The sequence below is a fragment of the Enoplosus armatus genome, chromosome 18 (assembly GCF_043641665.1).
Source record: "Enoplosus armatus isolate fEnoArm2 chromosome 18, fEnoArm2.hap1, whole genome shotgun sequence".
Lineage (NCBI taxonomy): Eukaryota > Metazoa > Chordata > Actinopteri > Centrarchiformes > Enoplosidae > Enoplosus > Enoplosus armatus.
The window spans coordinates 14,809,750-14,953,928 of NC_092197.1; the positions used below are offsets into that span (position 1 = coordinate 14,809,750).

General features: G+C 40.1%; 6 protein-coding genes across 8 annotated transcripts; 4 read left to right on the forward strand and 2 right to left on the reverse strand.

Moving 5' to 3' along the window:
- Positions 1–4,414: 4,414 nt before the first annotated feature.
- skor2 (SKI family transcriptional corepressor 2) lies at positions 4,415–12,483 on the forward strand. Its single transcript, XM_070924934.1, has 7 exons — positions 4,415–6,412; positions 7,055–7,118; positions 7,865–7,942; positions 10,424–10,489; positions 10,659–10,757; positions 11,006–11,073; positions 12,427–12,483. The coding sequence occupies exons 1-7, from the start codon at positions 4,424–4,426 to the stop codon at positions 12,481–12,483; spliced, it is 2,421 nt and encodes an 806-aa protein (XP_070781035.1). The 5' UTR covers positions 4,415–4,423.
- Positions 12,484–15,491: 3,008 nt separating this feature from the next.
- On the forward strand, positions 15,492–17,447 carry ier3ip1 (immediate early response 3 interacting protein 1). The gene is made up of 3 exons (XM_070924598.1): positions 15,492–15,582; positions 15,972–16,073; positions 16,504–17,447. The coding sequence occupies exons 1-3, from the start codon at positions 15,492–15,494 to the stop codon at positions 16,557–16,559; spliced, it is 249 nt and encodes an 82-aa protein (XP_070780699.1). The 3' UTR covers positions 16,560–17,447.
- A 1,664-nt stretch (positions 17,448–19,111) lies between these two features.
- hdhd2 (haloacid dehalogenase-like hydrolase domain containing 2) lies at positions 19,112–23,974 on the forward strand. The gene is made up of 9 exons (XM_070924597.1): positions 19,112–19,132; positions 20,709–20,818; positions 21,069–21,171; positions 21,298–21,403; positions 22,071–22,155; positions 22,546–22,711; positions 22,902–22,952; positions 23,300–23,363; positions 23,636–23,974. The coding sequence occupies exons 2-9, from the start codon at positions 20,718–20,720 to the stop codon at positions 23,737–23,739; spliced, it is 780 nt and encodes a 259-aa protein (XP_070780698.1). The 5' UTR covers positions 19,112–19,132; positions 20,709–20,717; the 3' UTR covers positions 23,740–23,974.
- A 319-nt stretch (positions 23,975–24,293) lies between these two features.
- katnal2 (katanin p60 subunit A-like 2) lies at positions 24,294–29,432 on the reverse strand. The gene is made up of 14 exons (XM_070924573.1): positions 29,345–29,432; positions 29,166–29,202; positions 28,856–28,958; positions 28,665–28,763; positions 28,126–28,197; positions 27,915–27,992; positions 27,430–27,528; positions 26,555–26,618; positions 26,321–26,439; positions 26,117–26,208; positions 25,489–25,599; positions 24,837–24,999; positions 24,581–24,683; positions 24,294–24,433 (listed from the first exon to the last, which is right to left on the reverse strand). Exons 1-14 carry the CDS (start codon positions 29,424–29,426, stop codon positions 24,294–24,296), a joined length of 1,362 nt encoding a protein of 453 aa, XP_070780674.1. The 5' UTR covers positions 29,427–29,432.
- Positions 29,433–34,007: 4,575 nt separating this feature from the next.
- On the reverse strand, positions 34,008–36,320 carry sigmar1 (sigma non-opioid intracellular receptor 1). Its single transcript, XM_070925023.1, has 5 exons — positions 36,176–36,320; positions 36,001–36,052; positions 35,541–35,689; positions 35,011–35,103; positions 34,008–34,871 (listed from the first exon to the last, which is right to left on the reverse strand). The coding sequence occupies exons 1-5, from the start codon at positions 36,318–36,320 to the stop codon at positions 34,642–34,644; spliced, it is 669 nt and encodes a 222-aa protein (XP_070781124.1). The 3' UTR covers positions 34,008–34,641.
- Positions 36,321–36,800: 480 nt separating this feature from the next.
- Positions 36,801–65,984, forward strand: galt (galactose-1-phosphate uridylyltransferase). 3 transcript variants are annotated; one of them, XM_070924960.1, is made up of 11 exons: positions 36,801–36,904; positions 37,844–38,013; positions 38,279–38,354; positions 38,672–38,720; positions 43,697–43,826; positions 44,895–44,951; positions 50,598–50,720; positions 57,447–57,579; positions 59,753–59,836; positions 65,201–65,355; positions 65,849–65,984. In XM_070924960.1, exons 1-11 carry the CDS (start codon positions 36,868–36,870, stop codon positions 65,945–65,947), a joined length of 1,113 nt encoding a protein of 370 aa, XP_070781061.1. In that variant the 5' UTR covers positions 36,801–36,867; the 3' UTR covers positions 65,948–65,984. The 3 variants fall into 3 exon arrangements, with proteins under 3 accessions (XP_070781061.1, XP_070781060.1, XP_070781062.1); XM_070924959.1 differs by having other exon boundaries at positions 36,868–36,919; positions 37,838–38,013; XM_070924961.1 differs by lacking the exons at positions 36,801–36,904; positions 38,279–38,354; positions 38,672–38,720 and having other exon boundaries at positions 37,854–38,013.
- The last annotated feature ends 78,195 nt before the right edge of the window (positions 65,985–144,179 follow it).

The window sequence follows — 144,179 nt, forward strand, 5'->3', positions numbered from 1 at the left end:
ACTGAGCCGAAAAGTGACCCTGTCATGTTTATCAAGATGCTACTGAGAAAAGATTGGGCGGGAATAAATTACAGCCCGTCTCAATATCCAGTGGCCCTTTAACCAGATTGAGAATTTTAAAAACAAGTTGGATCAAATTTCTTTCTCCTTTTTTTTCTCAACACTCTTTTTGTGAGTTTCAGGGAGATGAGGTGAGATGAGGTCTGCAACATTTAGAAGTTCTGACACCCTTAAATGAATGGCTGACAATGAAGTGTAACTCACTGTAACCCATGTCAGCTCTTTTAACTCTCCAAATTACTCACTGAAATTAGGTAAATTTCAATATGCAGACCCCAGCTTAGCACAGACTGTGCTACTGAAATAAACTTACCTTAGCCATACCAGCTATGTTTTGACCATATTTATTTCACCTTTAATCTGAATGCATACAGGCCTACATGCATTTGTAACAGCAGCGTAACGCAAAGTTATTTAACCTTAGCCCTTTAGAGAAAATTTCAGTCATGCCTCATCAAAAAAATGTACTGTTAAAACCTTCCTCCCTTACAGTGACCATGAAATAGTCCATTCTACTGTTTACCAACAATTTATATAAAGAGTTCAGTAATAAACTGCTGCAACACAAATACACATCATGTTTGACATGCGTGCATTTTCGTTGTGAAACTGGCATCCCAGCCAGTTATTTTTATAGTTTTCTACATCCCAGACATGAAGTATGGAGCACAGAAGAATTTGTCCTGAAAACAACTTCATTAAGTTGTTTTAATTAACAAGGACAATCAGTATTTGGGACACCACTTCACTGCATCCCCATGCAGAGTTAAATGAGATCCCCTCTTGCATCCTTCAGACATTTGCTGATGACTATGAGGCAGCTAATATCTGGGTTATAGACTTCATATTTAGGTCTGTGCCTTCATATCTGTAATTTGCCTGCATATTTTTAGTGGAAGAAGTAATTGAGCAGCAGGAGCAACATGCCTGGTTTAAAAGCTTAGAGCAGGGGTGTAGCTAGGAATTCCTGGGGCCCCAGAGAGAGCACTGATCTGGACCCCCCCCCCACACCCTCAGTTACAACAGAGGATATAGACTATATGCTTCCTGCTGGCTTTTATCTCCCGGGAACAACCTGCATATGTATAGAGAGTCGTATTTCGAAAAGCCTTCTCAGCGTGGTTGAATGTGGGACTCAGCTGTACTGACAGACATTATTCTGATCCCCAGACTGCCCGCCTGTCTGTCTGTCTGTCTGTCTGCTGTCTCAGCCTTTACTTTTTCTTTCTTGGGCCCCTATGGTCAGGCTAATGTTTTACTCCACACTGTGTCTGTGTTTAAAAGCCACATTTCCAATGCCAGCAGTCTCTTTTAACATCAGTTTGTTGGTAATTAATTCGTAACTCAGGGGTTGTGTATCAAGAGTCAACAGTCCTTTGTTGTTTATTCCAGGGTTTCCCAAACTATTAAATGTCAAAGACCCCCCCCCCCCCCCCCCCCCCCAGCATGTGCAGTCGACCAGCAGACACCCATCTGATGGCGACAGCTTGTACTGTAGTTATTACTGGTTGTAGAGCCGCATGCAGTGTCAAATTAATTTAGAATTAATATTCATTAACGCACTATTATAGTGAGTGGGCAAAATCAACTAAAATGATGCTAATCTTACACTCTGGGCAGAGTCTGCTGTGCTGTCATTATAGTGTAGGCGGCTATTTAGAGTTTCTTCCTCTGAGACTTCAGGGGGGTCATTTCGTGCACGCGCGAAGGTGTATGGGTATAGTCCAGGCTCGTGCGTCCCTCCGCCCGTCCGCGCTGGTAGTTTGGTACTTCTCCCTGCATGTGAGGGGCGAGACGTCATTTTGGCTGCTCAGTTGGACGGGGCAGCACAGCGCGTGAAGGAGAGGTGGAATAAAGTGTGTCTGAAGGTGTGTGTGTGTTTGTCCTGGGTGGTGGGCTGAGCTCGCGCTGCACGCCAATCAAACCCAAGGCAGGTGCGTGGTCGAGAGACACAGAGAGAGAGAGAGAGAGAGAGAGAGAGAGAGAGAGAGAGAGAGAGAGAGAGACGGATTAGGACGGCGCGTGGTGTCTCTGAGAAGCGAATAAAGCCGGCGCGAGCGTCGCAGTTTACTCACATCTCACGAGCAGCTCACTAGACAGTTGGAGACAAAAGCCGGTACCGATTCCACGTGTTTCCCGGATATAATTCCGTGACGTCGGATAGTTTACGTGCTAAAAATGAGTTTTTTAGAGGTGTGTAGGATAAATCGATTTCTCTCGTGACGGGGATATTTTTTGACGCTGTGACCGTTTTGGGATTATTGTCGGGAGTCAGAGGTAAGGACTGCTCGAGCATTTCTGCTGTAAAGTTGGCTAAAATGTTGGTAAAGATGAACCTACTTAACGAAAACTGTGTGGGACAGAAAACAAGCTTCAGATTATTATAAGAATTGAGAAGATGTGTGTGGACAACTCACATTCCGTTGCATTAATCACAATTTAGAATTACTGTAAATTAGTGTCGTATTATTATTATTATTATTATTATTATCGCATTGATGTTACCGTATAAATAAACCTTTACCGTTTAGTCTACATTTACATGTTGTTCCATAGATAAGTTATGAATGCTGACTGGTAAGCGTGCGAGTTTAATAAAGGCATATAGGCCACTGTTGCTGGAAATGAATCTGAACTGAATGTATAAAAATGGGAATAGTTCAATATATTGTGTAATTTGAAGCCACGTTCTTCTTCTTCTCTTGAGTTACAGTTAGTTGTTTAAACAGTTTGTGGTTCGGCCCACACAATATTGCGCTGTAATAAATAGTTCCAATTCAAAACGATACCTGTTTAACCCATGTAAACACCTTGTAATTCCGTATTATATTTGGCTATTATACTAATGTTTCCTTGAATTTAATGTGTAAATAATTGGTCAGAAATGTATTAAGAATTTATTCGTTTGGCTGTAACAAACATTTCCTGAAACCACTGAAAAAAGCATTTTTTTTTTCTGTTTTCAGAAGTTGTGTGTTTTATGTTCTTAAAACATATTGCAAATGTGATGCACAAAAAAGAGTTTGATATTGGTGTAGGTAAAAGATGAACTTCTAAAATATACATATCAGCTTATTTTAAAGTAATATCACTTGCTCACTACTGAGCAGACTTTTACTACAAAGTAAAAAAAAAAAGTGCTTTGTATTTTACATTCAAAACATTACAGTATAATTTGTTAAAATAGCCACACAATATATTTTGCTGTCACCCAACACATGAAAATGTATAGCTCTTCACAGTAACTTTTGTGCCATTTTCATGATAATGCTTTGAAAAATATATCTAGATAAACAGAACGACTTTAATAAAAGATGAAGGGATACAGTATTTAGACTTAGACTAGGCAGTGCGGCACACCACCTCAAAGTGCCACAGCCAAATTTCTTATAAGAAAAAGAGGTTGACATAATAGATTAACAAAACTGCAGTCTGATTGTTGCCCAGAATTGACACCTAAACTGCCTTAGCATTTTGTCTGTGCTGTGTGTGTTTCCTTTTATCTAACACAGGTGGTCAAGGGTTGACTTTTTAGGTTACACCTTAAATATAAGAGAATATTTTAACATATCAAAACACAGAATTTAAACCTTTATTTGTGCGGAAATGTAAATACTGTACAGGGTAATACTGTACTTTCATTGTAGTTATTACTTTAGAAGTGTTTTAATTCTCTTTCACAGTTTCTTCGTTGCCTAACTGCTGTTAGAAACACACAGGCAAACACACTCATTACATTCGAGCTATGAATGGAGAGCTACAAAATGCAACTGAGGTTGTGTTTTTTGTGGAAAATAAATTAATTGACTGATTTGATTTTTTTTTTTTTAAATGCAGATGAGCTACATGAAAAAAACTGTTGTATTTGTATTTGCTGTCAACCAAGCTCACACAACTATGATAATTCAGTATCTTAATTCAGTTTACAATTTTTCTGTGTCCTCAAAAATTTTGTAAGCGTTGTTCAGATGATAGCAATTGCATGATGGCAATCTAGCTTTTAAATTAGTGTGTTGTGATGCTGAAGTATTTTCAAATTTAGTCAGTTCCTTACAAAAAATAGAATAAAAACAATGTCTATAAAATGGGAAGATACATTTAATTTAAATGTATTTAATTAATAATAATATATTTCAATATACTCATTATTTCCCCCTTTTTTTCACAAATTCTACACATCATCAAAGTATTTCTGGACACACTTATGTGGTAGAATTACTGTATATTATAGGTCATTATAGCTATTTCATGTGTGTGTAAACTTTAAAAAAGTTTTTTTTATGGTAAAAAAAATCAACACGTGTACCTTTCTTTCTTTCTTTCTTTACATGCAGGTTGTTCTACAAATAGTTTTCCTCCAAGTATGGACAAAACCCTTCTTTCGAGCCCTAATGACATCATAATGACGAGCTCAACAGGCCCCTACCAGCAGGAACCCCTGACTCCACCCAGACCCACCCATCTCCACTCCTCATCCTCTTCCTTATCCTCTCCCTCTCCGTCCTCTTCTTCCTCACCCCTCAAGCCCAATCAGGTCGGCCAGGTCATCCTGTACGGCGTCCCAATTGTATCGCTGGTCATTGATAACAATGAGAGACTTTGCCTGGCACAGATTTCCAACACACTCCTCAAAAACTACAGTTATAATGAGATCCATAATCGTCGCGTGGCGCTGGGCATCACCTGTGTCCAGTGCACTCCGGTTCAGTTGGAGATTCTTCGTCGGGCCGGTGCCATGCCCATCTCGTCACGCCGCTGTGGCATGATCACCAAGCGTGAAGCCGAGCGCCTCTGCAAGTCTTTCCTGGGAGAGAATGCACCGCCGAAACTGCCCGACAACTTTGCCTTCGATGTGTCACATGAGTGCGCCTGGGGTTGCCGTGGTAACTTCATCCCAGCACGCTACAACAGCTCCAGGGCCAAATGCATCAAGTGCTCCTTCTGCAACATGTACTTCTCCCCAAATAAGTTCATTTTCCATTCCCACCGCACACCAGACGCCAAGTACACCCAGCCCGACGCTGCCAACTTTAACTCCTGGCGACGACACCTCAAACTCAGTGACAAAGTCCCACCTGATGAGTTAATTTTCGCATGGGAAGACGTCAAAGCTATGTTCAATGGAGGAAGCCGGAAGAGAGCGCTGCCCTCTTCAGCCCATTGTTCCTCCATGGGTCCTATGAAGACTCTCCCAGGTTCGGTGGTGCCTCACATGATGGGACCTGACCTGGGTGCTCAGAAAAGAGCCCGCTATGAAGACGAGGATGATCTGGATGGAGGCAGTCTGTCTCCCCGTAAGACCCCACGTAGCTACCCTGTTATCCCTGTCCCAAGCAAAGGCTTCGGCATGTTGCAGAAGTTCCCTCCCACGTCGCTCTTCCCCTCGCCATACCCCTTCCCAGCATTCGGCCTCTGCCAGCAGAAAAAAGATGACGGTGATGTTTCAGGTGGGCAGAAAGGAGCAGGGCTGTCGGGTCTTTTATGGCCTAGCCGCAAAGACACTTTTTATCCTCCTTTCTGCATGTTTTGGCCACCAAGAGCGGCAGGAGGAATCCCTGTCCCCACCTACCTCCAGCCTCAGCCCAGCGCCCTCTCCTCCCTGGCAGACAACCCCTCTCTCAGGCAGGCCTTTTTGGATCTCTCAGACCCCAGCGAGCCTGGAGCTGTTTCTGGCAATGGAAATAGTGTCAGCGCAACCATTGCCCCCAGCAGTGGGACTACCACACCCAGAACTGGGCTGTTTGACCCAGAGTGCACAACAGTAACCCCTGACCTTCGCCCTGTGACATCAGAGGGCTGGCTCAAACTCCTGGACACCTCAACCCTGCAAAACAGGAAGCCGAGCTATGGCTCAGCCTTCCGCCCTGTCATTAAGGATGCCGAGAGCATCGCCAAGCTCCACGGCAGCGGTGGAGGAGTCGCTGGAGCAACAGATGAGGACTTTGGGGTCGTGGGCGCCGGGTCAGACCGCCACCAACGGCTATCGCCCAGCAGCAGCTGTAGTTATGGAAGTGAAAGTGGAGGCGATGGAGAGGCGGAGGGAGTGGAGAGCGAGGATGAGGGCGAGGTGGATGTGGAGTCGTCGAAGCAGGAGGACGATGAGGAGGAGGGAAGCTTCACAAACAGGCTGCCACAGACTCAAACCAACCTGTACCTCCCTGCACTGAGCGACGGTCCTGGAGAGGAGAGGGGGAAGCAGAGAGGGAGTGGCGCTGGGTATCCCAGCACCTCCTCTCCCTCCTCCTCGGACCCCATCCAGCAGGAGTCCCCCAGCCTGCCTGCCTCTCCTCCTGCCAGCCTGCCTCTCTCCATCTCCACCACGCCTCACAGAGAAGACCCAGCTTACAAAAACGTAAATATCCCCCCAGGCCACTTCAGCTAATTATTATTTAAATGGTGCTGCAGTCAGGCGGTGATGTGATCTGCATAAGCAGATTGATAGGCTGGTTTCTCCCTGTAGGAATTGAAACAGTCACCCCACTCTGATCCTGGCTAATAGGCCCAGGTGTGGATTGTTTAATGGCCACGGTGTGTTTGTTCTCCCTCTGTCACCCCAGCCTGTTAGGGCAATTCTAATCTTTAACCTGTCGACTCCCACATTAACCAGGCCTCCGAGAGAGAGGAGGAGGAGGAGGAGGAGGGAGGTAGAGTTATGAGGAGCATTTTAAACCAGAACAAAAGTTAATCATCCATTGAGTAACATACTCCAGATACTTCTCACTGATTTCAGATACAGAGAGTGAAAAAAGGGTTTAACCATATTCTCCAAATGAGATCATTACAAATGAATGCTACCATTGGCTGATGTTAAAGCAGAACCCCAACCAGGGAGATTACATTTTCCAATTAAAGAGTTAAATTAAAACATAAATCCAGATTTTTAACAACAAAATATAGCTGGTGCTTGAAATAAAAGAGGAAACCCATTGTGAAATTAAACAATGAGATCCATACCAGGTAGGTGACATTCTAACCGACTATATGTTTTTTCCAGGTTCACAAAAATAGAGACGAAGGACTACCTGCGTACGCAACCAAAGACAACTCCAGCATTTCTGGTGAGCACAGACATTTTAATCTTTTGTTTTTAAACCTTATCTGTTCATATTCCTGATGCACAAGTGAAAAAGTCTGTTCCAGTAGATCACACACAAGATAAAATATAAAATAATACTTACAAACACGATACTGTTGCTCCCATCACCCTTTTTAAAATGTAAAATGTTCTCTTAAAGGTTAAAATATATAATATACTATTAAGCATTTGCAAAAACAAAATACAGTTTCTCTTTCATATATAATCTACAAAAATCACTTTGCTCGCTCTGCTGTTTGCATGAGTTACTTGACACCCCATCGTTCAGCCTGCAGTTGTTTTACTATGTCTTGTTTCATCAAATGTTTGAACAGGTTTTTACACTGTTTCATCAAGTAGCATTACACAACCTATTTCAGCAAACTGTTACACACTATCTGTTTCATCAGACGTCTGTGTCAGTTGTATTATAGCATCTTTGTTTCATTTAGTGTCTGAGTGAATGGTTTTATAGTGTCTCTTCGTCCCTGCGAGGCTCATATTCCTGTGACGTTTCATTTGCTCCTCTCATCTCCCACTCTGACCCTTTCGCTGAAGAAAATGTCTTGTGTGTGTTTTGTGGTGACGTGCTCACAAACACACACACGCACAGAAGGACACACACCATGCGCACACTTAGTTATCTCCATGTGTCCGGATAACCAGCTCAACCAATGGGCCTTACTGAAACTCTCTTCCTGTCTGTCTCTCTGTCTCATTTTCTCTCAGACGAAAACAAAGAGCAGAACAGTTTCTTTGTACCAGAGAGTGAGACGTCAGCGCCCGACTACTGGAGGGAAAGCTCAGGTACAAAAACTCGCTCGTGTTTTCTAAGCGGTTGCAGAGCAACTGCAGATGATAAACTTAATCAATGAAAATAACTTATGAAAATAATTTTTGAAAATGGCATGTCACGTACTCCCAAAGGTATAATTATTAGGATGGCAAGGTTAATTTAGTTTCTGCATTTGGTTTTACTCTTGTGTAATTTTAAGCTCACATCGCAGAGCAATGTTGAAGTCTTTATGAACTTCAGACTGAATCATGATCAAACATTTACATCAGGAATTAAAATAAAAACACTGACAACTTTCAAAGGCAGCTTTTGACTATGAATGAAATTAGAACGGCAATCTCTACCAACTTATTTACAGAGCAGGAATATCATTTATTTGCAGAATTATCGATGTTGGAAGGCAAATCAAAAATGAACACATTGTTTAATAAAATTTGTATTATATAATGGCAGTTTCTTGTTACAATTCAACACACACAGTGTGGATGAAAATAATACGTGTGAACATTTCCATACATAAAACAAACAATGCTGATTAAAAAAACTCTCACATGGAAAACTATATGACTTTACATACATTTCGTCTTATTACACAAATGAGACTCAGAATACTTAAAGCTCCTCAGTCCTCAGCTTCATCCACCTTAGTCTCCTCCTCCTCCTCCTCTCAGATGTTGAATTAAGGGATTCATATAAATACACAGAGAGATGAAACAGCAGTGGAAAGCTGCTGCTGCCGCCGCTGCTCTGCCACGGCTGCTCTGGAGTTGTCGCCGGGGCTGTTACTCTTAGGGGGGCCGTTATAGTTCAACAAGAAAACATCAGCTCAGAGATAAGCAGCCGCGCTGGCAATCTCCATCCTAGACCCATATCCTCGCCGACATAATTGCCTTTTTTTCCTTCCTCAGCGCAAAAAACCCTTTCCCTTTTGAAAAAGATCACAGTTTATTGCCTTTTTATATCTGTCAGGAAGACATTAAAAGTGCTTTATGACATCTGTGCCAACATTTATATCTACCCCCCCACTCCCTCAACCCCTACACACACACACCGTAATGATCCCTGCGCATAATGTATAATGTATTTCGAAAAATTACACGAAACAAATTAAATGAGACCACCTTTCCCCTGATTGCCAAACGTCTCCCTGGGCGGTGGGAAGCTCTACGTGATTAGAAGGCCTGATTCCTCGGAGTCCCACCGCCCCCCTCCACTGTCTTTAAACTCTCCCTCTGTTTCTAGGGAGAAAAAATAATCTAATTTTCCATTTATGTAATGCAAACCGCCTTGGCTTTGACTATTCACGGTTAATTGACTGTCAAACGAGGTTGTTATCCTCGGGCACTGTCTGCAAATTTGCTTGTCAAATGAGACAGAGAGAGGAGAGGAAAGGAGAGAGAGAGGAGAGGAGGAGAGAGGAGAGGAGAGCTCTCTCTGCTCTAAATGAGGGAGAGAGGCATAGGGGGGCTTAAGGAGCCGGGATATGAAATGACTGGAGGAGAACATACATATCGAGTTTGCTGGATCGCTTCATTTAAGGCGCACAATGCCTCATTGTCACAATTCAGATGTTAGCGCAAACACATTCATACATGCAGAACAATACAGAAACTTTCAAACCGTTCAATTTGAAAACAGCATGTGATGAAGATGTTTGAAGATGGTGAAGTTTTAAAGCAACAAGTAGATTGCCTCCAGCAGTAAGAAAGACTTAAAAAAAATAGACTGACAAAATATGCTTCATATGAAATGCTGCATAACTATGACAATACTGTTTCACATATATTTTCGGTTGTTCGGTCTATCCTCATGCAGTTTTCATAGCCACCGGTATTAGTCAAAACAATTCACCTGCCATAAAATAACATTGCTGACATTTTAATGCAACAGTTTGAGAGCATAATAACCTGCAAGTTAGACATTTTATGAGCAGAATTGGTGGAATGGCCATTTAAACTTTAACGTTTCAGCACTGACCTTCGCTTCAGTTTTAAATTCATTTACTCTAATTTCTGAACGCAAGTAGTGTTCTTTTGTTTTCTTAATAGAAAGCAATATGACATGACAGTGAAAAGACACTGAACATGTCAGGGAGTGAATGCAGCAAAGATCTCCAGCTACAGTGCTGTCAAATTGTTACCATAAACTTACACTGACACCTAGAGGTCAAGGAGTGAATTACTCCACTAAAGACTCACAGGGCAGTGAGAGAGATAATGAGGTGATGGAGAACAGTTAATGCAAAACTAAAAAGAGGGCACATAAAGATACAATCAGACAAGACTGATGGGAAATCAGTACTTGAAAGATTAAGATTATGTGAGTCTGATATGTGTTTCATATGAAATATACTGTCTGACGTTGTGGTAGAATAAAAAGGGACGACAACTATTCTCTGTGCCAAATGTAACTGATATTCTGTAGCTGTGTCTGACATTAAGTGTGGCATATATGGGCTAAAAGTCTGAAATGAAGTCTCTCTGTGTTTTCAGGCGATCAAAGCCAAGGTGCTGCCTCTCCTGTGCCGCTAAAGAAGGACGTTGAGAACATGGAGAAAGGTAAAGATTGTTCATTTGAATAACACAGGTTGTAGGTAAACATTGTAGGAATCTGTTAGCTCAATCCAATTAGCATACAGACCACTGAGAGTATGATATATTTTACTGCATTTATTTCTAACAGACTGTCCCCTCTTCTCTTTCTCTCCCCTCCTTCCTGCTCCTGCAGAGGAGCTCCAGAAGGTTCTGCTGGAGCAGATCGACTTCAGGAGGAGACTGGAGCAAGAGTTTCACGCTCTGAAGGGCACCTCACCATTTCCTGTCTTCCGTAAGTCATTTTTTCCCTCACTTTGCTTTCCCTTTTCATACTCTGAAGGGCAACTTCTCCTTCTGTGTTTTTCTTAAGTTCGTTTCTATTTTCTCCTCCGTACCTGCCCCCCTCCCACCTACCTCTCTTTTCCCCTGGTCTCCTAGTCTCCTTCATCCTTCATCAGCTGTCTTTTATAACTGCACTTGATCAGTTACTCAAATGATAATACTGCTCAGTCTAATCATAGATTTTTACGCTAATTTCAGATAATTTCCAAGACCAGATGAAACGAGAGCTCGCCTACAGAGAAGAGATGGTCCAACAGTTACAGATGGTAAGACTACTAATGATACAATCAGTGTTGAACACTGATGGAAAATAAATAGCACTGATACGCCTTTGAATGGCAAATAAAGTATCCTTTTATAGATACATGAATTTAAAAAAAGTCTAACTGTTCGCTTTGAAAAACATTCTCAGTAATGATTTTGAGAAGGGATATAATTAAGACTAATTAAGAATTGTGAAGCACTTTTCAACAAAATATAGTTACACAGTTTGAACAGGAAAAGAAGAATTCAAAAACGCATGAGGAAATGTGACAATAACTACTCAATTAACACTACAACTACGGTAGACTGTAGACATAAATGTGAAACCCTAAGCCACGTCTTAAAACTAAAGCAGACATTAAATGAAGAATGAATAAAGCCATTGATAGGACTCATCTGGACACTTCGGCTGCTTTGGCTTATTTGTCCATCAAACGACAGAGCCAATCATCTAGTTCGTCTTTCATGGGTGAGAAGTTCCGCCGCAGCTGTCTGACTGTTTCCGTCCACATCAATCACCAGAGCAGCTGGCAGACATGCTGACAGACGGTGTTTGTCTTCGCTTTCTGACACAGGCAACAACTGTACACGCTCGTCTGCACATGATCGCAAATTACGCACACACACACACACACACACACACAAGAGCATGCTGCATTCATGTAACCACAAAGGCAGACGACTGCACAAGGCATTCAAGCTCATTTATAAGCATGCACGTGCACAATGAAGTGCACACGTAAAACATTCAAAATTGACAAATGTGTCTAGAAGCAGCAGATGGATCTGTCTGAGAGTAATGACACATTCATTTCACACAGATATTTAAATGAACGCCAAAATTTTAGATGTATGTTGCTGCATCATATTTTGGCTGAGTATCACACTTAAACCTAAACTTCTCACGTCTTGCCCAGAATTGTTTATTCCACGTTTTAAATCTATAACGAAATCTTAATATTATTTACAGTAACTTGTTTCTTTACACAAATAGAAAAAAATGTTTTTGAGACTTTGAGAGATTTTTGGGACAAAATAATGTTATTAAACCTCGCATAATACATTATTTCAAAACTCTCTTTGGTATCAAGGCTGAAGTTAAACACCTGACACAAGTCAAATGCTTACAGGCTTTTTGGCAGGTGGACAATTATTTGGAGGTCATATGTGTTGGTAAACCAAACAATTTTGTGTGAAAAGTGTGACATTGAACAACTACGAGGGTTATCACAAAGTTTACAAGGCTATATCAAGACCATATACTGTACTGTATTGTACAGCATCTATAAAGATATGTACATATGTGTCTGTTCAGGATTAATCTAACATGTGTATCTAACTTCTGTTTCTTTCAGATTCCCTACGCAAACATCATCAGAAAAGAAAAGATCAGCTCCCATCTCAACAAGTAGCAAAAAGGTGACCGTTTTTTCATTAATTTAATAACTCAGCTTAATAAAAGAAAAATGTGTTGTCACATGGACAGGATGTAAACATTTAATTATTTATAACACAAATCAGCCAGAGTAAGTTCAGCAAAGTTTAATTGCCTTTGAAATAGATTATGTTTCTTTTTGGAGGCTATTTACAGCCAGACCAGGGATAAACAAATTAAACTAGTTTTCTTTGACTTAAGGTGGTGATTTAATGGCAAATGGTGAAATTCAGTTACTTGCTTCACAGTTGGTCATCCTGGTCCAGTTACCTGATAGCTACAGTGATAGCATGTTAAATTTCACTTCACAGTGGCCTCCACTAGCTAACCCTTAATACCAGTCACCCATTGTGACAGACTATAAGTATTACGACCAATCAGTCTTTGAAAAACACAAAACCAGATCAAGACACTAATGTTGGGTTTTTATTTATTGTCTTCACAGGCTGAGTCAACAGAATCCCATGTAAGAGGAAGAAGCTGTCTGGATTTCTGTCAATGTCCCAAGAATAATAATAAAATAAAAAACAGTTACCAGAAAACTGACAGAGAAACATAGGAGAGAGACTCAAACAGAAAGGAAAACGACACTATATAGTGTATATATATATAAACATTTCCTAAGTTTTACTGGAACAGCATTTCTTTCTGCCTCTGCAGCTCAAGTACAACCCCTGTTAATAGCCTTGTACTGAAACTTTGTCTGGTTTCACAGTTTATTTCCTAAACTGACTGAAAGGGGGCAAACACTGGTGACATCAGGGGACTGATGTCAAGACTCCTGCGCTTTCCTCATTGCTGCACTGGCAGTCAGACTATAAGCTTTACCCAACCAGGACCAAAGCAACCACAACCTTTTTTGTCTTTTGTGAATTATAGGGCTGTTGAAAACCACCAGGAAGGCAGTTATAGACTTTGTCAGAAAGACTCTGAACGTTTCCAAGCTCTTGAATGATGAAGAGCAAGAGGAGAGAGTCATAGATACAGTAAGACTGGGTGTTATTGTCCATGACTCTGATTGCTGCTGGCCCAACTGTACATACACCAAACTGTGGATGAGGACGGACTTCGCATTAAGATTGTTGTTGTTATTATTGTTGTTGCCGTGGTATCACCAAATGGGGACCCTGAAGAGAAACAAACACACCAACCTTTATTTATTGGCAAGATCTGATCCCCAAGGGATTCTCCTTATCATGTCCAGTTGTGTTTATTGACCGAAACAAACTTTCCTGTTAACACAAATGATTGATTCGGTTCAGGGTTCAGATGTTGGTGGTGACTTGATGCACCCAAGTTTGGTCTGTTAGATGTCCCTAACTTGAATATGCCACATGAAGAACAAAAAAGGGGGGGGGGGGGGGGGTTAATGAAGTATTGCTGGTTTGGCTACCTACAGTATTAATACAGGATGGTATCACAAAAGGGTTTACGCTTTATGCAAACTGTACACTGGCAGAACAGTTTGGACCCATAGTTTTAGTATTTGGGAATGAGTTCTGAATGTACAAAAAACTACAGTAGTATTATGTTCAATGCAGATGTTCCTTCATCTGATTAAACCTTTTTGGAACAGCTGGAGAAAGCTTTGCCGAAAGATCCCCTGAAGGTACTTTTTACCTTCCAAATTTTCTAACCATCAACCTCCAGGCTTCACTTCCCCCTAGAGGTGACGGTGGTATTGCCACCATCAGCTAAATGTGTTTGGGTGTCATCAGATGGTGAATATAGACATTTAAAGGCCAACTCTGTGTACTTGTTTGCTCTCCAGATGAGTGATCAGGGCCAGGAGGAGCAAAAGACTGAAGTTTGCCAGTGTTGTATATCTACCTGTAAATTATTTCACGGACTGTATAAAACGTCATACGTGAGAATACTGAACCTCACAGTCTGTCTATCTATGTGTTTGTTTGTTTATTTATTTATTTGAGTATCAGGGCCTAAGACCCTGATTGTGAAATTATTATTTATCATAATGTTAAAAGAAACAGAAAGAGACAAGATGATGATGATAATGACGATGGTGCAGTCAAGTGTATGTCAGAAAGAATAAAAATGAGAACTCACCCACCTTGTTTATATAATGAAATGAATGAATGGATACAGCTGTCATTTACTGAGAGAAATGTTATCATTATAAACTGTTAATGCAGATGTATTTAAATATGTTCTTGTAGTTTCTCTACTATTTATGTGTAAATTAAAAGTCTATACAATAACCAGAATGTGGTTTCACTGGTTTCATGATTCGGCCTATTCGCTTTTAGCCAATTCTCATGTTTTTATTTAAATCCCTAATTTGAATTTAAGGACATAGTTTACACTTTTGATCATTCGATGCTCTTAAAACCCAGAGGCTTGTTTTCAGCTCTCCTGTTTGTGATGAATATAAACACAGAGGTGCAAAAACACCGCTCATTTTGTAAATTTGTAGAAGACTTGTTTCTCTGTTTCTCATGTGAAAAATGTACCTAAAACCTGGATGGTGAACAACCTTTACAACCAACAATTAGTTGAGTAGGCTGCCTGTCTTGATTGCTTCTGAGGGTGAGAGAGTTGAATAAATGTCACAACACATAAATATTGATAATTAGTGATCTAATTTGTGCATTTTAGATAACAAAAGTGAAACAGCTGTGACAGGAGAGCTCAATAAGGAATAGGCTCTTGCAGGGTGGACCTCCTGCCAAATTGAGAAATAAAGGAACATAAGAGATGTCAAACAGCAGCACATATCCGTTAACAATGTTAAGATATATAAATATGAAAAATCGTATGGAAAAAGACATTTAGACATGGCCACAGCGTAATTCTATGAAAAAAAGGGGGAATCTTCTTCTTTTCTTGACCGCTTCGTAGTGAACGTAAGGACGTCCTTCCTTTTTGTTGCACGACCTCCTCTGCCTCTTTACGGCATCCGCATCTCTGGGAGTGGTGAGCGACGTAGACGAAGAAGGAGGAGGAGGAGAAGAAGAAGTTGCCAGCATGGCGTTTACACTCTACTCCCTCATTCAGACCGCTATTCTATGCACTAATGCAATCGCTGTGTTGCATGAGGAGAGGTTTCTCAGCAAAAGTAAGTGTTTTGCCATATTTTATACAACGTACATCGTACATTTTATTCAAATAACGGTGGATAGCAAGCTAAAAGCAGCTAGCTAGGTGTGTAACGTCAGCAGCCTGTGTACTACACAGACTAGACTCTCATGTTGAGATTTTTTGGAAGAAAACTCGTTCGTTCATTAAGTCAGAGAGAAATATCCAGTGTGGAAGACGATTTATTGTTTTTTTTCCCAATTTTAATGCTACTTAAGGGAAGATTAAGAAGAAAACTGGGTGTTCAGGGGTGACAAATAAATACAATCATACATTTACTGTCATGTTTTCTTTTCTGCTTTAACAAATTGCTACCTCCTGGTTGTTTTCTTCTTTCTATATTTTTGTCCTCCTACATGTTTTCTCCAGTCGGCTGGGGTGTGGACCAGGGAGTTGGAGGTTTTGGGGATGATCCAGGAGTTAAAGCCCAGGTCCTCAATCTCATCCGCTCAGTCCGGACTGTCATGAGAGGTTGGGAAGCTAGTTTCCTTATGTCCCTAGAAAAATGAAATTGTCTAAGATCACAGGAAATGTTGAGTGAATGTCATGTTTAGCAGGGCTGGGTATCCTTTGAAACACTGATGTCAATGAACGCCTGAGCTTTTGGGACATATACTAAAACAGTACCTTCTTTGTGCATCATTTTGTCTTAACACAAAGCAGCCACAGAGGAACTTTTACATAAATAAAGTACAGTACAAAGTCAGCAGAATTATTATTTAAATCAGGAAACTTACCAAACCTTTGGTACCTGACAGTTTTTTATTTGCTTTGTGCCAGAGACACATTTCACTCAGTACCCAAAAAGTACTGATGTTTGACACCCAGCCATAGTATTTAGAGGTTGAGTATTTTGCATTTTGTTAACTTTTTGTTTTTGTTCCTTGTTTTGTTTTCACAGTGCCTTTAATAATAGTGAATTCGGCCTGCATCGTCCTGTTGTTACTGTTTGGTTGACGGCGGTACACCAAGCGCCAGAATGAAGCCAGAGGACCAGATGTGCCAAGGAACAACCACAAACACACATACAGAAATATCTGTCATTCAGAGACTTCTGCCTTTGCCAGTCAAAAAGTGTTCCCATGAGGCTAGCATGGGAATAGAAAAATATTAAACTCAACATGCAGATGTTCATATCCAAAGAGAAGAAGAATTGCCCCGTCACCTGGTTCAAATTTGTCTGGTGTGGACTTCCTAACTGGCTCTTCAGTTTGACACCAAAAGGACGAAATGAAGATAGTTCTTGGAAGTCGTAACGCCACTCTAGGTGATGATTCTCTCGTCATCCAAAGTGCTTTTGTGCTGCACAGAGTGTGTTTGTCCTCGCTCTCATCGTATGTATTCAGGACACATTGAGAGGAATCTGTTTTGGTGATTTAATGAGATATGTGTCATATGTTTCATCCTGTTGTTACAAATGAGAAACCTGTTAAAGAAGTGTCAGCAGTAGTACTGTATGATAATGGCAATGTAAATATTTATTATGTGTTTTTACATAAAATGATTTAAAAGGATTTAATATTTTCCCACCAGTGAGGGGGGTACTTAGAAACAGCATTGCTACCATTGGGTGGGGAGATTATAGTTACAGAAAATATAATCAAACTGTTAAACAAATGCAGGATACACATCTTTCTGACATGTTGTCCAGACCTGGTCGCAGCCCTGCAGTTTTCCAGGTGAAAGGTTTTAAATTTTAAGCAATATTGCCAAACACAATCCTGAAAATGACCCATTGTACTGTTTACATAACAATACCCTCTCAGTGCCACAAACATCATTGGGATGGTGTTGAGATGTTTTTTTTTTTGTCTTGAAATAAATGTATTAGTCATTTTAATGAAATTCGTTTGCCTCAGTCTTCTCTTTTAAGTGTGGCAGCAGAGGAGTAGTTTCTGCTGTTTTTTTTTAGTGAAATTAGCGTCTAAAACTATTTTGACTGACATTTCAAACAAGCTCCTTCTTACTGTTATAGGAATGCATTTTACTGCAATACTTTTACTTCCACTTGAGTAAAACTTTGCACACTGCAGTATCTCTCTACATCTGCTCTGTCTAAATATTGACATATTTCTCTCGACCCCATGCTCCACTTCATTAATAACGTCCCCATATGTTGTGAATTATCACGATTTCCATCCCGCTGCTAAGCTCCACAAACATTTTTATTAACACTACTGTAGTTTTGATTCTAAGTACCTGGTAGGGGGGAGTGGGTAAAGGGGATCTGCTGGAATTAGAAGCATATGTTTATCAGGGAGATTTGTGCAGTAAAGCCACTTTGATCTGTGATTAGTCGGAGTTTAGCTGTGGGTTCACAGTGAAATCTGTAAGCGATCACAGGCGGCTGTGCATGAATATGTATCTCCATTTCACAGGTCAGGATGTTTGGTGTTGGGGTGTCTGGGTCCTCAATAATAAATGTGTTCTGACAGGTTCGTTTTTAAGGAACATAAAGCAGCTTTTCCATTCCCTTTCATTTTAATTGTTTAGATGTACAATTTTCAATTTTTGTGCCTTTTGAATTTCATTTTAAAAAATGTATATATACAGCAGCTATTATGGAATCAATCTATAAAAAATAAACATACATTTTTTATTGAAATGAAAAAAAATGAAGAAATTAAATGATGTTATTTACTAACACAAAAATGTGGAAAGGAGACGATACCTGATGGTATCCTGATGGACTTTAACTCCATTTTAACTAACTCAGTTGGACAAAATTTGTATTTAAATAACATTAATTGATTCTTCCAACATCTGTAACCACAAAAGACCAAATGAAAGCACCAAAAAGAGAGAAACACCAAAAAAAGGTTAGTAAAAGAGCTGAAATATCAGAAACAAAACATTACATTAAAGCAAGTCCTGTTTTAATAAGAAGGGATTTAAAAGATGGCACTGATTTAGATATTTTGTCCGGACAAAAACATTTACAGTATGAGATTAGTCCTCCAACATCATGTTTTTCACAGTTATGAACTGCACAATATTTATGTGAAAACAAGAACTGAAAACTAAAAAACAACATTGGGAAACAGTGTTATTCGCTGGAGGTATGTTAAAAGAGGATTTGATCAGTGTTGTCTGGCGTCGTGCAGAGAGGTTTTTATCGTTTTGATAATACCTCCCACCATGTTAAATCTATCTGAATGCCCTGAAAGACCCACTAATGCGATACATCTGTTGGTTGTTAGTGGGATGGGACACATATGTTTTTTTTTATTACTCTAATGAGTGATTAAGTGGTTAGGGATAACCCTCTTATCTGATCTGATTTAAGATATAAATTGGAAAAAGATGATAGCTACAAAGAGAGAGTGATATCAAAAAGAGAGAGTGATATTAAAAATGTCTCCCCCCCCCCCCCCCCCCGAAAAAAACAAAAAAACAAAATACATACAATAAAACAGGATTTGAAGGAGGGCTGCGGGGAGGCAGCACTGAGCTGCGAGAGACTAAAACCCACTTTAACGCGAAGCGAAGAAGAAAACAGGAAGCAGGAAGAGGAGCTGCTGACGCTAAAGGTTAGCGGTGCAGGTTGATGACTTTCTAAACATGTAAACTTTATTCGCTTATTGTGCCGTTTGTGCAAATTGAAACCGCAACATTTTGTACAAAAAATGAAGTCGCTCAATGTGCACAAAGTTTCAGGTAACAGCTAAATGAATGCTACTTTCGCTGTCACTGTACCATCCATGCAGGTCCAACAGTATGTACATGTAGATTATGAAGGTTTTTAGACTACTAGTTAGTTAGCTACAAGCAGTTATTTGTTATAGTAATCTCTCTGCAATTAGTTTGAGAGATGTTTGCCTATTGAATATCACAACAGGCAAGAACGTGACAGCAGAAGTTGATAAAAGTGTGCATATTTCAATAACGTCAATATAAAATCACTATGGAGAACCACGGAAGCACCACAAGAATAGTATAGCAATATTGAACTGAATAGTAAAATGACATAATAATGATAAAAATCGTAAAAGCAAAAGACTACCAAGCTGTTACACTCACAACAGACATTTGGACCTGTGATAGTAGGAAAAGCACATTAGCAATTAATGACAGTTACAATGGCTGCAATGTATCCTTTTATACACATCTCCTCTAAAACCGGCCTGACAAATCAATGAAACTACCTGAATAAAAAGTCAACAGTGATTATTAATAAATTAGAAAAATCATACAAAGTACAATAAAGTCATGTAGAAAACGCAATACTGCAGACACACCAGGAGTCAAGTGTTAGAGAGTTGTCAAGCTTGTTATAAATTACAGCCCCGAACACTCCCACCACACACACACACACACAGAAAAATAAGCATATTCTCAGCGTGGCACTTCCTGTTATTAGTTGAGCTAAATACAAATAATAGATACATGACCTACAGGCTGTGTGTGTGTGTGTGTGTTTTAAGCTATTTTGGGTGGATATTAAGAGCATTAATTGTACCCTCACATTGATAACTACATGACAGAAATCCAAGCATGTCTAAATAATAGGGTATCATACAGTCAAATAGCAAAGAATTACAATCCCCAAATCTGTATTTTAGGCAGGAAGTCATACATTTTGGGGACAGACCGGTCAATAATCCTCTCAGTTTGTCCTGATGCAGGTTTGAACAACGCAGTAATCTGATCAATTCTGCCACTACCGATGTGAATTATGATTATGAATGTATAATCTCTAAAATAACAACATTATTATGAAAGAATAAGCTTTTTTGAACTGAATAAAGCTCCATTTACACTGGACCTTGGACATGTTTAGCAGTTTAGCAAATCATAATCAGAGACTGCACTCCAAGCAGCTCTTATCTAACAGCGTGTGCAGGTTTTCGTGAGGACTGAAACCTGTTTTGAGTTCATTCAAAATAAGTGAAAGTAAAATTGCGCTAAATAGATGACAAGTGAATTTAAGTGAAGTGAATCTATTATCTCATGGTATGGATTGTCCATTGTCCAACGCTGTTTTTAAGAGTGTCAAAAGAAATGTGGGTCCAAAGCAGGGCAAGCTTTGTGGACATCATGCCCACATGCCACTGCATCTCTACAAGATGCAGCCTCGGGTCACGCTCGCCATGTTCTCCTCCGCAGGTCTCCATCATGGCGGGCAGACGGGCTCTGAAGGCCGTGCTCATCGACCTGAGTGGAACTCTACATATAGAAGACACGGCGGTGCCCGGGGCGCAGGACGCCTTGAACAGGTAGGAAACTGCCCCCAAACCAGGTAAAGGTGTAAAATGGAGGGTCAAGAGTCTGAAGGTCTCTGCATGAATGAAATTAAAATATAGTTTAACATACACAATAAACTACAACACAGCTACACATGGTCATGGAGTGAAGTGGGAGCTGTAGGAGCCGCAAAAAAAACTTCTTATTACATCATTCATTTTGTTATTATAGATTCATATGAATTCTACCGGCTTTTAATGTGCTGTGTTTTGGTGCTGTCAGGTTACGGCAGGCGTCTGTAGCTGTGAAGTTTGTGACCAACACAACAAAAGAGAGCAAGAGGAACTTACTGGAACGACTGGAACGTCTCAACTTCCACCTCCAGGTAAAACATCCGAAGCCATATTTAATTTAGTGTACATGGTTTTTCTATATTGTTAAAGAAAAACTTCTTCTCTGGAGTGCAGCCTTTTTCCTGACTTTGTTTTTGAAAATGAACTTCACCCTGCAGGAAAAAGAGATCTTCACTTCACTGAGTGCAGCGAGGAGTTTGTTAGAGCAGAAACAACACAGACCTCTGCTGCTGGTGGAGGACAGCGCGCTGGAAGACTTCACTGGTACAGAGCTGTGTGTGTGTGTGTGTGTGTGCGTGTGTGTGTGTGCACACCAGAGAGAGAGTGAGAGACCATGCTTCAGCTGCAGGATGAACTGTTTTTATTTAGATTTTTTTCCCCATTTTTATTCATCTTTTGAAACTCATTTGTTTCAGCAATCAAATCAAACAACTGAAAATGAAAAATCACGGTTTAGTTATTTTTATTATTGTTCATCACTCTGCATATCACTACTGTCAGCAGAAAACCCACCTTGGCTTTATCTTAACCACCATTTTGTCAACGTTACCTAAACCCAGACGGTGACATTATTCAAACTGTAGCGTAGCCATCAGTTTGACAACTGCTGTTGTGACCTTTGACCTCTGGAGAGGGTTTAGGAAAAGAGAAGTTGGGATGGCCTTACTGAATAATCTATATAGCATTACATTTATCAACAAAACATTTGGTTTGTATGTTGTTAACAATAGTGATGAATGGCCAAATTACAAGAGCCCATATTGTTCACACTGTAAAAACCCAAAGTAATCAATTTAAAATGATATGAGACAAAGAAACACAACCCTTTGCATATGTGGATCTGTAGTTGTTTGTACTTTCTAAATTAATGCAAATATCAAGATTAAAACTGATTGACTAATCCTTCATAGTTATGTGTTTCCATTTCCAGGTATTGACACATCAGAGCCAAACGCTGTCGTCATTGGACTCGCTCCTGATCACTTCAACTACCAAACACTCAACAAGGCCTTCAGGTGGTCAGCTCACTCACAGGACACGTTCTTCACTGAATCACAGAACATTTGAGTTCCAGTTATTGAGAGTTTATCACAGGTTAGATGATGTAACAGTGTAGTTTTTGTAGCTAGTGTGAAAAACCACAATCAAATCTTTAATTTGCTTCTTTTGTTTTCACTTACTGTGCTTTTATTTCTTTAAAAAATGGCTGTAAATCATCTATGACCTATGAATCTTGCTTTGGACCAGTTGAAATTGCAGAATCATTGAAGAACTTACCTCCTCCTACCAAAGTCACAAACTCTGTAAAAATGCATCCAAACTTTGTAGTTCTGTACCTTCTTTTTCCTGATTATTATATTTGATGAATACAGTGCAGCCTGTTAATCATGTGTATTTCTCATCAGAATGATTCTGGATGGCGCTCCTCTCATCGCGATCCATAAGGCTCGATACTACAAACGTAAGGATGGTTTGGCCCTTGGCCCCGGGCCCTTTGTGACGGGACTTGAGTACGCCACGGACTGTAAAGCCACTGTGGTGGGAAAGCCGGAAAATACCTTTTTCACACAGGTTAGAAACTGATATTTTTACGTGTTTCCACCTTTTTACTGAAGTAAGAAGAGAAGAGGCTTTTGCGTTTATCATTTAACATCTAAAACACAGTTACTTTAAATCTAATTTTGAATGGGCTGAAATCCACCTCATGATATGCCTCTATAATTCTTAATCTCATTTTCTTTTGGTTGTTTCCTTCAAATAGGCTCTGTCTGATTTAGGATGTAGCCCAGATGAAGCTGTCATGATAGGAGATGTAAGTATATCGTCAATTGTGATTCATTAACAGGGTTAGGGTTAATTAGTTAATAGTTAATTCAGTACATTTTCAACATTTAGCGGAGAGACTTGTATAGACTGAGCAAGGAGAGGCTCATTTCTGTACACAAGGGGACCTCAAACCTGGGTCTGTTCACTCCAAAGAGAAATTTCTTTTAAAATATGATACCATGTTTTTTGACAATGTTTTTAGAACATACATATATTTTGCATTATTTGATAGAATATTAATCAGCCTGTAGTAAACGTCTTCCCAAATAAAATAAAGTTGATTCAGTAGAAAAGTTAGAAGGTGGTTTGTGTCCCATTGCTGTTTTCCCACAGGACGCCAGAGATGATGTGGGCGGGGCTCAGAACACGGGAATGTTGGGAATTCTGGTCAAAACCGGTACGAAAAATTAATTATTAATTCTCAACCATTTTCACCTCCAGTTCTTCCTTTTCCTGACAACTTACCTGACAGCAACTGACTGCTGCATAGTGACCGGAAAATGTGATTCTTTTACTCTTCCTCATCTCTCTATCTTCTTCCTCCACTGTAACATCTTCATAATAACCTACAGTATATATTGTGGTATTTTCCCATGGATCTTATCAATTATTATGCCGATTATTGTTGTTTTTGTGGTTGATTCCACCTTCTCTCCACTCATCTCTCAGGTAAATACAGAGACGGAGATGAGAATAAAATCAACCCTCCTCCCCACCTGACATGTGACAGTTTCCCTGACGCTGTCGAGCACATCCTGAAGAACCTGCTATAAGCCATAAGTAACAGAACCTTTCATTTGCACAAGAAAACACTCCAGTTGTCATCGTTGTAGACTGTTGACGTTGGATGGAAGTCATTGAATGATTCCCCTCATCCCAGACATCCTTAATTATTAAGGAAGGATAACCATCTTTTAATCCACATAAGTCTGACTGTTCATCCCTAAATAGAGATAAAGAAAGATAATTTTACACAAGTGAGTGTAGGACTACTTTCTCTCTGTAAGTCCAGTGAGTTAAGTAAAAGTAAAGCATGCATTTCAGTATCTGTTGCCACAATAACAAATATTTTGTCATTATATCATAATGTATAAATAGACATTTGAATCAAAAAATATTCAGCTGGTAACTAAAGTTTATTATTTCATTGTGCTTATGATCATAGTACAGATAAAATGAATGAAAGACTGCATAAGACATAGTAGCACTGGCTCAGAATATCAAAGTTTTTAGATTTGACTGATGTCATTCAGATATATGCTGTAGTGTTATAAGTATAGTGTATAAAAGTTTTTTTTTTTTTCTCACGTTGAAATGTGCTTGTGTGTCAGACAGACTCGTACTCTCTCTCCCAGGCTGCGTATCTGTCCATCAGGTTTCGGGCCGAGGGTTTGGTGTGAGCAATGACTTCTAGGAAGTCAGCTGTTGTGACAGTCTCCAGCTGGATGGCAGGCATGTCACTATCTCCTGTGAAGGAGAATCCCAGTGAGGCCACAGTGTTTCATTCAGGGACACTTGAAAGAAAACATGGCTGTTGTGGGGGTCGATTTTTTTATGTGGTTGTAGGTCGTTGAACCACTAGACCTCCATGTGTGTGTTTGTGTGTTGTCCTACCGTCCTGATGTGACTCCAGAGCATCAAAGATCTTGCGGACTGGTCTCATGGCAGCCTCCTTACACACCAGTGTTATATCAGAGCCAGAGTAGCCCTCCATCCCCTGAAACACACACACACACACACACACACACACACACACACACACACACACACACACACAGGCAGATGAGGCCTAGCTGACTTGACAAAGAAAATGTGAAATAGGTGATTAAACACTTGTTTAACTGTCTTAACAAGTCTTACTGCAACACACCTTCGCCAGAGTTTCATAGTCCAGCTCAGTTCGTAGCTCCACCCCTCCTGTGGAGCTAAGAGGGGGCAGCCAATGAGAGATCATGGCTTGGCGAGCTGGCGAGGTGGGAAGACCAACAAGAATCCTCTTCTCTAACCTCCTTAGCATGGCATGGTCCAGTTCCCTGAGAGAGGAGACAGGACAGTTATAAATCCGTACACAGCAGTTCATTTCTCGTTCACTTTGAGTCACAATATCCTGGATAATTTTTCTATACATATTTTTCTATACATTACTGAGAAATTGCACCTTGTTTTTGTTGGATTCAGTAAAATAAAACATTTTTGTTCAACTTGTTTCTTTATGTATTTTTTTTAAAATAAGGTTAACCATGGCTGCAAAATAGCAGTTTAGCTAATTAGACATTTAATATTCTTTTTTAGAAATCATCTCAACCCAACAAGAACTGAGCTAGAGAAATAGTGAGCGATGGAGTAGAAGAGAAAACATGATTGTTTTTGTGTGTCTGCTGCTCTCACATCAGTCCTCCATCTCTTCTTTGCAGATGGCAACAGAAACACACTGGTTTGTCATTATCATCATAGGGAAGATAAAATACTGATGGCCGTGGAGGTTTGTACATATGTGGTGTGTGTTTATGTGCTAGTGTTACCATGGCAGGTTGGAGGCCGCCAGTACAAACACCAGGTCCTCTGATCTCGCCAGTCCGTCCATCTGAACCAGCAGCTCCGTCTTCATCCTGCGACTCCCCTCATGCTCTCCTCTGAAAACAGACATCAGTCAGCTGTTGCATCAAGTTTATTCACCACCGCATGACTCATTCAGTGTCTGTACAGCGCTCTGCCCATTGTTGGTTAGTTTAGGAAAGAGCTTCATAATTGTGATTAAAATGATCATTTCAATTATCTTGCTTGGATAATAAAAATGAATTCAAATTTTTAAAAATAATGATTTGAATCAAAACGATTTTAGTTTACTTTCTTTAAAATACTCATCTGCATTCAGACCTTTATTATGGCTAAAATGGTATATATAGATAACCTAAATGAACAAACATCTGAATTACATATCTTGTACAAATGTCAGCTGTAAAAAAATACATTCCTGAGTTCACAATTTACAGACATCTCAAAGTGACTTATCTGTCTCACTCAAGGACACTTTGTTCACCTCCAGCCATGTCCTGCCAGACACATTGGCTGTTGCAGGGAGAGAGAACTGCTAAGCTTCAGCACTCAGAGAAAACATTTCCATTTAGCACACTTTGTGGTTCAGCTCACCCCATGCTGGTTCCTCTCTGGCTCATCACTGACTCCAGCTCATCCAGGAAGATGGTGGATGGGGCGTGGTACCTGGCCAGCTCAAACAGAACCTGCAGACATACAGATACATAGATTTACACAAAGTATAGGAGACAATGTGTTTTTTGTTTTTGTTCTTATTTGTTGCATATGATCTGTTGTGTGTGTTGAAGATGAACCTACCCTGACCAGTTTCTCAGAGTCTCCTCTCCACTTGCTGACGATGCTGGAAGCTGAGATGTTGAAGAAGGTCGTCTTACACTCTGTGGCCACGGCCTTGGCTAGCAGCGTCTTACCTGTACCTGTGTGTGTGTGTGTGTGTGCGCGAGTGAGATGGTCACAAGAGTACATGTCAGGAAGAATGTAGGCCACTGACTAAGCAAACCTGATAAAGGTTTACAGCTCTGGAGGTCTCACCTGGGGGTCCATAGAGCAGCAAGCCCTTCCACGGAGACAGGATGCCTGTAAACAGCTGGGGGTACTGTAAAGACAGAGAGCAGCACATATGAACTACAACAGCACAGACAAACCTTTAGTAAATCACATTAGAAATCAATATGAGAATATTTTACATTTTATAGCAACAAAACACGCATTTCCATTTTCCGCAGACCAATCAGAAGCTGAGCTGTGTGCAAAGAAAACTGCTTCGCCTGATGTATAGCTGAATCGGTACTGCAAATACCACATACCATAAATTAGTCTGAATTTTAGGTGGCAAACAGAGGATGAGTCAAATCACCAAACTGACCTTAAAGCCCAGAGAATGAATAATAATGGAGACAGAAGTTGGGGATTGTGGGAAGGTGGAGGTGCGGTGTTATTCAATAAAACAGGGCGGCAGAATAGAAGATAGACACATCAGTCCTCATCTCCGTCTGTAAATGTCAAGAGGATGCAGACAACCTGATTTGTTGTCATCATATCCATGAGAGAGGTCTAGATGATGATGGAAGTATGTATTTTCTGTGTGTGTTTCTGTGTGTGTGTGTGTGTGTGTGTGTGTGTGTGTGCCCTCTACGAAAGTGTTTGTGTGCCAGGTTTTATTTGTATGTGCAGTCTCTGTGTGTATAAATTCTACATGGCATTGCATGTGTTCCTTTCTCCCTGTCTATCCATCCATCTGTGTATGTGTGTGTTACCATATTATCCCAGATATGGATTTAATGTCAGCCTAACAGACTGGCCTGACCCCGCTGCCCTCCTCTTTAAGCCCTTTAAAGGAGATGTATTCAGAATCGAAGCCGGGCGACCGGTGCTGAAATACCAGCATGCCCAGGCAGCGGCCGCACCTTAATGGGATAGACGACGGCCTCTTTGACTAATCGCTTTGCGTCTTCCAGGCCGATGATGTCCTCCCACCGCACATTGGGGCTGTGCAAATAGATGTCCTACATGGGTTGAACACATACACAAACACAGAGTGAGGGATGCATGTGGAAGATATCAGCTATAAAATGGACAAGCACACACACACGCACACACACATCCTGGTGCTATTAGGCTGTAAATAGGTGTCCTTTAGGATGAAACACCAGATAAGGGAAATAGATAGAACCTGGGCCTTCATTAATACCACAGATCAATTCATTCACAACACAGCTCTTCACTGCTCTCTAGTGGATATATTTGGCATCACATAAATCACTTCAAGCACATTTTCACATTCTGTGCCACAAGTTAAGATAACATCAGCTCCTCTACGTGTTTGTAATTAAGCATGTACGTTTCTTGTTTGTCAGTGTTTGTAATATTTCAGTGAGTGTGTGTGTAGTACCCTGCTGATGATTGCAGCCAGTTCTCTCATCTCACTGCTCATTCCAGAAAAGCCACTAAGGGGCTTCAGCAGCCGCTCCTGCAACACAGGTAGCACCAAACATAATATTTTTGCATGTTTTACAGACCAAAGTAACTGCTCATCATGAGGATTTTTGTTATTTTTATGTTGCTCAGGGGCTCCAATGATTACATTAAGTAAGTAATTATACCATGTGGTTTGAGTCACTGCCAGCTCCTTTGACAGCGTCATGGATTGAACCCTTGCCGTCAGTCATCTGGCCCTAAGACAGGCAATACAAGGTTTTTTTCACATTTAGGTGAACATAGGCATAATAAGAACAAAGCTGACAGCAGTGATTCGGTTTTGATTTTAATGAAAGGGTGTGTACATATTTGGTTTGTACACACATACAGGTGCTGGTTTAAGTAGTAATGGGTTTTTTTTTTTCAGAAGAGACCAAAGAGTAAAGTCATCCATAAAAATGACAAAATACCCCAAAAATGATTCTGTCACACATTCCAAGATCCATACACAAAGACCAATTTTAAGCAACCCCCCCCCCCCCCCCCCCCCAAACAATTAAAACATATTAGAAAATGTGGGAGATAGTTTCTGTAAAATCATCACAGATGACAGGATTCTAGTTTTACCAGATGAAGGTCTACTAATGTCTGAAATGTAAACAAATAAAATGTGTCCTGATAACAATCACGTCATCCGTAAATAACAACAATCATTCCCCGGTACCTTTCTGTTTATGGCTGCCTCTCCAACTGGTCCATTTCTGATGGAGGAAACGTTGAGACCAAACTCTGACGTCTCTGGAGGGACAGAGGAGCCGTTCTCCTGGAAAATGAAACACAGTCATCAGGATGTCAGAAATCACCTCGCATTTTGATATTCTTCTGATCGTGGTTGTTTTTTGTTTAATGCTATACATTTGTATGTGAACTGGCAGGCGTCCTCTTGGGTCCATTTCCAGACTGTGGGCTCTGGGATGGGTTGATTTTGGGAAGAGGCTTCACAGCTGAACAGGGACTCCTGAGGGACCAAAAGAGACACAGATCAATGGAACAAGTTCGGAGCTACCAGCTATCATTGGTAGATTGTTTTAAATTGGCTCAAACAAATGTTCTGTTGTTTTTGAGTACTCATTTTGTTTATATTGTTAGCATGTACAGACAGTTTATGACTATTAAGTCCAGAGCATGAAATAAAAAGAAAGGTGTGAGAGATGGAGAGACTCACCTCTTTACTCCACCACTTCTTGCACATCTGTTTTCACCTTGACATAAAAAAAACAACAGAAAATATTCACTGTCATAATTGAGTACATCCCAATAATTCAGAATTCAGCAGCAAATTTATACCATTAAGCATGACACTTGATGTCAATGTTGCTCAGTGTTTTAGCGGTGCTCACATACCTGGTTCAGCTGTTCTTCTGATAAGTTTGGGATACTTCTGGAACTTGACGTAGTGATAGCTCTCGTACTCCATCAGCACCATCTCCAGATCGATGTTATCACAAACCTCGAACCTCCTCACACCTCCATTAGTCTCCTGGTCCAAGGCCACTGCTGCAGCCACGTAGCTGGTGAATGGACACACGCAAGAACTCACAGACAATGGAAAGATCAGAAAGTAACAGAAACAAGGTCAACTATGTCTGCAGTCTTGCGCTGTGAACCTGGGGAGTCCAGCATGATTCAATTTGAATGTGTGTCGTTGATGAAATGCACGTAGACAATAAAGTCAGACACTTTCCACATAGACACTCACAGCCTTTATAAAGTATACTGTTACTCCACCACCATCTGAATGTATTTTTTTGGCATGCCACTGCACATCAACCACATATGTGCCAGCTCACAACTTCATACTGACCCTTGCCCCAGCAGGTGTTGGTAAATGAGGATGAGGAGGCTCTTCCTCCTCATCTCAGTCCTCAGCTCATCCTGTTGGACAGCAACACAGAGCACACTCAGCACTGAGACTCAGCAGCACCTCAAACACAACTGCTGCACAGCAATAATTAAAAGCAATAAAATGTGTGGTAATATCTGTAGATGGAAAATAACTAATAAGTAGTCTTGTCGTTATATTAGGTCCTTTTCACAGCAGACATTTTGACTTGCCATTGTAGGAAAAGCTCACGTGTACCTAATGACATTAACATTGGCTCCGATTTATTCAAGTGTCCCAGTTCCAGTGTGACAGTGCGCCAGCATGCACAATACCATGACCCTGAAAACTCAGCCATTGTTCATTTTTCTAGCCTACCGTTCCAAACTACGTACTAGTATTAACTGTTAGTATTTAAGTATTAAGTATTTTCAAAGGGTCCTTTTCACAGCATCCATATTTACTTGGGATGGCAGGAAAACCACAAGTGAATAAACATAATATTAAAATAATAAAAATGAATGATGGCTTTGACGCACTTAAATAGCACGCAGCCCTCGTTAATTATATTAATAACACCTGTGTTTGACAAGTCAAAATATCTGCAGGGAAAAAAGTCTAAAGCCGAGAAATAGGTCTTGAGTATCATATTCTAGTACCCTTAGCGCGGAGTACTACATTGGGATGAGGAGAGAGACAAAATCCCAGTAGAGGGCGACAGATCGCCACACATAACAACCACCTGACTGGGTATCTAGGCAACCGAGAGACGCTGATTGATTGTGGCGCTGGATGCATGCAAAACTAGCTTGATTAGCTCGACGGCTAACTGCTTAACGTTTAATTGTGACAGTTTAGCTGTTGTTTGCTGCATAACATGTGTGTAAAATACAATGCCCTGGCCCTGGATACGTGTTATTATCAGTATAACGTTGCTTGTCATCTGGGACAGTGAATTTACGCAGAGGCAACGTTACATGCCCCCTTCCCAGGTGCCACTGCTAGCTTGTTAGCTAAAAGTTTTTAGCTTGTCAATAGTAGTTTGTCAAGTCTGCAAGAAATCACAAAACACAAAACTCCTTATTCACTCACCGCCTCCCGGGCTTGATGTGCGATTTTCATAGATTGGTATGAAAGCTCCGTCATGATTCTGAAGGGTTAATGAGACAGTAATTTAGGTCTGTCCGTTGTCTGGTGTCGGTTGTTTCTTAAGTCTGCTCGCCGTGTTTGTGTATGGGTAACAGTTTGCCCTCGGGGCTACCGTACTTACAGGTGCCCTTTCTATCTCCACCTGTATGTGTGTGTAAATACAAACACTGAAACAGACAATGCCACAGAACTGCCAACATTGTGTAATTATAGTAAGTTTGTATTTATTAGCAAACGACATTTTTATAGGTTAAGACGTTAAAGAAAAAAAATGAGCATGAGATCAGATGTGGTTGAAAGCTCTGGAGAGGGCAGTAAGTGGACCTCTGGTTAAGATTGTCTAAAAAAATTACAATTTACAACAATTAAATAACAATAACTTCTCTGAGTGTCTGGCTCTTGTCCAGCAAATCACAAATGTTTTGCGTGCGGAAGGATATTACATACAGAACTCTTAATTTAACTTAACGGATAAATAGCACTGTTGTTGTGATAATTCAGTTTTAGTTCCTTTTACTCACAAACATTGCCATCAGGTGAAAAACGGAACTTCAGCCTTATTTTAGGGTCACATGTTGTTCCTATGGAGATAATGTAAAAAAGATTTCTATTCAAAAACATCAAGTGATGTGATACTGAATGTGTCCACGAGAGAGCAGAGGAGAGCCTCGCTGTGAGTAAATTGAATGTGTGTATGTAATAATGAGGACCTAATTGTTTTTTATTCTAAAGGACACCTATTTATGAAAGCCTTATTGCACGAGGATGTGCACAAGTGTATGTGTATGTATATACAGACTTTCTACTGGATTTCTATTTGCATTAAAACTGTGGATCTTATTTTGTATTAGTTTGTATTGTTTGAATTTTTTTCTTCCTGCATCCATAACTGTGTGTGTGTGTGTTTGTCTTCACCCCTGAAGGACATCTATTTTCCCAGCGAGCTGTGGGAGGACATCATCGGCCTGGAAGACGCAAAGCGATTAGTCAAAGAGGCCGTCGTCTATCCCATTAAGGTGCGGCCGCTGCCTGGGCATGCTGGTATTTCAGCACCGGTCGCCCGGCTTCGATTCTGAATACATCTCCTTTAAAGGGCTTAAAGAGAAGGAGGGCAGCGGGGTCAGGCCAGTCTGTTAGGCTGACATTAAATCCATATCTGGGATAATATGGTAACACACACATACACAGATGGATGGATAGACAGGGAGAAAGGAACACACACACATGCAATGCCATGTAGAATTTACATCCCACAGAGATTGCACATACAAATAAAACCTGGCACACAAACACTTTCGTAGAGGGCACACACACACACACACACAGAAACACACACAGAAAATACATACTTCCATCATCATCTAGACCTCTCTCATGGATATGATGACAACAAATCAGGTTGTCTGCATCCTCTTGACATTTACAGACGGAGATGAGGACTGATGTGTTTATCTTCTATTCTGCCGCCCTGTTATATTGAATAACGCCGCCTGTTCACGCAGCATCCCTCCACCTACCCACAATCCCTAACATCTCTATTTTTATTAACTCTCAGGAGTATTTAAGGTCAGTTTTGTGATTTCACTCTCAGCTTGTGTTTACCACCTTAGATTACCCCTGATGTGTATTTTTGCAGGACAAAGGCATCTGTGATTGATTACAAACTGGGATTATAAGTCACTGAAATGCAATATGTACTATGATTATGGGCTTCTGTGATGGATGAGGTAGACCTGAATCCAGCATCATTTACAGCACTATTGTTACACAGCCGTTGACCTCTATAAGCCAGTGGTGACTTTAATAACAGCTCAGTACAGGTGAGTTCTTTGAGACTGATCTTGATTTGATGTGTATATAGTAATAAGTAATAAACCAGGCTTGTATAATTTTCCTTCAAAAACATTTATTTCTTCTGGCACTGTCAGTTTTCATCTTTACCCTACAGTAAATTGCACATCCGCTCAACAGCATTTAAGGTTCAGTGATACGTGTTTGTGTTTTGCCATCCATCTGAGACCACACTGCTACTGATGCTGCTGTATATGAACCAAATAACTCCAGTTTTGGGTAGTTATACAGTATAATTTCACTCCCACAGAAACAACTCCAGGTGAAATACACAAACATTTCTAAAAGGCTTTGATTTTCTGCCATTTCTGCTCAGTATTGTATGACAACGAAGAGGACGAGGCCTGTGGATACGGTTTTGTTTTTGCCCTGTTGGGCTAGTGCAAAGTTCCAGACAATGAACGGAGGCTGAGGACACTGTAGACAGGTACTCTCACCTTGTCAGAGCACACTATTATTCAAGTTTATCTCTACAGTTACATTTTCATTAAAGGCTCATAAAACTCTCTGAAATATTTCAGATGCAGTTTTTAAATGAAGTCACCTTTTACAAATCCATCCCATTAAATGAGTGAATGAAATGTGTATAATTACGGTATAACACAGCAGAGGCTTAAAGTACAGAACAGCTGTGGGGTTATTTGGAATTGCACAAACTGCACAGCACCATACAGTATGTACGGTATGTGGGGTGTAAACTTGAAAATTGAAATCTGTTGCTGGACAGTAGCTCTGAAGTAGTCAAGCTCACACACCACGACAGAGGAACTACAATATACAAATATTAAAACACTGCTGGTATGGATCTGACTATGAGTCATACTCGGCCAAAAATGGGAAATTGCACACACATCATCCAGGCAGTTTTCTTCAACATTTCCCCACAGGTTTTCCACATTTTCAAAAAAATATATTCTATAAACATATCACCGATGGTGAATGAGGAAATAGATCCAAATGTCATGAGAGGCTTGATCTTTGGAGCAAACATCATGCTCCTCGACCATGATTGGTTTAAGAAGTTAGATCTTCATAAAGACCCTCATTTACTGAGAATCCACATGCATATAAATATTAAATGGCTATTTACTAAGAAAATAGTCTTTGCATTATATATTCTTTATTTGTTTTAAGCCAAATCAAGCATTGCATATTTGTTTTAAAAGTAATTCCTTGGTCCCCGAATTTGACACTCAACAAGTTTTTAATATCAGAGCTTCTGCATTTCATAATCAATACTTATTTTTAAAAGTGGTTGATTACTAAAAGAGTCAATACTCAAAAAGCCTGGTTACAAAGATTGCCTTATTATTTCCAGGAGAATCTCAGATTTGGCAAGAGTAGAAACTACTTGTGAAAGAGGTCTTTGGGGCTCAATTCTTTAAGCCAGATCCTAATAAAATCTGGATGACATGTTTTTTTTTAATGGGTACTGAAGACCTCACTGACTATGTAGGAAGTTTCTCTCAGAGGAATACTTATTGTGTAGAGTAAGATGCTGAGTATCACTGGACTTTGGTGAGTGGTACAGCCTTTAAGTCAGTGGTAAGTGTTGCACTGTTGTTGTAGCAGTTTTCACAGGGTAAAGGGAAAGGGACTCAAAAGACTTTCTTTTGTACAGAAGAAACCTGAATGTAGATGGGATCAACTGTACTGATGCAAATCTAGATTGTCTACAACTCCAGGTAAAAATATTTGAACTTGAACTGATCTGGCACAGATTTTATCCCCCATGCTAGATGTTAGTGGTCAGGGGCAAAATGGTGCGGACGACAAGGCGAACTTTTGTTGTGTTATGTTACTGTCCCTCGAAAGTTCCTCAGAAAACTCCGGCCTCTGTAAGTAGTGTACCGGCCTCGAGCAGCAGACCCTTGGCATAGACACGTATGGTGTAGAACATTGTGAGGAAGTCCTGGGTGCTGAACAGGGTGTCTGCCAGAGCGAATCCCAGCGTGGAGGGGATGAAACCTCGGCCGTACTCCACCATCCACGTCCCGGTGCTCCACTGGACTGATGTGGCCTCGCCCACACCATGTACGATGGTGTCACCTGTGGGGAAAAAAGATTTGGAAGTAAGAAACACTACCTATTTCAGTCATTCAGATATGTTATACCATTCATTTAGGATAGACAGAAGGCCATTCATATAAAAACATAAATTGCAGATTAAAATGTGTTAAGGTATTACCAGGGTAGTATATTTCACTCTTGGTTGTCCCCTCCTTCCACTGTCTGAAGGTGCCGGATATGATGGTGTCAGAAATCTCAGCCCAGTAACGACCTGACAGAGGAAGAGAGCAGACATGGAGTCAGATTTCTATTGTTTACGTACAAACTCTTCACAAAATCCTAAGAAAAGAACACAGAGATCCAGTGTACGTCACAAGTGCCAAGAAAAACACATCCAAGTATTTATGTTTTTGAAAGTATGGGAAATAAGTACTGCATAATTAGTTAACAAATCACTTCTGTTTGTCCCTTACAAAAGGCAAGAGTGCAGACATTTATACAAAAGTATAAAGACGGCAAAAGTAAAGTCTGTGTGTGGTCCTCCGCAACATAATTCGAGTTTTCCTGGAATCAATCATAAAAGAATCGTATTTTGATGATTCTTTCAACATTCTTTCTTTAACAACTCAAATACCATCACTGTGGAAATGTGTCTTTTCCCATATAACATGGCATGACAGATGACTCTCAACCCCCTCCATTCCTCACCTGAGTGTCCTCCCGTGTCCACGGCAGTACCAAACAGCAGCAGGTACTCTGTGAGTGAGGCGTGGAGGAGACACATGGAGCCCATCCAACCTCCGGCGTTCACAAACACCCACTGCAGGTCCTCGTCTGGCAGGATGTGGCCAGGATACCTAGTTCAGGTACACTTTGTTAGCTGGTTCTACAACTAAGAAATCTACATCAGAAAGGTTGTTGAAAAATTCCTGGATTAATTCAGACTAAAACATGACTTGGTTCATTGAAACCATTGGGGAAAAATCATTAGATGCAGCCCTATCTGCAAGGCAGAGTACGTAACCAGGTTTTGTGACTTGAAACAGGCTCAGCTCTGCAGCACAACATACCATGTGGAATATAATGGTGGAGTAAGTCCATAGACTGAGTATGGGTCAATCACAGTATTGATTATTGAGTAAAGTAACTGTCATAATGTAATAGTTACCTCTTCCTGAGCTCCACCACCACTTTGGAGAAGGCCTGCTCATGGTCCTGTCCTGAGAATAGAGACATTTACAGTGTATATGCAAGGGAGGCAGGAGGACTACTTGGGCTACTTACATTGGTGTAGTTTTACTTTAAACTGCGTTTGAGTGAACTGCAGGTTGGTCTTGACTCACCTGCGTACTGTTTGGCCAATTTGGCGACGTCTTCTTTGTTGAAAACGTACTTCTTGGTGGCCATCCAGTGCCGCAGCAGCAGCACGGCCAGGACGGTGACTGTGGCGAACAAGAACAGCCTTAAACTCGTTCTGAGTACAGACATGGTTGAAACAAAAGGACAAAGACAGAGTCACAGCAGCAGCTTTGACTACACGTGTAAAGAGAGGCAAGCAGGTTGCTCTAAACACGCCATCAGCAGAGGAGCCGTTGAGTCCAACTGACAGCTTCTTCCTGGTCATGTGGGGGCGGGATGTGGCTGCTAAACCAATCAGAGGACGAATCAGGCACGTCGGAGTCGGCACATTCAGGGTTGCCAGCAGTCTGTAAAACCCCCTTTAGATTTATTTTGTTTATCTTGCATATTTATATAAAAAGTGTTATCCACAAAGATACACTTTCAGAGGTTGTGTTAAATGCGAACATGTGTTATTATTATTTGGTCGTTTTCGCCCGTATTTTTTGACTTTGAGAGCTTTGTCATCACACGTTTATTTGTCCCAAAGAGCAAATTTTTTTGTCGCTTGTCAAAAAACAGGAAGTAGGCCAAGGGGTTTTGTGGACAGGTAGCTGTTAGCTGAAGTTCGGAAGGAGTAGATGGTTCAGTCATTTGACACCGGAGAGGTGACAGTTCTCAAACAGCACCGACCGACATGAGCGTCAAAACAGAAGTCAGTTTTGATCCAAAAGGTATGGAGCTTTGTGAACTTGCTTGAGTTTAAAGCTAATTTAATTCATTCAGGATATCGGTAGCGGCAGAAGGTTTACGTCTGTGCAGAGAAGTAATTCCAAGCTCCATTTAAAAACAGGTAGTTTTAACTTTCCTTGACGGATACACTATTGAACTTCGCATGGATTCATTACACTACAGAGCACTATCGATATTGTCAGCTTACTGTTTCAATACCCTCCACCTAAGCGCATCACGCTTGCAATCAAACATTAATTAGCCTGTTACAACAGATTTATTTAATCAAAGCGATGCTTCGTGGATTCTTTACCAGCTGAATTCATTGGCAGGACCTAGCAATTCATAAAATGTCATACAATTGTATTCTGCCGTGTTGCTGGCGATAGTAGAGGGACCATTAAATTAACTTTAATTTTTCAATGGAGTTCGGTCATATTGAAGTTCCATGTAAAAAAAAATATATATATATGATATGTCAAACCAGTCAGTCTAATACAGTGACACAGTTTAATGCTGAAGCTAATTTATCTGGCCTGTCCGCCCGCAGTGACACAGCGCATACTGCTTTACAGGACACACAGCAAGCTGCGCTGTCTCGTGACTTGAGTTCCTGCTGCTTTTACTACTGCAAATTGCAGCAACAGCAAACAGTCATCACTATATAAATACATATACCATAATCAACTGTGCTTTTCGTTGTGTCGCTTATCTGTACTAACTAGAGCATTACATATTCAAATGATTTTATGCTTTCAGAAAAGGGTTGTTAACACTACAGATAAAGAGGATAAAATGGACAGTGACTTGTTGATCAAGTTGACTTCTGTTGACATACCTGATTAGATTCCACTTTTTGGCTCTCAAGAGAACCAGCACTCTCTGTAAGCATGTGTGTGTATCATTTCATTGTTTTGTCTTATGTCTCCTTAACCCCTCAGAGCACCAGCACCTACGTTATAACCCTCTGCGGGACACCTGGGTCTTGGTGTCGGCCCACCGCATGAAGAGACCCTGGGCAGGTCAGGTCGAAAAACCTCCTGAGGAACACATACCCAGATATGACCCCCACAACCCACTGTGTCCTGGGAACACACGAGCACATGGAGAGGTGAGAGGAGAGGAGAGGGTGATACGTTACATCAGCCCTTTTTTATTTTCTGGGTCTCACAACTGAGAAGATGGCAGCAAGCAGTAAACCCAAACTCCAGGCTTCAAGCATCTAGTCACAAACCTATAGATAATGTCACACATGTTTCATCCATACTTACTCTCCAGTCAAGGGCTTTCTCTTTTGTTAGTCACCACTGATGCTGTGGACATAAACCACTACACAAAAAGCATCATTTTATCTGTGTCTGTCTATTTGTCTCCAGGAAAATCCAGACTATGACAGCACTTTCGTCTTTGAAAATGACTTCCCCGCTCTTCAGCCAGATGCTCCAGATCCTGGTGAGTTCCAATGCTGTGAAAATACTATCTGTAACAAGTCATTCTGTTACATAATAGAGAATATTTAAGCCACTGGCTGAAATATCAGTGCAAAAACAGTTGATCAGCTGCTTGCAATGATGTCATTTTTGCATATTCTACTTCCATGTAGTTCTTTTGCTGTTCAGTGAAATGCAAAATATTTGCATTTATCTTCATCTCAGGCACAACATATTTTCTTTTTGAGATTTCATGGCCCAATAAATAAATCGATGTACTAGTGGCTAAAGTTACACAGCAAATTAATTGTCACAGCTTATATTTGCTGTTGTGTTCAGGTTCGGATCAACATCCATTGTTCCAGTCTAAAGCTGCCAGGGGCGTCTGGTAAGAACAAAGCTTCGTGTCACACATTCCAGGAATAATGAATGTCTGCCGTCTTACTGTGTGAAGGTTTTGGTGTTATGTGTAAGGTATGTCGTAATTATCATTTGGATTGATGCACCCCTATGTGCTATTTATTGAAACATGTCGAGGGAGTGAAGATAGAATGTAACTCTAAACTAAATCTACTTACAATTCATCAAATAGCAACGCTTATGTTTGATATCGCGCCTGGTCCTTTACCAATCAACATGTAATATGAGCGTGTGGTTGGAAGGTTAGAATTTAATCAGCGCTCCTTTCAAAAATTATGATGCATTCAAATTTATGACTAATTCAATCTGAACTGATGAGTGCAATCAGAGCAGTCATGCTGAGGCGGCTTCGCTGTCGTGATCATCGTCATCATCACAATTGGCTATTAGGTGAAGCTAATTTTGTTAATCAGCTCACTGCATGCCGCCTGTTTTCAAGACATCCTGAACGATGCAAAACAAAATCACAAACCCACACCGTACATACATGAAGATGTGTGTTTTCCTCTGGGACACCAGCAGATGGGGATGTTTTCTCACCACTCCATTTTATAGGAACAAGATGCTTGAGTATTTCAGTCCAGTGATATTTACCCAAGACCTTGTGTGTTGGTAAATAGGGGATAAGGGTGTTCCCTGTGGTCACGTCTTGCTTGTTCCTGGGAGTTTGTTTTATTCAGTCATGAAGTTTGGACCGGCTTTCTGATCTACAGGCCTGTTGGATTTATTTGCTGCCAAAGTCTGAGAAGCCTAACAGGAGCGCTAATCCTGCTCACTTACATACACAGTAATGTATTATACATTACGACATCCACAGGAAGCTGCACAAAGCTTTCACCAATACTACTTTCTTACCTTTTCTTTCTCTCGAAGCTTGACCTCACATGGCTCTTGCTGTGCCATGGATCAGTCAGTGAAGCTCCATGACCGCAAGCACATATAAGACCCACTCACATGTCATGTCATATCAAAGCTATATGGTTGTCAGTCTGTAGATGACAATTTTTTATTTGATCTTCAAAGGCACAACTGAACAATCCCGCATTTTGGGAATACTTGGAGGATTCTGCCTGACAGCGGAGTTCTACAACAACTGAATAATAGATTCACTCAAAACACTGCACTGGTTGAAAACTGAACTTGGTGTTTGAATCCTATGTGTTGGCCGATGTAGAGGCTGTCAGTTATTGCTTGCAACACACACTCACAGAGTAATGAAGCAGAGAACCAGCACTAATTGACATGCTGTGCTGTCTTTGTATTGATAAAGGTTACATTTCAGGTTTTTTTTTCTTCCTTGCAGGTTCAGTATAGATGAGTTTGTGTGGTTGTATGCATGTTTGTTCAGTACAGTTTCTGTGGTGCACACAGTCCCATGGCCATATCTAAGAGGGACTTGGAAACTGGACTAGTGCTTGTTGCCCTGCAGCAACATTCTGAGAGCCAATTAGAGGGAAAACAGAGTGGGAAATGGGATTTGGGGGATTTGGGTCATGAGAGACAAAAGGGAGATGGAGTCAGGGAAGAGGTGAGAAAATTCCTAATGACGTCTCGTATCGCCCCTTCTCATCCATACATTCCCTCTCAGCTGAATGATCCTAAAAGACTTTATTTTACAGGTCTGATAGTGTCATTATAATTTCCTAGAAAGGAACTGTCATGTAACAGTAGTTTCCTGGATATGACTTTACAATTTGGTAGAAATTATAGGAAACATTTATGTCAATAACACTTCACATTAATTGCAGTTATTTTCTAGCATAATCCAGAGAGTCTCAGCACAGGTGATCATGCAAAAATGTGTGTCTTTCTGTCTGAATTTTAATTATTGGAATGCAGCAACAATAACAATAACGTTTTCAAGAATATGTTTACTTGGGTTTAAATGGATCTCTGTCAGTCATTCCAGTGATTAAATTTAAGTTCTTTCAAGGCTATTTCTCTGGAAATCAACAACTGCCTCTAAATTGCACACAACAACTGAAGTAAATGAAAAGGTCATTCACGATGTCTGCAGCTCAGAACACGGTCTCTATTTTTCTTAATGTGTCACCAAATTGCATAGCTCTTTCCAAGAACTTTGGTTACTATGAAGTTAGTCTCTGAGACATAATTCAACCCACACTGATAAAACTAATAAAACCTGGCTCCAAAAAGGCATAGAGAGAAGGCATGCTAACTTCTGTGGAAACAATCTTATCTAGCTCTTTGGTTTTTAGCCATGCTCTGGGGATGGCAATGTCGGTCGGTTCACCACTCTGGTCCAGATTGAAATATCTCAACAGCTATTGGATGGATTGCCATACAATTTGGTACAGACATTCATGCCCTCCTCAGGATGAGTTGTAATACCTTTTGTGATGCCCTGACCTCTCAAGTGGAGCCATCATCAGAGTCAAAAACTTGTAACATGTCCAAAACTTTGGTTTGTGACCACAATACCTAACTAATGACATTCCTATCCACCTCAACTGCATTTTGTATTATCATGTTAGCCTGCTAATGACTACGATGGTGAACATGGTAAACATTATGCCTGCTTAGCATCAGCATGTTAGTATTGTCATAGTGAGCATGTTGGGTTTATGTAACATTGCTTTATACAGTTTTAGTACTTGTTGGAGGTCTACACACACACACACACACACACACACACACACACACACACACACACAGACACACAAACTGGAGTGCTGGCAGCTCCTATAATACTCATGAACAATTCATAAATACGACCATTCGGTTTTGCTCAGAGCATAAACACCAAAGTCATGTTCAATTATTGATCATTTACTAGCTGCTCGGGCCCAAAGAAGAGCCTGTCTGTCGATAGAAATTTCATTTTTCTGACTCTGACAGTCGAGCTGGGATCCCCTGGGTACCATAGGTTAGGCTGAGAGCAAACATACACATGGTGTTCTCTTCAACACACACACACACACACACACACACACACACACACTTCTGAACTCCTTATAAAGTGGTTAAAACATAATTGCACCCTGAAGCCATGTTTTTTAGTTGAATTCAACATAAAATGTTCAGATATCATGGTGGATATGAGTAAAGCTCTGTCCAAATAAACCGGATGCTCTGGCTTTGAATTTGACTCCGGACATGTGTCACATGTTCTCAAATCAATCAGTCAATCCCAGTCATGCCTGTCACTTATCATCTTTTCAATTCATGTGGAAAAACATCAGATATCAGTTTTTTTTGTCCGTTAAATCACCCTTTGGGATTGTAAAGTACTGTATTATATACAGTACTTTAGAATACGTATTATGAATTTTGTATTATATTGTTGTCAAATCTCCTAGATGTGACTCAGGTCCCTTCAGAGAGGTTTGACCTAAGGTTTGGACTAACAAGGATTAACTTTTAAATTGAATCAAATGTTGTTTACCTGTTTGATTTCACCAAACCTTAAAGCTACGTTAATAATATTTAGCTGAGTTTAACTTTTGAAATGGCTTCAGTTTTGAGAGGGAATGAGAAAATAAGAGAGTTCCCTCAACATGAAGTGTACAGGTTCAGCCCTGTGGGGAACTGAACAAACAAACACCTTCACTTTATTTTTCATCCAGCGGGATTCTCTGCTCTCCTCCTTTGAAGCGTTACAGGCTTTTGACTGTTGTTCTCTCTGTTCACAGTGCTGTATCAATGTAACTTAAACTGTTTTCCCTTAATTTTGTGTTTCCACTAACAATTTGTCCTTCACCTCTCATAACAGGAAACAGTAAAGGCAGTAATATAATTGAAGTATTTGTATTTGTTTACTTGTAGCTGCTTTTTTAACTTGTAAAAAGAGTTTGGGTTGGATTTTAAGCTCATAGATATAATACATTTGGTCACATTTGTTGTGTGATTGTATTTCAGAGCAAAACATTCATCTGAATCTGCAAGTTGTCAAGCTCGCTATTTATGAATTGCAACAATTTTCCATTGATCTGAAGCGCGCCGTCAACAAGAAGATGTGTAGGTCTTGTCTCTGGGAAGTGCAGAGCAGTAATTTCACAATATTCAGCACTACAAACAATCTTACAGATGATCACTTTTACATTTATTAACCAGGCCAGGCCCAAAGACAGTAGATCAAGGCTCTTAGTTTAATGTATTTCATGGAAAACCCAGGCAAGAACACAGCAGCACATGCATCACTTATTAATCCCAACCAGGACAACAACAACAGAACATCATAATAAATAATAGACACTAAAAGGAAAAAAGGGAGGAAGACAGAACAAAGACAGAATGAGAGGTGAAGAATGAACTATGAATAGATTTTTTTTCTTCCCTGGTTTTTACACCTAGGATTGGTGCAAGACTAAAATGTGAGAGATGTAGATGCACACTCACTTAGGTGCTACTGTCAAGGTGCCCATTAGCAAAACATCGAACCCACAGCTTCATCAAAGTGTTTAATTTAAAAAAAATGACAGCAATTGTGATTTTTTTTCTTTCTTCTTTTGTTGCTCTTGCGCTGACAGAGACAGTAGAGAGACACTTAAAGAGGAAGGAACGGCAATGTCGATCTCTTTCGGACTGAAATATCTCAACAACTATCGGATGGATTGCCGTGTGATGTGGTGCAGATGAATCGTGAAAGCTTTGAATTGATTCCCTGACTTTTCAGTCCTACATTTTGTTACAGGGCAAGTTTTATTAATCCACTGTTGCTGTCCGGTGTCAGACATATTCTTTACCAAAAGATTGCTAAATACCCTGCTTCTGTTTCAATACTTAGCGTGGTGCTTTTGAACTTGCAAGACGGAGATATTTCAGCTCAGCTCTGAGCTCAACAGATTTTGACCAATAGATGGGAATTGTTTTATTCACTGTGTATCTTAAATGTTGTGATATCGATGTATTGTATTACTACACGCCTGCTATCTAACATCTCCCCTGCCATCCTCTCTGTGTCTGTCTTCATCTCTTTTTCAGTAAGGTCGTGTGTTTCCATCCCTGGTCTGACGTCACCCTCCCCCTCATGAAAAAACAAGAGGTTGTCGAGGTGATTGACAAGTGGGCGGGGCTTGTTGAGGAACTAGGCGCCACGTACCCCTGGGTTCAGGTATGGGATGCGCACACACACACACACACGTACATACTCTTTCCTATTTACACTCACACATTATTGATGTAATTTGTCCTAGGGCTTTATACCTGTAAAACTGGGTAACAGGTAAACTTTTTTCATCCCCCAGCTCCAGCACCACTGATATTCTCATTTTCTGCTCTTTCAATCTTTCATTTTAATTAGTCTTGTATTGGATTGGATAAAACTTTAATGATGCCTCTGGGCAGATTCGCAAATTCAAACAGCAGCAGCAGAGAGAGAAGTATATGGATAAGATAAGATGTCAAAGTTTATACAACTAGCAATTCAATTCTTCCTAAATCACATGCTGAGAATATTACAGCAAATAAAGACACTGCATTTTTGTTGGTAGATTTAGAGGTTAGAAGCTGATGTACGTCTGATATTATTAGGCACACAGAATGATGTTTTGTTTGTTCAGTTTGTTCGAATGGCACCTAATACTACAGTACCCATGACCCCCATAAGCCGTTAATGTGGAAAAGACACAAGCTAGAGCTGTAAAATCATGCTGAATTGATCTAAATGTCCATCTGGTTGCTCACCCAAAATGCTCTTTAGGACTTCTGTCCAATGGGTTTTGTGTACACCGTCTTCATTTTTACGTGTCCATATCAACATGCTCAAATGGCCAATCATGAATCATTAGCTGTAGGATAAATTCATTTTAAATACATTTTTTGCCTCTGAACCCTGACCTTCCAATATGTTCCAGCCCATGTCTCTAGTCTCCACAGAAATTCGACCTGTGTGTACATTGAGTATTGATAGTCTTACAATATATTTAAAGACCAACCCAGTATGAAAAAAAACCCTAGGAATACCTTAAATTCTGCAATCCTGAACCGTTCCCACTCTGTTACCCTGGATGGTGATATATGTTGGTGGCTCATGGTATTGTTTCCTGCATCACTGTGAATCAAAAGTCCTTCCTGAGGTCCGTCTGTTTATCTTTGTAGTCGTGTAGATTTACTTTGTCTTAGTTTCGTTGCTCCACACATGAGCAAAAAGGAAAACTAAACTTTTATTTTCTGTTTTTAGATATTTGAGAATAAAGGAGCTATGATGGGTTGTTCGAATCCACATCCTCACTGTCAGGTAGGAAATGCACACATACATACACACACAAGGTATTCATTCGACTTATACGTATGACATTGAGCGATTTCAACTATGCAAATACATTGAATGTCCTCGATGTGAGAACATGAAGTTCATAAATGAACACACTTAGCCACTTCTTTTAATACAACTACTTTCAAGGTGCAGCATTAACGTGAAATAACAAATGCTTTTATCACATAGGCACAATACAAGTCTCAGCATAGAAGCTGTTAATTGACTCTGATTTAGAAATCACCAATGAGTTTGTGCCTTTGTCACATTTTCTGTAAGTGCAAATTTGTGTTTTTTTTTCCAATGCATAATCACATCTATATTACTGTTTGGGCGTTTTCTTGTCTCTTCATGTTAGCCCATTCAGTTAGATCATTCAGGCAAGACTAACAACTCAGAGAGACGGAGAGAGGCATTTCCTGTCAAACTGTCACTTCACAGTGTGATGTTTAGAACGAGCACAATCAGGAGGGAGAATATATGTTGAATTTTAAACACCACTATTATTGTCGGTATGGTCAAAATAACATGTCAGCTATCCAAGCGAGAAAACAAATACAGCTGCCTTAAACCTAAAATGAAAAGACCACAACCAATGGGAAATCCTACACAAAGAAAGACAGGCCCATCAGAAAGAAAAGCCTTGTTTTCAGAGTAATACACAAGTTGCTGGAGAAAGAGACAGTAGGGAAACATGGCTAATGTATTTATCTGTACATTTTATGGCTTCATTTACTCTCCCAGCGAGGATTTTTGTCTTCACCCTGCCCCATATATATGAGATGGCTTTCTGATTGGTCAGGGAAGCTGTTCTGAGTGGAACCAACTGTATTTGCAAATGCAATGCAAATATTACTGACTGAAGCGATCAGTAGACCCATTTGAATGTAGATAAAGACAGAAGAAATATGGTAAACAGATGCAAAGCACTCCAGGAATAGGTGGACATGAGGGGAAAAAAACAAAAAAACTTGCCTACTAACATCTCTAATTAACAAGTTCTCTCCGTTCCAAAACTATTCCTTTCAAGAATAGGGTCTTAATTATTCACTGCTGTCCACAAATACCCAGCTGTTGCGCCACCTTGTCTTTCATATTGTGTGTGTGTGCAAATGAGACTAAACTATTGTAAGGATACATAGAAAATGATGCTCATATGAATATCATATATATATATATACATACATATATACAGTACTCCTCCTCTCTGGTTGTTCAAATCCTCAAGCTTTTGGAGTAAAATAGATTTTTGACTCAGAACAGGTGGAAACACAGGTCTGTCTGGATCTGTGCTGTGATGTTTTCTAAGGCTGTAATGTAGAAATCAACAGCAGATGGCAGTATGTGACCTCAGAATGACATGGTTTTAACACACTGTATCATAGATGTTCCATGACTGATGTGTTGTCCCGTTGATGGGTGTTATGTCTTTGTTACTTCAGGCAGTTGCTTAAAAAAGTGGAGGAGGATACACCCACTGTAAAGGGAGAAACTTTCTGAATACCAGTAAGATGCTTTAAAACCCATATAACGCATATATGCGAGTGTCAAGTGTTATTTATACTTGTATAACTGTTACCAGATCAAAAAGAGATGTGTTTTGTTTTCATGTGGTCCAGTATAAAAGAAATCAAAATGAAACCTGAATCCAGGCTTTGATGGAGCTGTTTAAAAGTTTTATCAGCTTTGTTTCTTTTTTTCTTTTTCTGGCAGTCCAGATTTTCCTTTTCTGAAGACATCAAAGTCCAAGAAAAGAGTAATGTGTGTGTGTGTGTGTGTGTGTGTGTGTGTGTGTGTGTGCGTGTGTGTGTGTATATGTGTGTGTGTACAGCCAGACAACCCCTCCAGGCCAAAACGTAAGAAGCAAAGATCTGAAACTTTGAAGAATAACGAACAGAAAATGTTAATCATGTTCTGGAGGCAGCGTTGCTTCTGATAACTTTGGTCTCACAGGAACAGAGCTGTATGTATTTTTATGTAAGTGGAGGAAGGAAAACTTATGCCTCTGGAATAGTAATATCCTTTTTTATGTAAGTAGCCCAAACTATATACAATATTAATTATGTGAAGGACTCAGAATGTGTTTGGAAACATGTGCCTCTCAGGAGCAGACGGTTATTGAGTTCACGTTTACACCTTAAGTGTTTATTCCACTCTTGGAAGAGCAACACTTGGACGCTGAAGTCATAATAGCTGTTAAGAGTGATACCTGTTATTTTCACAAGTTCTGTCCTGTGGGAATAGAGTATATACTTTATTTTTCTCTTGTGTATTATCTTTACTTTTCTTTGAGAATGAACAGTCTGCTGCTGGATAGATGACAGATCTGTGTATACAAGAACACAGGTGTGCAAATAGACCCACAGCTACAGATGTTGGCAGGCGTGCAGATGTATCCACACACACACACACTATTACACATGCCTGGAAGCATGCAGATGTACAATATTTACACATATAGTTCACACATTAACCCATGATTGTCTCTTCCTGTCTTTCAAGGATCATGATCATAAACATGATCATTAATATTAGCATTATGCTAATTACGCTGGTTTCTGCTCTCATTGCAGTACAGCATCTTGCCATGGCCTAGGGCAAAAGTGCCAACAAACGTTAATAATTTCAAGCTTTTTTTCAAAGATTATTTCATTGCATTTGCTTTATTATTTGCATATTAAGTATAATTCATTAATCTAAACCCAGGATGATATAGCTATGTGAGGCAAGGCCAGCAGGACACTAATAAACTGCCTCAAAATTTAAAAAATGATGAAGCTCCTGATCATCAAGAGGACCCTTTTTACATATCCCCACATGAAATTAATGCAGCTTTTCCCCCTGTTGCAAGGAAGGAAAAACAGTGATAGTGTGATTCTTGCACTGCATTCTGGGTGAAAAAAGTGGAGGAGTGTTTAATCAGAAAACAATTTGCCATGCAGCCTGAAGCAGCGCTGCTTAAAGCAGCAGAGAATACCTCTGATTATTACGCTGTTCATGCGATGGAATATTCTAATTGGAAATACTCCTGGTGACACAAATATGTTACTTTGAGTAAAACGCTACTGTAATAGGCTTAAAAGCTCTCTAAAAACTAAGACAAAAGGGCAAAAACAACCTCTGGAGAATACTGAAAAGAAACCAAACTAGTGGCCACAAGAATAAACACACACAAACAGCTTTGCTCCCCAGTGCAGCGATAACTAATCAATATTCTGGTCTCATTCATCAGAGCATGAATATATACTGCACAATTTTACACGAGTTTTGCATTTCTGCATATACTTGTATCCATTAGTTTGGATGCTAATTATAACAAACCCATATGTAAATACCTCCTATTGAAAACCCTAGTAACTGTTCTCTCAGGTAGTGATTTATCATGCAGCAGTGAGTCAGTAGTTACACGTTCGTAAAAGCAGGCAAAGAGTGCCAAATGACTGGCATTAAAATACCGTGAAGTGCAAACATAAATTATCCGAATGTCTGTCGGGACGTTCCCTGTTATCCATAAAAAGCTCTCTGAAATGCAGAAGAAGTACATTATGAAGCTAATTCTGCAGCCTAAAAGTGTTTTCTTAAAAGCGTGATTGAAAAAGAACCGTAGGGCTGTTTGTGGAGGTGAGTAACGCAGATGAATGTTTTCCGCAAATGAAATGACCTTAAGTATCTCATCTGTTTCAAGAGTGTCAAATTGCCTGTTTTCTTCGGGGATGCTCACTTTTTCAATCACAGTTAATACCAACGTCTCATTCAGAGTGAATGCTGTCTGCCTGTTGGTGGCTGATGAGAGGAACGTTTCAACAGTGTCTTTGTCTCAGTCAAAACAGCTGCTTTAAACTTGCGATGTTAGGAAGCTAATTTTGTCAGTGAGTGTGTGTCTCTGTCTCTATGGGCACATGGATCATTGCTCTGACATTTACACTTTGTTAACCATAACTGACTCAGCTGTTGTGTTTGTTAACTAAAATGTTTCACACCAGTTGCGACAGCTATGATTTAGATGCACACCGGTATTTGTATTTGTAGTGGAATGTATTTGTTCCTCTCGTTGTAAGTGAAGTCAATACCTTGTATACCATGTATTTTACATCATATCTGGTGCAATGTAAATCCCCCACAATCAACTTCCGGTTAACATGTAGCTTTGTAAAGGACAATAAAAGATCATGCCAGTGTTTTTTTTTTTTGCTTATTTTAGTGTATTTACAACAAACTATGTATTCTTAAAATCACTTCTCACTATTTACAAATTTTACAATTTTCTTTTGTATTACTTGAATTTGTAATTTCGTTACTCAACATCACATCTGCTCTTAATTTTACTTACTTACTACATTAGAATTGCATGGAATACACATTTTTAATCAATCCACAACTGCATTATGACGCAACAGTACCATGGCATTAAAGCAGATACCGTCACAGTTCAGGTATTGGGCAACATACCTGGATGAGGACCTAAATGCAGACAAATGCAGACAGCAAATTCCTTGTAATGTATGTTGCTTGGCAATAAACAGTTTCTGATTCTGATTCTGATTCTGATTCTGAGACACACAGGCAGGATTGGTTGAGTTAAAGGCACTGTATTAAGATTGAGGTCAAATAACAGGCCCACCCAATTCAATGGCAAGGGGTGGGCAGTCAGTCAGTACAGGCCAACAAGTCCGAGAGAGCAGGTCACTGACAAGCAGCAGGTCGTAACATGAGTAACTGAAAAGAGGCGAGTGTACAGGAACAGGAAAACAAACAAAGAAGATGAGGATGATATGAATATTATAAGGAGTACAGTTTACACCTGCTCTGTATGAAGTGCCATATTATGATTTGGCGCTATGTGAATACAATTGACTTGAATCTGGCTGAGGGGAGAGGGAAAGTGGCTGGTACGTATGCTCGGGATTAATGAGGGACAGTTTTGCAGAGAGGAACAGAAGGGTGAAAAAAAAAGGGTGGGGTTTTTACAAATTTACGAAAGAGGAACAGAGAGGAAGAGAGGGAGACAGGGCAGGTGTCACTGTGACAGACGTGGGTCCTGTTTCGCCAACATTAAACCTGGTCCTAGACATAGTGATGTATTCAGTTTGCATCTACATTACATTTTATTTGCGTGAAATAACCCCTACTGCTCCAAATTTGGCAGAAAATGTGTTCATGTACTTCAGGACCCTCACGCTCACAGTAAGAAGCTGATCGAGAAAATGTGTTTTCAAGGCCTTTAATGCCTGTAAATGGAACCCAGTTGATGTTGTGCGCTGTGATGAAGTACCTTTCTCAATAACGTTTTGTCTGCAAGTTGATTTTTACGCTGTATTGAAATAAATGAAAGCCAGTGGCTGCAGGGGAAAACCCATTTATCAATCTAAAAAGCCTGAATGGAAAAGGGAAAGTGAATTTTGAAATCCAGAAATCGCTGCACCTGTGAAACATTTATTGATTGAATAGTACTGATGAATAATGGTTTTGTATTTGAAATCAGGGCAGCTGAGAAAAAGGGGGCAGGTTGCTCGTTGCCCCTTTAATTTAAAAGAGAGTAGCGCACACACATACATAACTCTAAGGTTTTCAAGATTTCTGTTATGTCTCATCATCTTCTTCCTCCATCTTCTTCCTGTTACATCATAGGTGTGGGCCAGCAACTTCCTGCCTAATGAGCCGGCTCTGTCAGACCGCTGTCAGAGAGCCTACTATCAGAAACACAGAGAGCCGCTGCTGCTGCAATATGCCAGACAAGAGGCCGAGAAGAAGGTACTGCTGTACACATAAAAACACGAAGGCAAATCATGTTTAAAAAGAACATTTAAAGGTACATTTTACCCTTGAAAACTTGTAAATCACTGTTCCTCCAGTACCACCTAGTTCCACTTTAGTTTGGGTTCTTGTACATTTTGGTTGCTTTTCTCTTGTATAGCATCAACATATAGCAAGGCAGTGGTGAACATTTAGACAAATATAATTGTCAAGAAAATCTCCTCTCTATCGTATGCATCATGGGAAGGTGTGCGACTCAGTAAATTAAAAAATAACGTGGCTTAAAAGGCATGCTTGATTTAAATTAGATGTCGAATTGCCCAATGGATTACCTCACTGAAATTTGGCAATATCACGAATGGTGAACTGTATGATAATGGTTTATAATAAACATCAGAGGAATACTTTAACATTGTCTCCAAATACTGCAAATTTCTGCAGAAACAGTGACATCATATTTGTCTCGCCGTCTACTTCCACCCTTTCCGGCCATGCCTCTTTCTCTTACTTCATCTTGTTTCCCCATCAGAATCCTCTGCCTGTCTTTCAGTCAGTGAAGCGTGTGATTGGACAGCAGAGACGCTCATTAGCATAATGCTGGGGCATCCATCTTCAATCTGCGTGAAGATTAGGAAAACCAACTCTGTATGTGTGTGTGTATTTCAGTGACTTCCCAGTCATGCGTGTGGAGCATCAGCAGCAGGAACCATCGAAGACAGGGTCTAATAGAGCACTGAGCGCATTAAGCACGTTGGCAAATGTCTTATTAGTAAGCAGACATTTGGTGGATACCGGAACCAACTCTCTACAGGAGAATTGAACTTGACGGAGCTTTGACTTTTTTGTTTCGCTCCCTTGAGCTGTAGAGAGATGGCTCACTCATGCTACTTTTATTATTTAATACACTTAATCGCAGGTTATATTCACAGCTAAAACCTCTTCTTGAAACTGGCTTCACTTGTGTTTTTTTTTTCCAGTGAGAAGCCAATCAAATGTGCTGCCACTGTATCTTGTCCTAATGAGATTAGCTGGCAGCCCTTTATCACCTTACCTTTTAGGCTTCCACCTGTAAGTCCTCCTTTGAGTTTAAGCAGTAATGAACTGAGTCTACGTTTTTGTTATTTAGGTTATATGATGATCATTTGATGTCACTTTTATCACTTTTAATTTCTTCACATGTTTCTTGTGCTGGTGTGATTCAGTGCTGAGCAAGGCTTTCATCTGTTTTAGGCTGAATGGAAAGCCTTCATGCCATTACCTTTACCATTACATTTCAGAGGAGTCTTGAAAAACAAACTCATTTTCTTGGTTTATTTCATCCAGATTATTTAGTGTTTGTTCAGATGACTTACTAGGAAATATGAAGTTGTCTCAACAAAATACATTTAGAAATCATATTATTTTTCAAAGCTTTGGAAACTTATGAATCTGCAGTCCTTAGAATAAACACATTTTTTTCATTTTTTGTTTGACATGTTTATCTTAAAGGAGTAGGTTGACATTATGGGAAATACGCGTATTAGCTTTCCCGTCGTTTTCGTGCCGAGTTAGATGAGAAGATCAATACCACTCTCAATTCTGTACTGTAAATATGTAGCTGGAGCCAGCAGCAGTTAGCTTAGCTTTGCATGAAGAGGGGGGAAACCGCTCAACTGACTCTGACCAAAGGTTCCTGTTATATCTTTAATCACAGGAACAGTTGCTGGGCAACCACTGTAAACTCCAGGAAGTTACTGGTCAGATAAGCTAAGCTAATCAATGGATCAAACATGACTTCAACTTCATTTCACACTCGATACGCAACTCTTTAAAAGTTCAGTATTCACGTTAGACAATATAACAGGACGTAATGATTATTTTAACACCAAAGAAATTCCATCTTAGAAGTTTTTCACTTCAGTGGGTCTCATTTCTGTGACTTGTTCACGTTCCCTGGCACAAATCATAGACATCATTTTAGTTGACAGAGACAGAGAAGCAAGGAGATGGACAGAGAGGAAGAAAGAACAAAAGGAGGAGACAAAAGAGTGGACACAAAGTCACAGAGAGAGAGAGATGTGCAATGAAGAAGGAAAAGAGAAATCAGACAGCCTCTGATCCATTCAGGGAATGAGCTGATACCTGTTCTGCTGGGAGTGTGTGTGTGTGTGTGTGTGTGTGTGTGTGTGTGTGTGTGTGTGTGTGTGTGTGTGCGTGTGTGTGTGAGAGAGAGATAGAGGTTAGAGCGTTAAGGTTTCAAGAAGAGCAGAGTAGACACTTGAATCTCCTAGACAGCTGCTCATGGGGACTGACCTTTATAAAATCAGAGTGGAAGCAGTAGTGTGTGTGTGTGTGTGTGTGTGTGTGTGTGCGTGTGTGTGTGTGTGTGTGTGTGTGTGTGTGTGTGTGTGTGTGTGTGTGTGTGTGTGTGTGTGTGTGTGTGTGCGTGTGTGTGTGTTTCTCTCTGACCCAGGGTTAGGAAGTAAATTTGGCACACTGCAGTGTGGAGTTTGGAGGAGTCTGAATTGGGGGTTCGGCTCCTTGGTGACACTCTTGACTTTGAAACAAAAACTTTCAAAGCTAATTGAATAAAGCTCTTTTGGGATTTGCAGTCTTTTTTAGGACACCCTCCACTTCCTGTCTCTCTCTTCACTCCACTCCTCCTCCTCGATCTTCCCTCTCCATCCTGGTTCTCTCTATCTTCATTGTGCCCCTTTGTAATCCTGTTAAAGCCAGCGGAGGACGAATACAGTGGAAAAAGATTTTGAGAAGGAAGATTGAAAAGGAGAGGAGCTGAAAGCTGAAATCTTGACCAGAAAAAATAGTTAGAAGTATATAGATGGGAGTGTAATATGTAAAGTCAGTGTTATTAAGTTGATCAAATAGTTGTTGATCAAAAATGATTTAAAATCAATAATACATAAAATGTTGTTCACAAGGTTTCACTAAATTCTTTGGAGATACACATAACATTAATACAATTTCTTCCTTTTCAACCCTCATTTCCTTCCTTTCAAAATATTCATTGAAAGTGAAGCTATAGTGTGTTATTGCACCAGGCATTAAGTAGAATCCTATAATGCTAGTGCAGTTCATTATGAGAATTGAACACTTTGGGATTCAGTTAGATTAGTATGTGTTTTCCTCCACAGCAATTAAACAACACAGCATTCCCTGTAGATCTCTTAATTATGCACTAATGCCTGGACAAGTTTGTTCAAACCTCTGAGAGATTTATGGCCTGGGATGCCCTAACACTCTCTCTTCGTTAGTGGTTAGCACTGTTGCCTCACAGCAGGAGGGTTCTGGATTCGAACCCACCGACTGGCCTTTCTGCATGTAGTCTGCATGTTCTCCCCGTGCCTGTGTGGGTCCTCTCCAGGTACTCCGGCTTCCTCCCACAATCCGAAGACATCCAGGTTAGGTTAATGGATGGCTCTAAATTGCCCGTGGGTGTGTGTTTCTATGTGTCGACCATGTGATTGATTGGCCACCTATCCAGGGTGTACCCTGCCTCTCGCCCCAATATCAGCTGGGATTGGCTCCAGCCCCCGCGACCCTCTAAAGATAAGCGGTCATAGATAACGGATGGATGCGTGGGTTTTTTTCTTAGCTGCAGTCAAGCCAGAAAATGTGATATCTTGACAGATTAAGGAGTGACTCATCATTCAACAGCACAGTGCTGTAGACAGGGTATGTGAACTCTAACAGCATCTGACACCAAAAATACAACATCGGGATATGTGGAAATATGTGCCAATGGATTTTTGGAGAGACTCCATTTCTGAGGCTAGATCCATGGTGAAGGCTCATGGCAGACGGATTCCCAATGCATACTTTCTGTTGGTGGAAGACTGGAATGCCTGGAGGAAACCCAGGGTATACACGTGAAATCCACGCCGAAAGCACCACAAGGTTGAGTTGTGTTGTGTGTTGAGTCTACTGTGAGGTGACAGCGGTAAATACGGAGTCACCATGCTGCCCAAAACATATTCAGTCTGTACACCTCTGGCCCTGCACACCAATGCAGGTGTTTTACAGTTATTCTTGGTGATTATTCCTCTGCTCAGGTTGAGTTGGGTGGAGCTGTGCTGCAATTGCTTGAGGTCACTGGACTCCATGTACCAGAAGGAATGATAAAGGTGTGATTTGTTAAAGGTGCGAAAAAAGCTAGCGGGAGAGTAAATGTATGGTCACATTCGAGTTCATCAGAGCGATCACAAACTAAAGAGTGACGTTGTTACTTCCCCATTTCCAAACACAGTGCCTCTGTCGTTCTATTGGCCTACCGAGCACATCTGCTCAGTCAAAGTTGAATAAAGGTGAACGCTGAACCGCCAGCTGAAGCAAGAAGAAGAATCGGAAATGCACGCTTGAATTTTTCTATTCTACTGAAACCGGCAACCCCTTGACTCTGTGTTGTGTTGTGTTGGGTAGAGGAATGATAGACAGGAGGCCTGTGTCTATTTCTTTGCTACTGTTTATTGTTACACTTCATAAGTTACACAGTAAAAATTGAATAAAAAATACAGTACCAATGAAATATGTATCTAGATAGGAACAAAATCTGTATACTGGTCAGTCATAGTGGGCTTGTCACACACCACACAAACCCTGTTACATGTGCAGGGCCTTTAACGGTGAATCAGAGGTAGCTGCCAGCAATGCCGTACCCACAGAGAAGAATCACACATCTCAGTAGCTCTATAGAGCTTTTTAGCTTCTTTCAGCTCATTGTTTTGGTTTAATTGCACATTTACTGTATGGTTCTTTTCAGCAAACTAGCTTTGATGAACCCACTGTACACCACCTGCCCAGCACCAAACAGCAGACAGGCACAGTTAGCGACTAGCTGGTGAACAGAGTGGAGCATGTAGCAGCTAAAGAACCACATATTTTTGTCATGAGTTGGAGAAGACTAAACCAGAGCCAGAAGGAAAGTGAATATTTGACTTGCATCTGACAGGTGGTAACAGCACATGAATGCCAATGTTGCTTTCCGTCTGCTGTCTGTGTACACAGGCTGTTGTTTGCGAACACTTTGGCCATAACAACTTTATAAGGTGATAATCTGTCAGGGCTGTGTGCTTTTCAGCTTGTTATTGGGTTCTTCTGCCCCCAAGTGGCCAAAAAGAAATCAATTAATACAGCTTTAAGAACTACGCTCTACTGACTATCGACCTTGCTGCAAATTGTTGTTTATGCTCTGAGGCCTTTACACACCAGCATTTCCATTGCAGTTCGTGATCAGACGTCGGGATACGGGGAGTTGTGTCAGGAAATATGTGTAAAAATGTGGAAATCCAATGCAAAGAAAAACAACAGAGAGAGAGATTGTACGTCGTGTTTTGGATTAGTATGGAGCAGACTTCCACCAGATTCTTACTGCTGCTGCTTAGCACACACCACACACACACACACACACACACACACACACACACACACACACAACACACACTGAGCTAATCTATTACTGATGGATTGTAATACCAAGGTCAGGTCGTGTTTGTGCCCACTCATCAGCTTGTTAAATCTCAGCTTTTGACACAGTCTGCATTTAAACAGTTTATGATAATTAGGCTTCTTGCTGCAAACAGCCAATCCCGACTGCCCTGTTTTATTACCATTTTGAACCCAGTTATAAAGTAAGAGCGCGATCAGTTAACCTTTTCTCTGTATTTTTCCGTTTTTTTATTCATGTCGTTCTGGTCTGAATACATGCTGTGAAGTGACTTATTAAGCCTAAGCGGTCTGATCAACTTCATGTGCTTATTACTGTCTTTCTTTATTTGTATATGTGTGTACATTATAAAGTATGTAGCTAAATGTCCATGAAGCATGGCCATTTCAATTCACTGTATCATACAGTAATTACCTGCTACAAACAGCCCATATGAGCTGCACTGACTATTTTCTGTCACTAACACACATATTGATAGTGACAAACAAGCAGAGGCACAGTCATAGCATAGGGAGGGTGTGAGGAGAAAGACTAAAGACAAAGGATTGAAAAAAAAACCCAGACAAAACACCTGAAAAGGAGAAACAAAATCCTGAAATGAGACAACAAGTTAAGTAGTAGCAGATGGTTCTGAGACCAGCCGTCCTCTCTAATGTGGGATATTAGGTTTGTAGTTGATAAATTGACTGTTAAGATGGCTGTAATCGTTTTTGAAAAAGAAACTTCAATTCACTGAAAAGATGTGTTCAAGAAGCTCAACCAGCTGAATGATGTTCAGTATAGATGCACACTAATTTCAGATTTTCTGGGTCAGGTTCACTGGCACTCATTGATTTTAACAGTTGAAACGTTATCTTTTTATATCTGGTTTGACTTTGCCATTGTAGTTATTTTGAGTGACGCTGTGTTCCACATAAATCTTTTCTCACATCACTTCAACTCATCACCTGAAATACATTCATTGCTCCTACATGGTAATGTACTGCCATGTTTATGTCATGTAATCTGCTTTCCATAATCAGATTATGAAAATCTTCCTGGAAACAGCAAGTGTCTGATAGAATATGAAAGTAGCCAACATGTTTGTAGTCCTCTACAGACAATCAAAGCCCTGACATCACATGCAGGCTAATCATGTTGCACTAGGCTTTTGTAACTACAGCTCCCATCAGCACGGAACCCCAAAGTTCTGCTTTCCCTTCAGTTTTCTACCTGTGTTTTTGACTTTGTTGGACTTTGTCCCGTGTACTTTCAAAAACATTTTAATTTTGTGTCTTCTCTAGGAGCGTGTGGTGGTGGAGAGTTCTCATTGGCTGGCAGTCGTGCCGTATTGGGCAACGTGGCCCTACCAGACGCTGTTGTTACCACGACGACATGTCCTCAGAATCAATGACCTGACAACAGAGGAGAGGGAGGGTGAGTGTGTGTGTGCGAGAAGATCCTGACAGAGTGAGTGACTGAGAGAGCGATAAGGCAATTAAGACTAGTTTAAGGTGACTCTGCGGCTCAGTGGGGAACCTGCAGGTTTGGTTCTCGGCCAAGGTGCCTCCTGTGTGTGTGTGTGTGTGTGTGTGTGTGTGTGTGTGTGTGTGTCTGTGTCTGTTATCTTCCATGTTCATTCACAGCACATCCAAGCTTCCCAGGGGTGGAAACTTTTCAGGGGTGATTCCAAATCAGCTCCATACCACTAAGGAAATTAAAGATGAATTACATCTAAAAACTAATCACATTCATCCAAAAAACTGTCGAACATTATTGTCTGTAAATAAATATCCTGGAGATTTGCTCCTCTAATCCCTCTGTTTTCTGTGTCCGTCTTATTATATGGGCCAGTGTTTAAATTAATGGATGTTAATTATGAATGGATGATGTCGAGTGTCAAGCCCGTGTCCATAGCTATTATTATGCTAATTAAAGGTGCAGTACATGGAAGCTGATGGTGGTTGCACGTATTATTTTTCTGTCAACCAGCCCAATATTAAATAGTTTATAAAACTATAAAATGCTTCAGTAATAGTTGAATAAATTGGTTATTTACGGCCATTCACTTCCCTTGTTTCCTCACATTATGGTGTTTAAATGACTAGCAGATGTTGTTGTTGTTTTTGTTGTTGTTGTTGTCTGAGACTGAATTATCTTAAGATCGAGGTGATCTAGGGAGATTACCCAGCGTTCCCTCTCACGGACAAACACAACTGCATCTGTAAATGAACTAAGGGCTCATTTGAAAGACTTCTGCCGACAGCTGAGAGTCTGTTTAGCTGATTGAGCCTGTGTGTAATGAAGGTGCGAAGCCCAAGGCACATAGATAAGAAGGATCTGTCGCCTGAGACACAGTCCATTACCACTGTGTCACACTGAACATGGGTGGCGAATCAGCACAGAAAAACAAATCAAAATCAGCTCCTGCAGTCAGTAGATGCCAGAAAGGATGTTTTTTCCCTGTAGTTTTCCTGCAGCCATTTGAACAACAGGTGGATTTGTGGAGGTTAGCGTCTGATGTACGGATGTTAATGATTATTCCGTAATCATTGAAACACTATTAAGAATTAGGTCAATCAAGAGTGTATTTACCGATTATTGATGAAGTCGGCTCAACAGTGTTTGTGTATCACTGGGACACAGAGGGTTTTCAGCAGATACCTGAGTGTGAGAGGTTTCTTTTTGGAAGTTTTGATTGCAGCCTTACATCAAACTTTACTGTTATTGATTCACTATAAACTAGTAAGTAGGTATTTTTATATTCTTAAATAAAGTCCAGACCAGGGTTTCTGCTAGATATAGATTGCTGGTATCGTTGGTACAAGAACGGGTTGAGCTTTATTTTAAGCATCCTGCTTGTTATGATCTGCATTGAAGCCTAGAAATTGTACAGAATGAATATGTTTAATGTTGTGTTATCTGAATTTAGTTTGACCATTTGTTGAAAAATTGAGTAATTATTTAGATTTATTTATCAATATTTTGCATTTTAACTCATGACTGAAATAATTTACATACAGTATGTTAATTTAATTAATGATTAATTGTTTAATAATTATAATACTCAATATATTACCCAATTGATTTGGGTTGTTGCTGTAGCACATAACAGGTGTTAAATCAAGATTTCACGGGGAAAAATCATATAGTTCATAAGCTTTTAATGATTAATCGATTATTAATTGTGGCAGATGATCGACTAAGGAAGTTTTTTTCCAATTTGAATCCCTGTTCTGTTGCTTTCTATCTGTCCAGAGTTTGAGTATCAGAGAAACTTGTTTGTGTGTGTAACTATGCACTTTTCTGTCTCTAGTCTGTCTGACTGATTCCTCATGTATTCAGGCATTTCTTTTATATTTCATTTCCCCTCAAGAATAATAAAAGTTTCATCTTCTTTTCAATTTACAACTTTTCTAGTCGTACATTCCTCTCTCAATTTTCAGTTACTGTTTTTTTTTGTTTGTTTTTACTCACACATGCCTCACTGCAGCTCCCCTTCCTCATGCCAGTCATTATTAACAATACAAATATCTTCTCTCTCCCTCCCACCCACCTTCCTCTTGTTTTCTCACTTTACCTTTCTCTCTTCTGTCTGTCTCTTTTTCAGGTCTGGCTGACATTATGAAGCAACTGCTGACCAAGTATGACAATCTGTTTGAAATCTCTTTCCCCTACTCCATGGGCTGGCACGGTAAGACAAACAGTGGGAGAGTGGGAGGGTTGGTATAAATGTGATAACCTGTTTAATGATGGGAAAGACTGAATTTTAATCTAAATACATGAACATCTGTGAATGGATTGGTGGATTTGAACACAAACACTACTACAAACTGGAGGCTGTTCACATAGCAGGCCAGCTACAAACAAATTCACTTATCAGTTTGATATGTGATATTTGTTGTGTTGATAACATTCATTTTTCATGAAAAGGCGTGTGCTCCAGTCTTTCTCCTCTCAAATATAATTCCACATTAGCTCGTGCCATGCACCCACATGGCATTAATATCACATATTAATATTGATTAGCTTGTGCAATGTCATGGGAAAGATGTATGTAAGTTAAAGGTGCAGCGTGCGTTGCCTACAGGTCAGATAACTCTTGCTGCATTCCAGTGATCTCCGCTGTAATGAAATGGCAAACGAGAAACTCTCTGCTTTGATGTCACCCACTTATTACCACTTCAGTGCACTCTCAGCATATTTAATGTTTTATCTCTTGCATCACTGCGAAAGGAAAGCAGGAGTTCTGACAGGTAAAGAGCACTCGTGGTGTAATCCCTGGCTTTTACCATCACTTAAAGTAGCATGGGGAGACAGAAAAACTGCATCATCTTGTCTGTTGAAAAGCATGGTGGCAGGGACTTCCTTAAAAGAGAGAGCGACGTGTCTTCTGGATTTGTAAATGAGAAAGCAGAGTCAAGAGAGCTACTCAGACTGAACAGGGGCCAGCAAACAGTCATCAAAACCAAAACAATGAGCTGAAAATGCTAAAAATACATACAGCTGTGGGTCCGTCACCATGAGCGACACCTTTCACATTACACATAGTCATTTGATCCATTGCTTATGTGAAAATATTGATTAGAGCAGCTTTAATATTGATTTACCTAACCCAGAGGTTTTAATCTCTTATTCTGCTAGATATTTTACACTCAAAGGAAAGGTTTCCCTCTTTTATGTGAGTTGTGTGTGTCTTTTTGATTTTTGTCTTTTCCTGCCTGTCCTTTCAGGTGTTGTTTGGATTTTACTTCTGGGACATGACTCACGAAATTCACATCCCCAGAGAAATATTGAACAATCATTTTAGGCAGAATGCGAGAATGTTTGGCCTTTGTCGGCTGAACTTTGCTTGGCCTCTGGTGCTGAAAGAAGTTGTAATCCAGTTGTTTGAGCTAACTGAAGCATCAGATATGTGCATTTTACATATCTCTCGCTTAATGTTAATCTTAATAATTCATATTATTAATATCAGTGCCTCCTAACCATTCATTCCAGTGTGTTTTTGTCTCATGGATGTGGACACTCGTATATCATCTATCATCAAAGAACAAATTCACATCAGTTAGACACACAGGCTTTTAGGGCTTTTAGAGGCATAATTGCTTGAGGGAAAAATGTTATACAGTCTAGTGGGATTATAAAGTCATAGGGAGTTGTATGGTGAGCATGAAGAGCATCACTTATGTGAATATCAGTTACTGAAGGCTTGACGTAGTAAGTTGAAGATTAATTGCAGGCAATTTCCATTCTCATTTTTCACCGCTGTGTGTCTGGATCCTGCACCCATTCTCCTGTAGTTGCCATTACTTCAGCATCACAGCAGAACTAGCAACAAGTCGGCGAGCAGGTGAATGTCACCTTTGCACTGAGGGCCAAATTACCTTTTCATTTTGACAGAACATGCAGAGTGAAACGCATTTGCATAGATCTCAGACACAAGAATCCAAAATAAATCTATTTTGAAATAACTCACATCACAGCGGTCAAGGTGCGGGTATGAATCTTCTTTTAACTATGGCCAGGCAAGTGTTTAATTAATTAAGCATCTTGCGCAAACACACAAAAGGCTGTGAGCTTTGTATAGAAAGGTGTTTGCCATCAAGACAGCTTGTGGAATCTAAAGCATTGGCTGATGTATCCCTGCCCTGAGACAGTGAGGGAAAGACCTACTGCGAGCAATGTCAAAGAAACACCTTGCAGTGGGTTGAACCTGGAACAAAGGCTAGCAGAGTGCAGTGATGCGATGAGTGATGTGTGACAGAAAGGAGAGCAGTGTCATCACGGCCGCGTGGTCAGAGTGATCCTTGTATAAGCTAAAGGTTGCAGGTTCAATCCCTGCAGCAGCTGTGTCCCGCTGAGTTGTTTCAGAGAAAGGAAACCTCACTGCTCACTGACTGTACATCATTCTGAATAAGGATGCCTTGATCTGGGAATATTAACACTACAGCATAGATAGATGATGACGATGGTGAGTTTTCCTCTAGTACCATTGTGAGGTTGACATTTGATGTCCAACTATTGGGTGAATTGGCATTAAACTTGGTTCAGACATGTCCACCCCTGGATGAATCATAATAACTGGTGATCTATGTCATTTATGTAATTTTAGCATGCTAGCAAGCTAAACTAAGATGGTGAACATAGTCAACATTATACCTGTTAAACATCATCATTGTGAGCATGTTATCACTCTAAAATTAGCATTTAGCTCAAAGCACTGTCGTCCCTATACAGCATGGCTGCAGACTCTCGGTCTTGTTCAGACATTGCATTGTATGGAATAGTCCCAGAGTTTTGCTGAGTTTTGAATTAAGACAACTTTAATGAATTAAAGAAATTATGCCTTTAAGATTAATGGTGTCCATCTGCCCTATTTCAACATAGACCAACCATCACCACCTGTGAGAAAAACATCTTATTAACAGAGGCAACCTACTCAATAGTTTCGGTGAAACCAGTTCATCAGGCTGTATACCTCCTCTCACTTCATGATCTTTGCTGTTGTGCTTGAGAACAGTTTTTTTTTCTCTTATTGTTTTGTTTTGTTGTACTCCTAATTCCAAATTATGGGCTTTTTGTGATCTCTTTCATCTTTCATGAACAGCCTCAGGCCAGTGAGGTGTGTAGTCTGACAAATAAGGACTAATAACGTTTTAGTTTACAGCTCCATAGTCGGGAAGTAACTGATCCAAATTTAAAAGCCTTTTCAGAGAATGAAGCTCTACAGCTTTGTGAACCCTTATGAACTATGAACTTGCCAGTCTGTCTTTTTTTTCCCACATGAAAGACAAGAAAGTTTATGAGAAGAGAGATGATACACTCAAACCTAGTGTGGAGAAAAGGACAGAGGGCATGAGAGGACACAATCATCGACTCACTCTCTCCTTTTTTATTTTATCTGATATCAAATCTTTGAAGTAAAATCTAAAATTGCCCCTGGTGAAGGCCCCTACAGGTCTTGTGTTAAGTTTCGGCTTTCATTTTCCAGTCTGTTTTATTTCTTAAAACTCATAGGTCATGTTACATGTGTTGAAGGTTACTAGCAGGTAGTTGGCCGGTTCACCATGTTTTTTGTGGCAAACAGACTGATTTTTTCTACAAGGCTGGGGAAAAGGGGGAAAACATCTGCCAGGTAAATACATTCGAAGAATTTTCAAGTGAGAATCTTGAAATGACATAAATAAATAAAATCAGGCCTTTATAGTATCTCCAGAACATATTACACACATGCCAGTTTCACACCACCTTCCTAATTATCTGTGATGTATTTGCTTTATTAGCGCCCTCCTATTTCAGTGAAAAGAGTGAGAGGAAAGTGTCAAGAGAGTGAGAGATGATGGGCAGAGATAAAGAGGAGAGGATGAGGTGAGGTTAAGAAATCTGCTGCTTCACCTCTTTCTTGGTCTTTTTCGTATCAAATGTTAAATGCAATATACTACACTATTACACATGGATCAGTTAGTTTAATATGCCACCTCTAGTGTGAATAAGCGCTAAAAGATAAAATACTATTACTTCCCACTGGTGCAATAAATAGCCCTAAATATGCAGTGCCAAAAGAAGTTTCATGATCCTCTGACAATGTAGAATTTAAAGAATATTGTAACATGTAAGATGTTACTGTTACTACTTTCCCTCGTGTTTTTCCTTTGATAGAAAACTTCTAACTGTTTTCATAATTGGTAGAAGAACTTTCAACTCCCAGAAGAATGGTGTTATTTTAACTTTATCCAGGGGGATCAAGGAGATTATAATGACTGTGTCAGTCACACACACACATACTGACCATCTCATTTTGGAAACACACACACACGCACACACACACACACATGGACCTGGCCCACATAATGACTTGCGTTATCTCCCTATCTGTGTTTGTGCTTTATTTTAGCTCATTTAGCAGCATTCAGCTTTTATTTAGGGCTGGGCTTATTAGCGGCAGCCTTGCGTAGTTGGGTGGTGTTTGAGTCACCCGGGAAATCATGGATTAGATAAAGCTACCTGCTTATTCCTTCAGGAGGAAAACACACAAGACGTTACAGACCGTATTAACTGGCTGGATGAAGGACTTGAAAAGACAGACACGTAGGGACACAATTAAAGGTACAGTTATAGTAGTTAGAGTGGTGCTACACACTAAAGGATGCATTATTGTGCATAACGTTGCAACATCCTGGATATATTGAAGTTGTAGAAAATGTGTCAGATATTTGTCTCTCAGTGTGACACCAGCAGCTGTTACAATTGGTGGCCCGCTATCCAGGAATATCTGTAAGTTTATTTTAATTCTAAAACATACCCTCTCTTATGTGCTCACACAAGCGATGCAGACAAAACACACATAGTGGATAATTGTCTGCTAATAGGAGAGTCTATTCATTCCTTATCTGGACTCCTCTGTCTCTCCTTTGTTATCCCTTTTTCTTTTACCATCCATTAGTTTCCTTTATGTCGACCTCCTGTCGTCTCTATCTGTGTCTGATCAGCCCCCATTGTCAGGAGACTGATTCTAAAGGAAAAGTTCTTATTGTGATAACAGTGTCTCCAGGGATCTTTTTAATTGTTTCTTTTGTGTTATATGTTTCTGCTTCTGATCACCTCATTACCTTCCACTAAGATCAGAAAGCAACACAGACACCAAAGAATGGATTTAAATGTTAAATACAGTCACAAATCACTGGAAATGTATCTTTGGTAGTGACCCTCTTGAGAGGATTTAGAGACTCATGTAATAATGCTATTTTTCATGCAGTGGTCTTTAAGTCATGACAGGACATGCAGATGCCAGACAAAATACAGGAAAGATCAGAATAAAAGAGCAGAAAAGCATGATGACATGATGCAGATGTTTCCATAGAGGGGTCTCTGGATGGTTTGATGAAAATGATGTGAATCATATGCTGTGGCCTTCACAGTCTGCAGATCAGGTTGTTTGGGATCTGTGCAGCTGTAACCTGGAAGTAGCTCAGATCACTCTCGGGGTTGAGAAGTGTGGATAACAAAGCCTCTGATTGTGTGAGTAAAGCCGATTCTGGGTCTCCCTCTCTTTATTCAGGAGCCCCGACTGGCCCCCATTTAAAGGAGGACAACTCTCACTGGCAGCTGCATGCCCACTACTACCCTCCTCTGCTGCGTTCGGCCACAGTTAAGAAGTTTATGGTGGGCTATGAGATGCTCGCCCAGGAGCAAAGGGACCTCACCCCTGAACAGGTGAATAAATGTAACATACACATTGTGCAGACCCGGCTTTATACAGTGCGGAGACTGACGTGTTCACATATTTTCAGTGTGATTTACTATTCTTTCCATACTGTCCTTCTCTCCGTTGACATTAGATACATTTCATGCATCATGTTGACGTTTTTATCCCGAGCAGCAAGGGAGCGGGTGGAGGTTCACACCATAACTTATATAGCAGCGTTAAGAGATGAAACTTGTGACCTTTAGTATGGGGATGTCTCCTTCATTTTTGTGTTATTCACTTCTTAATTCCACTGATTTAAAATGGTAACATTTGAGATATGATGATAGAGGCTTTCGTTTCACGCCAGGCCATCAAAGGCTCATCATCAAAAGCTGACCCCTTTCCAGCATACTAATTATAATGCAAGAGACGGGATTGCAGTGGATTTGTTCTCTGTCCCTGCATTTGTCTTTAAAACTGTATAAAAGCTTGGCCCTGCTGTGTTCTTGTGTTTTGAAGGCTGCTGAGAAGCTAAGGAACCTACCAGAAGAGCACTACAAAACCAGAGAGGACCAGGAAAAAGGAGGAGGAAAAGAGAAAGAAGGTGGAGGAAAGTAAAACTCTAAGTCAAACAATGTGTGTGATGATTAGCGGGGGGGGGGGGGGGGGCGGGTACAGTTGTGTTTAAACCACAGTGCACAGTTGATGTATTGCTTTTGGTTTGAAAATACTGTGAAAATAACATCTAAAGTTCATGATATGTAACTGTAACATCTTAAAGTGCCTTTGCAAACACAGAGCTTAAAGATATTCTTACTCGCACAATATGAATATATTTTTAATACATTTTTGTGTACACAAAGTTGGTACTGGGCCCCTTCCTGCAATTATGAAAATTATTCAAACAATGTGCGATGAAACCCGTGTTTTAGGGAGATAATGAGAGAACATTATTCTTTTCTTCTCCGCTGTCCCTTTTGCTGAATTTAAACAAACTTTGTTTGTTGTTTATTTATGTTGGGAACCTTTCAACCACAAAGCTTTTTTCTTCCAACAACACAATGATTTAATTATGATTCAAATGAATGCCTTTGTTTCTTTATAAATGTTTTTACATGGAAAATAATTATTGAATCTAGTTATCTGTTTGACAGCTTTCTCAGCCTCAAAGATGTGACAGTAATGCTTAATTTGATATAGAAAAGAAATAATTGAACAGATGCCATGTCTCCTGTTTACTGCACAGAGTCGGTAGTATTCTGAATTAACATGTTTACTTCATGGCATTCTTATTAGGAAGCTCCAAAAGTGGTGTTTTTGAACATGAACACTATATTCAGAGTTTAAAATGCTTAAAACATATTGATAATAAAGTTGGAACATGTTTGGTATACTTTGGTGGTATGGCAGATGTGTTAATTCCACTCGACACTACACATGTCACTCGCAACGCAAAATGATGCTGAATCAGGAGTGTTCCAAGTAAGATAAGGGGCAGGGAATGAATAATTAATGAATGAGGAAGTGATCTGGGACAAAGCATGGGTTTGAATATTTCAGCACCACGGAAAGAGTCACAGTGTCTGTGTTTCTGTGTTTCAGTACCATGGTCAGGGTCAACAAAGTTTAGGTTCACATTATTTCAAGTGTGTCTTATCAAAAACTATAATAATAGGTTCACGCCCATATGTAAATTAAAAGGGTTGTTGTTAGCTGTAATCATTTTCCTTGTCCATACTTGCTGCAAAGAGATCCTTCCTAAAGTGGTGTCAATGTAAGCGATGTGGGACAAACTCCATAGTCTTTGTTCTATGTATTCTTTGTAAATGTATTCTAAAGTTCAGCTCAAGCTAGTATGAGGCCTCAGCAGTCCTCTTACTGAGCCACAGGCAGAGAGACAGTAACACAAAACAGGAATTCTATACTAAAAAGAGTCCAATTGATTTTGCTGGACTTCGAATGCATTTTTACAAACAACAATGGACTGTGGATGTTGTCCCACATCTCTTACATTGAAATGTATTTAAGATGGGATGTCTTTGTAGCAAGTATGACAAGCAGAAGCAATTACAATGAACAAAAAAATATTTCATTGTGCATGTGGGTATGTGAGTATTATTTAAACATGTTGTATACTGTATATCTCCCTACTGGTGGAGTATTGCTCAAACAACACAAGGTTGTAAACCAGCTGCAGAGTTAGTTCTTGCATCCTCCAGCCACATTACATTAACCGCTACAAACGAATGACTACAAACAAGTTGAAAATGCACTTGTGTTGATCAGGTGAGTGTAAACCATGCAAATAAAAATGCCAAGTTCATTCTTGTCATGTTAAATGAGGTGTGCTCTCACCATGACAACAGCAGATGGTAGTGTTGCTTAAAAAGTGAGGAAGATGACCAGGATTTAGGCTGAGAATCTGACTCTGCTTTAGTCTATACCAATACATTTAAATGTAATCTAAAAGCTTCTATACACACTAGTTAAGTTTTCATCCCTCGGCAGGGAGGTCAGATACAGAATGGCATCCCTAGAGCCAATAGGTGCTCAGTATTTTGCTCAAGGATACTTCAGCAGGTTGTTTGCCATCATGAGGCAAGACTCTGTCCTGGAGCATACACATGGGCTTTATATCTATAAACATCACTCAGCTGCACCCAATAACTCTCAGTGTAGATGTTCAGTGTTCAACACATGGTTAGAAGACCTGCTCCTCCTCACTTCCTGATCACCATTGCCTTTTTATAGATATGATAGTCGATGTTGTATAACAGCAGTGCCAGATAATGGATCATTCACAAATTGAAACAATCAAATTTATGCACGCAGTGCTGAGAGGAAACTACCAACGAGGGTCCTCACAAGTATACAAACCTGTGTTTGTGTGCGTGTGTGTCTTGTTCATTTTAATTATACTCATTTGAGCCCCAAATGCCTGTCAAATTGGTCAGATGGTGAGGATTGGTAAGTACCATATGGTCACTTCTTCCAAAGCATACCATAGGGTGTGGGATGCCAATCCAGCGGCGCACTTTAATCTTGGTGCCAAGAGTCAGCGAATGCCTCCTCAGAGCAGGTCAGCAGCTCAGCGCTCTTTTGTTCCATCATATTTCGGTCATTTTATTGTGTGAAGTCACAGCCACATAAACCTCTGAAATCACACATATTGTGTTTGTCTTTCCACTTTTATTCTACCAGCTGACTTGTAAAGTTTGTACAACCAGCACCAGGCTGTTGTAAAATAACCACAGAATGCTTATGTGCACATCAAACGTGTTGTTTGGATTAGTTATTCTAGTTTCTACTGCAAATCAACAGGCGCGTTGGAGACTGACGCATTAAAAACAGTGCACACAGTCACATGAAAAAGCAATTACAACTTCTCTCTCCTCTAATAACTCCCTCCCCCCATCCTAAACGCAGAGTAAATGGGGCAACAGCTGCTGCGCGCATCATCTTATTTAATGAGTCTGGCCAAAGTGCCACCTGGAGCTCTTTAATTACAATACAGGTAGAGGTGTGGCTGTGGTGAGTAACATGGCGTGATAGAGATTGTTGGGGTTCAAACTTATAGCAGTTCACACCCAAACAAAAGAGTGTTATTTTAAAAATCATTCATCATAACATATGTATAAATACAACATGAAAAAAACTAAAATGCTTTCCTGTCACTTCCTGCTTTTGGCCTGACCATTGGACAGGTGGATTTGACTGCACCACCATCCAAACTACTTTAACTGGAATGTACCATCTCCTCAGATGAGCACAGGGTGGGCTAAACCTCTACAAAGCATTCAAGTAATATACAATAACAAAATTCAATCAAGCGTTTCCTATGGGCACACATGAGAACACCTAACTTTAGTAGAATGTCATCTACTACAGAACAAGTGCACTTACTTCCTTCCCTTCTTGACGTTGCCCAATCACTTACTCTTTTGAGGACATAATGATGCACGCCTGTTTTCACTATCACAACTTAAAACTTCGGTGCACGCACATCTGCATTCGTAGACTTAGGGTTAACAGCCAATAGGAATGTCCTCTCTGAAATTACCTGTGATTGGCCAAAATCTCCCATCACAGGCTAGATTTTCTAAAGCATGAAAACAGAGCCAAGAGGAGGTGCAGAAGTCTAGTTTCCTTGCAGACCACTTGAATTACAATGTCTTGAAAGCTTATTATGGATTTTTTGCCCAATGATGCCAAAATAAAACTGCCTACCCCAGCTTTAACTGAAATAATGGCTGGAATTAATGTTTTAAAACAAGACAGATAAGACAGACTAAACTGTACCCACAGGCCCATGATGAACAGCTTTATGTCAAGGCATGAGGTAGTATTTCTGCTGGTGCAATTTTTTCTATAAACACTGGGTTTTGTTTACCCCACCTTGACAGGTGAATATGAAACTAAAGTGGTTCTGACTTCTTGTTTCTTAGAGTTGCATCATTTAATCTGACCTCACCTGAAGTTTTTATAACTCCCAGATCAAGAGGAACCTTTGACTCGATTCTGGATTCCCCAGCCCACTTTCAGCACATCAAGGTGAATGTCACTTTTATCACACATAAACATTGTGTCAGGTCTGACTTCATCTTCCCTGCTGATTTTAAGTTCTTGTCTAAGGCTCTGCCCCATCCCACAAACACATATGACTAAATATTTTGTGTGCGGTGCTTGACCTGACGTGAACTGTGATCCACAGTGATAGCCTACATGCTACATCTGCCATCATTCATTGCTATCACTCAAATGTGTCTTCAATTTTTACATCATAGTTGTTTCCATCTAAATAAGGACACAATGTTTAGTAGATTTTGGAAACATCTGCTGTTATATGTGGATAAAACAAGATTACATAATGAAAAGAGCACCAATAAGTATTTTTTTTAACTCCACTCTGCATTCCTTTATTAACAAATGTATCTCCTTTTTCAGCCGCCCTTTTTTATCCATTACTTCTTGGCTTTCTTGTGGAGTACAGACTAACTATACGTTGGCAGCAATATACCACTGTTGTATTTACAGAAGAAAAAGCAGAAGCAGATTCCGCAATTTCATTGTTTATTAGAAAAAATCTATTTCCATCAGCCTTTATCCCATCTTTTTTTTATTGGTACACCAACTATTCCCCCTCAGGAAAGCATAAATACTTCTTTTTGCAGTATTTCAGCTTTTTTTTTTCGGGGGGGGGGGGGGGGGGGGGGGGGGGATTTCCGGCATACACATAAAAAAAAAAAGGATAGAAGGACACTTGCAATGGCATGTGGGCAATGGCACATATCAGCCACACACACTCACCACTTTCATTATTTATACTACAACTTCCAGTGAAGCTCAATCTCAGTTTCTCCATAAATATTAATATTGATTCCAGGTTTTGTTAAAATATACGATTGAACAGTGAAGGTGTGCAGGTATGGTTTACAGACCGAGAGGTTCTTCGAGGGCAAGGTTGTTGATGAGACAGCGTGTGTGTATGCGTGTGTGTGAGTGAGTGTATAGCCCTTTTTATGTACTGTGACAGACCTCATTCATTCAGGTCAATATTTATCCAGTCCTCCAGGCTCACTGTGAATCCTCTTCTCATCTATTTCATCACTCCTTTGAGACTCTCTGTGTGTGCGTTTGTGTCCGCGTGTGTGTGTTTTCAAGATATATATTTCTAACTCCACACAGATAGCGTGGAATGTGTGTGCATGTATGTGTGTGTTTGTCTGTTACCCCTGTGTATCTCCTCGCTGGCAGAGGAAGGAGGATAGTTTGGCTCCTTTGCCAAAGTCTTGTTGCTGTCTTTTCCAGCACTGGTTTGGTAGATAATTGTTCTCCCAGTGCAGCTGATGATGCCAAATGTGCTTTATGAAATCTGATTAGTAAAATGTGCATGTCCTCGTTGTAACAACATGTGCAGTTAAAATAACTCTCCTTCTGTGACGTCTTTTAAACATTCAACAAATGATCACAGAGGATGGAAACAATATCATGTACACTTGAATGCCTTGCAATACAATGCACTGTGGAGCTTGCCATGTTACAGTTTTAGTTTGCACTGTATATATCCTGTTCTCACCCAAAAATATAATTTCAAAGTATTTCTCTATGACATTTGGTATTTGTCACTAAACAAATAATATAACACGGAGTCTTCAGCCATGCTATGGCTCTTAGAGGCTGTATTTAGGCACAGCAGTGGGTTTGAGGTAAATGCTAAGGACAATGCTAACAAGCTGATGTTGAGTAGGTATAATGTTTACCATGTCCACCATCTTAGTTTAGCATGTTCGCATGCTAACATTTGCTAATTAGCACTAGACACAAAGTACAGCTGAGGGGAATGTCATTAGTTTTGCAAGTATCAAAAATGACAGATTCCAATACTGACCCGATGGTTGCACACTTGCGCTAGAAGAAAAGTTGATGGATCACAGAAGTTAAGAAAATTCATCCAGAGGTGGACATGAATGTCTATACCAAATTTCTGCTGCAATAAATCCAGTAGCTTATGATATATTTCACTAAAAAACTAAAATTGACAACCTGCTGGCAGTGCAAGAGGAAGTCCAGGATCACCAAAATCAGTAGGGTTCAACAGACCAACTGAAGATGGCATGTGGCAATGGAGGGCATTGTCAGAGTTTTGGTAGGAAATTAGTATGATAACTTGAAAAGCATTACAACATTGTATTGGAAGCGATAAACAAGAACAGTTTAACACTCAGCTACAAGCTAATAGGCTGTATCAGGACTGTGTGATTGTGCTATGTTGTGGTAAAATAACCTGTACAGTTTGATACAGTATGACCCCGTCGCTTGTAGAAGAAGGCTGATAAGTAAATAAGCTTTTAAGGCCTCTGTAAAGAACGCATACACAACATTCACCTTCTTCTGTTTTCCATTCATCTTTCAAGATGTTGAGCCAAATACCACCTTCTCTATCACACAGGCATTATACTGTCAGTCATACTGGTCCAATTTGCGCCGCTGATATGCTGACCTTTTCGGTTCACCGAGGTGACAGTCAAGCTGATATTAGTTTAAATGAAGAATTTTGAACCAGAACTTCATTTCTCTCCTGGCTGATGAGAGAGAGAGAGCGAGGTAGATGCAGACAGAGCTAACAGCTCAGTAGACTCCAATTAGAGGGAGGCGTGAGCGGGCCTCTCTCCTGCTAATCTGTCACCTCACTTGGTGCTAGAGATCCTAAGATGAGAAAGAGGGAAGAGAGAAGGAGATACAGGGAGAAAAAGAAGATGGAGGAGGTTGCGGCGGCGGGTTGTGAGGACACCACAGATTGACTTAATTTGAATTTAAAAGACAATAATTTAAAACATCCACCCTCCGTAAATTACAGCCTCAGAAATGATCATAGTCCTATCATGGCCTCTCTGGCACAATCCTAGTAACACTTTTATGTTATAAAAGGTTGTTTATCTCAGGACTGTTGTATTGGATTGCATTATATTGTAGGATGTTCCTGCAATTTGTTCCATTTTATAGCCTGAGTGCCTTTTTTTATGAGGCTCTGACACAGCAGCACCCCTCCCACACACACACACACACACACACACACACACACACACACACACTCTCCATATGTGCACCCTCGCTAGATCCACCATGAACAAGTCACTATAGCTATTGTGTTAGCAAACATTAGCATTCATTTGGAGTCATTCTGCAAAGGCATCAGAAAGAAGATTCAGAACCAAAACCAAATAAGAGAGAGACAGAAAGAGTGTTTATTTTGGACCAAATCCTATATTTGGAACATAACCAAAGTTGGGAAAAATTGGACATATTTGGATGTATTCCAATTGTTTCTTTTTTACTGTGTAAGGTATTGTGTCCTCCAATAATGTAGCTGTGTAGTAGCTAGGTAGTCTGCTTTCACTAACCATAGCCCTGAGACTTAGGACTCTGCAGTGTTGAGTCTTTTAGAGAAGTAGCTAAGTTAGTTCATCAGCTATCAGGCCCTTACATATACATCCAGATGTATGGATGATGTGTGTATGTACAAACGATGTATGGTGTATGGTGTACATCCAGACGGATCACCTCACTGCACTCCTGAGAAATTTGGAGAGAAGGTACCGCTTGTACCTTTATCTTTATCTTTCTATCTAAAAAGGCAATTTAACAGCCACAAACTTGAAATCCAACTTTCCCTTGTGTGCATCACTGGTGCATGTTTTTTTTAATTCTCAGACCAACCATGAGTTATCTCTGCCTTGGAGCACCATTTCAAATCGGACCAGCAGCAGAGTTCAAATGAAGCTGAAAAACTTCACAGCTGGCCTCTGCAACCATGGAAGTAAACAGAGAATTGTTTTGTCTTGACATCTGTCTAGTGAGCAAAGATCATGATTAAAATGCAACCAGAACATGATTAAAACACCACCACAGCACTGGCTTCATCACATGAACTTTCTAAAAAGAGAACCCAGCCAGTGTGCTATCTATCTGTCTAACTTAACTTTGTAAATCAAACTTTCTTGCATGCATCATTCTCTTCCGTCAAAGTTTTTCAGGCCAACCATGACTTCTTTCTGCCTTGGAGCGCCATTTTTAAATCAGATCTGCAGAAGACTTCAAATGAGGCTGAAAACTTTCACTGTCGGGTCCCGGAGTCGTGCACACGGCTGATGTTACGAAAATAAACAAAGAACGATGACTTTCGTGGCACGGGGAGACTCTGACAAAGAAGAAATAACGCTTCACTACCCAGAGGCAGTGTTATTACTTAAACTGAGCAAAAGCCATGGAAAAAAATGCATGATGTGGCATTCCTTCATTTTATATATTGGTGTGGAGCAGAGATATGTAAATGAACAACAGAGGGCAGTAAGATACTTTGAACTTGCAGCCGTGATGCACAAGACAGATTACAGGTAACATTGATAACAAGGAATCTGTATAATAACCACTAGCGACACAATACAAACAACTTTATTAATCCCACTCGGGGCAATTTGTTTGGAGCAGTTTGTACACAAAACACAGTAACCTTTTCATTATCTGATATTCAGCAGAGTGGATGGCAGACGTTTGCTATCTGATTAACTAGAAGTTATGTTAACGTGAATATTCATTAAGGTTATAATGTCAATGTTATAACTTTGGAGAGAGGCCTATGTGGGAGGGAAGTCTATAAATTGGGGTTGTGTTGTTTGAAAGATGTAGGAACTTACCAGGCGGGGAGGGTCTAATTGTGAATACAAATAATACATAATAGTAATACCTTAAAAACAGCGTATTTATCTGACATGGCTGTGAGGTTAACAGTGGGGCTAACCATCTTCAAATATTGTGTCAAGTTGGAATAAACACATGTTTTCCTGTTTTTGATATTGTATGAATGCAGCATAAGGAAAGACACCATTGAGTTGCATTATGGGAAGTGAAGGATCCAGCGTGAAGCATGACTTATACAAGGGACTAAAGTTCTTTTTCTAATCTGTTTCTCACAAGTCCCCCAACTTCATGGAAGTGTAATAGTAAATTACTGCAAAATGGTAAGACTTTTAGGGACTAGATACTCTAAATGTCACATAACAAAGTGCATATCTCCTCCTCCTCCTGCTCACTTTCACCTTTTTGAACCTGCACACTTTTTGTTATCCCTCCATCTTCATTCTCCTCTTCTGTCTCCCTCGTCGTCACTCATTTTACCATCCTCTTTCTCACTTTCTCTTATCTGCATCCCTTTATCCTCATCTTTCTTATTCCTCTACATTCTCCCCCATTTCATTTTCCACCATCTCCCTCTTCTATCTCCTCTTCCTTATTCTCTCCTCTATCCCTTCCTCCTCCTCCTCCACCCCCAGGATAATTTATTGGTAGAAGAGCTGACTAAGCAGCTGTTGGTGTTATCGTGTTTTTTTCCCTTTTTTTTTAAACATTGACAAGAGAAACAGATACAATCGATAGCTCCACAGGGCCACATAGGAGTTTCATAGCTACCAAGAGGATTTGCAAGCAGATGGATTTCAGAGGCTGAATATCAGCTGCTGTAGCTCAGCACAGACCCCGACTCCCTTAAGTCCACTTCATAAAACAGTACAGGGCTCTTGGATTATAATATTTATTAGTGTATGCAAGATAAACAGGATAAACATGCAGCTATATCCCAGAATCTCCACACTCTCATTGGAGAGGAGACAGATATGTCTTCCACCATCTGATATTTGAAAAAAAAATGATGAGGCCGCAAGTGATAACCTCAATGCTGGTCAAATCAAGATAGGAATGATTGAATGCCGTAGGACTTCTGGAATCACCCTCCAGGTCTCTGGGCTACAAGAAAAAAACAAGCAGTCTTTTATCCTGGTATCACAGTGTCGTTAAACAAACACTTGTTAACCTGTGCTGTCCACCGCTGCTATGTGGATGTTATCTCGCTGACCACTCTGTATTGTTTATCATGCCATTTATTGTCTAAGCCGTAGAATTTGTTTTATCATAGCGGTTCTCCAACGCAAGCAGATGAAACCCAATCTTTACCCCATGGGGACAATCTGATTACAGTTTTAATTCCCAAATGTAAATGTATCTTCACTATCTGGTTGTTTGTGAAAGGCTTTGAGCTTTTTGTCTCATATAAAGGGGGGGTGTGCACTTGCTGTGAGCTGCTCCCAGATTGATTTATCAAGCGTGATGCATATGTTTCAACCCACCATGTGGTCTTCACCATGTGGGATTAACAAAATTATACTCAAGATTTACTGAGCAAACATTCCTCCTCATCTGATCATTTTTTTTTAATCTATCTTTGAATGTGTATAACCCCTTCTTTTTTTCTCTAACACCCTGTAGGGATTAAACAAACACAAATGTATATATATAAACAAACAGTTAAGTACTGTTGGTTTATTATTCCCTTCATGTAAATATAAAATCTTTTTCATTTGAATTGTTATGCAGTGAGAGAAATGTGTAACTGATCGCGTTAATGCAGCCAAATTGTCCCACCCACTTGTAAATGTTAAAAGTTCAAAAGGGAAGTTTGTTCATATATCTCTCAAAATCATTTCAACTGTGTAATCAACAGTGTGATGAATGTGCAGGGGTAAAATAGGAAGCAAACTGTTTATCAGTCTTAATGTAGCAACAAAGAGGAAGCCTCCAGAAACGCATTATTCTTCTCCGCTTGGCCAAGGCCAGGAGGTCTATTTCGTACTCGGCTGCTGTGACAGCTTGACAAACACATAGTTTGAGTTTTCTCTTTCTGCATCCTTCACGCAGCCACAGATGTCCGAGATGGTACAGAGACAAACCCACCTGTGCGTCAGGTGACCTTCATCGTAGTACAATTTCTGCTGTGGACTTTATTATCCCTCATTACTGCATCAATATGTGAAAGATTTAGATCTCTTCCCTCCACAGAGTAGAGTAGAAAGGTCTTCAGGGCAGAAGATTCACCTTAAAATATTTTAACACTCTTGTTTATTGGTGGTATTCTCATGTCACTGTGGATAAGAAGCAAGACTTTGTGACATTATGTCTCCAGTGAAGCTGCGATTGATTTTTATGGCAGGACATATTTCTGCTTCCTGCAGCAGCAGCTGTAAATGTCAGGTTTTGGTGTCAGTCCCTCCACAATCAAATCAATCAAAAGACCAGCTTCTTTCTAGACTGACCATTTTGCACCAACATCCAGCAATAATACAGGGAGAAATGTATCATAGATGAGGCACAGATACTATTTTCTCAAATATTATTTATATCGCATTTTTTATACAGTTGACAGTAGAGAGCAACAGGAAATAGAGTGATAGAGGAAGGATGACATGTCATGACAAGGTCAAACCCAGAAGGAAACCTGTCTGAATAGTTTCACAAATATCTGACAGTGTTATATCACTACTCACTCCATCTACTACCTTTATAATTATGAAGACTTTATGGTAGATAAACATGAAATAGATATTTCATGCCTTTATCATTGCTGTTGGGGTTACTATAGGGCTTGGACTCAAGAGCAGACTCAGAGGCAGTTGACAGAGTTCAGTGGTTTATTTATCTTACAGGTGAGGGCAGAGAGGGAGGTGAAGGGCTAAGGAACGAGGAGCAGGGGATGTTCACATGTCTGAGACTCAGTACCACGCAGGTAAACGGACAAACTGGCGAAGACTGGAAAGAAGAGCTGGTGTATATATGCTGCAGGGTTGATTGTGGATTGATGACAGGTGTGGTGATGAGCAGACTTGCAGGTGTGTAGGAGATTCAGCAGGGCCAGTAGCTCCACCCATGCAGACACATAGGAGAGACAACACACACACACACACACACACACACACACACACACACACACACACACACACACACACACACACACAAGAAACAGGAGACAAGAGGGAGGGGGGAAGAGAGGGAGAAACCCCAGGATCAAAACAATTGCATCTTTTCAACAAGTGTGCAGACAAGACAACCAAAGAAGTAAATATACCAGGAAGGATGGTGAAATCAGCCAAACTAACATGCAGCCACAAAACAATCACAATAGACTGTAATTCTGAAAGGAATTAAACAACGACAGGCGGTTGGGAAATTAATTTACATTTGTATTCCTAGATATAATAAATTGCAATTTGCAAATAAACTGCAATTTCAAAATGGGGTTCTACAATTATAAAGAAGCAGATATAACTAGTGAAATGTGTGCTAATAAATGATATGCAATTATATTCTCATTTAGTGTGTTGTAAGAGGTCATCTGAAATGATGACACTGATGCTGGCTTCAGGCTTTTAACATTATAGAGAATAAAAGAGAGGGAAGCAAAGACAAAAAGAGGAAGGGAATGACAGCAAGATGATGACAGTTGCTTTACATGTCAAGAAAACAAGAGCTTTATTTATGTTATCTGCTTCAGGGAGTGTAGAGGAAAACAGACAGAGGAACTAAAGGGGTGAAAGCAGAGATGAGAAAACTAAAGTAAAGATGAGGAGAACAGAAGGAAATCAACCGAGAAGAGACTGGCTGGATGACACAAAACACATGAGAAAAACTGAGTCGATTAAATGAGCTTTTCAAACCAAAAATCTGATTATGTTGTTCACTTTTCCCACAGTCTTTAATGCCATACTCTCTTCACCCAAACTACTGTCCAACAAACCTCCTCGGTATCTAACTGAGGGCTTGGCGGGGAAATCTGACCATCTAGGACAATACTGGTCAAAGCCTAAATTTTGATGCAAATAAAATCAATTCCATTTTGTTCATATTAAGAGACAACTTATTGTCTACAAGCCATTTCTAAATCTTCTTAAACTGAATTCTTGACTCAGGATCAACTTTAACTTGTTCTTGTCTTAATTTGAGAATGATTATGGTCCCAGCTGCAAACACTGCTTCATACTGTAGATAGGACATATCAGGTTGAATGCCAGTGAACAGCATTTGTCAGTGATAGAAACATTGTGAAAGTCAGAACTTTGACATTTGGGTTTTTAAAGAGGCACAATGCAACTATCAGACCTCTGAGTCAAATAATCTGTGCCCAAACTACAGATTTATCATCTATCTTGGTATTGACAAAGAGCCTTCTTGGTTCAGGCAGAGTTCATAGACAAACTGCTGTTGGGAGCGGAGATGATTCTTGGCCTGAATGCTTCATATCACTGACTGCTGGCTGCCTTTATGAGTGAGTACCTGCCTTAGTGGTGTAAGACTGCTCTGAGCGTGCAGATTATCCTTAGTCACACAATGATTTCACCTGGCAGGAAACTAGGTTAGTAGCCTGGCAGACTGAAGCCTCGTCTTCCAGTGGTTCAGCCATGCGGCTGCTCTAGCTGCTGTGGATACTGGCGCTGGCTTAGCTGGCTCAAGTCCCATCTCCCTGCCTCATCACATTTCTCCATCTTGTTTGTTTTCTTATCTCACTGTCAATGTCCTTGTCAGTGTTCCTTTTATTGTTTGGGATCCACTGCAAACTCAGCTGAACCAATGATCCCTCTATAAACAGACCCAGCCTGGTTTTCCAGGGTTTTTCATACTTGAGTTCGACATCATCGCTGGGTTATGATATTCCTGGTTTGACTAATGTCACGATTCACTAACACCTGGACCAACAGTTCATCCTGGATGTTCGACTTTTTATTCTCACAATGTAAACAAGATGACCCCATGGTAGCACGAATGGTTGCATATCTGTTATTCTTAACAACATGCTACTTTGTTTTATGAGCACAGGGTGAAGAGCAACACTAAAATTACAATGATTAGGACAGGCTTAGTCTGCGTTTAAGCTAGGCTAATGTACTTTGGGTACTTGAGGATAAAGGTACATACAGTTAGTGTGTTATATTCATCCAACATGCAGTTTTGCCAAAGTCCTTTATTTTGTTCATTTTAGTTTTTGTGTAATTTTCAGGCAAACTCAACTACATGATTTTATTTGACTTTTTATGTGACCGATTTTGGACTAGCCTAATTAGAAATAGGTCGGCTTGTTGAACCTACCAAGCTGCATGCACAGACATCCGTTATACTATGTTCCCTTACAAGTGCAGTAATGGTAGTTTACATACACAAAGGCGCAGGTCAGTTAGTGCTTAGTCTGTTGACAAGTGATGGCCACTCAGTATATACTGAATCAATGTAAGCTACTCAGTGGACAGAACCACACAGGGCAGTATTGACAGAAAGAACAGAATTGACCTCTTTCTTAAATGCCAGAGTGAAAAAAACCCCACACACCTTAAAATTACAATCTATAGGATTTCTGGATGTGTTGCTTGTTTACTGGGTTCTGTTCTGTTCATTATAACGTGTGTATTGAATGCTGGGGACAGAAAACATGCCTTCAGAGGCTTCTGTGTCAGAAATTCAATAAAAGAAGAGCAACTTGCATATGTATATACCAACCGAATCATGCAAAACTAATTGTGGGATTTTTGGAGTGTCATTAATTCAGTTTCATGTAAGATGACAGCGTAGTAATGGCAATGGTAGTTTTTCATTCAAACTCTGGAACAATTACTGGTTGCTTGGGGTAGTTGAGATTAATGTAATTCAAAGTCAGATATTTGAGAAAGAAAATGTACAGTAATAGTATTACAAAATGTACTGCACTGCAGGAAGGTATTTAAAGGAAATTCACACCAGTAAATGTACACCATACTGTAGGCAGCTTATGGCTAGTCAGCATGTTGCCCCAGAACTACAGTGCATCCGGAAAGTATTCACGGCGCTTCACTTTTTCCACATTTTGTTATGTTACACCCTTATTCCAAAATGGATTAAATTAATTTTTTTCCTCAAAATTCTACACACAACACCCCATAATGACAATGTGAAAAAAGTTTTTTTGAAATTTTTGCAAATTTATTAAGAATAAAAAACTAAGAAATCACATGTACATAAGTATTCACAGCCTTTGCCATGAAGCTCAAAATTGAGCTCAGGTGCATCCTGTTTCCACTGATCATCCTTGAGATGTTTCTGCAGCTTAATTGGAGTCCACCTGTGGTAAATTCAGTTGATTGGACATGATTTGGAAAGGCACACACCTGTCTATATAAGGTCCCACAGTTGACAGTGCATGTCAGAGCACAAACCAAGCATGAAGTCAAAGGAATTGTCTGTAGACCTCCGAGACAGGATTGTCTCGAGGCACAAATCTGGGGAAGGTTACAGAAAAATTTTTGCTGCTTTGAAGGTCCCAATGAGCACAGTGGCCTCCATCATCCGTAAGTGGAAGAAGTTCGGAACCACCAGGACTCTTCCTAGAGCTGGCCGGCCATCTAAACTGAGTAATCGGGGGAGAAGGGCCTTAGTCAGGGAGGTGACCAAGAACCCGATGGTCACTCTGTCAGAGCTCCAGAGTTCCTCTGTGGAGAGAGGAGAACCTTCCAGAAGGACAACCATCTCTGCAGCAATCCACCAATCAGGCCTGTATGGTAGAGTGGCCAGACGGAAGCCACTCCTTAGTAAAAGGCACATAGCAGCCCGCCTGGAGTTTGCCAAAAGGCACCTGAAGGACTCTCAGACCATGAGAAACAAAATTCTCTGGTCTGATGAGACAAAGATTGAACTCTTTGGTGTGAATGCCAGGCGTCACGTTTGGAGGAAACCAGGCACCGCTCATCACCAGGCCAATACCATCCCTACAGTGAAGCATGGTGGTGGCAGCATCATGCTGTGGGGATGTTTTTCAGCGGCAGGAACTGGGAGACTAGTCAGGATAGAGGGAAAGATGAATGCAGCAAAGTACAGAGACATCCTGGATGAAAACCTGCTCCAGAGCGCTCTTGACCTCAGACTGGGGCGACGGTTTATCTTTCAGCAGGACAACGACCCTAAGCACACAGCCAAGATATCAAAGGAGTGGCTTCAGGACAACTCTGTGAATGTCCTTGAGTGGCCCAGCCAGAGCCCAGACTTGAATCCGATTGAACATCTCTGGAGAGATCTGAAAATGGCTGTGCACCGACGCTTCCCATCCAACCTGATGGAGCTTGAGAGGTGCTGCAAAGAGGAATGGGTGAAACTGCCCAAAGATAGGTGTGCCAAGCTTGTGGCATCATATTCAAAAAGACTTGAGGCTGTAATTGCTGCCAAAGGTGCATCAACAAAGTATTGAGCAAAGGCTGTGAATACTTATGTACATGTGATTTCTCAGGTTTTTTATTTTTAATGAATTTGCAAAAATCTCAAACTTTTTTCACGTTGTCATTATGGGGTGTTGTGTGTAGAATTTTGAGGAAAAAAATGAATTTAATCCATTTTGGTATAAGGCTGCAACATAACAAAATGTGGAAAAAGTGAAGCGCTGTGAATACTTTCCGGATGCACTGTACATCCCTATGCAGTTAGCTACAATAGCTAATCAACTAGGCTAATTTATGTTTTTACTTTCAGTAAGACTCAGAAACAAGAATTTAAGTGAAACTTTAAGCTTTTAGATGGCTGGGCCCGATATAATGAATCTTGCCAGAGTCGCCTTTCGCGTTTGGGTTTTAATTAGAGGTCTCCTGTGAAAAAGAGGTGGTCATAAGATACCTCACACATGCAGCCATGAACATTTCTGGTTGTTTTTCAGGGTGACAAGCTTTGATTTGATTCAGTCCCTCAAGGTGAGAACAAGCCAGTCGGTGTACCAGCAGCCAGTCTCCATCCCACAGCCTGGCAGCAGCTATTGAGACTGCTAGCCAAATGCCAGTTAGCAGCCACCTGGCCAGCCAGCAGCTGGTGACCAGCCCCTGAACCAGCCAGACATCATCAGGCAGCTACCAATCTGTCAACCAGGAAGCCAACAGGGTGCCAGCCATACCACAGAAGGTTCACAAGGATGACCTGAAGAAGACTGAGGTGAGGAAAAGTGAGTCATTACAGCTGTCAGGTGTTTCATGTCACAGCATGTTTGTTGAAGGCTGTGGACAGGGGAAGATCTTCATGCTCTTCATCCAGATCTTTCTTTAGGCATATGCAAGATAAATATCTCAGACAAATGTGAACTTTATAAAACACAGCCAGCAAGCATTCTTTGATTGTTTCAGACAGCTGAACAACAATGGTGGCAGCTATATCTTTTTTCCATGCTGGTGGCACACCAGTTCCCATCTGCTGATATTTTATTGGGCAGGTACGATAACAAGACGGCTCCACGGTGGAAGATGTCCATAGAACAGAGACACGCACTCCAATCTTGGTAATTTTCTCTCCCAGTGAAATACTGATACATGACAAAGAGCACAGTAAGATGGGGAAATATAACCCGTCCAGAGCACTGAAGTAGCTCTCTAAATCTCTCATGTGCTGCATCCAAGGGTCTGATTTTTCTCTTTGACAATAAAATCCAATCACAACCCAGCCATCTGCTGACATCTCTGATAAAGTGGACACTTAACGAAGTTTAAATTTCATTTCACCTCTGTAGTTAGACTGAACATCCCAGCAATAATAAGAGGAGAGGTTAACTTGGCTCGATAATAAAAGTCAAGAAGACAGATGCCATTAAGTGAAACAGGAGAAAATCACTTTGTAAAGGAGTTGAGAAATAACTGTATATCTGTATCATTTCTGCACCTTTAATGCAGAAAATGTCAGTCTACCCAATTTTTAAAATATTAGTATCCACACATGGCCACTTTTGACAGCAGAGCCAGCATTATGGAATGAAATGAAAATCTTCAGATGTGGAGCTCCCCAGATGAACCAGTTTGTCTTTTCCACAGCCAGATTACAGCACTACGATTTTTCATTTCAGTCATGTCCTAACCAAGACAAACCTTTATTCATTCATGAAAGCAGAGGTCATTCCTTAGTCTTAAGACTACCTGTCCACCTGAATCTATTGAGTATCAAACCCTCATCCTGTGTAGACTTGAAATGTAACTGTAACAAGTTTGCAGTTTTATCAATCATAAATCACGTCAGTTATAATGGATTCCATAAAATTTACATGGTGGGGGAAAGGTACCAAGAAAAAAACATGCATAGAAGCTTCTCAAACCACTCTGGCAACATAATCTACTTCTCTGCTGTCTGTATACTCAGTATGTTCCTATCACCCGGTCAAGCTTGTTAGTAGGAATGTACGGTGGTTTGTGCACGTCCTGAGCTTCTATTGCCAGCCAGAAGGCTGAAGAATTCAGACCGACAAACAAACTAGAACTCTAGCCAGCAATGAGTGAGCAAGGATAGGATAGGAGTGGTTATTTTTGAGTTTCTAATTCTCCTAACCTGCATGTCTTTGGACTGTAGGAGGGAAATGTAGCACCTGAAAGTAACCCACTCAAACCACACAGAAAAGGCCCAAGCAGGCTGGATCAGGTTCTAATCCAGGACCATACTTGCTGTGAGGTGACAGTTCTAACCAAGCAAACCAGAGCTAGATGAATAGCACAGACTTCAAAATCACAGACATTGTTAATCACAGCCTTTTTTCTCTATAGTGTGTACAATATGATACCCAAGATAACAGTTAGATTTTGGCCTTCAAACTAGCAATTAAAGCACCCCGCACTATTGCAGTTTACTACTGCAGCACAGGTCAGCCCTCATGACACACTGGCTCAATGTGGCTAGAGACACTAACTTCAGTGGAAACAACAAGTTACGCAAGAACAAAAGGTTCTCCACACACAGTTTTGGCACAACACTACTTGTGCATTACAGCTGCATATTTATCGACATGACAGAGGTAGCTGTTGAGTTTGTCACCTCCCCCCCTCTCTGGGAAAGATTCCAGACATTAAGCTGACAGCCCCAAACCACTAACTCTTCACAGAAGCTGTTAGTGCTGCTCAGAGCCGAAATGCTACCACCTTGGTGTCCAGGTTAATCAACCACCAACTGCCATCTCTGCCAGAATGCTGAGGGACATTGGGTACAACTAGGTAATGACGCACAGAGGAAGCTACAAATTTAGACAGTCAATTTACTGTTCCCCACTGATGTCTTCACAGCAAGAGAGTATTGACATTAACAACTGTCTGAATTTGTAGCTTCACTAAATCCTTTAAGCAACAGGCATGTGTTGAAAGGTGTTAGACTGACAATTCACCACTGAATCTGTGGAAGGCATCAGATTAGATCATGGTATTTATTAATTCTTATCCACTTAAGTGTTTCTTCAGGCTATCTTGAAAGATAAGCAACAGTTATACTGAATACATATGAATAGATAAGAAGTACAGTTATAAAAGCAACTTCAATCATGATACGTTAGCTAGAAGTTACCCATGTTAGCTTTAGTTTACCAATTAGCGTTAGTACAGGAAAAGCAACCTGAATCTCTTTGTAAAGCCCCAAAGTAAACCCACAATTAAATGGGATTACTTAAACAACGCATACATTAATCCAGTGATTCCCAAACGTCCTCTACAGGGCTCCCCTTTTGTAGGGATGCACCCCCATAAACACACTCTCACACACATCAGTTGCTTACAAAAATTCTATAGAATTTAGTTGAAACATTGTCTAATTACAGACAGAACTGCAACTTAAGTGGACCAAATCTTTGTTACATGTGCTCCTGGGACATCATCTGCCATGCCTTCTTCCTCTAGTTCTGTGCCACCCTAACCTGCTGTCACTCCCTGAGTGGCTCTCTCCCTGTGTGTGTGTGTGTGTGTGTGTCCGATTGTGTGAGTGGAGACAGGTGTGCTGGAGTCAGAGCAGAGCCACACCAGAGTCACACCAGCTGCACCTCATCTCAATAATCAAGACTTCAACAAATACTCAGCCCTGCCACTCTGCTACCACCCTGCCTGCTCTGACGCCTGCTCTGACGCCGGTCCACCTTGTCCGGTCACTTGGGTTCATTTGGCCTGCAGCCCTTGTAACAATCTTACTTTGGAGCTCAATAAAATTAAGACATGGTCCACAGAAATATCCTTTGAATTGTAACACAGGGTGGACTTGTTTTTATGTATTTTTGTTGTAGATAATATATATATATATATATATATATATATATTCAAGAATCTTAATTTGCTCTTGATAGAACCATATCTCAGTAGCTGTCAGTCTGTTTTTCTATTTTTGTCAGTCTGGAACTCTGAAACACAAAGACTTGAATATCTTAGGGACTGTATGAAAATGACTTGCTAAATGTTTTAAAATTGCAAGACCCTCTCCAGCATTATTAATATTCTATTTGGACCCTACACTTACCTTTGAGAACGATTACAACACCCTCCCCCTAATATCTCAAAATAAAGCACTGGGTTGAAACAACTGTTGCACCATTAGTAACAAGAAAGGGCATGAAGTGGAATTTTTCCAATTAGGTTAAACATAAAAGAAAACTTTGTAATACAGGTGACACTTAACCTGTGCTTTTCTGCATCATAAAAAAAGTTAAGATAACATTTAGCAGTATTGTTGTTTTCTGCATATGGCAAAGGTGTACGACCGACTATGCATACCAGAACCCTCATTTGTGCAAGGGATGGCTGAAATATAAATTTGGGGTGTTTAAATAATAAAAAGTACCTTCTCTGTTTTCCCAAAAATGTCAGACTACCGTCCTGATAGCAAAACCAAACAAAATAAAAGAAACACACAAACAAAACAGAACAAAACACAGCCCCTTTTTTTAACCTCCTCTCACCCCCTAATAATATGTATATGGTCCCTTTAGAGTTTATATTAGATCTGTGGTGCTTCTGTGTGCAGGCTATTACAAAGCTTGACACAATAAACCCCAAATCCAAAGAAAGCACACCCCCTAATGTTGCAGCCATCAACCATTTGCTCCCCGGAAAACAAGCCCACAGTTGCTTATAATAAGTAGACATGGGAAACAGAAAAACAAAAAACTAAAATGTAAGAGAGGGGAGCAGTCTGAGAGGAAAGGGGGGACAAAACATGATGGAATGGAAAGGAGGGGGAAAAAGCAAAGAAGGGAGGAAAATTGACAGCGAGCAGGCGTGTGGTGAGAGGAGAATTATAACCACTGTATGTAATTACTGCAATAACAAGCTATTCACCCTGTGTGACCAATTTTTATTGGGCAATGTGACATGGGGGAAGGATGGTAATTGCTGTCCTAAGAACAATGCAGATTAAAATTTTGATGAGCCCATCAACTTAGATGACTGCAAAAGTGTGTGCGTGTGTGTGCAAGACAAAGACAGACTGTGTATACAGAGTGTCAGCAAAAAAGGTGTGTGCATGTTCATAAGGGGCTGTATGGGTGTGTATCAGAAAGTTAAATGGTGTGTGTGTGTGTGTGTGTGTGTGTGTGTGTGTGTGTGTGTTTAAAGTGACAGTGCGTGGGTGTGTGCTTTGTGTATTTTGTGTGTTTGAGTGCTTGTTTGGTAGATGACAGTAAATGACAGCTGCTGGGTTGTACAGGGTCTCAGAGCTTGTTAAAGACTGACCGGGGATAATGTAGTGGGCCTGCTGACTCTCTACACACAAACACACACACACACACACACACACACACACACACATACGTCAGTTTCTGTTAAAAAGTTGTAATGATTTATATTCATTTTCAGGCATATTTCCAAAGTTATTTTATTATGACTGATCTGCACAGGTTGAAACCTTGTTATGGTGTGTGTGAATGTATGCCTGCTCCTGTACGTCTATCCTTGTGAGGACCAATGTTTTTAAATTTTTCTGGCTGGTTCTCACTTCTCTAAAGGCTGTTTTAGGGTAAAGACTTGGTTTAAGAGTTAGGTTAAGTTTAGGGTTATGATTGGGGCCATGTAGTTGCCATGTAGTTGCAATGTTTAGGGGATAGGGAACTCATTGTGTTAATGTCCACTCATGAGTACAAATGTGTGTGTGTGTGTGTGTGTGTGTGTGTGTGTGTGTGTGTTTGCATGCATGTCTATATGCAACATTTCATTTCAAGGACTGTAAATGTTATGGTTTGGGTGACCATAGTGGAGCATTGACATAGTAATTTCTTTCAGAGTTTGGGAGACCAGTCTAGAGCTAAAAGGAGAGTGGACATTGGACTTGCTCTATATCTGCTGGCTATGTAAATAGGCAATTGTTGGCTTACACATTCACCATATCAACTTTATAAGGTGATAATATGTCAGTATTGTGTCTACACCTTGTTCCTGCTGCCCCCAAATGGCCAAAACATATTTAATGTAGGTTTAAGCCTTGATTTCTTCTTCAAGAGGAATTACAGGATGTTGCAACTATACTTTAAGTTTAGTGGTCATTTGCTAAAACTAACATGGTGAATATGGTAAACATCATACCTGCTAAACATGAGAATGTTAGCATTGATCTTAGCATTAGCTCAAAGTACCACTGCACAGGCTCACAGGGCTGCTAGCATGGCTGTAGACTCTTAGTCTCGTTAAACCAATTATCTCCACCCAGAAAAGTCAGAAATAGTAGTAGTATAGATAAATAGTGTTTGGAGTTGTAGATGGATATTGTAGGTTCATGATGGTTCACATGTGCTCCGTGTTTGGGTCTTTAGTTGGGTCTTTAGTTTCTTGTTAAAAACCTATAGTAACTTGTGCAAACACATGGTTCCCTGCTATAGTTGTCCTTGTCGAATTGTCTCTGGCTGGTTTAGTAAAAATCTCTGAAACAAATTACCCATGAATATAAAATACATTCATTCATTCATTCTTTTTATCTGTATGATTGAAAATCTGAATGAGACAAATGAGTCTTCATAAGTTACAAAAACTGGTGGTAAAACATATTGAAGTCACTACAACAGAAAATTAGAAGCTTCTATATCCTGACAACCCTCCTTGTACCATGTACAGTAAATATGTACATATTATGTATAGTATGGTTTGAGATGTCAGTACATTTCATTTTCACTCAAACTTTTTTTGAGTCATTTTCCCCACGTGTGCCAGTTTGGGCATATGGACCTGTTTCTGTATGTATGAGCCCCATCTATGTATGTGTGGACATGTTAGCTGTATGTGTGTATGTTAGTGTGCGCGCAAAAGAGCGATGGTGAGTAAATTTCATTTTTGAATGAACAGACCATGAAATTGTTTCTCAAAATCTGATGACTCTCCAGCTGTCTCGAATTTTATGTGTGGATGGATTTCAAGCTTTTAAGTGTGTGTGTGTGTGTGTGTGTGTGTGTGTGTGTTTGGTTGTATAAGACTGCTCCTTTAGGACTCATTCCTGTCACATTAAACATTTCTGTAGGCATCTACAATAAGAGCAGTTTGTCTGTGCTTGATAATAGTTGCATTTAATATGTGTGTATGTGTGTGTGTGTGTGTGTGTGTGTGTGTGCGTGCACATTGAACAGTATTCCATTTGCTGGCTCATTTACCACAGGTGTAGTCAGGTGGGCTGTGAATTTAGCAGCCTGTGTGTGTGAATGTGTGTGTGTCTGTGTAGGCTTATTGTGTGCACTTCCTCCCCCTTAAGTGCATTAACTGCAGGTGGTTAGACTCAAAGACAAATCAAGGTTAACTTCCCAAAGAAGAAGAAGAAAATAACTCTGAGAGTTGCAAAGAACTTAAATGTTGGAATATGTGTTTTAATTCTTTTCATCCTGAGATGCAAGGTGAATAATTTAGCTTCACCAAGAAAATGAACCCATGGAAATACACCTGTGTCATGTGGGGACCCAACAGCAGCTGCTCAACATCAAACACAAGCCAAGAAATGTGGCCTATTTATACATATTTATTGATTTTAGAGTGTTGTATGTTTAGAGTCTGTTAGGTTGCTCTTATCATTATTTTCTCTGTAATTTTTAATTTGCACTTCAGTCTGTGTTAACCTGTAGAAAAGGTGCTTAAATCAACAACTGATGGATAGTTTGATAGCAGGTTTCAGAGGTTACTACAGGATGTTGGCAGCCACACCCAGTGTGCCTCCATCAGGGCACAAACAGTCTACAATAGTTTTATCAGGCTTCACTTTATGAATATAGGCCACAATCTATTTTTATGTTCCATCTGTCCCAAACCAGGGTGGCTTCTATAAAGACCATTAGCTTTCCAGAATGGGTTTTCAGGTGATAGTAACTGTTAAAGACCTTCAACACTGTAAAAAAACACACAAAAGAAACAAGCTACCTGACAAGGGACACCGTAAAAACCTTTCAAAAGGCGTTTCTATAAACACTCAGAACTTTCTGAACAACTGTACAGGTCACCTGAATAACAGATTTAAGAGACACAGTTAAGAACTGTACTTAAATATGTACTAAATATCTAACTCAAGGCTTTGTTTTACTATAGATTTACTGTAAGCATAAATCATTAAACCCAATGTGAAAAAAAACATAGGAAATCTAGTTCAAAATGCTGAGTTACTTCTTGCATATTGGATTTGAAAATCTACCAATCAAACAGGGTGGTGCACGCTTCCATGTTGTCATGGATTTGATTGAAAATACTGTACCATACAAATAATTAAAGGAAATAATGAAAGAGTAGGTTAACACTAAATCCAATTACTTTATTACACAATCTATTGATCCTGTTTATTTCAACAAAAATGATTTTCCTTTTCTTCAGGGTCGCAAGAATGAAACGCAAGCTGTTACTGGCTGTTATGGGCGTTAAAATGAGAGTTTCACATGTAACTAAGGTTGTATGAATTCTTGATGACCTTCTGATGTTATATCTTGACAGAAAAAAAACAAACATCTGAAAACAACTGAAATCAGTTTAAAGACAGGGGGAGGGAGAGAAACACTAGAGAAACTATCTGACAGAGCTATTAGAGGGACGGGAGTGTCAGGGTTTCAATGCATTTTCTTACTTTGTGCAGGGGGCGTGTTCATGCTAAAACGGGGTGGTAACTTTCCTAATGCGGAGATATTTAGCTATTTAGTCAAATGTAATCTGTTTTACTAATTTCAATGTAAACCATTGAGCACTGTGCACCTGCGCTCGAACTCTGTATAGGCAGATACTCACTATTAGTGAGTAACTTAACTCCAGTTGAAAATCTCAGTTGAAATCCCATCTCTTTCCCTGTCACACAACCACCACCCCACAAACCTCGCCTTCACTTTTGCTTTCTCTCTGGCTTGACTCTCTGCCCGTCTGCCACCTCCCTCTCTTCATCTTGGCAGTGTGCCTCTCTGGTATCTGGGATCGTCCTGTGGTTCTCCTCTGCCAACTTTCTGTCCTTGCTTTGACAGATTGTCCCATGTGGCAGATGATATCGCAAAACTAGACCCTGTCACCAAGGGACATGAGTGTGTGTGTGTGTGTGTGTGTGTGTGTGTGTGTGTGTGTGTGAGAGAGAGAGAAACAAGAATTAACAACATTTCAGATTCAAAGAGAGAAAGATGGAGATAGGAAAAAGAATCCATGTGTTTTTGTGAGGAAGTTACTATAAGGTTCAGTACTAAATTGCTTCAAGGTCATTTTCCTGCAATATATCTCAGAGACAACCAGCTCCACATCCCTTTGGCTATTAGCTCATTCATGCATACTTCTGTTGTGGAGCTATCCATGGTGCTGAAACAGCAAGCTACTCTGGAAGAGGGATCCACAGAGTTTGCAAAGGTTTTGTCCCAACTAACTACAGCATTCAAATTACCATTGAGTTGAATTAGCATTGTCAACAAAAATTAAATAGTATAAAAAGCATTATTGCCAGATTGTATTGCTGACTAGAGAGCCATTATCAATGCAGATGTTTCCACACAGAGCACAAGGAATCACCGAGTCGCAATATCTTAACCCAGTTGAACACCTACAAATAGACATAGACATAGAATTTCAATTTGTTGATATAAAAATTAAGCTATCAGGTGAGAAACGTTGACAGTGCTTTCACAAAATTCTTGTGTTAAGGTCAGAAAGCTCAAGCAGTTTTATTCTTTTTAGTCGAAATTGAAAAATGTCTGTGATTAGATGCTAAGATGGGAAGGAAAATGTAAATGCTCGTCCTCCCCTGAAACAACTGCAACAACCTTTCATTTTATTTATGCATTTACTTTCAATGTAGATAATTTTACTTTGCTCACGTAGCTATCCATTTTCTAATGAACACAGTAAGCTGATGCACATCATCTCTCTTGCTGAAAACAACCCTGAATTGTTGTCACTGGGTTAAGAAATATGAACACTCAAAGCTTTTCTCCACTCTTATTCCTCTCTCCTGCCAACTTTTGTCCTGGCTTCGGTTCAGCACTGAAATGAAGTGAGGAGAAATGCGAGACCGCAACCTCCAACGCACAGCAAGGGATTGATGGCTCAGTACCAAAGGACATCAGTGGTCACCAAGAAGTTGTTCATTACCATAGTTCTGAAATAATATAGAAGCAATTTAAACTGTTACCACTTAACTGTGGTAAAGCAACATTAGATAAAATGATATATCAAAGAAAGAGGAATTACTGATTCAAATATGGAATTAAACAAAACATATGACAAACACATGAATCAACATCTAAGAAAAAAAATGTGCCCCAGTACATACAGTATATTTTTTTAGATAGATCAACTATGTGGCAAGTATACTGTATACTACAACCAGGAGCTATCATGCTTGCATGTGAGCAATCTAGAAAATAACTGTAGTATGCTGCAACCAAAGAGTCGGGCCATGCAAGCAAGAAAATGTTGTGTCACAATCCTAGCAATACACAAAAGCTCACAAACTCATATATCTATTTAATTAAAACATTATCATACCAAACACACACACACATACTGACAAAGTAATGACAAAGTTAATTGATTTGTTCTTGGCAACAACAATGTTCAGTTGCAGGGTATTAGAGGTGAATGTTAACAGCTTAACTTACATAAGACCTTCACTGGACCAGGGCCAAGAGCCAAAATGCTCCATGCATGCAAATGCAAAATATTTTTTTCTTTCCCAAATGGTATAAACAAGTTCATCCCATGAATGTTGATGCAAGTTAAGATATAAGGGGGTGGACAAAATAAGCATGTGCAATGCAATGCAATGTTCTATAATATTCCTGCAAGAACTTCTTGCTTTGTGTGTTTTATAATGTTCATGTATGTGTTGACACTTTGACAGAGGTGTTGAGTTTGAGACTGTAGTTTAGTCATGTGTTTCTCTATGCTCTATGCTACTGTAATGTATTGTAACATAAAATTGAAGCATGACACAGGGTCCACCACTAAAAGTTAAAATTAGGTGGTCCTAGCATGCCCCAAATCTTGATAACAACAAAGACTGCTCTGGCTATGCTACATTCAACTTGTGTGAAAGTTGTGCTATGCAGAGTTATTGGGGACAGATGAGACGCTATCTGTACGTTTCAACAGTGAAGGATCTGTATTAACCGTTAACCAATTCTGTGTGGATAGTGTCAAAGTTCTTCTTAACCAGTCTACTATACATATCAAGTAGTGGAAATAAAATATGAAATACTGTATGTCTTCCTTTACTTGATTTTATATTCCAACATTTCCATAATGCATCAGCCTTTTAAACTGTTAATATTGTTTATTATTTATTAATTATTTCAAAGGGAGAAAATTAACTTAATGTCCTGGTTACTCAAAGGACTTTCAAATGACAATTTCAAGGCAAATTGACAAAACTGTAATCAAAAAAACTCCAGTTCTTTGTGGCTGTCTGTCAAGCAGCAACTGCTGAAATGCTTCATCACCGTCTGGTTCATTTCAGCCACCCAATGTGTCACAGATATTGAAAATCAATTACTAAGCAGCAGCCCTGAGGAATTCACACACAGGCAAACACACAAGCTGTGCATTGTCCTGCTGGCAGAGACAGAGAGTAGGCCGCTGGGAGAAGAAAAGTCTCCATCGACCAGCAGTCAAACTTTTAATAAACACATTAAATCCTTATGGATCCTCCTGCTGAGCTGCCACTAAATGGCACTCATGAGGAATTAGCACAAGGCAAGATTAATTGGCTGCCTGGAGAGGATGTGCTGGATGAGAGGGGGACAAGAGGAGGAACGAGAGAGAGCAGGTGAAACTGGAGGTGCAAGTAAAGCAAAATTTAAGAAAGAGGGAGAGAACTGAAGAGAGAAGAAGGAAAAAAAGATTGGTTGAGAGGTGACGAAGAAAGGATGAAGGAAGAGGAGAGCAGAGAAAGGTACAGGGAGTGAGAACAAAAGAGGAAGAGGAGAGAGAGTAAAGGAAAAGTGGATAAAAGTTGTAAGTGGGAGCAAATGCATGGCAACTGACACATGACTTTTAATTCAGGGTCACTCTAACGAAACCTGATGGAAAATTAATAACAAAATGTCCAAATTATCATTAAAGATGGATTAGAACATCTTCATGTTCACTAGCCGGCCATTCATCAGCCCACTACCGTTTCTTGCAGCTGAAAATGGCAGGAACTAATAAAAGTAATTATAAGTAATTCAAAAGTTTCCTGAGAGATGTGTCTTGTCAGACGGGACTTTATAAATAAGTCCAAAATGAAATAGATGTCGAAGGTCTTTTATTGATTGCACCAGCATTTCTCCGTGGGAGTGCCACGTGAATAAACCTGAATTTCGAGGTAGGTAGAGGGGAAAACACTTTTTCCATAATTTCTTGGTACTCGTGTTGAGGGGTGCTGTGGTTGCTGAGTTCTGGCTAAAGGGGCCCGTGGATGGCAGATTGGTAGGATGTAATTGTAATTTCTGAAGTGCTGTTGAATTTTATAATATTTAACATTTTGTCAGCTTTTCTGGTTCATCATGTTACTGTATCTACATTAATGATCTGTAGACTGTACAGATGTCCAACACATGCACATACAGTATGTTAGACATCAAAATCTGCAATTGCTATCCTCCCTAAATGCAGACACTACAGCAGTGGGGTCAGTGCCAGGCTCATTGTCTTTGAAATCTAGATTTTCACTAGGAAATACCCAATAAGGTGCAGAATGGTTTCAAATGGACTGTTCCCTGCGCGTCCAAAAGTAGCTGTGTTCCCTGCTGCAAGTAGACACTGATCACCGTACTTTGCAGTATAATGAGGTTCAGCGCCCCGCTAAGTTGATGAAACCAGACTAATGTTACTAGCGGCCCTGTGAGGTTATACTTAGGCCCAGTGCTTTGAACTGAATGCTAATGTCAGCATACTAACATGCTCGCAATGACAATGCTAACACGATGATGTGTAGCAGGTATAATGTTTAAATTGATCACGCTAACATTAGCTAATTAGCACTGAACACAAAGTACAGCTGAGGCTGATGAGAATGACGTTAGTTTTGCAGGTATTAGGTCATAAACCAAACTAAATGGCAATCCATCCAATAGTTGTCGAGACGTTTCACTAAAAGCTGCAAATGTCAACCTCATAGTGGTCAAGTCAAGGGATCACTAAAGTTATCCAATAGATATTTCACAGGATACGTGAAAGTGAATCTATGACCTGTTGGTGCTGATTGCATCTATTACACTGCAATATTTATATTAAATCAATGAAATGGGAATGGCATATGTATTGTAAATTTTTTAAAGCAGCATGCACGCTCTGTTGACTTCTAGATGAAGAGAAATTGCTTGATAGAAAAAGTAACTTCAAAGTGGGTACCCTTGTGAAGTTGAGACTCAGTTTCAAACTCAGTGTGGGTTCAAATGTGACTCATAAGGCTTATTGCATCTCATACTCCACCCTGTGACACTAATCACCTTCAAGAGAAAAATGACCATTTTCCATTTACTGTTGACAGCGCTAAATGCAGCTCGCAATGATCATTGGGCCTCTTACACTCCCCTCTAGACTCTTTAAACCAAGAAAAATATAATGATCTTTAATAAAGTCCTATGAAGAGACATAGCAACACATGATGGTGCAGGTGGGAGCAATTCAATGACATTTACCGTTGTCAGTGTTAAATACTGTAGTCATATGGCTTGGTCACAGGTGATTGAACTGCTCTGTTGATTCAAGATCATCTTTGTTAAAACATGCGGTGCCCTAAAACTGGGAGAACAGATGGCACTACCTGACACACACACCCACACACACAGTTACACAAGCTCATGACTTGCTGGGTCAACAATTAAACACATGGTGAAACCTCATTTTAAGGTGTAAATGTACACACACACTCACACACTCACAGTATGTCTGTGTGTGTGTATGGATTACACTAGTCAGCATGTGTTCGGAGATCCGTTTCATCAACAGATGGCTAATCGCTTTATCAATTAACCATGGGAATGTTAATGGAGTCTCATTATCAATTATTTAATTAGATATATAACTTATTAATCAAACAGAGTGTAAATCGTCTGAGACGAGGGCAAGTGTGGTGTTTAAGCAGTTTTAACTGATAATCTAAATGTTGCTGGAAATTTTCATACACTATGATCAAGGCTTGCAGTAATCCAATTAAACCAAACTATTGTTCAATCTGCGTGCATTTATTTTTAAATCCATTCTATATAAATTGCCTTCATTCCTCCCCTCTGTTACATTCTGCCGAATGGCTTTTACATGATGAGACTTGAAATGTTTTTTATCCTTTACTCCAAACTCCTGCAATGAACTTCTAAAGATCTTAAAATTGGATGTTGCACAGCAGCATTTTAAACACTTTTTTACAAATCACGTTGTTTTTTACGCCAATTGTGTCGTTTAGTTGTCAAGTCAAACTGTTTGCTATTTAATCGACTTTTGCTACTGTTTGATTACTCTTAATTGCTCTAAATTATTTTGTTAACTACTCATTGCCCTATAACTGCGGAATTTTAATCTCTGGAACTTGTTGGCTTTTGCTCTAATTCCTCTCTTGATTGTGTATTAGGGACCCTCTAACAGCACATTAACAAGATCAGTGGTACAGAGCAGAACATCAAGTTAAATAAAACCATTACCATATAGTGTTATTGGAAAACTAAACAAACTATGCTATTTTTTTTAAGTATATATACTGACTTTCTTGAGTACACTTAATTTCATAATGTTTCCACTATGAACATACCACATACTCAAACCCCACTTAGTATATACTTGGGACACAGCTCATGTGTTCAAGCTCCCGCAAGTTTTGTGATGGAAGATGTAAAAATATCTCCATAGGGTTCATCTAAGGAGATAAAATACATTTTCATACTCCCATTACGAGTAAATGTAAAAGTAAAATAACAACACATTTGTCTTGTCTATATTTATCTGTCTGATTGAGTACATCCATCATCCTCCTTATTTGGATAGTTGCTTTTGAGATATGATCATTTTTTAACATTTAAAACAGTTATTCCTTTTTGGTGTCTTTTCTTTAAGTGAGCCATAAGATGATGGGTGTGGTTGCCACGTCAACACCAAGCAGCACCTCAGAAGACGCCGTGGAGGAGGTGGGGACTTTGTGTCTTGCCCAAGGACACTTTGGCAGAGCAGATGCTTTCAAACACAGTGTTCAGTCTTCAGTAAAAGGCTAGCAACAGATTAAACATTCGACTGTTGGCTTTTGAAGCTGTAAGCTGTCAAATGGAACAAACTAATTTGAGACTCATGCTCCATCTGATAACATTCAAAAGAAATGAAGACACTGATTTGAATCTCAAATTGTGTTGCTGGGGAGAAGCTGTGTGTTTGCTCAGCAAAGTAAAATAAACAGTCAATTTGCTAACATTTGAGATGGCGGGGAAGCACAGATTGTTTTCTAGCATTATCTCTCCAAGATATGAGGGTACGATTATTTGCTTCAAAGGTCCACTCCGTAATTACCATAGGGAGCCCATTACTGGCTTTGCTTACACTGTGATTTATCACCGTCTCCCCGAAAGGATGCCAAACATGTTAATGAGGGTGATGTCCCACACTATCACAAGCCTTGGAATTTACATACGTTTATCTGTGTCCTTGGGATAACAGTAGAATAATGAATAAAAAGGGCACTGCAGTGTTTCAGAAACTGGTTTTAATAGTCATCAAAACAAAAACAGGTCTGTGCTCAAAAATAAATTAGTCAGTCATACATTTCTGGTATTGTGCAGATAAAATATGCTGTCAACAGTCAGGTATGTATATGTTGTTGAGTTGGTATTGCCTCTCGCATTATTATTATTTTTGATTAGTTAATATAGACCCCTGGAGGCATTCACTGAAAATAAACAAAAACTCAATCAATTTCCTTCGATCAACCCCCGACATTGTTTACAGCCTTTCACATAAAAGTTGTAGAGAACTGGGTAGCCTAGAAAGCGGGCATCAGCTATTCATCCATTTAGCGCCTGCCAGACGGTTATTGTTCACAAAATGAAGTCAGACTTGTAGACAACAGAGTGGAAATCTGGGAGCTTGATTCACCATTGGTTGCTGAAAGTTAAGCCATGGCACCATTTTCTTTGCCAACAAGCATCTTCCAAAGATCAGGCAATTCTCCCCAGTTGCTAACTTCTTAAGGAAATAAATTGACTTATGGTGACTTGTTGAGCATGTTGCTTGTAGTGGATCATGGCGTAAGGGGGGAAGAAGGGAGAGAGCTGGAGGGGAAATATGTACATAGTGTAGATAATGGTATGCATATGCAGTGGCCTGATGGCATATTATGTGTACATATTGTACATTATTTGCCTAACAATGATGACTGTGTTAGTCCTCCAGGCCAGCAAAGACTCCAAGGACTTCATCATCCAATTACAGTGAGCCTGCGAAAGGTCTCAATCCCACGAGTTCTGCAGCTGCCAGCAGGAGAAGCGACTGCACTACCAGTGGAGCTAATTTAATGTAGCCAAAGGCTAATGTTTCTACCACAAAGTTCAGCCAAATTCTTCAACTCTGTTCCACTGAAGTGCAGTTTGTTTTATTATGCATCCCATCAGAAATGAAGTGTCCTGTGTGTACAAGTATCCTTATGTCTGTGGCTTTGTTGATTTGCCACTTGTTTCAATGAGGGCAAACAGTACGAGGAATTTAAAAAGGTTTTTTGCTTAGTAAGCATAGAGGCTTGGTGCATGCCCTTGTTTGGTCTCTGCCCTCTTTGCTCTCTGCTCTATGGCTATCCTCTTCTTCCATGACAGGTCAAGGCACCAGATCCAACTGTCCATGTTTTTAGCATGTGGAACACCTACAGCCCGAGCCACATCTTTATTTACAGCTGTGTTTTTTATGTTATGGGCCGGATAAATGGACTAAGTATGACACTTTTTGAGTTAAATCTTGGACATTTTCCCAAATCACATGAATGGCCTTGTACTGCATGTGTGTTAGAATTTACATTATTGTTTGTTCGTGTATTTCCTTTCCCCCCATGTTTCATGGACTCTGTATCCAAAGGGATGTGTGAAGAAGTCTGAATAGATACAGTAGTTTACAACTTCTGCATATATCACAGTGTAATGTCAGAGGTGGGCAGTGAAGGGAGGAGGAGGTGTGCATATGTGTACATAATAAAGCCTGAGTGAAAAGGAAGGAAAAAAATAGCCAGTGAAGGTATCATTCCTGAGTGATGCTTGTATGGTCCAGTAAATTGCTAACAACATTCAGTTTGTATCAATGACACACACACACACCAGACATCAAACAGTTACAGGTATTAAGGGTCTGCCCTGCGGACTACCTATAGCAAATACAAACACACCAACCTGAGGGGTATTAGTCATGGGATTTTAATGCTTTGAATGTTGCACACACACACACACACACACACATGCACACACACACACACACACATGCACACACACACACACACACACGCACACACAAACACACACACACACATGCACACACACACATGCACACACACACACACACTCTCTCTCCATTTATCTCTCTCTGTTTCTCTCTCTCTCACACACACACAGAATGATTGTGCTATCAAACACAACAAAAGGCTAATTAAGAATACGCATAGCCTGGACTTAACAAGCTCATTTGTCTCTCGCCATCCACACAGCGCTAACAAGACCCTCTGCTCATTAAGGCCTTTAAGCTGCGGGCCAGACAGCCCCCTGTCAGTTAGCTAACAAGGTAAATGAAGGAGGCAGCCAGTGTTGACTTTACTTGGGAGGCTGGAGGTGGGAGATTAGCCTGCTTGACTCTGCACCAAGACAGCAGGGCAAGGTTCAGCTGACCCGAGAGAAGCGTTGCCCAGAATTAGCACCCAAAAGACAGCAATCATGCTGATGGGATGACTCATGCATGCAAGCGTGTGAGTGTATGTGTGTGTGTGTTTGTGTGTGTGGTCGTGCACACGTGGGAGGTTAATTAGCCTCCTTGACTTACTGTGATGGCAAGGATCAGCCAAAAAGAAACAAGGTCAAACTATATAATGGTAACTGTAAAAAAAAAGAAAAGCGATCATACTGGAAAGAAATGGAAATGAGCACATACTTTTTCTTGTTGCTGTACGCCTTTACAAAAACGTACAAGCAATGATCTAAAATAAATTATTTAAGGTCAGGAGCCATATTTTATTTTAAGTCACACTGCCTTGATACATTAAGGCACATTGCTAGCTTGTTTATTGAAGAACCATAGATTGACCTCAAAGTATCAGACCTCTGTTTCTAAAAGGCAGTCATTTTACTACATGACTGCAACTGCTGTTATCTCTTATCCTCATTTGGGAATATGTTGATCCTCATACAAGCCTCTTTATGCTCAAGAGCTCTTGTACTGACATTGAATATATTGCAACATTAGATATGCTTGTTAAATATAGTGAAACAACATTTGCCATTTACACTGGCCTGTAGAGCAACCATTTGAAAGTTATCTACTACTCCAAAGCACACTACTATGCTAAGCTAAGCTATTACTCTGAGTGATGGTGTAGCTAGATGTGCTTTCAGCCACTGATCTGACTGCATTTTTTGGGATTGACACACTGGAGAAGTGCGATAAATTGCTGCTAGGTGTCAGATTGCTGAGGTAGGGTTAATGACAAAAGATACAGACCATGAATGATCTCAGGGTAAATCCCTTGGTCTCATCTTCTACTGCTGCCAGCGACTGTTTAACAGAGAAAAAGCGAAGTTTTGTAATATGTACAGTTGTCTGACAGATGGACTGGAAGCCCTGTGGCTTCCACAAACCCATAATCCCAGGGATATTAAAGCAGGGATATTCAGTCAGGGTCACAAATGAGAAATGCACTTCCCATGAGTCTGAGATCAAGATTTATTAAAACATATTGCCACTGCTGCCACCAGAACTAAGCCTCAGACACGTTTTTTGGCCATGGGCCGATTTTTACTCAGTCCCCCATATGGCAAAAGTTTCAGCGTGTCTTAATGAGGCTGGGATCCAAGGTAAGATAAGGTAAGGCAACATAAGATTAACTTTATTGATCCCTGAGGGCCAGGCATGCCAGAGGGGAAATTGAGTCATTACAGCGGCAAAGCTTAGAGGTGCAGGATGGAGGACAAGTAAATGGGGCAACAAGGTGGTGTTTTGTGCAGAAAGAATGCCCTCCAATCAATGTTCCTGAGTTCAAGCAAAAAGGGGAGGAGTAGAGGAGCTGGTAGCAAAACACTGTCATTCTCAAGGATACTTTAGGTATTTGCCAACATAGGAGTTCAAACAGGGCTCCCCCCTGTTGAAGGGTAGTGTTTTAATGCTACAACATAGTTGGCCCTAATTCCCTCAAAAAGCCCAAACTTTGAAGGTTTTTCTATAAACAAAGGCTGTGTCCAGATTCTGCTCACACACTATGTTGCTGTCTAGCTTGGGGCACTAAACTTTGACTCCACCTATAGAAGACTGGTACATTTACAGTACTCAACAGAATCAGGAAAGCAAACACTACCCATCCAAGTCCGTTCCTTTTTTGTTGTGGTGTTGCCATCTGCTGGAGTGGACCAGTGGAGCTGGTAATTACTAATATAGTGGTCATGTGTAGGGTGTGTCCGAGGCTACCATACCACAGCTAGATCTTAATAGAAAGAAGTTGAATGTGTCCCCATTGTAACACAAATATTAGTCCTAATTTAATAGGTTATTTCTCAAAAGAGTGGAATAAAGTGGCTAAAAGTCTTCTCTGACAACACGCTACAATTATTGATAGCATGAGGAATACAAACAGGCACGGCCTCCCTTGTGTGAGGGCTTGATATCAGGAGAAAACTAGTGTTGAACTAGTGTGTATTGCATGGCTGGTACACCACCCATTAGGAAAGAGAATACAAAATAGGCTAATTTCTGCAATTAATTTTATTCTGTATCATTTTAATTGAATTAATATTGAAATGCTTAGAAAGTTAAAACCAATTAATTTGCTCATTTCAAATATTTAATAAGAATTTATTAAGCTTGCTGACTCTGAATTAAGCTTTGGGCCTGGTGGGGTGCTGTACGTGTGTTCACTACTGACCAGGCGCCACTACTCTAACACTCTAACATTCCTTTGAGGAAATACTGTCATGAAGTGTGTGCTGTTATCCCCTTTTGATTAATTAGTGCATCTCTTCCCTCTCTATGATGTTAGACTTTTCACCCAACCTTTAAATGTGGCCTTTCGGAACAGCTATAAACTCTTTTACCTTCAGACGAGGTCGGATGACGTGTCGTACGAACTAGTTCATTTCAAGTATACCCCGACCTTGAGAATGAATGGGCTGGAAGCAACACAGGCTGCCCCAATGTTAACCAGCAATATTTAATTATTTGTCAGAATCATTTCTGCATGCGATATAATCTATGCAATTTCCACAATGTCTTTCAGTATGCTCAGATGCATATTAACTTTGCTTAATTTGTGAGTGTGCTGTACAATGCAATGCATAAAGGAAGTTGTTGTGTAATCAACTGTAAATAAACAAAGTATCAAACCTCATCCTTTCGTTTTGTTACAATTAAACTGCAGTGGAGTTCCAATGTCACATTTTAATTGGCGTCTGTCAGCGTACGTCTTGTGTCATTTCCTGTTAGAACACAATAAAAGTATATTGATGTCTTGTATAGCTGTGGAAGCAGTTTAGTGGGTAGTGTATAATTAATATGCATATGGAATTGGGACTCAGTCTAGGTCACTGGCAGCTTAATTGCCAAATATGCTTCAAGTTAATTTTGAGATGTGTGTGTTGAATATGACTGCACTTCCTAACTTTTATACTATTTTGCTTAAAGACCATCTCAGTCTGGTGTACAGTGTGTCTGTGTGTGTGTGTGTGTGTGTGTGTGCGTGTGTGTATGTGTCTCTTACAGAGAGAGAGGCAAGTGAGCGAGTGTATGTTCAAAATGCTAAAGGCTGTCATGGCTGTCTATTTCCTCTTTCATCCTGTCTTGGCAATGAAGTAATGTATTCATAAACCGTTTTGGCACACATAATTCTGTGATTGAATTAGACAAAGGAAAAAGCATTTCATTACTGCTGATTTGTCTTGTAAAAGACAGAAGAGTGTGTTTGCATGAGGGAGGGGAGTGTTGGAGTGAGAAACAAAGGTGAAAAAAGACAGACACAGAGAGTTAAACAGAGAGAGGCTGGGTGAGAGAGGAGAAGAAGAGGAAAGTGTGGAAGGAGAGCTGATAAGGAGTGCTGTGTGGGGGGCTTGTGGTGATGGTGTTGATAGCCTCAGGCTGTGGTAAATGAGCTCCGGTCAAAACAGGACAGCTTCTTCTATGAAGGGGAGGTGTGGGATGCAACCTGTGTGTGTGTGTCTATGAGCGTGTACAAGCACACATGCCCCACAATGAGTCTTTCTGTGTTTTTGTGTGTGCATATCACGGCTCCTCTTTTTAGGGCAGCTCCTGGGACGCCCCACGGCTCAGCTAACTGCGGTGCATGCCGTGTCCTCGCGCTGATATGGGCTGAAGACCAACTCACTGAACTACTAAGTTCTAACTAATCTCTCCTGTCTGCCTCTCACCCTCCTGCACTCTTTTAAAATGAGCACTGAAACACAGGCTGTTTGGTGCCTTCACAGATGCATACAATGTGGCGCAGTTTTGCAGGTATCAAAGCACTCATCAATTGAATGTATTTTTATCATGTGGCAAATTGTCATATAAGTTATTTAGATTGATATAGCAGTATCTTATCATGTTTGTTGGATGTAATTAGATCATTTATATGGGTATTATCACAATCATACAGAACCAGTGTAATTTCTTTCAAAATGAAACTTAGCTACATTGACCTAATGGTTTCCCAAAGTAAAATGTTGATAGAAAGTGATTTCCTAAAAGTTTTACTTATTTATATTACAGTGACCCAATATAGGTTTTTGGTCTCATAGATAGAATATACCAACATTACATTGCTCAAATGCATGTTTCTTTTGTGTGTATTATACTAATACAACATTGTGCTGATCATATAGTTGTTTGCCTAATGCATGTCTTTCTCATTGTTACACACGTTAACATGCCTTCACAAATATGCAGTCACTCTATGTACACCAAATAAGCAAACAAATCAAATGGTGTTTATTCACTTCACAACACAACTGCTTACAATGGCACAAAAACACATTTGCACACACTGGACACGTTCCATATATAACATATTGAACAGTATAACAGTATAGGGATGTGTGGAATCAAACTTTCACAGTATTATTACAGCGTTTTTCCTGTGTTCAGTATAGGCTATATAGTTGCTGTACCAAACCATGAGCAAATGCATTTCCACTGTGGGTTCACAGCAGGGAAAACTGCACTGGCATCTTGCACTGCAGGCCTTTCACCACATTGTGTCTCCTGAACAAATTAAGTTTTGCACATATATTTTAAACTGGAAACACAAACCAAAATTCCTCAGAAGCATATCATAGCCTATGTAAACATCTCTCTTGTGTTAGGCTAGCAGCATTACAGCAAACAACACGGCACAGTTCAGCATTTCATTTAGATTTGTCATTATCCCTTTAATGCTAAAAAAACCCACATGACTTTTAAGTAACTCCAACCAAAGTGTCCTTAAATAAGAGATTCAATGTCTGACTCCTCACTCAGATATCTTGAAGCAACAGATTATACAACAAGTCAAAACATAAAAAAGTTAATTAATAATAATTTTTTTATTAGTCTTTAAGTCCCCCAGTAATAATATAATAGTAGTCAAGACATTGCATGCTCCATAACGCTAGGTGTCAGACAACACACCACCTTTGTTTTACAGACACAGACAGATTCGTGATCGAATCTACCCTGCTAAGCTGCACCTGCACCTGTGGCACAATCAGCTTTGATTTGCTTTTAAATTTCTTGCACTGTCACATTTCTTTTCATCTCTGCCAGTATTCTGAATGTTAGTCGAAGTTGTGCTGCTCAAAACCTGGTGCTGCCACCAGTACAGCCTTGTTAGCGACACATTCGTTAGCCGAGCAGCTAATTAGCTGGCTTGTCAACACTACAGTCTGTGCTCTCCTTTAACTAAACACACACACACAGAAAATGGACAAGCTTGTGAATACAATACAAACACTCATGCAACACAAACGTGTCAGCAGCAGCCTAATTAGAAGTGGTGAGAGGTAAGCGGGTGAGTGAGCGAAATGGGGAAGATGAAGAGTAAAGTAAAAGACAGCTAGAGAGGGAAAAGTGATTCTTTATTGATTGTGACTTTCAGCACTTAGAGCCCAAGGTTTTTTGGTTGCTCTCATAGAGCGAACGACCTCCTCTATCCAATTATAACACTCGCTCTCTGAGAAGTTGTCAACCACTGAAGACAATATGAAACTCTGAAAACAGTGCGAGAGAGAGAAGGCGCGACAAAAAGTGGGGCGGAAAAAAGGAGAAGATGGAGAGAGGCACAGATGGATGAAAGGAGTAGGAGGTGAGGAGGTTGGGGACGAGAAAAAGGGATGGATGAAGAGGAAGGACGGAGGAATAAAGGAGAAAGTGGGGAAGAAAAGGTGGCAGACACAGAAAGGTTTTAAGAGTTTTAGTAAGTTTTAAGAGAGGACAGAGCAGACAAGAGGGAGCAAGGAAGGGAGAAGGCGGAGGGAAGAAGATAAGAGAAGAACTATTCATAATGTATCATAATATGAGCAACCAATGAGGAAAATCTATCAGTTCTCTTTATAAATCCCTTAACCAGCTCTGTGGTGCCCAATTTGCTGAAAAAATATGCAGCTAGGAGGACTTAATTTTTCAAACATCTTTGCAAACTTGCCCCTGTTCCCAGCATCTGTCAAAACCAAAACAGTTTACCTGCCCACTGTATAGAACAAGTACTTGGAAGCAGATACCCAAAGGGATGAATGGTAAAGATGCAGAACCGGGTGAAGAGATAGATATTGGCAAAGGAAGAGAGGGAGGGAGGCGGTTGAAGAAAATGAGAGCTGGTTTACCAAGAAGAGGAGAGGGCAAGTCAGGTGAAGTAAAAATAAAAGCCTCAGAGAATGGAAGTTGACCATCATAAGGGACAAAAGATGTCTCTGTATGATCCTGTCCCTCATTTCTCTCTGCTCTCCTAATTAAAATCAACTCAAAACATGCAGCATATTTGAATGCATTTACATTACTAAAGCAGAATAATAATCTATTTGAAAACACAGACATGAACAGATGTTAATGCAAAATGAGTCTACAGATAGTAATCTTCAATTATTGACTGACTTAAAGAGACATCAACAAGTCTTTCATTTTGTGGAATTATTGCTGTATTTTGCATAATGCATTTTGTTGCTACTAATGCCCCAATTCAGGATGTGACTGGGTAATCTTTTAAAGTTTAAATGGCAGTAAAGGGTTTTGAAGGACAGTCGAGTGCTAGTCATTCCATCCCCCAAGCATTCAACCAGCCATCGTCAGGCTTATGGTCACCTCCTGGTCTTCATTTCATTGTGTTAGATTTGTTATATAAGTCAACATATTATAATATACAATATAGCTATAAACAGGAGAGAACGATATTTCTTATGTTCAAGTAGCCATTACTTTAGTTTCTCGTAAAATAACATATCTGTCATGCCTCAGGATAGAACTATCATCTTAATTTATAATTTTAATGTTCCCTCTCTTCATTGCCCAACATAATCCTGTTCCCGCTGGAAATACATCATAGTAGGAGGTGGGTGGAAGATGCTCTCATAATGGGAGTTCATTGTGACACAAGGTGGAGAAGGAAGAGCCAAAATGTCCTCAGTCCAAAAGGTTTTGAAGGCTGGTTCACAATGATTCCAGATATATGCATCAGAGATGTCCAGCATGCTGCTGGAGGCCTGACAAGATTTTCGCACATGATGAAACAACACTATCATGTGTTTGTCTTTACTGTTGCAATGTTACACATGCTAACGTCACATCACAACTGTGGAATACCTTATACTGATTCATACGAGGAAGTTACACCGCCATAAGTTCCGGGAAATTACTCACAGACTAATCCTTTTACTTCCTATCACTTAGTAAAATTAGTTACATTTTGGCATTAGTGGCATCGGATTGAAGGATCGACTCTCTACATAAAAATGACTGTTTCAAAAGTCACAGTTGGATTAAATCTCTCAACAGGTAAAAACCAGCCTCTAACTACCTATTGAGATGAAAAATAGTATGAAAGCATCAAAGTTTTCCCATATTTTTCTCTATGAGAAAGAGATCTATGGGTGCTGCATTCTTTCTTCATGGAACAAATTTTTATGTCCAGAACTTACTTTGTAAATGCACCTGAGACGGAAGCTCGACAGCAACAATTAATATTCTACTGATCAAAGCCCCTGCTTCAGTATTAAATTTGCCTCTGCAGAAGAGGCACAGTCAAAACCTTGTGAGGGTCCTAGGTCTGATTATGCATTGCTTTCCAGCTAGTTTTTGTACTGTTTTTCTCAACATCACAGTACAGACACAAAACAACATCTAGCTGCTCTATTTTTTGTGGAATTTAGCATTCTAAATCAAGTGTAATTTCCTTTCTGTAAATTCTTCCCATTTTCACCTCTTCTCACTAAACGCAGCATCAACCAACTCTTGCGAACGCCCCTCTTTGTGCACTGGTACACTACAGAACTAATGAATTGTGGAAGCAAGAAAAATGTTTTGTTTTTGTTCATTCTAGAGTGAGAAAATTCGAAGAAAGACATGAGCTAATTGCTGTGTCCTGCAATGAGTTTAAATCTACACTGATCAATGTAGTTTTCTGCCTTGGAATCCAAACAATGGACTTAATCCCTGCAGCCAAGTACTGTAGCTAGAGCTGCTAGTTTCACTGCAGCTGAGACGAATTGCTAATTGTTGTTAATTGTTGCTTTGTCTCAGCTGATGACACCAGCAGGCTCTCTGTGGGGAGCTATTGGCCCATCTCCTCCTGCTGAGAGCCTGCGGTGGCTCCAGCTGAGACAAACCAACAATTAGACCAACCTCTCTGCACTGACTGGAGTTAAATTAACTGGATGGACTTTACAATAGTGAATTAAACTATGCTCAGACTGGGACCACCAAGGACCTGATGAGGGGGGTCATTTGTGTGTGAAATTACTTAGAGCAAGAAAGAGAGAGAGGGAACTGTCACGGGAATATGCCCAAAAATGACAAACCCAACACATAGCAATGAATAAAATATGCTATAAACTGAAGACTAGTCTTCAGGGGGGGCACACCTTGAGAGGCAAAGTTTGATCAAACAGTCATAACTGGATAATAAGTGGCTTGTACAATTTCCCCCCGGGGATCAATAAAGTATTTCTGATTCTGATTTACTGAACACTCATTTTTAGAATAATAGGACTTTCAGCTTCACAGTGTACTGTTGTCCTAGTTTAAGCTGTCTGATAAAAGCTATGGCCTCATCTTTCAGTCTAGGGCAACTTGCCCAAGAGAAGTCTTGCATACAGTGGTGACATTTGAAAATGTAACACTTTGCCACAGTTTGTTTGGTGCAGCACCTTCCTGGGGATAGTCCTTTTTTTCACACACACAGTCCTCTGGCCTCATTAAATCCACTATGTTGTTGCTCTTTCTTCCACCACAAGCCACATGGGCAGGCCCGGACTGGCCGTTGAGAGCATCGGGAAAACTTAACCGGTGGCCTGGCCTGCTGATTGGCCAAGAGTGGCAGGCTAGTGTTTAAAATGCATAATGACACCACAGGGCAGCTACAGTCATTCAGAAATGTAGACCATCAGCCTCCCTACCTGCCTTTAGCCTGATGGTATGATCTCTGCCTTTCACCACACGCATGTACGCATCAACACAACTGTCAGTGCATGGCTGCCCTTATGTTGTTTTAGTTGTTAGGGTTACTTTTGATACAGTTTTCTGTGTTTGTGTCTCAATTGTTATCCCAGTCCGACCCTGCACAAGGGCACAAACTTATCAGTGCTCTCTCTGGATACAATATGGAGCTCTGCCAAAGTGGTCCCTCCCCACTAGCACTTCACTAAGGAGTGTCACTCTGCATGAAGTCACACTCACAGCTGAGCAGGGCTCTCTGTATTAAAGAGAACAGATACTGTGGGTCGTGCTTACCACCCTCCATCATGAATGGAAACATCCCTAATGATGGGTACCTTCTCACCCAGTTGTTGTATTCTATTATGTGCTGTTCAATCAGGAGCATGTGCATAATAAAGAAATAAAGAAATATGTCTTTGACGATTAGGCCCCATCATGACATTATATTTCAAGGGGGTTCTGAAGCCGTGAGTAGCATGGTAGCACAGACTCCCTGGTGGAGTCTAGACATTGGTGGTGGTGGTTGTGGAAGGATGGCTGAAGATCTGGATGTGATGAGGTGCGGACTTCTGATGAGCTTAACCCGGACACTGGATGTGATTTAATAGAGGAGTTGGAGCTGGAATGACAGCTGACAGATGAGCCATGTAGAGCGTGGCTTTGCTGGGGAGGGATTTGTGGTATCGATAGAAAATGTTCTTCCCATACTGGAGATCAAGGTTTGCAGTGAAGTGGCGATCTCTGGCAGCATATCTGTGATTCTTGAGCACATAGTGACCCTTTCTTGATAGCTGGTTCTGTTCTGGCTGCACCACCCTTATCCATACCGTCTATTCTGCAAACCTTATGCATTGGGGTTTTGAAGTTAGTTTGGAGTTTGGAGTGTACCCTCAGCCTTAAACCCAGTGGTTTCCTACCATATGCCAGGGAGGCCCAAGAGCAGGCAGGATTTCATTCCATTCAACCAAACACAGCAGCAGGTGATTTCAGTGATTACATCCTTCTCTCTTGTTGAAGGTACTAATCAGTGTAATCAGCTGCTGTAGTGTTTGGTTGCAATGAAATTCTGCAAAATGTTGGCACTCTGTGTGACATCATTGGACACAGTAACTGTAGATGATCCCACCTAGTGATGATCCAATACTTTATGCTCAAAGTTGAAGCACAGCACAGGTATAATTTCCAATATGTGATCATAACACTAATGCTTTCTTGTTCATATTAAAGCCTGTAGACACTTTTTGGTCAAATGGAAACAAAAGGGTAGTCTGCAAAACGTAGTTAAGTTAATGTAAAATTATCTTTGCTTACACTCCCAATTTTAAAGATGCATACACTATTACACTAATACACAGAGTGGTATTAAGTGTGTAATAGTCTACTAATGAGAGTATATCTGTTTTTACAATAACAAAGACTTTTTATTGTTCCTCCTCATATCTCTTCCCATCCTGTAGTTTCCATTATGTCGCCCCCCCATCGTCTCAGTGTCTGAGTCTCATCAGCCTCCACTGCCTGGCAACTAATTCAAAAGAAAAGCTCCTATTATTAATACAAAGCCCCCAGGGGTGTAACTGAGTTTTTGTTCAGTATTGCAGATTTTATGGCCACATATATTCTGTTCTTTTACGAGAGAGATTTTCTACTTCCATTGCCACTGTCTGGTGGTCCTGATCACAGCCTTGTAGCTTCTGTTGGCATCAGAGCAGCGCAGGCAGCAAGGAACAAGACTAAGATGAAATATCAAACACGCTCATTAGCATACAGATTAGGACACCAAGCTCTGTCAGTGTTTGAAAATCGAAGCAATTCAGTGCCCAAAGCCAAATCTTTGTTGTAATCCATTTTAAAAGAGAGTGCAGTGATCAGGAGTCAACAGCACAAAGACTAAACCGTCTGCTGGCACCTTTAAATCAAACTCTTGAATAAATGACCTGCCCCTCAAGTTTGGCTCCACTTCTCCTTTCAGCAGCTGGAATGGAAATCCAGCACAGCGACACAATATGGGGCTTACATTAATATGTGCTTTTGTGTGTGTTTATGCTCAAACAACCCAGTTAAAAGTGTGTTTGCCCCTGTGTGTGTGTCTGTAATCCATCCTGATATACACATGGAGACAGTGGTGGAAAAATGGGTCACCCTCTTTTTGGTGATGGATTCTACAACATTTATTGATCCTGATAGTGGCATTCACATTGTTTTCTTTTGGTCTACTCTTTCTGTGTTTGGCTGATTAAAAATTGATTACATTGTAAAAGCCAGTAGGAACAAAAATAGAGCCCTAAATTGGTTGTTGCCAGCTGTAAGTTAACCTCAACCTCTTTTTTTCATCTTCTTGCTTCTCTCTTCTCTCTCTCCAAGCTTGAACAGTAGGTGCATTTTTGTCACTGTTTTCCTCCTCCCCCCTATTCCCCAAACATCTCTTTTCCCCTGTGGGCCTCAGCAGGAGGTCTTGTCAACTATGAAGCTATGTTGTTTGTCCTCCTCTAATCTCTCATTTTTTGTCCCTTCTTGTCTACTTTTCTTTTTCCATCTCCCCTCTCCCATCTTTCCCTAAGGAGGTCATGTTTTCCTGTGAAGCTGTGCCTTTGTCATTCTCTCCACCACCCAATTTTCCCCCCGTTTCTCCTCTCCACTGTCCCTTCAGTACCTAAACAGGAGGTCTTGTCAGCTACGAAGGTCTTTGTAAAGCTCTGTTCTCCACTCCAATATAACACAATGTGTTTGTCTTCAAGGGCTGTCTAGAGCCCCTGCTACCAGCCTTTGACAACATCTGTGTTTGAATACGAACGAGAGAGAGAGAGAGAGAGAGACTGATGTAAATCTGTGGTGTTTAAGCGAAGGTTTGTGTGTGTAGAAGAGACAGAAAATAAAGAAATGGAGGTATGTGTAAGAGGGAATGTGTTGTTAATTAAGGTTTTTTTCTTCAAGTCACACACTTGGTAATTGTACAGGTTAAAAAATTAAACGTTGCACCTTTTAAAACCTGAAATGTATGCTTCTTTTTTGTCCATGAAATAAAACATTTTGTTCTCTTCACGCCACCATTATTTCATCTTTCTTTGTGTTAACAGTAATGGGCATGGACCACCTATTAGGGCATTAGTGCATGATTACCGAACACCGGCCTGCTGCTAGCTGCAAGGCAAAAACCATCAACTCAATTTAATTGTATTTTGTAATTACTTATCAAAAAGTTTCCAGATCAGCTTTCACTGTGACTCTGGATTGCCTTGTCACACAAATTGTCTGCAGTTAGAAAAGTCCGCTGTGAGTAACCCTCTTTGGAAATACTTTTTGCTACTTAGTTTTTTTCCCAGTTTTTCCTCATTCAAACTCTAGAGAGAGTGTTGTATGCAGTACAGATTGCTGTATTCTCAATGTTTGAACATCTACAGGGGCCTCTCCTTGTTTTGGGTCAGATATGGGTACTGCTTCTTTTTATGGGGGGGGGCTCACCGTAACCAGAGGCCTGTACTACGGAGCAGGATTTGAGGTTAGCGAGGTAACATTAGGGTTAACCCAGGGTTTTCAGGGTTACGACAGTGGTTCACTTCTTACTGGGGTAAATTGCCATGGAAACTCATGCTATCACCGATCATAGAAGATCCCACGGAACGTGAGAGGGTCTCTTGGGGGACAGAGTGTTCAGAGTCAGGCAAAGCCCTTTGGCTTTCCCTGGTGGTGTTTTATATGAGAGATACAGATTCTAGTTGGAGGGAATGATTTGTGTGTGCATTTCATTGTGCTTTTGTAAAGCGATATCATCCTACAGCAGAGACTGATTGAAGCACTAAAGCCTTGTACTTGTTATAAGATATTAAAGTAAGCCTACTCACCACTTTGAATTATGTTTTTTTCAGTTGGTTTTTAATTTGCTCCCAAGTCCATTTGAAAAACCGTGGTTGCAGCAGACAGAATAAGACTAAAATTGTAAAAAAAAACAAAAACACATAGATTGGGAAACCCTGGGTTGATTTAACGAGTTGATAACCACCGCTGCGGGATCGTGGTTGTTAGGCTTAGTGAAGCCAGATACTGGAAAGATATCCTGGGTATGCTGAACTTGCTTTGTAGTACAGGCCTCAGTTCTTCTATTACGGTAATCCAGCCATCCTCTGGGGGATTAAACCTCTGCTTAGACTGAAGTCATCTGGAACTATGTTGGGAATTCTGTTGAGGTTACCAACCACTGTGTACAGTTCAAGACTAATAAAAAAGGCGCAAGTTCTGCAACAAATTCAACATGGACAGGTGAACATGTGGTGTCTAAAACTCCTTCTGTGATTGTTTGCAGCTTTTGTCTACAATCTCTGCAATCTTTTTGTCTAGGTCTAGCACATAGTGTTTTGTTTTGTTTTTTTAAAAAGAATTGAAATGATTCCACATGAATCACAAAATCTCAGACAAAAGTGTTGTTGATGATAAAAAAAAACTCTGTAGCTAAAAGCTCAGCAGCACTTTTCCTTAATTCACAGTTTCACGCTGTATAAATTTACAGGTACATAGAGTTGCTCTCATTGGCATTTTATATTTATGTTGCAGGCACTTCATTTCCAGTGTTACTGAGAAAGAGTGAACAGATTTGTTCTCATTTTGGTAAGCAGTTTATTACTAGGCAATAAAATAAATAATTTAACATATCAATGGGGGCTAAAAACAGGAAAGAGTTGTCAGCAAAATAGCTACACTGGCAGAGTTGCAACAGTGTGCTTGCATTTTAAGTATTTAGAAGATGTTATCCATGGAGATTTCAAAATCAAAGTTTTACAGGACACTGTAAAAGTTTGCTTCTATGATAAATCATAGGTAAGGTGCATTAAAAGTAAGAACTGTGCCACATGAGCTTCCACTTCCATTACTCATAGTAGATGAAAACTGGCCTCTATATCCTCTGTGGTTGATTGTGAATGAGGAGCAGCTGGGTAGGCAGGTGCCTTGGTCCACGTGATCTCTACAGGGGAGAGAGGACAGGGTTTGGACAATTCCAACACAGATACATACAGAGGAATCATGGAAAAATGTGTGAGGAAATAAAGAGTCTGAAGTTGAGAGAGGACAGATGGAGGCAGTGCAGGAGTCACTGTGACAATGTGAAGTAATTGGCTTCAGTTTGTTTGTACAAAAAGCTTGTACTGAAACTTCTTGACTAATGAAAGACACCTTTCCTAACCAATCCCTACACACTCGCCCGCCACTACAGAGTACTTTACATGAAGCTGGACTCCACAGCAGTGGAGAAATCAGTGTTGGACGAAAGGTTTGTGTGCATGGCCAAAATAACAAATAGTGAAGTAAAGTAAACTAAATTGCTCTGGCCACTTGAGCTTAATGGGAGTATGGCACCATTGCGAGGGAGTGGATAGGGTGAGGGTGTAAGGGGCAGGATGGAATTGAGACATTATAATTCCAGGAATACAAGTCTCAGCGTTTTGGTGTCAATAACACTGAGTTGGTATTTAAACAAAAGTAGTAATGAATTAACAAATGGCTATAGAGGAACTGGCACTCATGAAGCATAGACAAATACTGAATATAGCTTTAGGACTCGCTGTAAACCAAGATGCATTACTGCTTCTGCATAAATCCATATTTTATGTGTTGAATGCTGTCGAAAACTGAACAAAGTTGGATAGGAAGGCAAAATCAGTATGGAAGTAAAAGAAGAACTGCAGGACTCAAATCTTGTGTTTTTTTTAATGAAACGGATGACTGGGTGATCCTCTGCTCCCTCAGCACAATCACTCATCTGCCGCATCTCTCCATCCATATCCATCGGTTTTGCCTTATTAAAAGTCTCCATTGTTCAGTGTTAGCAAAAGCTCTCATTAGCAGCTTGTGTCAATGCACTCTACTGGTGATGAATAGCTGCTACATGACTGGGTCAATGCTGCAAAATTAAAGCCCCAGTGCTTAATGTAGTCCAAAACAAAACAGTTGACCTCTGGGACAGGCATCAGAAATAACAAGACTCAGATCTATCGTCCCACTTACAATACTTAACGGTTGCATTCTAGTTTAACCGTTGTCTTTGCCCGCTCTGTGTCAAGTTTCTGCCTGTATGAAGCCATTGCTCTTCATATCATAGATCATCCAAAAGAGGGGAAAAAATGGTACAAAAGTAATGAAAGCCCATCACCCAAGTAAATCACCCAAAGCTTATACTCTGACTTACTTCATGCAATGGAAATATGGAGGAGGTCCCCAGAATTGTCCCTATGCATCTTTTCTGCATCCACAATGCAGAAAGGGTTGAAGACTCGTGACATATTCTCTCTTATTCTACAGGCAAATCTTAACTGAGGCTTCAGTACGTGGGACTAATCACTGTTAGGTTGTTTGCTTGTTTCAGCCTGTTATCACCATGTGCTAATCAGTGGACTCTATAGATTAGACTGATCAATACACTCCTGCTGAGGCTGTCAATAAGGAGCTCTATAGCATTCCCTGGGAGACGATAGGATGATCACTCTGACACACACAAGCTCATGCATTTTGTGTGCACTGGCCACCAGTAAGAGAAAGCTATGGAATCCAGCTACATCCGCTACAGCTGGTTAAACCTGCCAGTGACAGTTGTCAGTCGTCTGTAGTAGAGATCTTTATGGGTCCAACTTGGGACCCAATCTGAAACCGACGATTGGAAAACCTACCTGAACTCGACGTGCTGAGAGCATAAATAATAGATATAAATACGACGAGAGGATAAACAGACCTGACCCAAAATGTGTTCAATCCTAACAGACCCCAAAAGGGTAATTTCTCTGTAAATAAACTGTCTGAATCCCATATAATTAAGCTGAAAACAACTTCAATGAACAACAACAAATCAATGAAATCTAATAGTTGCCCATGAGCTCACAGTCCTGTCCAGAATCTTTAATTGGTTGTACTATAATTAATCAGAACAAACAAAAGTGAGACAAGATGATGTGTTCATGTATTTATTATTATTATTACTATTATTATTATTATTGTTCCATTTATCATTATCAAGATTAATATGACCAGTTATTGTGATATAGATTTTAGATCTTTTCGTCCAGCCTCTTTCTTTCATACTGCTTCTTTCTAGTTTTGGCCTCTGTGTTTCACTCCTCGCTTACCTCCGTCTCGTTGCCTGTCAACTGTGCTTCTCTTTCTGTGGGTAGCAATTTTCTTCTTTCACTTAAAGATGTTCAGTTATCAAGTGAATCACACCAGCAAATCAGTTAGGCTGGGAGCCAAACTACAAAGCTGCATGCCCTTTTTGACATAATGATTTATAGGTACATCCAGAGTGAAAACGATGAGGGGAAGAGACTGCTTTCACAAGCTTTCACCAGAATGAATCTCTCTCTTATGCAAAACGGACAGAGAATCCAAAGTGCCTTGAAACTGATGATAGACCAACAAGAAGTTATGACACACACACACACACACACACACACACACATCTTTACATAAAAGGAAAATGAGCACCCAAACACATTGATTTTGCTGTGTTGATTGCATTTTGCAGCAGTGCAAAAAATTATAATGTTGGTGAACAGCTCAACATGATAGCAAACAACAGAGACGAACAACATGGTTGCCACACTAATGATGTACACTCTGTGCTGTAGGTTACCGCCTATTTATGCAGAAATACTCATTAGCACATTCATCATGTTTGGGTCGTTTGTGTTTCCTTGCCTCCCCAATAAGTTGTCAATGTCAACTTTTGCCTGTGTAAAAGTTCCAAAATGTTATTGTGCATCTAAAAAGAGGCATGTGACAAAAAACAAAACACTTTGTGCACAAAGTATTTTGGGTATGTAAAAGTCAGATTTTTAGTCAACTAAATGTAAGATGTCAAAATAACAGACAAAATACTACCAGACCAAATTAAAACAAAGTATGAAATACATGAAGCAGCTATACTGAAGTGATCAACTGGTCTGGTAGATTTTTGTCTGTTATTTAGCATCACCCAGTTATTCTTCATTTACAGTAATTCCAGACACCCTGGCTGAACAAACAAAGGGATACAACCCTCAGAACAAGACATCCAATGTGTTGAAGAAAGTGAAATGCTGGGGCAATTTTATAGCAGTGGCCCAAATATGCCACCAAAACAGGTACAAAGAAAACAAATCAGGACTAAATGTTACTAAGTTTGTGCCTGATCTGATGCTGGCTGCTACAACATAAATATTAAGAAGAAGGTCACTGGCACAAATTCACAACTGAGATTTCAAATCAAACTAGAAACATTTTCACAATTATAGAACTACTCAATTAATAGATAATGCTCAAGAATGAGACACGTTTTGAGGAGACTTGTCCAACCATGGTAAAAAATGTCTTGTCCCTGAGTTTATAACCCGAGTTTGCCTCCAGATGATGATATGATGAACGTTTGGAAGTGAAAAGAGCCACATATCCAGATTCTGTTCAGGGTGTGCAGGAGGAAGATGTCAGGCTGCACGGTGAAAACTGTCTTTGTCCCACAAAGCATGTCAACCTAGACCTGTATCCCTGACATACGCTCTCTCACGCACACCCACACAGAGCCACTCAAAATCCAGAAATAGCTGTCAGCTTAGTGATGACTAAAAGACACTGTTGTTCTTTATTTGTGTTGTCTGGCTTTGCAGAGGTCAACTACGGTTCTGCCTGTCTGTTTTTTAACCTGTCTTTATTCTTTGTCTGTGTATGTAATTGTCTCTGTCTGGCTTATTTGCCTGTGTGTCTGTCTGTGGGCTTCCCTGCAAGTTTACAACAGAGATTGTCCTCACCAGAAAAGTGACAGCATTGGTCATTTGTTCAAACACCTAAAACAATCTGTGTGTAAGCTTTCCTGACCTGTCCTCTTGCAGTTGTGAGAGTAATTACAGAAGTCTCAAAGAAGCAAAGGTGGAAGTAGTGTGACATTGTTACATGATCCCAAAATGTATTAGGGAGGAGGTCAGGGTGGATAGCTGGATGAACAGTGTGTGTGACTTTGTTGTTGGGGAGATTTCTAGTGTTCTACCAACAATCGACATTGCTTTATTTTGACCTTTACTTTCCGCTAACCTTAACCACTAAGCTAATGATAATGGCCTATTGCTCGGTCCACCACTTTGGTCCAGACTGAAACATCTGAGCAACTATTGAATGGATTGACATTTTTGACTGACATTCATGGTTCCCAGAGGATGAATTCTACTGACTTTAGTGATCTGCTGACTTTCCCTCTATTGGCCACCATGAGGCCACCATTTGACTGACATATCTAATGTGTCCAATACTTTGGTTTATGACCAAATACTCAACCTTATCTGTACTTTGTGTTTAGTGCTAATTAGTAAATGTCAAACGCATGCTAACTAAACTAAGATGGTGATCATGGTAAACATAACTGCTAAACATCAGTATGTTAGCATCATCATTGTGAGCATGTTAGCATTTACTTCAAAGCACTATTGTGCCTCAGCACAGCCTCAAAGAGCCGCTGGCTGTAGACTCTTAGTCTTTTTTAACTATGACTAAGATCTTCCAAAAAACTTTAACCAAGTGGTTTAAGTTGTATGAACTAAAGCAAACCTCAACCATTAAATTGGCAGCTTAGAAAATGCAAACATGTATCATTTTCTTTTTTTTATCTTTTAATCTGAGTGTCAAATGTTGGTATCAGTCTCTCTGAACAAATGTCATAAATGTTAATCTTCCTCCCCTCACGTATGTTTGTGTATTATTTGTATACTCACCACTGAGTACAGCATGTTCACCTACTCAGTGTAAAACATGATTGTTGGAGTTATGAATCACAATAAAATAATATTTCTCTCTGGATTTTCCTTTAATTTTTCTTAATCCCTTTTATATTGTTTTAGTTTTAGCAGTAAGGGGAAAAAGTACAATTTACGTTATCCTCATGGAGTTTGGGGCTGCAGTAACTCAGATGTTGCAAAGCAAACAAAAGGTGTTGCAGTATGCAGCAGAGAGATGAGCAATAATTGCTTTAATCCATCTGTTTGTGAAGAGCTTTACTTCACTCTATAAATGTAACTGAAATAATACCCTAATTATCCCTCGTAATTAGGGTACTTTTTTACCAACTTTTTTCTGTCTGAGTGCCTTAATACATGATGTTAAATGTCTGCCGGTCTTTTACCTGTTCTATTTGACTTAATTTTCATATCTGCCTCATTATTTGACTGGTTTTCTGACTGTCAGCAAATTTATGTGTCCGTCTCCCTGCCTGCCTATTTACCTGTCAGACTGTCCATCGATCATTCATCATAAGTGTTTATGCTTTGCTCCACAGTTTGACTCCTCTCAATGCAGTGAGTTAATGACATGCAAAAGTAACGCACAGTTGATGTGGTTGTAGGCCAGCCATCCATCATGAGCCTATTACATATTCAAGGCTCAAGCGTGATCTGCAAAGTCTCTCTTGTCACAGTGTCTCTTTCTCTTTCTCCTCTTCTCTGCCCCACCAGTCTGTCTTTCCTTTATCCTTCTGTCTCATTCTTCTGTCCTTTCTATCCTTGTCCTACACCATCTCTCTATCACCTCTGTAAAACCTCCCTCTTCTTTCAGGATGTCCACTTTTTTCACCTTAGTTTCTCGTACATGTTTTCTCTACTTCCACTCTCTCACTCTCACGCTTTTGACAACTTACAGCTGGCAACTTATATCCAAAATAAAGCAAAGCTTTATTGACTGCCAGTTCAGGCAGTGCTTAGGTGCTAAATGCTCCATTCCAAGTTGTGGACCATACTAAAACAAAGAGCTAAAAGATGCTAAAATCGTAAGTAAAGCTGAGGGGAACTGCAGAGTTAGGTGATAACACTAAGAACAAACCCTTTCATAGTACATGTAGTCATTTGATCTGTTATTAATATAACAGTATTTATTAGTGTAGCGTGTAGGTTATTTGCCTCTAGAATAAATTCAGAGGTGAGAGAGTGTAAAAAGTCAAAGACACAAACAGGGATGAGGAGAATGAGGGAGTGAGACAGAGAACACAAAGTGATGGCTGTCCTTTGTGTCCAGCTGTGTGTGCTGACCGTACAAAACAGATGTGATTATCAGGAATTATCATTTATTACACCAGGAGGTGTAACTGAGGGGAAAGAGGGAGATAAAGAGATAGAGAGAGGGAAAAGGGAAACAATGTGAGAGAACAATGTCTCATTTTAGCAATAACGTCCTCGAGGCTGCTCTTTGCTGTAATTATGGGTATCACATTGCTGTGACTCAATGATGTCAATGACACCAAAGCTGTTACAATCACACATACGGATTCACATGTTTTTGTACTGCCTACTTGTAATGTATGAAATGTTTCTCTTTTAGCAATTTACAAGAGAGAGCAAGCAAAATGTCTTCTGGTTATCACGAGATCAGCATAACCACCAAGTTCATTTTTCATAAAACACAGTGTTATCTGATCAGATTGTTTGGCTCAAGCTACACAACTTATTCATCTTTTCTCTCTTTCATTATTTCCCCTCCATGCCTGACTTTATTCTTCACCTCTTTTTTTTTTTTAATTTTCATCTTTGCTCTTCTTTCTCTCATCTCTCTTCTCTCTTCTCTCCTTTTCTTTCCTCCTCCTCCTATCCTCTCTGAGTGATGAGCAGTCACAAAGCATCAGGTCTTAATTAATCAAAGGCCCTATAATGAATTTGTGTCACTGTGTGCATGTGTCTGTGTGTGCATGTTTATTCCTTCGTGTGTGTGTGTGTGTGTGTGTGTGTGTGTGTGTACATACATGCTGTATGTGCAGGTATGTAGAGGAGCTCAGCTGTGGCTTCAGTCAGGAATTGAATTAGTTACATTCGGCAGTGAGTTTTCTCATTTAAGGGATGAAACCATTTGGCACAGAAGCCATTTAGCACAATAAGAAGATTTGGAGTCTGTGACAAAGTACTGTCAAACCTAATGGGCAATTAATGTCTAATTTTGAAGAAGGAACATGAATGGTATGAATGAGCATTCATTTTCTCCTCCTTATACTCGAGGTACTTTAATATGGAAGCCGAGAACGGTCACGCTTGCAATTATTTTTCTAATGCCGTTATCTTGAGATCGCAGGTTAATCAACCCGTTATCAGGGGAAAACAAAAGGTCATTTCCTCTTATTAGATATTACATTTCACTGTGATTGTACCTTATATGATTATATGTGACAAATAAACTTGATTGACTTATAATGTTTATCAGAGATCAGGACGTGGCATGACAGCATTGACTTGACTAGACAACTGTAGCAATTGATTTAAGCTGAAAATGTCAAATCAAGAAGTATAAATTATTGATCAAGGATCAGACTGTACTTCAATCGAGGTCTAATACAGGCAGAAACTGCATTGTGTCTTTCTGCTAGAGATAACAATCAGATCACAGTCCTTGTCATTTAAGGAGAAAACAAGCTTTGTTATCTCAAAATAATGAAATAATTTCTTTCTCGAGATAACGGCATTAAAAAAACAATTGCAAGCACGGTTGTTCTCGGTTGTCTGTAGAAAAAAGTATTTATTCCCATGAAATGTTGTTCGTAACCTCAGGCAATTAACATAAGAATATGAAAACTCTAATAGTTACAACAGTGAAATTACTGTTTTTGGGTTTGCATTTTTAAGAATTGCATATTCTCTGTATTCAAAGCAGATAAAATAACACTAAACATGGTGCTAAAGCAACACATTCACCTCCTTTCTTCAACTGCATGTGTTGAGCAGAAGGCACAAACACACATGAAAACTATCGTAAACCAGCAGAGATTTACCATCACGCAGCACCTACTCAGGTTAAATCCAGGTTCAGGAGCAGCTTGGGCCTGACAGTGATTGAGTATCAATTAATTATTCCCTGAAGGCTTGAAAGGTGGATCAGAAAGGTTTGTAACGTCCTCCTTTATGGAGGATAGCAGTTGTAGCTTGGATTCACAGCAAAAAATAAAATAAATAAAAACTTGCAGGCTATGCTTGTTCCGATGTTTCCTTTTCTGTGCATGTTCAGTATGCTCCAAACACTCATAGCTTCTATACAATTTAGCTTAATACACTCTGTCAGTGTCACACTGTGTCCTCCTCATAACTCTGAAGCTCCACCAGAAGTATTTAGTTATCTATTGGTGCAGCAAGGGTTGTGTGGGCAGCTGTGGCTCGAGGTATCATGGGTTGGCCCTTAACGGTACTGTGGCTAAGGTTGGTTGTTTAATCCCTGGATCCTCCTGTCTTGGCAAACTTGCATATTGCAGAAATACAACCAAATCACTTGTCAACGTACAGGTTTACACTATGAGGAAGAATAAAAGAGCCAAATTGCTATTTTACCTGCCAACAGATTCAGCAAATGTGCCCGTAAGGACTGTCCTGAGGAAAACAGTCACAGGTAACACATGTAGGCCAATGAAGCCATGACATAGCTGCCAGATAAAGCTCCCCTGCTACTTGGCCAATCAAATCTCAACCAGGGTAGAACAATACTCAGCGCCCAGACTGCCTGAACTCAAAATGGTTTCAAATGTGATTCCAACCATTTTACTAAAAAAATCCAACCACTGTCATCAATAGCTCACTTTAGGACTTGGAGGGTAAACATGACACTCAGTCATCACAAATTTTTTTCTTCACCTTGTAATTTTACACAGTCCCTGCATTTTGATTGCAAGTAAGGAAAATGGCGTTGCCCTTTCTGTAGAAAAAAAGGTCATCTGGTGGCAGAAATCAGAGAAAAAATCTACTCCTCCTGAGTATCTGATCTGGTGTAAGTCGTGAGAGTGTTTCTCAGGAATGATGTTGATTTTGATATCTGACACATTGCAAATATGCAGTCATGGTGTGGTTGCCCTGAGTGTATGCTTGTCATTTCAATCTATTTCCCATCTAATTTCCATCTTTATCCCGCTCATTCACATAGACACATAATGTATGTCATTGGAGGAGCACATGGACATTTTGGACCTTCAGTACCTGTGGAGATGAATAAATCAGAAACTCAGAAAAGCAGAGAAAGAAAGGGAAAAGGAGAAAACAAACAGAGGCAGGATAATCATGAAACTGTAATTGTAGTAGGCTTCATTTAGCTGAATACACACAGACAAAACAAAATGAGTGCCCAAGTGCAAACCCAATATTATGATGCATTCTCTGGGCATAACCTCACTTTACACCAGGCACTATAATCCCACTGCAGATGGCAGCTTTATTGGCTATGAACTTATCTGGCACCAATCCATGTCTAAACACAGGGAAGTGAAGAAAGACTGACATCAGTCTTTTCGCCCACAGGTGGCTTAAATGCATCCTTTACCCATGTGCGATTGAATATGTAGTTAAAAACAACTAGCACCAAGTTCACATATCCCAACTATTGTCTTCTTTGTCTATTTGTGCCTGTAATACTACTATATATCATGCACCATCAAATTTTGTATGTCCATCTAGGCGTGTGCCAGCTTTCGTCACTTGTGCTTCTGTCTTTCCAAATAGTTCCCTATCCTTTATCTTCTTCTGCCTGTTCCTGTGACAATAATTCATAGCAGTAGTATTCATAGTATTATGATGCTATTACCTTTGGACTTCCCTCTTAGCCTTGTCATTTAGCCAAATCTTACATATTTAAGATTACAAGCTGCATCTTTGCTGGAACTGCAGTGGTTGCCATCTCATCCTGTCCTCCAGTCACTCTTATCACCATTGTCCCCTGCCTGCCCCCACTTTGCTGTCTCTGGGTGATGTCTGCCATCTGGAGTCTGATCTTTTCATCATTGCCCCACCTGGCTGTGAAAATCCAGCTGCATCCTGGCCTATCTGCAGACCTCAGTGCCTTACTGAGAAAAGAATCAACCATTCGCCAAGCCAGGAACCCTCCCAGCTGAGGGCCATGACAAACAACATGGGACCCCATCTCTACTGAACCTGGGAAATGTCCCTCTCCATCCCCAACATCCCCATTGGACGTAAGTGTACTAGAAAGGTTTTTTGTCTCCTCGTTTAACATTTTTTATCCAGTCATTGCACATGGGCCATATAGATGGGACTTGTATGAAAACACCCAGATTTCTCCACACTGTTGCCATTTCAGTAGTGTCCATGTCTTGCTGCCAACATATTGCTTAGTTCTTAGACGAAATTCTTCCCTCCAAGCCAGTTCAAACAGTAGATTGTCCTCATCTTGGTCGGTCTTCTGCAACTTCTAAGATGTTAGGCCTTTCTTGTCCTTCCCAGCAACATCCAGTTCCTTCGGCGAGGTGTTACCCGACCAGATGTGAAATGTAATCAAAAACACTTACTGCTGTTCTGGCAGTGTTTTTAATGGCCTTCTCGGTCTTTCAAACATCGCTGGTTGATCATCTTTTAGAGAAATCGATCTATGCAAATACATGAGAGGCACAAACTAGGGCTAACACAAAGGTGGCTTCATTTAGTCTATAATTCAACTGTCTGTTGTCTTTCTCCTTGACTCAATATCACCCAACTTGTTGTTGCTGCCTGTGTGTAGTATTTTCATCACAGAGGAATAACCTGGTAGCTTTATTCATGATTTGATTTGTATTCTTTTTATAATGGTACACTGTCTGTGTCCCTACATGTCTGTCTGACTCACTATATGTTCTTCATCCAGCCAGTTAATACTGTCTGAAATGTGTTACTTTCCACCAGGAGGAATAAGCAGGTAGCTTTATCTAATCCATGATTTCCCAGGCGACTCCTGACATGCCGCTCCTTTTTAAATGAATTCATTCCACCACCCAGCCACTTTTATCTCCACACTGCCACTAATAAGCCAAGCCCTTCGTAAGAGCTGGCTGCTTCTAAATGAGCTAAAATAAAGCACAAACACAGATGGGGAAGTATTGCAACCTATTATGCCAGCCAGATGTGTGTATGTGGGTGTGTTGCCAGTTTAGGTGATCAGTCTGTATTGTGTTAGAGATAGAGACCGCGTTGTGTTAGTGCACTACAGTACATCCATTATAATCTCTCACTGAAAATCTCAGCAGGCCCTAGTCCCATAATCCCCCCCCCCCTTTGATGAAGCTCAAATCACACCATTATTCTGGGAGTTACGCATTCTTTTACCTCTGGTGGACAACCCTTTGAATGTACTTAAAAGTTTAAAGTTTCTAAACTTTAAAAAGTGAACATTCTTCATTATGTAGAGGTCAAATCATTGCTTCACTTAATGAGTAATTGCCTGATACTGACAAAAGGAAAGCGAAAAAGCCACTGGAAAAGGTACACAGAGATAGTGTATTATCAAGAATAAAGTGTGCCCGATGTGTAGAGATATGTGTGAAAGCTTGTTGGTGTAAACAAGAAGTTTATTCCCTTGTCATGGTGTAGAGATAGGAGGTGGTGGTGGGTGCTTTAATCGATTCTTCGACCACAAGTTTAACAAAACAAAGCCAGTTAAAATATGGGAAGCTGCTCTCTGAGCAGAAGTACACACATACCAGTTTTGTCCAGCACAGAACTGAGAAAATCTGGTACAACTGAGTTATTGTTGAAGAATAACAAATATTTAGCAAGACAATAGGACCTTTATACTTTTCTCAGAAGTTGGCAAACCAAACAACCATTTTGCAGGTTGTCAAAAAGGGAACCTCGATGCACTGTCTACATTTGTGTCTATTGGATTTGGTACAGCAGTGGCTTGCGGGGGCTAGGATAAATCCGGGTGGGGAAAGTGAATGCACCACTTACCCTTTCTTAAGTATCACTGTTGAGGGCCCTTGAACAAGGCCCTAAACCCCCAAACTCATCGTTTGGAGCTGCTCCAACCCTATGGCAACACAAGAACTTTTGGATCATTCTGCAAAATCCTATATTACTTTTAGTGACAAGGTTTATAATGCCAACATTTTTTATATTCTCACTTTGTACAATATCTGTGCAACTACGGTGTGGTGTGTGGTTACAGTAAGGGAAACATTGTGGATGTGGGATGTGGCATAATATGGTAAAGGTTAAGCATAAAAAACACTGTGCGGGTCTGTGATGGGACGCAAACTCATGTGAAAGTCAGACGTGCTGTACACCCATCCACCACCCTGACCTGCATACCCTTACAATCCAATAAACTACATATAGGGCGCACTACTTCCTTTCATTGGCACTGAATGTTGGACTTAATTTGTGTGGTGTGGATGCAATATGAACATAATTATTAGGGATACTGGACTGAGCTCCTCAGTGGTGGACGGATCAGACTGGTGCCGTACTGGGCAGCGTCAATGTTTGAAGAGTTTTGGGTGTGAGCAGGGTTCCTACAGCAGAGAGCATAGGTTCCAGAGAAACTACCCTGGCTGAACAAAGGTACATAATACAGTGATTTGAGTCACTATTAATGTTAAATCATTACTTTAATACAGCTGCAAAAACAAGAGGTCAACTAGACAGAATATTATCATGGAAGGTTTGGCATGGAGGAGGACGTCTTTCTATTGAAAGGTTATTTCTGTCCATTCCTGCTCTACATACATCAGAAAAGCAGGTCAGCAGGGGAAGCTGGTGCTCAGGCACATGTATTTTGTAGGAAAGAAGCATCAAGAAAGAACCTGGGCTCATCAGAGAACAGTATTTAAGGAGTAAACAACTGACTAAACAGTAGGGGAAATTACAGATGCTTGAGGAGCACATCCAGCAGCAGGAGGAGGCAGCTAATGCTGTCCCAATAGATCAGATGTTCTGCCTGCAGGTTAATAACAACAAGAGTCCAAACCATGAATCCAAAACAAAGCTAACAACTCAGCTTCAATCTACCTCACTTCTAACAAGGAAATAGAGTCGATGAAGTTCATTGGTGATACTGTATTTCATTGATCAGGTCATTGGTATTTCCTATATACATTTACCACTTTGTTCACATAAATCATAATGCTAGCTTGAGCCTGTAAATGAAGCCTTCTTGCCCTTTTGGTGGAAATTAATTGATTTAAAAATCAGCATCTCACCTATGATACAATGACAATGCTTAATTTTTCATAGTTACTGTTATGGATTTACACCACAATAAGCCCTCAGAAGTGTCCCGCCCTCCACCTCTGCCTCCACGTCCTCCTAGCCTGCAGTCTCTCTTCCTCTTTCTCCCTGTGTGTCTCTGTGTGAGTGATGGTCTGAGTGGAGACAGGTGTGCTGGAGCCAGAGCAGAGCTCCATGCGCTGCATCCCGTCCCCTAATCAAGACTCCAACACAGACTCGGCTTCACATCCACCTTGCCAGATCGTAGTTCCTGCTCAGTCAGTCTGCGTTTCCATTCTATCTAGTTTTATTTGCTTGTTGTTTACCAGGGGCTAATCCTGTTTCTCCTCTCCCTGCAGTCCCACCTGCTCTGCTCTGGCCCCTGTCTCCAGCCCTACATCTCGTCAGACCTGCTCTCCCTGCCTTGGACTCCCGCTCAGCTCAGCAACTCCCTGGTTTCTGCTCTGACCCTGCGCAGCTCAGCTTCCCACTCTCTGGACTCTCTGCTTTCCCCCATGCTCAGCCCCTTCGCTTCCAGTCACCCCTTCTGCTCAGCTCTTCCCCGGCTCACATCACATCCCTTTTACCAACGATAAATTAATCTTTATTTAAACTCCAGTCTTCCCGCCTCCTTGGGTCTCGCTCGTGGGTTCATTAGCCTTCACTAGCCTTGACAAGGAGTTTTTTTTTTTACTTGGTGCTAATCTCCAAAAGTGAGACTGGCTCAGATTTGTGTTCTGCACCGCTCAGCTGCTGAGTTGGCAGTCCAAGCAGGAGCAGCCTCCTGTTTCCACACTACTCCATAATTTACATCAAACAAAATGGACTGGGTATAGCATTTTGTACTTATAAAATATTTACTTATTCCTGTGGTTATGTATTGAACCTCTTATTTACCTAAACCAATTTTGTTTGAGTTGTAATGGCAGAGTTTAATGTTGGAATGGAACTTGTTGTGGACTTTGTCTTGCTTGAGACACACACAGTATATGGTATTTATCTTTTATATTTCAGCCAGTAGCCCAACCATGTGGGCTTCCCTTTCCCCATCTGTTCCTGGTAGAACTCAAACTTTTCCTTCCCGAGATTTATGGAAGGACAAGCTTTGAAAGCTGCACCTACAATGAGAAGTTGTGGTATGCCTGGTTTATTTAGCTTGTTGTGACTTACTGTATATGACAGTAAAAGCTCCAAATAACAGCGACATTTTGTTTGTGCACTAAAATTGTGTCTGTATGGATGTATAATTGTATACACAGAATTACAAAATATTGGAATTTGGAAACCCTTTGTCAATATGTTCTATTCTTGTGTGTTTGTGAAAAGAAAAAAAAAACTCACTGGGATTCATATCCCCTTTGTCTCACAAGGCCAACTCATCCAGTAAAACTTCTAACAGGTGGTCATAGTTAGAGCCTATTACAGCCTCTATTTCTGTCAATCCATCTATCCCTGTTTTATCCCACTGTACCGCCCTCCTTCTGTGTCTCTCAGCTTGTTTGTCATGTCTCAAAGTGGTAGTATTTAGAGTAGACTTCTCTCTTTTTCCCTCCAGGTGCCTCCACCATCATCTGTGCCTTTCTCTTTCAGTTTGTTTCTGTCTTATCATATATCATTCCATCATCTCACCCTGCCTGTTGTGCAACATTTAAATGTAGATTTTTATCTATCTTGGGTTCTAGTTTAGTGTGTTTTTCTCTTTGGTACTTCTAGTAGAATTTCAAGGTCAGGATGCAAAACTAAAATGGTTCTCTGCAGCAGTAATGACATGAGACTGAATGATTTAACTAATTCAAAAAAAAGGAAAAAATACTTTTTGAGAATTGATTGAATAAATTCACTTGCTCACAGCAAACCTCTTAACAGCAGATTTATTAATCGCCCAACCTGTCAGCTCTTTCTCCATCAGCAGAGAGGTGGCAGCATAATTCTTACAAATGAGCCCTTTGCTGATTTACAGCACCATTAAAAATCTGCCCTTGAAGGGGAAAGGTAGGTAATTTCACCAGATCACCATCTCACACTTAAGTGAGTTCATTCTCCTACAACAACAACATCTGCCAGAATCGTTAAAACACCATAATGCCAGGAGTGAGGGGGATGAACCCTCCCAACCATCCATGCGTACACACACGCATGCACACACACACACACACACACACACACACACACACACACACTCAGAAAAACAACTTGCTCTTACCAACAGCTGTGCCCCAATATTGGTGCTTTAACACACATTGCTATGAGTTGAGGTAGATTCAGGAGAACATACGTTTGGACTGAGGTGACCTGAGATTGAACTTGACATTTACTTTAATTTCTATACAGAATCTTTTTGTATTTTACACATTAAAAATAGCCCAACTTCCTCCTTATAACTCACATTTATTGTTTGTCCCATAACACAAATTGGAGATAAAAGAATGATCTTGAGTACTAACAATTACTATGGGCAAAATTAAATATGTACTTATCTTATTCAAAACATTATCCAGACACACATGTTTACACAAGTCTGCCACCAAACAAACAAACACACATACACGCATACTGAGTGGCATACTAATAACCCCATACACACACACGTCGTAGTTGACAGTGATTGGCATAATCCAGCCGACATATTTATAGTTGGAGTGAAGTTGTCAGTATGAAGGCCAGAGGTGCTGACAGAGAGACGATCACAGTGTGTCTGTCTGTGTTTACTGAAGTGTGTGTTCACGTCATGGGAACACACTGTGACATTGTGGGGACTTACCTCCCATCTTGAGACAAAGTTAGGTCCCCAGATACATCATTTCTCAGCTGTCATTTTTCCAATGATTCCGTAGAGGAAATGTACCACTTACTAGCAGCCAGCTGCAATAATGTACTACCTGTATTTCCAATAAAAGCTAAGCATGATTATAATAAGAGATGCCTCTACTTCTCACAAGTTTTGCTAGACTAAACACGCCAACTGGCAAGGACACTTTATAGATTCATTAAATCAATAAACCACACTCGGCCTTGATATAACGGAATTCAATCATAACTAAGGCACGCAGCCTGCAGACTTTTGTTCTTCAGACCTGCATTGCAGTGATTTACAGAACATGACAAAAGCAAGCAGGAATGATGAAACTAAGACAAAGACTAGGTGCAACACAAACTTGGGATAGAGGTACGTTGTGCATAAGGATGTATCCTTTTGTTAAAGATGCAAATAAAACTACTACTACTACTACCAATAAAACTAAATGTGTATTTCAGGAGGGTTGGTACATTAACTTAGAAATTAATGGAATGGAAGACATCATCACCAATTATATATACAGCATGCAAGGAAAATCTATGTCCTTAACTGTTTCAAAGCAAGACTTTATGCTGCTTATTACAAAGTTTTGCACAACACTACAATATTATAGGCAGCGGTATTAACCTAAAATCAATTGCAGTTCTCTCTGCTGCTAGAATTAAATGTTGACTGTGTGATGAGCTTGGTGTCTTCAAATCCTGCTGTTCTTTGCCTCCTCGGCTGATCAATAGAGAAGAATGTCAAATCAAACCAGACCAATATCGTGTCTTGATTTAGCCAGCTTAAGCAGAGGTGACTGGGGACAACGCCTTACTCTCTTACACACTGTGTCACTCCATCAGTACTTATCAGTTCATCAGAGCATGTAAGGACATGTCATTCTTCAACCATAATAAGGTGATTACATACTCTCCCTGCTCTCTCTTCCTTAATAAATATGCATGCTGAGGCCCGGGACATTTCTGGTTGATTAATTTCAGTAGTAAGTATTTTATCTCTATGATTTGTGCTGCTTAAAAAAGATGATTCAACCCTCAGTGTCTGCTAACTCAAACCCACATACTAAATATATGTACACATCATGTGCAGTCTAGAGCTGCAGATCTAGACTGGCTGTAAGTCTGTCACTGGATGCAACTCCCTTCTGCTCGCATTAACCAGAATATTTGAGACTTTCTTGAATATGTTGTCATATTCAGTTTCTCCTTTTGATAGCCAAGGACAATTTGTTGTGTTTTATTACAGATTGTTTGGCTTCTAATGCTTTAATAACATTGTTTACCCCAAAATCTTGTTTCTGTTTTTGCATTGGAAGCAAACTTTTAAATTGCTGCTATTTCAAAAGAACCTTTCAAAGAACACATTTAGAGTGTGACATGTGCTCTCTGTTTCCAACTAAGTGAGTTCAAAATGGTAATAATGCAGGTCAGTCAGGATTGGCTGTTTTTCTGCAGGAATCCTAATTATCATAAAGTGTTTAAATGCTGAGTGTGTTTCAAGAGTGAGATTTAACAAGCTGATGAGGAGGCAAAGACACGGCCTGACCTCAGTATTACAATCCATCAGAAATAGATTAGTTTTGTGTGTGTGTGTGTGTGTGTGTCTTTGTGAATGCTTGAAAAGGTGCAGTCCTAAAGAGGAGCAGTTGGAACCTGCTGGAAGTCAGCCCACAACAAGGCTCTAAACACTAAGACCCATACCTGTACTCCGTCTCTGTCTCTATCTGTGTGTGTGTGTGTGTGTGTGTGTGTGTGTGTGTGTGTGCGTGTGCGTCCGCTGTAGCATTGAGATATCACTGCATGTGGTCTGTGTGTAAGGTTTGGAAAAATGTCATTGATAATAAACAAAGCTTGATCAAATATTTTTGGTAAGGCCAAATCCTTCCCGTTTCCCGTGCCTCTCATCTAGACCCATTAAAGGCTTAAAGGTTTTACACACAAAGGTTAGATCCTGATTAACTTAAACCTGCTCTGCTGAAAGGTAGCAAAGTTCATATGAAAGCCTGGTGGTGTTTTTTCTGGTGATAAACTTTTGACGTCAGTGTTATTACACTTCATAATTGATACAGTAATCAATATTTCCAACATTGTTTCCAAGCTTGGCCTTAACAGCTATTTCTTAAACGACTTTACAGCTTTCTGGCCATCATGACAAATGACTGTGTGGAAAATGTCACCTCTTACCTCACTGTATTGTTTTCTTAAAAATGGATTTGTCTGATAGGGGAGCTATAATTAAATCTCTAACATTAAAGCCTGTAAAGGTCAAAACTGTTACACAACCAGAGTTTGGCCCAATGGGGCACAAACATCATTAGGGTGAATTCAGGTAATCTGGGACATTTTTTGCAATTGTGACTTATGCGAACACAGTAGACCGACACATTAGACCTTTCTGAAATACTTGGACTGGAACCTGGACCAAGTCCTTAAATGAGACTGCTGCTTCCTGCATGACCTGTACCACTGCCATCTCCACCTCAACCTCATGTTCCAGAGGTGGTACAGTATCCTGGGGCACTGCCAGTGGGCACTGACTGTATGTGTGTGTGTACAGAACATGGTCTACTGGCTTAAAAACCTTGGTTAACTATGTATGCAACTTCAGGAAGTTCCTAAATGCATATTTCCCACATTAGAAGAACTTAAATGACTGTCCCAGATTACCCAAAGCATGTCGTCCCACCTTCTCAATCATAACTGATAAAGTGGGACAAAAAAAAAATGTTTGAAAATAACAAATAAAAGACATTTTCAACACTTTAATGTATATGTTGTTGCTTGAATAGATCACAATAGTAAATTGATCTACCAACAACAGGGCGGTTTCAACACAGTGGTGTTATATGATGGTTATATGAGGAATACAGAAAAAGAATACAGAAAAAGAAAATATATATAGGGAAGAAATAAAGCAAACAGGCAGTATTACAACAGTTTTTCTTTTTCTTTTCTTTTCACTTTCTTACATTCATCATATTTTCTACAGAGTCTTTAAAATGTGTCCAGCAAAAGGCAAATTGGTGCTTAATTAAGAGATCTGCCAGGAACACTGGAGTGTTTACTAACCCTGGAGGACAAGAACATAGAGACGAATCCAAAGGAATCTCAAGGAATTTGATTCTGTAATGAGATGCACTGGGAATATCTATCTTCTATATTAGTTGACACTTAATGGAATTATACAAATGTATACTGCATATATGTTTTTTTTATGTAGCCCAGCAAATATGTTTGAAGGTTTACCTTGATAACAGTCATCATCCATAAATTAAGCTTTTTTGCTTGCAGTTCAAATCAGAACGTACAAATTCTCCAAGAGTAAGCCCTCTCTGACAATTGAATGTCTTTACATGCATTGTGTCAAGTGGACGGGGATGTGTACGACTTCCACACCTGTTCAATTTTCTTGGTGTGGCGTGTTCGGATGTTTGGTCCCCACAGGTAACATCTTGTAATCTTTGCTGTGAGAGCCTCTAGGTTCTGGAATGAATTGCCTGAGGGGGGTGCTGGAGGCTTTTCTAGGATGTACAGGGCAGTGGGCAGAGAAACAACATGAGCAGGTTGATACTTCACCCCAGGTGATAGTAAGACACCACCTGTATTCACACGCACTCGTAAATTGCTGTACAAAACCATGCAAGTCAGAGGAAACTGGAGACTAATTTGTCAGTAGTGTGTGGACTCCAGAGAACCTGGAGTCAAACTGACATGAGCATGGGGAGGATATACAAACTCCACAGAGACGAGGGCTGAAAGCTAATGGTCTTGGTTTTCATCTTTCTATCAGTATATGCAGGTTTCCGTCAGTGAATAACCACTTTCAATATATGACTGCAGAGAAGCATTATGTGACAACGTAAAAAATAAGATCTTAAAATCTTTTTACACGTATTTTTTCCTCTGTAAATATCAGCCTGCAAATCCCTTAATCTTTGGGAGTTTTATTCAATTAGCTTAGAAAGTTTTAGTTTGAAAGTCAAGAGTCTCTCGTGGGGGCCTCACCTCAAATCAAACTCCTCCAAACACTGTACCGTGCCAATTTACTGTCCTCGCCTCAGGTCAGAGTGAGTCAACACAGGAATGAAAAGACACACTATCGCACACACACGAGAGGCGCTCTTACATGCTCTCGTTCTCTAACTCACACACACACACACACACACACACACACACACACACACAGAGAAGGGTATAGGACATTTTGAAGTGTGCACACAGACAAAAGAAAAACATGTCACACACATAACAGACAAAACTAACTGTCTAATAAACATAAATGCTCTATTGCATACAACATGCAGAGAGGCAGTTCGATGGTATGATGATGACGATATGTCCTAAAACAGATATATTTATGATAAATATATGATAAATGTTTTTAATACATCAATGTGTTATTTAACAGAGATGAGCCAACAAAACAAAAAAACATTAGGGGTGATTATTTACTGAAGATTCTGGGCTTCTCGCAGACTTCTGCCTTTGGATGTTGCAGCTAGTTTTAAGTGAATTATTTACCTTTCATTCCATTCATTGAAAACTGTGATTTTAAGTAAAATTTGTTCAGTAAAGGTTTCATCATTTTGGTAATTTGATTAATTTAGCATATTTTCCAGCCATACGAGTAGTTTCTGTTTTATTTGCTGAGGTTTTGAGGCATCCACCACTGGAAATTCTGCTGCCCCTCCAAATTTTTGAAAAGCTTAAAGACAACAGGCCTTTCCAGAAACAGTGTGTCAGTTACATAAGATAATCCACGGAACTTGCAATAGATAGTTGAGAAGTATTTTCTTTTGAAGGTAGATAATAATGTCCACTGTGAAGTCTGTGGATAAACCTTTTGATAAAAGATGTAAGAAGTCTTGGTGGTGGAAACCTGGGCAAACAAAACCGCCACTGCATGCTAGTCATAGGGAGATGGCCGAGGCGGATGGTGGCTGTGCAACGTGCTGGACTTTGATACTGCAGACCGGGATTTGGATCCTGAGCTCCATGTGGTTCCATTGTCACAACAAAAGCTTGTTGTTTCAGTTAAATGTTAATAAAGTAAATATGTCTTGTGTTGCATTTAAAGTCTGTTGTTTTTTTCTATATTTAACCAAATAAGCATAAACCATCATTTAAAAAGTTCAGTTACATTATATTTCTCTGTAGTAGATCTCTCGTTCTCTAACGCACACACACACACGCACACACACACACACACACACACACACACACACACACACACTGTTGCTTCAACTCTGATCCTGTAAAGGTCAGTCCCCCTGAGCAGTGATCTCTGGAGATCTGACTGTCTGCTCTGCTGTTCTTGAAACCTTAATGCTATCTTTTCTCTCTCTCTCTCTCTCTCTCTCTCTCTCTCTCTCTCTCTCTCTCTCTCAGACACACACACACACACACACACACACACACACACCTTTAAAACATCTCTGACCTGGCTTCTCGTCTCTGTGTCTCTGTATCAGTTACTCTGCCTGCGTCTCTGCCTCTGTGTTCCCTCCACCTCACAGCTCATCTCTGCCCCCGACTGTGACTCTGAACATCTCCCTGCACTGCTTATACCTGTCTGTATATACTTCTGCCTCTGTCTTTTATCTATCCTCCTTGTATATATGTTTGCCCTATTGAACCTCATGTTTCCTGTGTTTGTAATAGAACATAATGTATTTCAGTCTTTTGAAAAGCTACGTTAGCACAGAATGAAATAAAGGCTTGTAGAGACATTAAAAAAACAATGTGGCTGTTCATCAGTTTTATTGTTTGCATGTTCATAAAAGATGCGTGTGGGAGTTTTGAGTTTTGTCATGTCATCTGAAGTATGAAGTTACCTATAATCTATTGTTAAGAGAGAGTCATGAAGTGCTGCTCTGTTAAGCATTTACTGCAGACACAAACAATGTAGAATCCCATTATATCAGCTATCTTGAAACAAGTGGTCTAAAACACAACACTCTTTGTTGTTCTGCGAGAGTTTTGACTTTTGGTTTTGCCCTTTTTTTAGTTTGTGCTTCTGTCTATTGCTGCAGCCAGTGGCATTGAGATCTTTTACGTAAAGCTGTTCCAATCAATATTTTTTACATTAACAATGAATTAAATGACATAATGTATAATGTGTAAGGTGTTGAGATGATTATAAATTGACAGTTCCCATCAGTTCTTTATAGTGTCATTGTTTGGATTTTGCAGCCTGCAGCTTTACTGTTTTGATTCACACGTAGCAGGCAGCTGCTTCCATTGAAGAAAACTCTGATAAACCCACTGCACAAAGTTAGAAACTAGCTGATAAATATACTGGGGCATTTAGCAGCTAAAGAGTCAGTTATTTGGGAGTTGGTGGGACCAAAACAGAGCCAAAAGGAGAATGAATATTGGACTTATATTATAAACATGACTCCCAATATCATCTCAACTTCCTATCATCTTTATAAGGTGATAATATGTCGGCGTTGTGTTTACAGCTTCGCTCGCTCCCCTCTGCCCCAACAATTATTGCAGGTTTAAGTGAAAATAGCTGAAACTTGATGTAAAAGTTCTGCATTCAAATTTTTCCTTTCATAAGAGTGCAGACGTATTGTCAGCAAAATATAGTCAAAACTATGGTTGTTCTATGGTAGTTTCTTTTCCTCTGCATGTTCGAGCAGTCTTACCAGCAGGAGCAGACTTGTCGTCTTGAGTTTTCTCAATGTGCTGGCTGACCTGTGAGCTGGTGATACCATGATACGAACAAAACACCATACCTGTATTAGCCTGACCAGACTGTCTGAGGCTTGTGTGTCTGTGAGGTAAACACACTTGCGGCTTATATCTTTTGCGTTCAACTAAGCGTCCTTTAAGAATTGTACATTGGTACGTCTCACATTTCACTGACGATGACCGAGTGATTGGCTCAGTCGCAATTAATTCACAACGCACACTAATGCTGCCTTCAGGTGTCTGTTGGAAATATCAAAATTACAATTTTAAATGAGACATTTCACTCGTCTATGCCGTGGTGGAATATGCATCGTCACTGTAACTGTAGAAGTTACTCTGCACGTGGCAAACTGTGTGAGTTGTGTTATCGTAAAAATATAGCACCTGTAAATCTTCACACCTCAGCTGTGAATTTAATCTCTCATGATCTTCTGTATATGCAAATGAGTTGTGAGGATGTCACACTAAATTATTTTTTTTCTCATATGTGCTGCAATATATAATGACCTTAATATTTACTGTTGTAGCCGGAGAGGGTTGAGATTCTAATAAATTGCAAATTAGGTGTGAACAACCTTTTCTGTAATGTTCTTTTAACTTTCTCTTTATTCAAAGTATTATATACGGACACACAATGACAATACATTGCATTGTATGTAAATTTTCTTTCATGTGAGGTGACACATAAACAGTCTTATGTGAATTATAGTTAATAAAATGTTGTTGAAATGGGTTTTATCTCCACACATGCACTCCCTGTTAAAATGTCACCGCTCTTCTCATCTGTCTCCTGGTGTAGCGTTCTGTGAATCCAAGCCTTTAAAAGAAGGAAATAAAAGAGGTTTTAACAGCGCTCCGACAAGTTCTCCCCGCTGAGCTGGAGAAAATTTCACCGAATAGGGAGTTCGTTAATAAGCTGCCTCTCGCTGCTCCAGATATGACTCAGATTCAAAATACACCTGTTGTGCTTTAGAGCATTACTTTGATGAAAGCAGACATACGCAGGGAAGTCTCAGGGAGGATGAGTACTGATATCAGACACAAATCTTCACACCCACAAAACAGTTTATTGACTGGGGCTAGTACACACACAAAGACACATATCAAATTGCTGCCAGACGAAAACCTACTGATTCATGCCCTGACTGGATGTTTTCATCACCTTAAATAACGTCAAACTTTAGTTATTTATTTGACATTTTAAGTAGAGGCGTAGCTAGGATTTAGGGGCCATATGTGCACAGAAGGGATCTCTTGCTCTCACACTTTCTTGATATCCCATGCTTTGAGCACCCACCCAATCTGCCACTAACAACACAACCCTGTGCATTTTATTAACACAGGGCTGTTTTTGGTCTGAACGCCTGCTAAGCTCTATTAGCTAATGTATAAGCATGTCATACTACTTCCTGCTTTGGAACAAAACGGTTCACTGTTTAAAGCGCCATGACTTGAGTAATGGAATTTCCCACTGCACTCAAATCCACTGGTAGTTATCCACTGGTAACTAATTGCTGAGGCGACAGTATGAAGAAGTTCCACTCTTTTCCTTTCATTCATTATTTGCTTTCTTTTCCACAAGTTGGAGTCAACAAATGATTTAAACCTCCAACTTCAAACAGCACAGCACTCTGTTCAATTTAAATTAGTGCAAACCTCAGTCATAAATGTTTTTAATGACATTTCCCTTTTTTACTTTTTACTAGCTTTCCAGTTAAAATGAACTTCAGTCTCACATTGCCAAGCATGCAGTCTCTGTCAGAATGGGTTTCTTGGAATGGAAGACCTGGATTTGAGCTTTGATAACAAGACAACAAGCACAGAGTCAACTTTACGTCTGAGGAAAAAGGGTTGTCTTGCGAGAGCAAATCAGAGCTCCCTCACAGTCAGCCTCTGTGTGGAGAAATGCTATCAATCACATCATCCAATCATATTTGCCCCAAGCTTGAGCTTCATGACTAACTGCCTCATAAACAATGTGAATGTAAATAGAAGCAGTTCAAGACCAGTCTATTAATCAGGGGGAGACATGCAACCAGGCAATATAAATGAACATGACCTGCAAGTGTGTGAGTAAAAAGTGATTTCTTCATTTAAAGCAACAAAAAAAAACAAACATTTTAAAGCAAGGAAATTTGAATTAGCAAATGGTCATATTTATAAGTTGAACAGAGATGGTATTGTGTTTTAAATATAGGCTAAGCTTAGCAAGATGTGCAATGCTTCTTCATTTGGAATCACTAATACTGTAGCTAGAAAAACAATATTATGAACTGATTTGGTACTTCATAAAAAAGATATATACTTGGGATTAAAAAAACAAATAAATGCTGCAAATAAATAAAACACAAGCAAATTGAGAAACTCTTTCACGAATACGACAGCATATAAGCAGCCAAACCAAATGCAGAGAATATGAGCATCAAATTATTTATGTGTTGTCAAATTGAACAATATTATGATGATATTTATACCACTCTATACTGCTTCTACAGCTGGAAAACTAATATCAGACAACAAAATTTTACACTCTAGCTCTTTTGTCTCTCAAGGTGAGATTGTATAGTTTAGCTTGAGTTGTGCTGATAATAATAAAATAATGGTTCAGACTGTCTCCTGGTCTTTCTGCCCTCCTGTCTCACTTGTTGATTGGCTATTCGGTTGTCTATTATAGATGGAGAGATATCTGTGCATCATTAAACTACTTGTGACCTTTTCAAAAAAATCTGATGTCTTGAACAATTTGCACAAATAGTGCTTTCGCCACTCGAATGTTTTATTATGATGACTTGATAACTGTCATCTGAGAAATGACTCTTCCTTGAGCAGTCTCAATGCCTAAGCATTCAAAATGGCATGACGCTTCATCATCGGAGACATCACTGTCACAGTCTTGTATTGCGCATTCAGCTCAGACTCTGGCACCAGTGTAAAAGTTGAAGGCAACTGCAGCATTAGGAATGTATAAAACATCTGTGTGCCTGAAAGAGAGCCAGAACTTTGTCGTGATTTTTTATGAATTGGTTTTATCACAGACAAAAATGGCAAGTTGGGAAAATTACCTCAGAAAGAAGTTACGAACAATCATGCTGGCGGTGTGTTTGGCTTTTAATCTTTATGTACCTAGGCAACTAGCAAACACAACAGCCTTAATCTGATGTATTGTTTTTTCTCTCGTCAAAGACCTTGAGTTGATCTGATTTTCCCTCACCACTCACCGACTGCGGTATTCAGTCTTTCTTTTAATATTATTCAGTTGTCAATGGAGACTGTCTTAGGAAAATGAACACAAACAAACAACAGAACGATATGTTATGTATCTCTGCTTTGCTGACAAATAAAAAAAAATGTTTTTGGCGAGACATTTTCTGATGTATTATCATAGTCTCAATATTATCTATCCCCTGAAACTGCAACAGAATTAGGATTTGTTCTTAATTTCACAAAATCTATCTGAGTATCTGTTGGATCTCATACAGCATCACAGATTTTGAGTCATATTTCTCCAGTCTGGTAAGTGCTGCGGTGCCCTGCTGGTAAGTGACCATTATGCCAATTGCACCCTGTGATGTGGTGGAAAATGACACCCAGCCGCCTTCGGTCTTGCGACCAAAAAACCCTGCCAGTGATGCTATTTTCAGGACATTGAGAATGATGTGACGAGCTGCTTTCTTTTCAGCGGGGCTGTTGGTTGTGAGTGATACCACAATGCCAAAAAATACAGTCTGCCTGCATGTTTACCCTCAGCACTCTTATATTACGATGAGTTTCCCACCTTGTTTAGCATCCTGTTTGTGTCTGTGTTTGTATCATTTTTGCCTTTTCCTCTGCCAGCAGCATCTGTCTGGTGGTCTTTTCCACTAGCATGTTTCTTCTTTCCTTTTCTTTAAGTTGTCTTTTCTATCTGGCAACCCATCTTCCTGTTCCCTCCTCCCCGTGTTTGTGTTTCTGTCAATCTCTCTGCTTAGTCTCGCGGACAGTCACTCTTTTTCCAATCATTGCCAGCTTACTCATCTACAGGGTTTGAACAACTTTTCAAAATTCAAACTTTTCAAGGTATTTGATGACATGTTCAGAGGTTTTTGTAGGACCCCTGAGCACCCTGAATATTTCTCAAACTTTGTCTCTCATAACTCTTTAACTTTTCTCTCTTTAAGTGAAATCGAAATGCTATCATGGAGAGAGCACCAAGGGTATTAAGTTAAAAGACAAAGGACAAAATGACTGCAGCATGATGAATAGCATCTGGAAATGCAGTTGGTAAAGTATAAGAAGTTAATGTTCAGCTGCAGTGAACTAGAACTGTCCAGATGCTCAGTTCGAATAGAGGGGATGAGCTATTACAGTATGCGTGGTTGGAGTTAGTGAACGTACTGTATGCAGGTCTTAAAAACTCATATGACAATAGTCCACTGCACAACATATGATATACCCACAGAATTCAGTGAACCACACCACCTACAACCTCCCAAGCTACAGTACAAGCCAAAAAACAATGTCAGAACACCCAAGGGTGGACTTTTCCTTTGGTGTGGAAGAAAAAGTACACATTAAGTCTTGACTATGATGAGTCACTTCACCCCAAGTCTGTTGTTGCCATCCATTTAGCTGCTCTGGAGACGGCGAGAAGTGAGAACAGATTGCTCATTTACTTCCCTGTTGTTCAGGTGAAAGAGAGAGGTGTTTATGGGACCTTTGAGCTTGGGTGAGTGTCGAATGTAAATCACTGAAAACACGCTGTCTGCATATGATAAGCACTCTGTGCTGCACCCACTGTGGGGTGCAGAGTAAATGCTGAGAGCTCAGCTCACTGCTGATATGGAAGGAAGAATATGATTTACGTATTTAGGTGTAAAACACAGGTGTAATCAATAAGATTCATCGCAACTGTATTCCATTTAGGTGCAGCAGTTGTGGTATCAGCCTTTTTCAGAGCAAATGTTTTGACTTAACATCCAGTAGGCAAAGCACAGGTGTTACTAATAACATTAACTATTAACTAGTCTATTCAGGGGTCACAGTAATCAACAGCTAAATGGATTTCATCATACATTTTATTAATTACAGCTGTGCTTTTCCTTCCTCATTTAAAAATGTCGTCGTTGTTGCTAGCACAAAGCATAAAGAAAATCATAGCACATGTTCATTCTTTACCACAAAGTCTATAGACCAAGATTATAATTTTTATTCATTACAACATCAGATTTTTTTCCCCTTTAAAATATAACAAAATAGCAAGAAGTTTGACCTTGACCTGGGAAAAAAGGTCATACATGCTTTTATAAGTAGCACTGACAACTACAATGGTGTTTTCTGGCCTCCCCAAAAAACTCAAGATGCTGCTGCTATGAAACTAAACACACATGAATTCCCTGAATTTTAATAACTGCACAGTTCAACGTGCTGCACTGAAATACCTTGTAAAGTTTCTTTTGTTAAGAATTCTCAGCAAGTCATTAAAAGCGTCAGGTTTTCCCTCACGAGCTGCGTGTTAATGAGCTATTTTCACTTTCCAGAGACGGCATGACTTATCTAAATGACAGATGACAAGTGCAATGCATTTGAAGGATAACACAGCTGCCTGCTGAGGACAGAAAGACAATGAAAAGAAAGCAGAGACAGAATGAAAATCAGCATCAGGTAAGCCGCCAAGAGTTATAAATCTTTGTCAGACTGGTGCAGAGACGCATCAACAACTAATTTGTCATGTATACAGACGCATCATTCAGGGACAACAGGACCTCACACTGAGTTCAAGCAGACAGTGGCAGATATACCATGGAAGACAGGATAAATCACTCTAATGAGGGAAGAGGAGAGGTCAGGCCCTTGTAAAACAGCCAAGGTAGAATCCTACTTTAACTGAATTCTTACAAGACTCAAATCCTTACATTCTTCTACATGGCAAGACAACAATACCTTGCCAATGTTTTTGTGTAACAGTTTTAAATTGATCTCATATGCAACCTTCTCAATCCACAGACATGACCATATTAGGCTTGTGAGTTCAAATGGTTAAAATTACTTTTTCCTGAAAACAACCTCATGTGAGTAATGACAACCCTCTGTGAGTAGTAAAAAAGTTAAAATATTGGGGAGGAAGTCAGGCCGGATGGCCCTCTATTAACAATGAATGTTGGTTTCTTTCCCAAAGTAAGTCGTTTTGGTTGCCTAAACCTAAACCAGACCATAACCAAATAGACAGCAGATTAGAAAACAGCCATTTGTGAAACAGTTATTTGACTCACTTAGGAAGGCACTGACTCACTCAACCAGTTACTGCCTCAATAAAAGTACCTGCCTCAAGTCATGTTTAGGTGAAGAAACGAGTGTCTGGAATACACAGATCATAAAGATGGACAGTGAAGAAGTGGATTATATTGCAGCAGTGTTTTGAGAAGTTTCTTTGGATGTGTCTCACTACGTTGTAAGCAACATGAATTCAAAGTGTGTAAAGCGATTGTGCTGAGAGAGATGAAACCATAAACAGCCATAAATTGGTGATTTTTAACCATGCTTTCGACATGGCTCTAGGGAGGGAAATGTTGGCCTGTTAGTTGGTTGGTCCACCACTTTGGTCCAGACTGAAATATCTCCAAAACTGTTAATAACATTGTCATAAAATTTTGTACAGATATTCATGGTCCCCAGAGAATGAATCCTACTGACTTTGGTGACCTCCTTAGCTGTTGGATTGCCATGAAATATGATACACACATTGATGTCCCCCTCAGGATGAAATGCAATCACTATGATGACACCTTGACTTTTCTCCATCTAAAGCCGTCATCAGTAAAAAAAAGCATTTTGTCCAATACTTTTGTTTGTGACCAAATACCTTTAAAACTAATGACATTCCCATCAGCCTCAGCTGCACTTTGTGTAACGCAATTAGCAACATGAACATGGCTAACGTTATACCTGCTTACCATTAATTAGCATGTAACACAGTGGCGTTATGAGCATTTTAGCATGCATATATTAACATTTATCTCAAACTACGGCTGTACCTAAGTACAGTCTCACAGAGTATCACTTAAATGTCAAAAAAAAAAATCTTATTTTAGATTAAGATTTATCTCATTCATCAAGTGTCAAGTGTCCCTCACATTGAAATGAAACTATCCATTGCACTGCAGAAGATGTTTTTCCAGCGTTTCTCAGCTAAAGGGGCAGTTTGTTTCCTTTCAAACTCACATTATTTTCATTTGTGTTCTTTTCTATGTGTTCAAATTGTAACATCAGATAGAAAATCACCCAAAGAAAATCTGTGAGATGGCCATCTAGCCAACCCTCCATTCATCTGCCCAATTGTGAAGTTAACTCTGTAAAAATTAGCACTACACCACCACATAGTGTACTCATGGAGCTGAGGCAAGATTTCAGATTTCACACTGCAAACAACGCTTATTAATTTCAAACTATTACTGAGGGAAAGAAATCTGAATTCTGTAGAAAATCTTTTGGTATTTATCACACACTGACAAAACCTTTTCAAAGTTCCTTCTTCTGAACTTGAACATGCTCGTCCTCAGAGTCACTTTCAACTACTGGCCTCAAAAAAGAGGAAATAGAAAAGATGGAAGAGGGGCGATGGCTAGGTGGAAAAGCAGACAGAGGGTGGATGCCCAAGATGGGGTGAAGGAGAGGGTCTAAGCGCTGGAACAATGACACATTTTTGAATTGCAGTTTTGTCACTAGCTCTCTGCCTGACCACTGATGGATGGTGCACTGTAGAGGCAAAAAGGAATGGAGGAGACACAGAACACTGTACTTTTTCACCTTTTTCCTGTCTAACTTCTCTTCTCTCCCTTTCGCTTCTTTTTCTCTGCTCCTTGGTGGCGTGAACAAAACATCTTTGAAGTTTACCCAATCCCTCAATGCAGCTGAGAATTATTAATCTTCAACACAGTTGAAAGACAGAACTTTTTGCTTAGAGTTTTTGTGCATGTTCAAACAATCTCCTCCTCTGATTAAATCTCTTCTCATATGACCTCCTTCACATGTTACCCTTTCACATTTCTTCAGAAAAGA

Coding starts and splice junctions, on each gene's coding strand:
- skor2 (XM_070924934.1), top strand. CDS start 4,424: ATGGACAAAACCCTTCTTTCGAGCCCTAATGACATCATAATGACGAGC. Junction 6,413..7,054: donor AAGACCCAGCTTACAAAAAC/GTAAATATCCCC, acceptor TGTTTTTTCCAG/GTTCACAAAAATAGAGACGA. Junction 7,943..10,423: donor CTACTGGAGGGAAAGCTCAG/GTACAAAAACTC, acceptor CTGTGTTTTCAG/GCGATCAAAGCCAAGGTGCT.
- ier3ip1 (XM_070924598.1), top strand. CDS start 15,492: ATGGCGTTTACACTCTACTCCCTCATTCAGACCGCTATTCTATGCACT. Junction 15,583..15,971: donor GGAGAGGTTTCTCAGCAAAA/GTAAGTGTTTTG, acceptor TGTTTTCTCCAG/TCGGCTGGGGTGTGGACCAG. Junction 16,074..16,503: donor AGTCCGGACTGTCATGAGAG/GTTGGGAAGCTA, acceptor TTGTTTTCACAG/TGCCTTTAATAATAGTGAAT.
- hdhd2 (XM_070924597.1), top strand. CDS start 20,718: ATGGCGGGCAGACGGGCTCTGAAGGCCGTGCTCATCGACCTGAGTGGA. Junction 22,712..22,901: donor AAAATACCTTTTTCACACAG/GTTAGAAACTGA, acceptor TCCTTCAAATAG/GCTCTGTCTGATTTAGGATG. Junction 22,953..23,299: donor AAGCTGTCATGATAGGAGAT/GTAAGTATATCG, acceptor GTTTTCCCACAG/GACGCCAGAGATGATGTGGG.
- katnal2 (XM_070924573.1), bottom strand. CDS start 29,426: ATGGTGCTGATGGAGTACGAGAGCTATCACTACGTCAAGTTCCAGAAG. Junction 28,198..28,664: donor AGGCAGCCATAAACAGAAAG/GTACCGGGGAAT, acceptor TGCCTGTCTTAG/GGCCAGATGACTGACGGCAA. Junction 26,209..26,320: donor ACTCTGAGAAACTGGTCAGG/GTAGGTTCATCT, acceptor GTATGTCTGCAG/GTTCTGTTTGAGCTGGCCAG.
- sigmar1 (XM_070925023.1), bottom strand. CDS start 36,320: ATGTCTGTACTCAGAACGAGTTTAAGGCTGTTCTTGTTCGCCACAGTC. Junction 35,690..36,000: donor GTGGTGGAGCTCAGGAAGAG/GTAACTATTACA, acceptor TACCTGAACTAG/GTATCCTGGCCACATCCTGC. Junction 34,872..35,010: donor GAGTGAAATATACTACCCTG/GTAATACCTTAA, acceptor TTTTCCCCACAG/GTGACACCATCGTACATGGT.
- galt (XM_070924959.1), top strand. CDS start 36,868: ATGAGCGTCAAAACAGAAGTCAGTTTTGATCCAAAAGGTATGGAGCTT. Junction 38,355..38,671: donor GCCAGATGCTCCAGATCCTG/GTGAGTTCCAAT, acceptor TGTTGTGTTCAG/GTTCGGATCAACATCCATTG. Junction 65,356..65,848: donor GGGACCTCACCCCTGAACAG/GTGAATAAATGT, acceptor TGTGTTTTGAAG/GCTGCTGAGAAGCTAAGGAA.